General features: G+C 37.3%; 6 protein-coding genes across 7 annotated transcripts in view; 3 read left to right on the forward strand and 3 right to left on the reverse strand.

Annotated features, from left to right (window-relative positions):
- Nucleotides 1-1,691, reverse strand: part of LOC137941763 (uncharacterized) — a 3,746-nt gene extending 2,055 nt beyond the window's left edge. Inside the window, exons 1-2 of the mRNA XM_068787338.1 lie at nucleotides 1,398-1,691; nucleotides 1,223-1,310 (exon numbers count right to left, since the gene is read on the reverse strand). Of these exons, the coding sequence (XP_068643439.1) occupies nucleotides 1,223-1,310; nucleotides 1,398-1,530 (221 nt within the window). The 5' untranslated portion in view covers nucleotides 1,531-1,691. The remainder of the gene's footprint in view (nucleotides 1-1,222; nucleotides 1,311-1,397) is intronic.
- An 8,602-nt stretch (nucleotides 1,692-10,293) lies between these two features.
- LOC137940113 (vacuolar protein-sorting-associated protein 33 homolog) lies at nucleotides 10,294-59,459 on the reverse strand. Its single transcript, XM_068785039.1, has 22 exons — nucleotides 59,213-59,459; nucleotides 59,078-59,117; nucleotides 58,926-59,006; nucleotides 58,334-58,528; nucleotides 53,490-53,600; nucleotides 53,291-53,356; nucleotides 40,597-40,704; nucleotides 40,452-40,496; nucleotides 39,912-39,968; nucleotides 39,674-39,768; nucleotides 33,807-33,858; nucleotides 33,462-33,518; nucleotides 31,079-31,141; nucleotides 30,870-30,976; nucleotides 29,835-29,957; nucleotides 20,991-21,072; nucleotides 20,840-20,910; nucleotides 18,296-18,376; nucleotides 18,107-18,164; nucleotides 17,947-18,008; nucleotides 11,036-11,129; nucleotides 10,294-10,704 (listed from the first exon to the last, which is right to left on the reverse strand). The coding sequence occupies exons 1-22, from the start codon at nucleotides 59,263-59,265 to the stop codon at nucleotides 10,615-10,617; spliced, it is 1,791 nt and encodes a 596-aa protein (XP_068641140.1). The 5' UTR covers nucleotides 59,266-59,459; the 3' UTR covers nucleotides 10,294-10,614.
- A 1,388-nt stretch (nucleotides 59,460-60,847) lies between these two features.
- LOC137940114 (uncharacterized) lies at nucleotides 60,848-66,171 on the forward strand. The gene is made up of 10 exons (XM_068785040.1): nucleotides 60,848-60,981; nucleotides 61,072-61,173; nucleotides 61,262-61,327; nucleotides 61,413-61,580; nucleotides 61,666-61,779; nucleotides 63,330-63,401; nucleotides 64,412-64,495; nucleotides 64,590-64,690; nucleotides 65,014-65,098; nucleotides 65,511-66,171. Exons 1-10 carry the CDS (start codon nucleotides 60,904-60,906, stop codon nucleotides 65,892-65,894), a joined length of 1,254 nt encoding a protein of 417 aa, XP_068641141.1. The 5' UTR covers nucleotides 60,848-60,903; the 3' UTR covers nucleotides 65,895-66,171.
- Nucleotides 66,172-67,040: 869 nt separating this feature from the next.
- LOC137940244 (probable WRKY transcription factor 9) lies at nucleotides 67,041-68,765 on the reverse strand. The gene is made up of 5 exons (XM_068785192.1): nucleotides 68,529-68,765; nucleotides 68,323-68,459; nucleotides 67,943-68,243; nucleotides 67,741-67,854; nucleotides 67,041-67,526 (listed from the first exon to the last, which is right to left on the reverse strand). The coding sequence occupies exons 1-5, from the start codon at nucleotides 68,763-68,765 to the stop codon at nucleotides 67,041-67,043; spliced, it is 1,275 nt and encodes a 424-aa protein (XP_068641293.1).
- A 13,300-nt stretch (nucleotides 68,766-82,065) lies between these two features.
- Nucleotides 82,066-98,634, forward strand: LOC137941744 (protein CPR-5). 2 transcript variants are annotated; one of them, XM_068787301.1, is made up of 5 exons: nucleotides 82,066-82,567; nucleotides 88,730-88,786; nucleotides 96,714-96,749; nucleotides 96,891-97,574; nucleotides 97,796-98,634. In XM_068787301.1, the coding sequence occupies exons 1-5, from the start codon at nucleotides 82,121-82,123 to the stop codon at nucleotides 98,324-98,326; spliced, it is 1,755 nt and encodes a 584-aa protein (XP_068643402.1). In that variant the 5' UTR covers nucleotides 82,066-82,120; the 3' UTR covers nucleotides 98,327-98,634. The 2 variants fall into 2 exon arrangements, with proteins under 2 accessions (XP_068643402.1, XP_068643403.1); XM_068787302.1 differs by lacking the exon at nucleotides 88,730-88,786.
- A 19,430-nt stretch (nucleotides 98,635-118,064) lies between these two features.
- Nucleotides 118,065-119,790, forward strand: LOC137941059 (3-ketoacyl-CoA synthase 6-like). The gene has a single exon (XM_068786298.1). It carries the CDS (start codon nucleotides 118,097-118,099, stop codon nucleotides 119,555-119,557), a length of 1,461 nt encoding a protein of 486 aa, XP_068642399.1. The 5' UTR covers nucleotides 118,065-118,096; the 3' UTR covers nucleotides 119,558-119,790.
- The last annotated feature ends 24,389 nt before the right edge of the window (nucleotides 119,791-144,179 follow it).

A 144,179-nucleotide genomic window follows, 5' to 3' on the forward strand; every position in this document is an offset into this window, starting at 1 on the left:
ACATGGTTCAAACTGATGAAGAAAAACTTTGAACAAGACCATCCTCTGCAGTGAAGACTGCAAAAAAACAGAAGTGGGGAGAAAAATGGGCCAGGTCATGCCATGGTTTTTTTTTGTAACCGGATTGCCTGGTGACCCCCTTGAATGGAAACCACGGACAGCATGAGCCCAAGGCCGGGTAAACACCTCTACTAAACTTCCAAAAAAGACAAGATAGATAACCCCTATCCACATCTCATGTAGTACCAGAATCTACTGATTCCTGAGAAGTTCTTCGATATTTTATGGCTACTAAACATGAAAGACGACTAGGCAATTTGAATGTTTATCTTGCATCTATTGGATCTACGAATTGCTGACTTCAGCTACATTTGGCCTGCTATGTGAGTGTCCATCATGGTAAAAAATTACTCTCAAAAGAAAAGTAGAATACATCTCTGCACATATTACTTATTCCCTTAAAAAAGTAAAAAAGGAAAAAGAGAATGAATAAAAATTCGGGCAGCCCCTAACATCATCCAAGCAGGTAACAGAGATGCGTACTTCTGTCTAATGTTGTGTGTGAACGGAATTGGTCATTATATTTTAATATGGTTCAGTTTATGTCTAGATAAGGGAAAAGAAATAGTCAGAATGAACTTCCAATTGGAAATCACTCTTACAAACTGGTAGAAACCTCATGGAGTAGCCATAACCTAAGCACGGTCACATATGTGGCACTTAAAGCAGCATTTTGCACACCAGTTGGAAAAAACATGAATACCTGGAATTCGAAACACACCCTACTTTAAATAGTGGCACATTAAGGTTACCTCACCTGACACTAAACAATCACTTGCAGAGGTGTTAACAACATTTGCTGGTCCATGTTCAAAGCCAAAATTTCAGCTCGAAGGATCACTTAGTATGTAGATTTACACCAGTCACCCAAGCTTTTAAGCGTAAAATACCTCAATACACCCAATGTACTTTTCGACAGAGTACGCACATAATTTAACAGAATTCACACCCAAAAGCACAGAACCAGATTCTAGCATGCATTGTCCATTGTCCATTGATTACAATCTCGGTAGAATTTTTCCTTTACGATTCGACTCTCAGGCATGTCACAAAAATAAGCAATAACTTCATGGGTATTCACGTAATGAAACGTATTCAAAAACGAGATTTTGAGCAAAAAAAAAAAAAAAAAAAAAAAAGAAAAAAAAAACAAATAACCTACCTCCACTCGCCTTCCTCGTAGGGGGAGTAATCAATGTCTTCCTTCCTAACGCAATTGAACATTAGAGCTGCAAGAGTGGCAAAAATTCCTGCAGAAGCAATCGTTTAACAAAAGACAAAAAGAAACAATCTCCAATAGAAGGAATGACGATAAGAATGAAAAGAACCCGAAGTACCAGGCAAATAATGAACGAATGAAACTTTGACGGCGCTGCAGACGACGGCGTCGACCCAAAACCACCATCCCGCCCCGAAAACGGCTCCGGCGATGCCGGGGCCAAAGATCACCCACAGGTCTGCGAAATCCATTCCCTCAGCAGGAGAAACCGAGAGATCCGGCTGACGGGAAGGCAGGTCAAGGGGTAAAAATAACGACAATAATCAATTAATTCTCACGCGTAATTTACCAATTCTAATTAAAGAAGAGGGAGCGAGGAGACGCCAGAGCCAGAGGAGAAGCCAGAGGAAAGCGGAAGTCTCACAACATGGAGGATCCTTCTATGAGAAGGCTCTATAAATATTAAGGATAATTATGGTATTTTCAATGTGGTCGACTGCAGGGTAACAGTTTTTCCCACGGTTAAATTCTAGTATAAATTGCCAACTTAGCATCTACATCAAATTAGTAATTCCTTGAGGTACCTTTCCAAGCTAGCATCTTACTATATCAATAAGTTTGATATGTCACACTATATATATATATTGAGAGAGAGAGAGAGATGCCCTTCCTTGTGCCCACTAGGTTGTATTTATAGTTGTAGAGAGTTATTTACTATATCAATAATGCCCTTAGGGCTACACTTCTTAAGAGAAAAAAAAATAAAAAGACATACACTAGCTTGTATAATTATAAAGTCATGTTACCTTTTATATAAGAGTTATCTTATTTACCATAATACCACGCTACACATGTGGGTGTCTTTTAATATGTCCTCAATTGATCCTACAGAAAAGTCATTTCTCTCCTACCTTAACTACTTTTTGCTTGCCCCAAGAAAAAGACAAAAATAAAAAAAATAAAAAACAATTCAACTATGGATCTTCGTCATCCTAACTATACCAGAAGTTGGTTGCACCTCCACAGTTTAGCCAAATGCATGCATGGGAGCAACTTTGGAAGATAACCAAACAATCTTCACTTTGGATTATGCTTTCAAAGCTAAAAGTATAAAATAGCTAACATCTATTGATTTCCTAAGAATGCATGTCAAAGGAGCATATACACTTCAACTCCATGTAAAAAATGCTAGAAATATCTTGGGTTCATAAATTACATAACACCCTTCACCATACAGGTATCACCACATTCAAATCCCTGTATGATCTCATAAAAAAAGATTCCCTAACTTCCCTGTATGATGTTGTAAAAAAGGATTCCCTAACTCCCTTGCATGATCTCATAAAAAAAGGATTCCCTATGAAGGTCATCTATGCATATAAAGGCAAGTAGTGCCTCAAGAAAGTCCCAACCTCACTTCCTCCCTATTCAATTACTAAAAGATGAAAATAAATGTTATAGTCAAATGCAAGTAATAGGTATTGGGAAACAATATTGTATGAATAAGTAAATAGTAAATATAGTCTATGAGGATATGATACTTGCGGTAAAATGAGGAATATGATCCGAAGTAAATTAGTACTCAACATTCATAGAGACACTTGCCGTAAAATGAGGAATTGAGAAGTTCCACCTCCACTTAACTACCCATAAATCCTAGTAAAAATGGACAAGAACTTCATTCTCCAAATTATTATGGTTTGAAAGAAGATGTTACTAAACTCACAATTGCTAAGATAGGCAATCCTCCTTATGGCAATTCAAGTCAAAATCATCTAAGGTAAATATATCATCTACCTAGATTTTCTTTTCAGATAACACCAAAATAGTAATCGGGAAACACTAAAAAGCTCCCCTCAAAAGTTAAAGCAGTTGTTGTGAACCACCTTTTTTGGAGACAAATCCACCCACAATGCCCAAAAACATTTCCCTCCTTTGCATTTTGATTTGTTACGACATTTATTGTGACAATCCAAGGAAATTCTATGCTACTTTTGGTATACATTGTTAAATTCATCTTTGAAACCCAACACAAGCAAATTATTTGAATATATGGCTCAAGTTGCCTCTGGTCACACAAAAACTAGAACACACCAATTTGAACAAATAGTTTTACTATTTGTTCAAATGGAAAAAGGTGGTCCAACTAAGAAGAGGTACATATGTATTGATCATGTTTTATATTCATCCATATTTCATTCCTTGACGTAGTACTTAGCCTAAGGGCCAATAGTTGACTACTTCATAATCCACAACCCAAAAGCAAACATTGAGAGATGCTATGACGTATTTGTTCACATAGAGAAGTATCCAAAATTAAATGAATTTTTGGAAAACTTGTGCAAATTGAACAATGTGGATATCAATTATGTACCATAATATGTCAAACAAAAGAAACCATATACATAAAAAGACTAATATGAAAGCCCATTGGATTGGACAACACATAAATCTCATAATTGGCACATGATAGATAAAATTGGGGGTTGCTGGAGTATAGGGGATCTCAAGAACTACCTCCAAAGCTATTATAAAAAGCCGACCCCTAACAAAAATAAAGGCTAGGTTAGACAACTCATTAGGTTTAGAATGATACCTATTTCTAGTTTTAGATGCCGGATGTCAACATATTAAAGAACCAACAATTCAAGTCTAATATCAAGCCCAAGATCAGCACCCTTAGTCTACTGAAGATAGTTGTAACATGTGGAGTGACTAAGTTTGTAAGGTTACCTTTTATGTGTGGTCTACATTTTACTTTTTGTCAACTTTATGTCAAGAAAAAGTTTGATTTTATATTTAAAATATTATATTATAAACTAATTGGAGACTAACTAATATAAATAGTGACTCATTTGTGTTTTGGAGACATCTATTTACCAAGCAAACAAGTTTGAGTCTTCATGTGTTGTAAAACTCTCATTTGAAAATTTTTGGAAAGTTCTTCGTTCCAATAAGAAATATTGATTGATCTTACATATATGTGTTCCTCCCTTTTTTTCTTTTAGATGTCTAGTTAAACCTCTAGCTTAGTATTTTATAACCTTTTGTTCCTACAGGAAGATAGAAGCTCTAAGGCCTTGTTTTTTTATTAATAGTTATTGTTCTTCAGTGTGACAAATATGTTTTGCCCTTGGTACGTTGACAAATCTTCTTCATAAAAAAACATTCTCATATGAAAAATTATTGAATGTTTGAATTTGGTGTGAACAAGTCTCACACTTTGAGTTGGGTTCGTTACATGCATCTCTTTGCCTTAGAATTAGAGCCTATTAGTAATCCATTCAAATTAAGGTTTGCACATAAGTAGAAGACGAGTATGTGGCCGATTGGTCGACCATAGCATTCTCCACTTGTTCTTATTGATTTTTTTTTAGAGTGCGAATTAGTTGTTCGACAAAGAAATACTCATTGGCTCCTCAACATCACCCATTCTCCTTCTCTATCATAAAATAACATCATCAACAATGAAAATGGAAACAATACTAACCTATACTTCTTCGTTTGAGAGTTTAGAAGCTCTGAAGTACTGCTCGACTTGCCACAAGAAATTTTTTATCATTTTTGGAACATGTACGCCATTGTACGGTTTTGGTTCAAGCACTTTGATCTTCATCGATGAAATGGCACCTTCTCCATTTAGAACGGCTCATTTGAGAATCTCATTCTTGTTCGCATCTCTTCTAGGTTTGACCACATCTTGTCTAGGTTGTTTCATGTGTTCACTTTTAGCACTACAACGGTACTATGAACATAGTCTTCCACTTCTTGAATTGCCTCAAGGCTATGTTGCCATATGTCCACCACCTCTTGAAGCTTCTCTTCCTAACTTTAGCGTTGGAACTCTACCTTCTCAAGCCTTTATTCAAATGTAGTGAAACCAAATTCAGTTTCAGTGATTTTCTTCTTACCTTTGTTTGGAAGAATTTTCATCATTGATTCCGAGGAAGCCATGGCAGAAATGCTTATGCTTTAATACCAATTGTCACATCGTTAAATTGGACTAGGATTCAATCCTAAAGGTTCAACATGCGGCCAAACTTACTTTGGGTGAAAATTAAGCTTTTGTTTCAAGAAGAAACTAAGCCAAAATGAAGAGAGCCGATCCTTAACAAAAATGAGGTATTGTTTGTGTGAATTTTGAGATGAATACATCATATTTACAAGGCATGTTTATAGGCAAATTAAGGATAAGCCACATTTTTCCCATATCTTAAATAAACCTATGAGAATCTACCACATAAGCAAGGGAAATTCCCTTTTATTCAAATTCAAATGAATCATATTCCATGTGCCCTTATTTGTCTCAAACAACTCTATCCCAATCCCTTTTGGATAGGTAGAACTTAAATTTCCAAAGTACAAAGAAAAAAAACCACCAACCAACTAACTAGCTAGCTACTGCTGGTAGCGTGTGCTATTTGCCATGCCACATGCATGTGCCCGGTGTGCTATGTGCCATGTCACATGCATACCCCCCGTGCGATGTGTGCCATGTCACACACGTGCTCCCGGTGCGTTGTGTGCCATGTCAAATGTGCGGCCCCTGTACGTGCTCTTGGGCAGCAACAACTGGCCAAGCGTGCTCCAGTGCCCCAAATGTTGTAGCCATGGTTGTTTCATGCCAAATTCATGTTTTTAGGCCAAGTGAAGGTGCTACTACACCAAGGGAGGAGGACTTTTTTAGGACATGGGGTTGCCATACCATTTTGTAAAGCTCTTTTTTATGGTATTTCTAATGCACCCATATTTGGCCCTGGTGCATGCAACTCTATCTGTGGCACTTCCGGTCGCGCGTGATTGTGAAACAAATAAGTTTTCCAACCAAGCTTTGAAATATGCCAATGTCAATATTATTTTTAGATTTAGCTCAAATTTAACGTTTGTCTGCATAAGTGTATCTATAAATTTACACCCAGATATTCTAGTTTCTTTTAGTAGACCAAGGACATACTTCCTTTTGAGACAAATTTATACCATGGTTGGATTGAAGAACTTCTATACCCAAAAAATATTTGAGTAGACCAAGGTATTTGGTTTGAATGACATCATTCAATTACTTCTTAACTTACTGAATTCCTTTGTGTCATTACTTGTGATGACAATATCATCTATATAAATTTCCATCAAAATCATGTTATGTGTAGTGTTTTTTGTGAAAACTGGACGATCACTTTCACATCTTGTAAAACCAAGTTGGACAACCACCTTTGTAAATATTTCAAACCAAGTATGAGGTGACTACTTTAGCCCATAAATTGCCTTATTAAGACGACATACTTTCTCCCCCTCAACCATATAACCAAGTAGTTGAACCATGTAAACCTTTTTGGATAAATCACCATTGAGAAAAAAATTTTAGCATCTAGTTGATAAATAGGTCACTTATAATGAACATCTAGGGATATAAGAACCCGAAGTGAATTGAGTTTTACCACTGGAGAGAAGGTTTCATTATAATCAATATTATAAAATTGGGTATATCCTTTGGCCTCTAACCTTGCTTCGAATTAAGCTATTGTGCCATCAGGATTATATTTTAGGGTAAAAACCCATTTACAACCCACTACCTTTTTTTACGGAGGGAGAGATGATTGTTCCCCAGTATGGTTGTTGTACATAGCTTGCACCTCCTCAACCATGGCAGTTTTCCTCCTTGGATCAATGGAGACCACTTCCTAGGCGGCAAGGCCAGATGAATATGATACAACTGCCAAAAAGAGACACAACTCGAAGACAAGTTGTGAGTGAATATATGATTGACAATAGGGTGAAAAGTAGATGGTGTTTTGGAGGGACAAGAATGGGGATCCTTCTTTAAAGAAATAGGCCTAGTGTCATAAAGTGCACCAAATACAATAGGAGAAGATGGAGGAGATGAGAGCTTACCTCAGGAACATTATGGGACTCCTCATGTAACTGATCAATAGTAGGAGAGGAGAAGTACTCAATAGATGGCAACTCATTATGTATATGGTTATTGTCCAATGGAACAATTGGTCTTGGCATCCCTTTAGAGGATTGAAATCCAGAAGGAACAAAAGAAAAATATGGCCGATCTTCAAAGAATGTAACATCAGCATAAATAAATATTTTTCTGAGTACAGGAGAATAATATACATATTCCTTTTTATTTTTGGAATATCCAAAAAAATACATTTGATAGCCCTAAGGCTGACTTATTTTGAACATGTCCCAAAATATGAGCACAAGAAACACAACCAAGCACATGACAGTTTAATGAAAAAGGAGTGGAATAAGTGAATAATTTGCAGAATGGTGTATGGTCTTGTAAAATACTGGAAGACATTTTATTAATAAGAAAGACAAGCTATAAGTACAATATGCGACCAACAATATTGAGGAACATTCATAGATAGCATAAGAGTCCTTGCAACTTCAACCAGGTGTCTATTTTTTTTTCCTTCTAAAACACCATTATGTTGTGGTGTATAAACACACGAGGATTATGGACAATGCTCTTCTTTTGACACAAAGTTTGAAATTGAGAAGATAAGTTTTCTTTGGCATTATCAGATAAAAAAATTGATTTTTCTTGTGAAATTAAGTTTTAACTATAGAAAATAAAGAATTAAAAACAAAAACCTTTTGATCTATCTTTCATAAAATATAATCATGTAACTCTACTATGATCATCCAGAAGTATCACAAAATACTTCAAGTGAGAAATATTTGGTACATTAATAAATCACAAATATCATAATGAATAAAAAAAAAAAAAAACTAGAAGACAATTTATCTTGTTTGGGCAAATAAACAAACTTGTGCTGTTTCTCAAGCTCACAAAATTCATAAGGAAGAATGACCAAGCCTATTATGCCACTAAATTGCTTTTTGGTTTGTGGTTTCTACAACTATAACAAATTCTGGATTAAAGGAATTAAAAACAACTTAAAAAAGAGATTTTTCTTCAACTTTTAATTAGCAAATCCTAACTTATGGTTTCATGAACTTGAAGAGTGAATCACACAACAACCACAATGACTCTTCATCCAATAATTAAGAGGATTATTTGAAATAAGGATTGCTTTTTTGCTGAAATTTTGATGGGCTTAATGAAGATAAAAGTGATTAACTCAAAATATCCCAATGAGCAGCCATTAACATGAAGAAAACATAGTTTATTTGAAGCAATAAACACCCTGCTTTGGTTGGCCAACTAGAAACTTTAATGGCTAGATTTTGATGAATTTGAAACACAAAACACTAGAGGAAATCGACCTTGGCTGATTAGAAAATTTGATAAAAAAAAAATTCCACCAGCTCGCATCTACCAATGACTGAATTAGGCAAACTTTTTTTTTTCAAGCTATGCTATAACTTGGAGCATCTTGTTTGAAAACCTAGAACCCCTGCTTGGAAACCATGTTAGATTCTATAGTTTCATGCTTGAGAGGCTTAAGAAAGAGGAGCAGAAGAAGAGGGATGAAGTAGAAGAAAAAAAGAGGAGGACAATTTAAGGGAGAGGAGCTCAAGTGAGAGAGAGAGAGAGACTTTAGGCAAGGAGGAGAGCTTGAGTATGAGCTTTCCCTCTCATCTACATCTTATTTATAATGAAGGGTGGAAAGTGTGATACATGATAAAGATAAAAACGCACTTGAATAATTAGTAATCACAAGATATCCTATGTATCCCCTTAATTACAAGATATGTCATTAGTGCTTCTTCAACATGCGCAAAGATGTTTTGACTTTGTTTTCCTTAGGAGAGCACATATGGAAAATCTAAAAGAAACTTGCATATTTAAGGTGTATATGCTATGTCCTATATTCCAATGAAACCAATTGATGTTTGAGCAACTTGCATTTTTGGCTAAAAAAACATGATGCTATGCTTTTAGACAAGTGATAGAATTGGTGAAAACAGTCCAAACGTTTGACCAATGTAGCAAAGAATATGAGGATGTCATCAGTGTTGACCAATGTATTTTGAAAGTGCGGAATAAATAACTTTATCATTGCTTTCTAAAATAGAGACAATCATCTTTAGACGAAAGGGCATTACTTTCTATTGGTAATGTGCATTTGGGATGCAAAAGGCTATCTAAAGTCTATCCTCTACATAGATAACAAACTACCAAAATCTTAATTTAAGGTCAAACTTCAAGAATATTCTAGTTTTATTCAAATGTTGGAAGATGTTTTCTTTGTTGGACAACAAGAATTTTTCACTTCAAAAAAGTGATTAAGGGACTAGTAGTTAATAACCAATCTTGTTTTTCATTTGACTTGTTATTGTATTCTATTGATGTAAAATGGGATATATGCCCATTGCAAAGTTATGATCTTGATAAATCCTTCTAGTATGAGTTGCAAGAACTATTTTTTTGTTAATTCTGATATGAGTTGGATTCACTCCTAGGTGGTTGAAATTGTGATGTTCTCATTTTTCTTGAACATGAAGCTAATAAAGATTTTTCTCTCAAACACGGGTTTTTTCTTCTTTTGGAATACAGTTCTTAGTGTGATTTAGTGCACCATGTTTGGATCAACTGTCTCTTGAATTCATTGACCAGGCCTGTTGTTGAGAGTTGTAATAGAACCAGTGTCTCATACCACAAGAAATAATCTTTGTAGGTTTGTCCTTTTCTGGTCCATTTTCAGCTTTGAATACTCATGGCTTGGCAAGAGGCCTAAAAGTGGCAGATGCTTCTATACTCCATGAAGTTGTCATTATGGCTGACTTTGAGCTCGATGTTTACCAAAGTGATTGGAATAGGTTGAACTAATGAAAATAAGGTGTTTTTGTTCGTCTTTCTTTAAGAACCCTTTCACAAAGTGACCTTTCTTATTACAGACGTATCAATTGCTCATGATCTTGCCCTGGTGGAATATCGTTTTTAGGCATTTTCATTTATTTTCTCCAAATCTTCTCTATAGAAACTTTTTGTGTTTCTTGTAGAACTTCTTTCTTCTAGATTTTCCTTTGCATGAGCATTTGTCTTTTTTGCACTTGATGTATAGGTCTTTCTCGCACAAAACCTATTTGGCTTTCTTCTTCGTTTTTCTCATATTGCATGGAGCTTCTTTTGATTACAGAACTTGTCTTAGAGCAAGTATGCAATATTAATAGATCTCTCCTAGAGTTGTTGAAGTAAAATACCACATATGAACCTGAGTGAGTTATAAATTTGAGAATTCCAGTGTTGTCACAACCCCAACTGAAGTTTAAAGATACATTGAAAACCAAACCCACAACCTGATAGAATGAACTTTGTGACACCAAGAACTCATACATACTCGATATAAGCCTCCTGAAAGACGTCACATGATCCCACTCTGCACTATGAAGAAAACACCATCTCGTATGCCTTCCTAAGTGAGATTGTCTGTAAATGTGTTAAGCAACGTGCTACCATTTACTATCTTTGTTGTCCCAACAATCAGGTCATAGGCCATTCCTTCCTGCAATCCACAAATAAGTGCTATAATTTTGTTTCTATGTAGTAAGAGCCAGAAGACTACAGCATTTGTTTAGAATTGAGATCTACATTTCAACTTCTCCATGCTACTTAAACAGCCAGCCAGATTTTAACATTTAATTCTATGTAGAAAGTTGGAATCCCTTCGAAGAATTCCACTGAAGATGCCAACAGGTTGTCCCACTATTCTTCTTGATGGCACACATCACAGATATGTTATAGTCTTTGTGTCTTTCATGATGAGTTCCAATTGTTCTAAATTTACACAGTTAACTACAAGTGGCAATAAACAGCAATCAGAAACCAAGATGTACCTGTGCAGCGAGGAAGCGGAGAGCAGCGATCTCTGCAAAGGTCACACCACCAATAAAAACAACCAATACTAGTGATCGCCGTCCATCACCTACCCTGTTAAATTTTCAGAAATGAATCGCTGGTTACCAACCAGTAATAGAGAATAACAAAATATACTTCAAAATAGAAAATTGTTTTTTTTCTTTTTGGCAATTCACTGCGATGGCAAAAAGGCACAGGAGTGATTCCGAAAAATCAATAAAAAAGAGAAAACATAGTTCGTTTTGTCCATGTGAAGATAGTTGAATATGTTTTGGAAGTTGGGTAATAATGAGGCAAGGCTGAGGCTGCTTGAGGGTTTTAATGTTTTGAGGTTCCATGAACATGAGATTTACACTTCAGGCGCATGAGGCTGAGCCAACTCTGAACAAATCCTTGTCGTCCTGTATTGTGGGTTTCCTTTTTCCCTCTACTATAGTGTTCCCCACCTTTCTATTATCATCTTTCACTAATTCCATTTCCTTCTTTTGGAATTTTTTTCTTTTCAATGATTATTTCGTGACTCTAAGTGCTCATTTTGTAGGCGACAAACACAATCACTGGTTTCAGTGTGGCATACTTTGTGAAACTATATAAGAAATTTAGCCCCAAAATCAATCATGGGTTCTTGTCTCTCAAACCACTAACAAGGCCATGGATCCACCTCAACAGTGCCACAAACCAGTGCTGGCAGCATTATCATCTCTCAAACCACTAACATGGGTGTCAATCACTGGCTTCAACAGGCAAGCATAATTTTTATCCTAATATCATATCTGTACCCTAACACATAATGTTTTTGGTAAGCATTCATTTTTTTTTTGAAAGACTGAATAAGGAAAAAATAACAACAAACAGACAGGACTAATGGGGGGTCAATTATTTATTATTTATTAATTATGAGTTTCTATATATAAAATAATAATAAAGGTATCAATTAACTTCATAACAAAATTTGACATCTCTAATTGGTAGCAGCCTATTTATTAGTGAAGAGAGTTTCAAAATATAAAACAATAATAAAGGTATCATTAAAAAATTTAAAGAGCGATGAGTGAGTGAGAGAGAGAGCAAGAGAACAAAGCAGAGGAGCAGGCCAAGGAAGAATGAAGGATCAAGAGAGGAGAGGAATGTGAGGAAAACTAGGAAAGAACAAGAGCAAAGGCAAAAGCAAGAGGAGAAGAGTGAGGAGTTTGGCAAGAAGGGAGATGTCCAAGAGGAGATCAGGAGACAACAACAGTTGAGTTGCATGATTTTTCTGAAGGCACTGGAAGACCCAAGTTTGATGAGGAACAAGATAAAAGAAATGACTGGCAGTAGGTAACAAAGAGATATAGAAGGAAGAAAGTTTTGTGGCAAAAGAATAGAAAAAGCTTTCACTTTGGTTTTGAAGATGAGGGGGGTGGACCAATGAAGGAAGATCAAAGTTTCAGCTGCTAATGGTAACAAAAATCTTCTCTCATCACGATTCCATTGGAGATTAGTCACTTTTTCAGCGTTTGGAAACTCTCTTTAGTGCAAATGACGGAAGAGTTCAGTTGCTAAGAAATCTGGTCTCGAGACTTGCAGTTTGTGATTTCTGTTTTTCATTTTTGAAGAGCAGAGTGTAAAATCGTCCACATTCGTGCAAGCAAGATTCTTGCTCGAATTTACTTCTCTCATATCACTGACGATGGATCCAACTGGACTCGATTCTTAGCAACCTTTAAAACTTTCCTTCCAAAATCACTGCAAACCAACCATTCTTCATCCCCTTTAGCCCTTGTCCAACAAACCATTCAAACCCCATTTGAATCCTATTTCGAGAGAAACCACCTAATCTCCAACCACAAATCCAATCATACCAACCATTCTCACCACACATTATTCACATTTTCCAATCCATCTTTGAAAGAAGACAGAAATGATCACAGTGTCTGATTGTGACAATCAAATGGAGTCTTTGTAAGGCTAAGCTGCTGAGTGACCTTATCTCAAAACACTGGATGTTGTCTTACTCACCCAAAATTGCATTCCGTTGCAACGCCAAATGGCTTATTCAAATGTGCTGCTCAGATGAAAGTCAGAAGATCCATGCTACTTGGAATATTGATTGTCCCATTCCATTCATCAAAATTGTGGTATGGCAGAAAACTACCACGATAGGGTCTTCTGGAGTCTGGTTGAAAGTATTTGATTTACCAATTGAGTTATGAAATGATGAAGGTTTTCATGCTATTGCAAATTTTTTTGATAATCTCATAATCTGGTATTGATATGGATGAATGCCCGATCCCCCAGTTTCCTCAAACTGAAAACACCTCTTTACCAAATGTTTTAGCCTTTTCTTTTACCTATTCCCAAGAAAAAATGTTAAGTTGGGTCCAAGGCCCATCCCAAAATGACTAGCCAACTTAGGAAACCTTTTTCCTAACTAATAAACTCAAGATCGTTGTACTCACTAATCCATGTGGGACTATTCTTTTTTTTTTTTTTTTTTTTTATAAAGATGTATATATATTAACAAGAGAAAATTTAGTGACTATTCCTTAACACAATGTGGGACTATTCCTTAACACTTCCCCTCATGTGTAGGCCTTCTTTTGTGGCTCTATGGCTCTACAAGTGGATAATTTAGGTGTAGGCCTTCTTTTGCGGCTCTGTAAGTGGATAATTTTAGATATAGGCCCTCTTTTGTGGCTCTACAAGTAGATAGTTTAGGTGTAGGTCCTCTTTTGTGACTCTACAAGTGGATAGTATGGGTGTAGGCCTTTTTTCCGTGACTCTACAAGTGGATAGTTTAGGTGTAGGCCCTCTTTTGTGGCTCTACAAGTGGACGGTTTAGGTGCAGGCCCTCTTTTTTGGCTCTAAAAGTGGATAGTTTAGGTGTAGGCCTTCTTTTCTGGTTCTACAAGTGGATAATTTAGGTGTAGGGCCACATATGAGTACCCGCTTTGATACTATGTTAAGTTGGGTCAAGGTCCATCTCAAAATGACTAGCCAACTTAGGAAACCTCTTTCCTAACTATTAAACTCAAAATCTTTGTACTCACTAATCCATGATGCAATTGTTAGCTGGCTAAAATCAGCGCCCACACAGCTAACCTACTGGAACAGGTCTTCTCCTTCAAGAAATTGAAGCAGCTTCCCACAGTATGCCACTGAACCGTGCCCTCATACTAGATAGATACAATAGTGAATTCTATAAAAATAGATGGCCAACCATAAAAGATGACCTCATTATTATGGTGCACAGGTTTCATAAGAATGGCATCACCTACCGAGCCATGGGGGCATCCTTCATCGCTCTTGTCCCTATAAAGACAAATGTTGAACACCCCCATGACTTCCAGTCAATTAGTCTAGTCTCCAGCTCATACAAGTTCATTGCCAAGCTGCTCGCCCATAGATTCAAGTCTGTGTTACCCACAATCATCCATCATGGGAAAAGTGCCTTAGTGAAAGGAAGAAATATTCTTCTGGCCTCCTCCACGAGCTTCACATCTACCAGGATTGCTTCAAAGGTCCACTTATCGTGGAGGGTGACTACAAAGTTGTCATTAGCTAGCGCTCCACCGCCTCCTTCCCCCCTTGGCATCACTGGCAACTTTTTCTTGATATTAAGGACATTGTTTCCACTATCTCTTGTACTTGGTCCCATGTTCTTAGATCAGCCAATTCGGTTGCTAATTTGTGTGCTAAATTGGGTCTCTCCCTACAATCTCTTGTTGTTAGGTGAGGCCTCCCTTGATGTATTCTTTTACTTTTCTTCATAATAAAATCATCACCGTTTCAAAAAAGGAAGAAATATTCTGAACTCAACAATAGCAACACATGAGATGCTCGACTACTTCAAATGATTTGAACTCCCTAGATTCTGCCTCGAGCTTGATTTCGAGAAGGCTTTTGACCGTGTCAATTGGAAGCTGGTTGACAATCTTCTCATGTGTATGGCTTTCACAATCAATGGAGATTTTGGATCTGAAGCAGCATCTCCTAAACTTCATACTTCCTGCTCCTCAATGGGACATCTTGCAGCTACTTCCATGGCTCTCAGGGTATCCAACAAGGGGACCCCATATCCCCCTTCCTCTTCAACATTGTGGTGGAATACTTGTCAGCCATGATCTATTTAGCAAAGAACAGTGGGTGGCTCACTCCAATCTCCAATGGAGATAGCCTCAACATCCCACTCCTTTAATTCACTGATGACACACTCTACTTCGGGGTTGGCACCTTCGACCAAGTCAAGAAGATAAAAGCACTGCTGGGCCTCTTTGAGTTGACTTCGGGACAGAAAATAAGCTGGCAAAAAACCACAATTTTGGGGTATAGTATCAGTGGAGATGATCTGAATCAAATGGCCAATTACTTGGGTTGCTCCATTGCCAACTCCTCCAGCTCGTACCTTGGCCTTTCCGTATTGGACAGCATTACCACAGAAGAATTACAGAAGACCTGTTATTGAAAAACTGGAGCGACGCCTTGCTACTTGGAGGGGTCATCATATCTTGTTTGGCTGGCATCCCGAACTACTTCCTATCCCTGTTCCCATGTCCTACATCTATTTGCCACCACATAGAAACCATGAAGAAAAGATTCCTATGGAGGGAGTGCTAGGCGAATATAAGTATCACCTTGTTTGTTGGACAGAAGTCTGTAAACCAATCAACCTTGGTGGTCTTGGTATCCTGCTTACAACTAACATGAATTCGGCTCTCCTATTAAAGTGGATTTGGAAGAATAACATGCAGCTGAAATCGATCTGGAGCCAATGGTTGTTGCCAAGCTCGGATGGGATGAAGGTTGGTGGACTGGGGATGGCTGTCGTTACCACCTTTCCCGTCTTTGGAGGTCACTCTTCCTCTTCCTCTTCCTCTTCCTCTTCCTCCTGAAGTTCACTTTTGCAACCAGATGCTTTGTTGGAAATGGGATGAAAAACAGGCCCCTCAGCATCTCATATCAAGCTCTTATAAATGTAACCATTTGTGTATCTTCCACAGTTTCTGCAGCTTAGCATGGCAACGGTGGCTGGGACCTGCAACTCAGGCACGAGTTAATTGATGACGAGACCTCTGATATCTCTAACCTCATCTCTAATTTGGTCTTGATCAAGATCCGTGCTTTCAACCCATACAAATTGATTTGGATGGCAGACTCTAGCGGCAAGTTCTCCGTCTCCTCAGCTTACACTCACCTTCATAACTGGACCACCACTCCTTATCAGAATACTGCAGCACTGACCTGGTGCTTTGCTGACCTGCCTGTAGATCTTTCCTTTGGACTGCCAACCTTAATAAAATCCTCACCATGGATAACTTGCAGCCTCATGGAAACCTGGGTCCTGATCCCACTTGCCCACTCTGCAAAACCGATAGTGAGACCATCAACCACCTCCTCATTCACTGCCAATATGCTTGGAAGGTCTGGTCCCTCTTACTTAATTGAATCGACCTGCAATTGTGCGCTACTCATGACATTCCATCCACCCTCCAGTCACTTCTTGGAGCTAGACTTCCTAAGATGGGCATGATCCTTCTCTCTAGCTGCCTTGGGTTCATCCCTTGGAACATTTGGAAAAAAAGAAACAACGGCACTTCCAATGCAAATTCAGAAGCGCCAAGTAGGTCTCTCAAACAGTTGTTACCCATGTTTCCTCTTGGCTGCTCACTAGGATGGAATTCCAGCATCTTCAAGACATGACTTTGCACCACAACTGGCGTCTTGTGGCTCAGATGCCCCTCCCATCCAGACTGCCGAACATGATGGTATGGGATCCTCCCGCTACTGGCTCCCTCAAATTAAATTTTGATGGCAGTGCTCTTGGGTGCCTACCTTGCTGGCTTTGGTGGCGCCATCCGCAATTCTGAGGGTACTCTTCTTACTGCATATGCTGGACCATTGGGTATCCCCAACTCCACCACTGCTGAACTCACTGGTCTTCTCCATGGACTCATCATTTATTGGCCGCTTCTCCATGCCATTGATTGTGGAAGGTGACTCCAAAGTAGTAATTCATTGGTGTGCAAATGCCAAGGAGCCACCTCGGAGGCATTGGGAAACCTGTTATGACATATGTACTATTTCTTCCAGCTTATGCTGTACTTGGAATCATATCCCCAATCAGCAAATTCCTTTGCTGATGGCCAAGCCAAAATAGGAACCTCCCTTCAATCCCTTGTTGTAACAGGAGAGTATCCCTAATTTGTATTTCCCTCTTCTTTTAATAATATTCACATCAGATTTTAAAAAAAAAGAGGTATCTTGACCATTCATGTAATGTTTTTAGTTATTCCATGTTATTCCATTTCTCCACTTAATTTTGCCATCTGATTTGGGAGGTACAAGCATTGAATATGGATCACGAACTTTTGAACACTCAGATGATTTTTACAAGGTTTGTTACACACCTTTTGGTGCACTTGGAAGGATGTTTTGGTATGCTAATTTAGGGACAAGCAGAAGAAACAAAAGGCAGAAAAATGACATGGATGGAAACCGTCAATGCTTAGACCTACAACATCACGGATCTAGCACTTGATAGGTCATAATGAGGGGAAAGGATTCATGCAGCCAAGTATAACACAGAAGAAATGACAATCATTGACTTTGTTGATGTTTAGAATATGAAAATTTTCTACTTGTCCCATCCCACCATTAAGACCACTATTCATCCCTTCATCAATATATATAAAATTAATTAATATGAAAAATAAGTTTTTAGAGGATCTGTCTGGAAGTTTGCATTTTGCTTCATGATGCTCCTATTAAATGTTTTGAAGTTCTAATTAGCCTGGCCATTTAAATAAAATAAAGGCAACTTAAACTCCTGAGATGCTTTTGCATTTTTTGTACAACCAAACAAAACTGTATTAGCTTAAAGAAATTTTTTTCGGTAGCAAGGAATGCTTACCTATCAAGGTTTCCAGGGTTCCCTTGTAGCATATCTAATGAAGAAGTTCTTGAATATCCACCCTGTGGATGGAGAACATACAAAATACACAAGGTGTTCGTTTGAAACATTAAATAGCATAGTGTGAACGCTGGAGCAAATGAGAGGGACAAGAACTCACTCTCTTAAATTCAGAATGTGGACCAGGCAGTAGTTTCACAATCTCTTCAATAGGGCGCCTGAGCATTAAGTTTTATAACAAGAAATATGGATATAGCAAAAAGAAGAAAAATATAGTAAGGATAAAAGCTTTAACAAATGCAAGATTAGTTTTATTCTAAATCAAATGCTGATTTAATTTACATCTCACCATCCGGATCGAACTGCATGTTGAACAAGTCGTATGCTAAGTGGTGCATATCCAGAAAAGACATATGCAATATCATTTGGGCTGCATTATAGAAAAGTAGCTCAAATAATTAGTAATGATTTTATAAAGCAAAAGGCAAATACTATCCCCAGGTTTTTACTTCAAAAGAATCAACTGAGAAAAAGTTAATGAATCATGAAAGACGAGTAGCAGATTTCATTAAGTAAAGAAAAAGAGAATTAAAAATTACAAAGGGCCGTTAAGGCAAAAGCCAACGAAGACAAAAGAGACCAGCAAAGACTCAAGCAACGCTCAAACAAAACACAAATACAAATCCAAAAAAAAAAAAAAAAAAGGAATAAGAAAAGCTCAGCCAGCATCAATTGGATAAGTAGTACCGTCAACAAGAAATGGAAGGGAGACACTTATCCTTGCAAGATCATAGATGAGATTTTTACTTCTATAGAATCAACTAAGAAAGAGTGAAGAAATGTTGAAAAACAAGGAGTCAGGTTTGCTCATAGATGATGATTCAATTTTGAAAAGATAATGGTCATAAAAAGAGTTCTAAATGAATTAGGGAAAATATGAATTAGATAATTGCCCAACTCCACACTTCTTCAAAGCCTCCCATTATCTGTGAGTGGACTCTGCCACCTGCTGGTGTCCTTAAGTTAAACTTTGACGGATCTTCTTTCGGTAACCTTGGCTTAGCGGGTGTCGGTGGCGTGATTCATGATTCTCTTGGGAACCAGATCGTCTCCTTTTCTAGCCCTCTCAGTATTCCAGACTCCACAACGGCCGAACTTCAAAACCTTCTTAATGCGCTCCGTGTCTTTCGAGATCACTGCTCTAGGCCTATCCTGATTGAGGGAGACTCCAAGGTGGTGATTGGTTGGTGTGAGAAGGCCTTTGCGCCTCCGTGGCGACATTGGGATACCTTTTTTAAAATTTTAGATTTTGTCAATCTTTTTGACTGTTTTTTCTCTCATTCCAAGATTAGCAAATTTTGTGGCTGATGCTTTAGCCAAGCAAGGAGCCTCCTTGCAATCTCTTGTTGTTAGGACTTGGCCCCTCCTCTTTCCTCTCTTAATAAAATCACATTTCATAAAATAAAATAAAGAATTAGAGAAAATTTATTCACTCTAGGTTTATTGAGAGAAATTTCAAATCTTGTAGCAGTTCATGACTTATATAAGAATTTAGTTGGAGTTTTTCACTCTAAACTTGACCTTTAAGATAAATGTTTTTCTTCACGGAACACCTCATATAAGAATTCCACTTAACCCTCTCTACTTTGTTTGAGTTGGATTATTTTCTTCATGATATTAGACCAGGTCCTTCGGACCTCCACAAATTGTTAAGTTTTGCTCCACCATGTTTTTCCATTTGTTTAGATTCACAAGAGCCTGTACATGATGGGGAGTATTGAGGAAAAAAGTTGAACAACAATTGCGATGTATACACGAACCATAAGAACTTTGCCTGGTCTCTCCACTCTATACCGGAGAATTTATTTATTTTGAAATGATGCTGATTTTTATTAAGACAAAAGCTCAAAAGAGCAATTTAAATTAAATATTTTTTTTTGCAAGGTTGCAAAGTTAAACAGTTATAAGCGTGTATCTTTATTTCCGGTACCACATGGCCTTTTGTATTAGATAAACAGAACCATAATAAAAGTCCCTACACTTATTAAATTACAAAATCCGTTTGTCTAAACATTTCATTTTTTTGTTCTGTCTAAATTTGCAATTTTATCTTCCGTAGATTCGTTTATACCTGGCCAATCACCAGTCTGCTTACAATCCTTTTTAAGGCCCATCACCTAAAACATTAGGTGGATTTCAGAAACACTAAATACCAAAGACCATTCAATTTATGCCAATGGGCCTTTCATTTACAAAGTTGAGGTCCAGCTGTACCTAGTCACTATAAAGCAAGAATTGTATTTTTCAGTAACTCATTTAAAACAGAACAAAGTTGAGGTCCAGCTGTACCTAGTCACTATAAAGCAAGAATTGTATTTTTCAGTAACTCATTTAAAACAGAAAAATCCATTCGGACAAAAGAATTTCCTTGTATAGCCTAACATAAGGAATAATATTAAGGCAGACAAACAGCTAAAACTGTACAAGAATAAAAGAAACATGACAAAATATTTACAGGCTTGATATGGGCACAGTAAAAAAAGGAAGAATATAATCTGCTCAATGATTAGAATCACAATATCGAAGTTGATATGCTGCAGGAGAGTACCAGTCATCAAAGATTAGAAACTGAACACATAAGACAAAAAACACAATATTTAAGTTGCTTTCAGTGAGAAGATGGAACATAACTAATCCATGTCAACTGAAGAGGTACTTAATAGAATTATCAAATTATGACATAATATGTACTGGGGCCTTTGGCTCAATGGTCACCTTGGGAGTTTCCTAGTGTGAGGTCTTGGAGTCAATTCTCACCAGGGGTAGGAGAGTCTATGCATGTGTAATCAACATTCAAAAAGAATAATAATGACATAATATTAAAATAGATTACTTGGCAGTGTCTGTATCATCAACAACTAGTTGCAAGGATCGTTTGATTGTAGGCCAATAGGTTTTTGATTCCTGTAAGATCAAATTCGTGACTACGGTTTTAACTTCGAAAAAAGGGAGAAAAAAAAAAACAAAAAAAGGTTTAACCTTACCTGTTTCTTGAGCAACCCAACCTTCTCAAGATTATAAAGAGTGGGCATATGCTCAAATCCATAGCTGTGGAGTATTTCTCTCCTGCATCATAAGAATCAGTGAATAAAGAAACTCATAAAAAAATAAAACAAGGATATCATACTATTCAGCAATTAACTAAAGAAAAAACTCTTTGGGAAAGATTCATCATGCGGAAAACCTGTGGTCCAACTAACAAAATCAAGGCCAGATTTTGAATCCTAGAATACTACTCTAATGTTCTCAAAGGCACAACAAATAACCTAACCAGTTGGAGCTCAGGTGCCTAAAAACCTGCAGTTCAAAAAGCAAAGTAACTACTTATTGGCCAAAAGATATGGAAGCTTCCTTATAACTCCCTTTAAGGGACCTTCCCCTACTCAACTTGATCCATAATTCCATTTCCCAGTGTCTTCAAATAAATGTCTATATGCATTGATAAAGATACAAAATTGATGAAATAAGAAGATAAAAGAGGGAAGTGAAGGAAGAAAGAGAAACGGAGAAAGCAGCAGCCAAGAGGAATCTGCATAGATCACAGATCTCTCTTTAATATTCACTTAACTGAGTTTGGATAAAAGGACAAAAATGCCCTTAAGTACAAAATACCATATAGCTCTCTATACAACTCAGATTCTAATACAAATTGAAACATAAGCATATGAAATATAAATTATCCTGCTGGCACAGTATGACACCTATGTGACAATGACAAAAGACAAAATACCCCTGTCTATGTAATTTAACATGTATATTGTTAGAAAACAGTTGAAGGGTAATTTTGTCTTTTTACATTGGCAGTGATCTGTAGAGTAGTTTTTACGTTGTTTTACATGTTTAAACCTATCTCTAGTTCAAGTTTGATGTGATTTGAGTATGTATAGTGGGAGATACGAGTTAATCAAGTTTAAACGTATAAAGGCATAATTGTAATTACCCCTAAAGTTGAGTTATTGAAGAGGATGGGGGTTGTGAATCTTTCTGAACTCTCTTCTCTCATTTCTCTCCTCTCTTCTCCTTGTACTCTTCAATTTTATACTTTTTTCATGTCATCATAGCAATAGATCTTGGTTGCAAGCTTCTATTCTTCATCAGTTCTCTCCATTGAAGCCAGCGACTTCTTAGAAATGGGATCCCTTGAGGTTTGTGTTTGACTGGTTAGTAAAAATCTGAACTTTTTTGTACTTCCTTCTGCCAAAAAGCTAGGTTTGATGGCATCTACTGCAGATAGAGCAATTCTGAGAATGATTACTGACCTATGAGGGTTTATTGAGTTGGATTTACCTGTTTTGAACTGTGCACCCCCCCCTATTACTGTCTCCCTGCCTATGTCACCCTATAATAGGCTGACATCAGCTCTAGTTGTTATGAATTTCAGACTTATGATGCTTCAATTGCATAGTTTGATCAGTCTTTGTCTTGGTGGCTAGTACACATTGAAGTTTTTACCCTAACCCTCATTTTCGAAGTGGGGCGTACATAATTGGTACTTTTACGATTGTGTTGTGACATGAAATTAGGGTTGGAGTGAATATTATTCTATTCCAATGGATGATTATGGTGAGATCATCACCCCCTCAAGGGAATTTGGAAATTCTAAGGGAAAATATGTGATATTGATTATATCTCAAAGATTAAATGGTCAAAACTATCTTAGTTGGTAAAAAATAATTTCAATATATCTAAAGGCAAAGAGGAAGTCCAAGCTCATTAGGGAAGATCCTCATGTCCCTCCGAATGATGATTGGGTAGCTAAAGATAGTCAAGTTATGACCTGACTAATCAACAGTATTGATTCTAAGCTGAGGAATCAAGTTATGAATTGAGACACTCCTAAGGATATATGGGTAACCTTGGTACCTATTTATGCTTAGGAGAGCAATTTGCCTCGAGTCTATGACTTATATACCAGACTGTTCAGCCTCAAGAGATGTAAGAGATCTGTTACAGAATACTATAATGAACCGGTGGGTGTACTGCAAGAGATAAACGTTTTCTATCCCTTTACTACTGATGAAAGAGAGTCTAGAAAACAGCATGTACAATAGATAAAGCAAAATTTCTGAATGGCTTGGGGCCAAAGTTTGATGTTGTTCGGGCGCAGCTATTAGCTCAGAGGGTATACAATCTTTATCCATAGCCATTAGAGAGTCTTGCATGCAGAGCCTGTTGTTATACCCCAGGGAAGCAAAGATGTGACTAGTATTACTATATCTACCTTCAATACTTTGGGTAACTCAAAATCAGCTAGAGGTAAAGTTGGAAGTGCTGGAGGCAGAGGAAGAGATGCCAAGGCAGAGGCAGAGGTAGGGGCGATAGTAGGTTTAACAGAAAATATACTTATTGTGGCTGCTCCAAACATTTTTCTGACAATGTTCGGCTAAATTTGGTAAACTTACATGGGCAAACTCTCTTGTTCATGAGAGCACAGAAGCATCTATTGGGCCGATAGTGAATATTGTACCTGGGGCATCTGATGAAATGCAACAAGTAATTCAACGTATGGCATAGTTGATTGTTGCTTCTTCTTCAGCATCTAAGGCTCAGTCTTCCATTCCTACCTGGGTACTTGACTCAGGAACCACTACCCATATATCAAGTATGTCATCCTTGTTCTATGATTTAAAAAAGTCTTCTACTATTAAACATGTTACCTTATTTGATGGATCATTTCCTAAATTTTCCCTCAATTTGTTATAAGTTAGTCAACTCACTAAATCCATGAATTGTTTCGTAACTTTTTACCCTTCTCATTGTGTGTTTCAGGATCTCACAATGAGGTAGACGATTGGTTCTACATGTGAGAAAGACGAATTATATTGTCTAGAGAGCCACTCACAGGATGCTTTACAGGCTCTACATTCAACAGTCTCACCTTCACAATGGCATCTATGACTAGGTCATCCCTTTCCTGCAAAGTTGGTTCGACTTTTTTCTGCATTTCCTTCTAGTCTTTACATTTCACTATGACTCATGTCAACTAGGCAAGCATCACTAGACGCTATTTCCTTTAAGCCAATCCAAAAGTAGTCGTTTATTTGACATTGTTCATCCTGATGTTTGGGGACCATGTCCTATGCTAGTTTTTTTGGTTATAAAGTACTTTCTTTCATTCATTTATGATTTTAGTCAATGTACTTGGGTATCACCTGTGGGAGAACTTTGAAATATTAAAAATCAGTTTGATTCTTCTAGTCTGATAATGGACAGGAGTTTATGAATCAAAATTTTGATGTGTTTTGTCAACATCAATCATGGTATTATACATTAGTCATCCTATGTCTTTAATCCACAACAAAATGAAGCAACTAAGCGTAAGAATCACCATCTCTTGGAAGTGGCACGCACTATGTTACTACACATGAATGTATCCAAATCGTATTGGGATGAAGCGGTTCTTACTGCCTTTCTCATCAATAGGATGTCTTCCACTGTTCTTGGAGATGAAATCCCTAAATAGGTGTTGATGTCATCTGTCACGTTATTTCCATCATCTCCTCGTGCTTTTGGATGTGTATGTTTTGCACATATCTTTGGTTCTTCCAGGGATAAACTCTCTCCTTGTGCAATAAAATGTGTTTTCAAGGGATATTCTCGTACTCTGAAGGGATGCAAATGCTTTTGTTCTTCTACTGAGAAGACATTGGTATCTGCAGATGTGACATTATCTGAAGATACTCCATTCTTCACTTCATTAACTATAGATGTGTTTCTATCTACTATTGGTCCCGAGATAGTTATCCCCATTCCTATGGAGGATGTTGCTAGTCCCTCTTCAGATGCTACTGCAAAGTAACCACTATAGGTATGCAACAGATAGCATGTGACGCAACACCAACCCTCAGGTTCCTCTCTCACATCGGATCATGAACCCTCTTTGTTTGCAAATCCTGAGGTAAATGCTTTACTCCTTCCTATTGCTCTTCAGAAAGGTATTCATAACGGAACTAGTATCCTTTGTCACATTTTGTATCTTTTGATTCACTATCTAACCGGTACAAAAGCTCTGCTCTGTCATTGTACTCTTGTAGTATCCCTTCTTCTATGCAGAATGCTCTTACTTTTCCTCAAAATAAGCAGGCCATGGATGTTGAAATGGAAAACCTACTAGATAGGGGCACCTGGATATTGTGTGACTTACCCCCTGGAGGTATATTGGTTGGATGTCATTAGGTATATACTGTGAAGTATAAGGCGGATGGCTTCATTGAGAGATACAAATTTTGATTTGTAGCCAAAGGATACACTCAAACTTATGGTGTGGATCTGTTTGAGACCTTCTCCCCAGTTGCCAGATTATCTTTTGTATGGATTTTGATTTTTGTTCGTGAACCAAGAGTGGTCATTATTGCAATAGCAACTTGTTGGATATGTTGCTTAGGAGGAGACTAATAAGGTATGCAAACTCAAGAAGGCTATATGTGGTCTCAAACAAAGCCGTTGAGCATGGTATGAGAAATTTAGTTAGGTGGTCATGTCTTTTGGCTTTTCTAGAAGTCATTATGACCATTCATTGTTTATCATGAAGAGATTGTCTAATATTGTGGTTTTTCTCGTTTATGTGGATGATATTATCTTATCTAGTAGTGAACATGTATTGAGGAGGTAAAGGCACATCTCACTACACACTTTCAAACTAAAGATCAGGGTTAATTAAAAGTATTTTCTAGGCATTAAGGTGGCTAGAAGTAAGGACAACCTCATATTAGGAAGTATGTCACTGATATGCTACAATAGTATAGTTTACTGGGTGCCAAACCAGTGGAAACTCCCTTGGAGGTTGGGCATGATCTTCATGATGAATAGAGTGATGAGTCCAATGACAAGACGATATATCGCCAATCAATTGGTAAACTGATATATGCCATAGTCACTCGCTCTGATATATCTTTTGTTGTCAGTATGGTCAATCAGTTTATGGATTGTCCTCGCAAGGTTCATTTGGAGGCTGCACATATAATATTAAGGTACTCAAATGGGTCACCTGGAAAGGTTTATTCTTTAAACTCCATGATCATTTAAAGTAGAAGCTTTCCAAGATGCAAATTAGGGGGGGTTAGTCAACTTGAAGTCCGAGATGAAGATCAACCACATTACGCCCTTCATCAATTGAAGTCGTTAGTGGAACGCAGATGACATTTCATCTGGATGTTGGGGATGAAGCGGTCCTTCATCTCCACGTTATAAAAAAATTCAAGTGGTTTCCGACCCTTTTTGCCATTCATCCAAATGAAGGACACGAGGAAGTTCAAACCTGCGACATTTTTTTTCCCCTCTCCTCACACCCCCCTCTCTCACGCATCCTCACTTTCATTTTTTCCTCCCTCTCTCCCGCACCCCCTCTCTCGTCTCCCTGCGCCCCTGACGTCTCTGCTCCCTCTCTTCTCTCGAACTCTCCTCTCTGGCCTCCGTCTCTCGGTCTTCTCTCGGACTCGCCCTTTCTCTCGCACCCCCTCTCTCGTCTCCGTGCCTCCCTCTCTTCTCTCGGACTCCCTCTCCGTTTTTCTCTCTCGCTTTTCCCTCTCTCTTATCCCTCTCGACCTCCCTTTCTTCTCTCTCTTCTCCCTCTCTTCTCCCTCTCTTCTCCCTTTCAGCCTCCCACTCCCTTCTCTCTCTCGCTATTCTCCTTTCCCAAAATACCTTCCGATTTTGTTTGATTTCCCCATTTCAATTTCGATTTCAATTTTGATTTCGATTTCCCCATTTTGATTTTGATTTCGATTTCAATTTCCCCATTTACTCTATTGTATTAGTGATTTAATAGTAGTAATTAAATTATTGTTAACTCAAGCACTTGGTTTAATTAACTCATTTTATAATTAATAAAATCAATGGTTTTATATTTAATGGAAAAATATTTTAATTAATAATATGTAAAAATATATAGTGTGTTAAAGTTAGTATTGATAGATTTTTCCTGTTTAATCATGACTTTTTTATGTTAAAGAACACCATATATTATCAATAAATTAATAACTTAAATGTATTATATTCATTTATGTTATTTTTAACATTATTTATTTATTTTTTATGATTAATCATGTGCACAGTTAATTGACTCACATAATTACAGTATTAATGTACAATAAACAGTAATCTTTAACTAATATAATATAGAATTAAATTAATTAGTACATTAATATATTTTAGTTATACATTAAATTAGTTATTCGTGTAGTAATAATGTTTATTTTACCTAATTTGATGTTTAAGTATACTTTACAAGTTACTAATTCTCTTAGTTTCTGTGTTTTCCTCATTTGGGGGCACTAACACTGGAAATTGTTTTCCTGTGGACATGAACTTGTCCATACTAACACCCATTTCGAAGATGAAGATCATGTAGATGCTTGAGATGAAGATGAAGATCAAATTTCCAGTTTGTTGACTAACCCCCCCTTATGTTGGGTCCAAACTTGATAGCAAGTCTACCACCGGTTACTGTGTGTTCTTAGGAGGTAATTTGATAAGTTGGAAGATCAAAAAACATTATAGCCCATTTTAGTGCTAAAGCTGAGTATAAAGCAATGACTTATACAATTAGTGATTTGATATGGGTGAGATCGGTAGTCAAATAATTGAATCTACAGAGAGATCAGCCTATGACTATGTATTATGACAATCAAGCAGCCATATCCATTGTAGGGAATCCAATATTTCATAAACGAACTAAACATATTGAGGTGGATTGTCACTTCATTCGAGATGCAATGATGAAGAAGGAAATTGCCACTCCCTATGTTCGATATGGCGATCAAGTTAGAAATGTGTTTACTAAAGCTTTGGATAAACGTAAATTTGGGTATTTCTATAGCAAGGTGGGACTTATGGATATATGCTCCAGCTTGAGGGGGAGTGTTAGAAAAAAAGTTGAAGGGTAATTTTATCTTTTTATATTAGTTATGATCTCTAGAGTAGGTTAATATTGTTGACACGTGTTTAGATCTATCTCTAGTTCAAGTTTGATATAATTCGAGTACATATTGTAGGAGATATAAGCAGTTAATTAAGTTTAAGTATATAAGGGTATAATTGTAATTATTCCTAAAGTTGAGTTATTAAAGAGGATGGGGGTCATGCTTTTTCTGAACTCTCTTCTCTCATCTCTCTCTCATCTCTTCTCCCTCTCACTTCTTCTCCCTATACTCTTTAATTTTATCCTTTTTCATATATATAGAGACACGAACAGAATATGCCCAGGTAAGGGAGCAATATTCAGGACAAGACACAAAAATAATTTTACCTTTGTTAAGGAATAGTCCCACATTGATTAGTGAGTACAAAGATCTTGAGTTTATTAGTTGGGAAAGAGGTTTTCCTAAGTTGACTAGTCATTTTGGGATAGGAACTTGGACCCAACTTAACATGGTAACAGAGCAAGTACTCATATGTGAGCCTACACCTAAAACTATCCACTTGAAGAGCCACAAAAGAGGGCCTACACCTAAACTACCTACTCTAAATTATCCATTTGTAGAGTCACAAAAGATGGTCTACACATGAGGGGGAGTGTTAAGAAATAGTCCCACATTGATTAGTGAGTACAAAGATCTTGAGTTTATTAATTGGGAAAGAGGTTTTCCTAAGTTGACTAGTCATTTTGGGATAGGGCCTTGGACCCAACTTAACAACCTTCATTTTCTTTTTTTATTTCGAAAGAATCCAGAGATACATAAGAACTCCTACAAAACTGCTATGGGAGACCAAGTGCAGGAATAACAAATAACGGACCTAGAAAAACAAAGGTTCATCAATAATGAGGCATTGGTGAATATCATCTTTTTTTTTCTTTTTTTTTTAAATGGAATATCATCTTAACTAGCTAGCGCATCAGCAATTTGATTGCTGATGAGAGACTGTCATCCTGAGGAACAAAGAGGAGTGCAGAGAAAGTTCTAACACGTTCTTCAAAGATGTGCATCAAGTGCCTAACTTCTTTACCAAATTAGTGCCACTTTGTCATTCCCTTCTAAGTTAACACCAACAGATAAATAGAAAAGTGAGTCGGTAAATCATACAGCCACTAAAGGAAAAACCTAAACTACTAGAACTGCATCTGCCATGTCAACAGGGCCCAAAGATTTTTTTTTTTTTTTTAATTCCTCGGAAATGAATTACACCTCTGACACCCATAGGACCCTGGTTATCTCTCGAGCTTCGATCAAAGAAGAGCATATATTGTGGTCAAAGACAGAGGCAACAATTTCTCAATTTTCCAGATTATGGCATATAAATACATGTTTCACTCTTCCCTCAACCTCATCCAAGAAATATTGGACTCAAAGTGCCTTATTTACTTCTTTAAATGAAAAGGGTTTGTTAAAGAAGGTAACTTAGATTCCTCCCTTCAAAGCAGACCAAGAGGTGGCTGCAAAATTACTTTTGAAGGAGATTCAGAAATCTTTACAATTTAAAAACTAGTGATGTAGTAGTCTTTGGTGTTCAGACTTGTACTTAATGATGGCAACATATGTCAATTTAGTTTTTCCACATCATAAAGACAAGATAAAGTTGGAAAAGTACTTACTTCTCTCTAAAATATATGAAACTTTACTATCATTTCAATAAAAAGGAAATTATTTTCCTCAGCTAGAAATCTGGGCCTGTCATTAACTCAGAATTTCCAAAAAGGCCTGAGACCACCTGAAACAAACTTTTTACCCATACTCCTCACAAATGGAGGACGCCGAAGTAAAAACTTTCAACTTGAATCTTTACTTGAGCGGAAATCTCAAGAGTAGACAAAAGTAAATCACAACAGAAACAGTTTCAAAGAGAAAATATAACATTGTAGAATAAAACAAGTTCTAAAGTCGCAACTTTACCTGATATAATCAAAATTTTTCTTTGGCAGCCCACTATTTGTAACAGAAAGCAATACAAGTAGGCGTAGGACTGCAACTATTGGCTCCTGCTTGTGGATCATCTCCTCAATGTAATCAAAACATCTACATTACCCAAGATTGTCAGTTCCAGTAATTTTAAAGAATATATTCGATTATAAATGTCTAACATTAGCATATCCATTCATTTCATCTACGAAAGAATAAAAACTGCCCTGTTATTTTTTGAATAAATGAAAAAGGTTTTTTGAAACCAAAGGACAGTTGCAAACCACAAAATAAATAACTAAAGGAAACGAGAACCAGCATAGAAATAACATGGTACATGAAAAGCAAGCTATCCTATTCACAAAGCTGAGCTATAGTACTATGCTGACTGCTGCTTGGGGTCAATCATATACCAAATTTTTTTATAAGTTTTGGCCTCATGAATGTTCATTTATTTTACTACCTGGCCTTTTCTTCAAATACTTCCAGCCCATATGAATGTTCTTTGTTTTACTACCTGGCCTTATAGCAATATACAGGACTGGATCCGATGAAACAAAACAAAGTTGACCCAGCAGTGCTCAAGACGGATTTACAAAGGAAGACAAAAATTAATAAATGCAGGCCAAGACAGCCAACTTGTACCCGTTTACGTAGTTTTAAAGATTTATACAGGTAGAAAATATGAAAGAAAAACAAACACAAAAATGCAAAGGAAGTGAAAGGCAAGAGAAGCCAAACTGGAAATTCGTAGGCAGTACAGAACAACATTGCTCTTCCTTATCCGTGCATTTGTAAGCATGCATCAAAAGTTCTTTCTTTTCTGTTGTTTTACAATTCCCACAATAAGAAAACAACTTTTTTTTTTTTTTATGTGATGATAAGAAGCAATTCATAAAAGCAGGAAAAAGTCAACAGTAGCACACACTAAATGTCATACAATGCATTGAGGACTTTAATCACGGTAGTTCCCTAGTAAGAAGCAATGAGGACTTCCTCTCCTTTTCACAAAGAACAAAAGCCACTTACATGTCATAGCTTTGTCCATCTATAATTGTGTGCTCTATGTCAAGTCGACCAAGAAACGATGGCTTAGATGTGAAGGTAGAGAGATGTTGCGCAAGATTGATGTGCCTCTGAAAGAGCAAATCAGGGATGACTGTTACTCATAAAGTACCATTGCCCAACTTTATCAAAGGACCAAATTCAAAACAAACATAGAATTTAAAAATACTCACAGTCATTTCTGGTAGTGAGTTAAGCTTTTTAACAAAATCTTTTAGCTCAGACACAGATTGAGTCTGCATGAATTACACAGTAATTTTGTCATATAGGCATGGCAAAATTATTTTGACCAAATCACCAAGCAAAATGTTTATCATAGGAGTAAAATATGATGCAAGTGTATATGTATATGAGGCAATATATATATATATATATAAATGTCTCTGTGTGAATACGTGTACTCACATATATGTGTTTATGTATGCATAAATATCTAGATAATGATCATTAGCTGAAATACAAATGAGATCAAATACAGCATTAGAAAGTCACAGGGTGCAAAATACTAGACCCAAGTGTAAAGTTAAAATTTTAAAAGAATGAAGAAAAGGTTTTAAGACCTACGGGGCAGAAACATCAGATAAAACAGTCACAGGGCCTCGTAAAAGTGAAAGCCTGGACACTGCCTCATTGACAATATCAGCCACCAAATTTGGCACGTTGTCCACTCATTTGGATGGTATTAGGTTTCACAGGGAGCACAAAGACACAATCATCTAGACCCCATCCGATAGTGGCTCCTACACTGTTGCCTCTGCCTACTCCAACCTCACAGGTTGTGACAGTTTTGCTCATCATGAAGCCTCCAGTGTCTGGTGTCTATCCACCCTCCCACATCGTCCAGTTCTTTCCTTTGGAGTGCAGTCAAAAATAGCATCCTAACTTTTGATAACCTTCGAAGAAGAGGCACTAGCATGCATAACAACTGCTGCATCCTTTGCAAGCTGGAGAACGAAGATGTTAATCATCTCCTTCTCCACTGCTTCTCTTAGGCCATCTGGATGCAATTTTTTTAGCAAGCTGAGAATCAATTTGTGACTTCCCAACAGACTTGGGGACCTAATGCTCATTAAGGGGATCAACCTTCCCAAAATCAGTAAGTTGTTTCTGTCAGCTTGCCTAGCATACATCCCTTGGGAGGTTTGGCTTGAAAAAAATAAACAGCACTTTAAAGATCACCTGTAATTCCAAAGACGGAGTGCTGGAGATCACTAGTAGCTCCATTCTGGCCTGGGCTAGTATGAGAAAGGAATTCCAATCCGTAGTCAAGGCTTTAAGTCGACAGAATTGGAGACTAGTGGCTAACCTCTCTATGCCTTGTCATAAGAAGATGGCGGAATGGGATCCCCCCAAACCTGGGATCATGAAGTTGAATTGCAATGGTTGTGCCCTTGGAAATGAAAAAAGAAGAAGAAAGAAGGCTGAAGAGAGAGAATGAGAGGGAGTGAAAGTGGAGAAGAGAAATTTGAGAAAGAGAGTGAGTTGGGGGACCTGCACATCCCCCAGCCTCTATTTATAATTTAGGGTTGAGTACAAGTTACAATATTACCTCTACTTTAAGTGAAAACCCTAATTCTCTATATCTCCTTTTCTTTGTGTCCACTTTATATAAAATTTGGTCCATAGACATTGTTTGGTTTTTAGAACAAAATTACATCAAGAAATATAAATAATGACAAGATAAAATGATCAAAATGCCTCTATTCTTGTTTTTCAACAGGAAATCCTGGCATAGTAGGTATCAGGGGTATCTTTCACTCCTGAGGGCATCATGATTGCCTCCTACTCCGGCCCCACTGGTTGCCCTAATTCCTCAACAGCTGAGTTTGTAACCCTTTGACAGGATCAATCATCTTTTAAGCTTGCATTGGGAGCCAGCTCTGGATTGAAGGTGACTCCAATGTCGTCATTGATCGGTGCTTTAAGTCTAAGCAGTCTGCCTTGGTGCCTTTGGTAAGCCTTTCACGAAATTTTAGATATTGCTTCTCAAATCTTTTGTAAATGGATGTATGTACCAAGATCAACCAACTCGTTAGCTAACATTCTTGCAGATTTCATTTAAAAAAAAAAACATTCTTGCAGATTTGCAGCATTCCCAGAAATTTCAGAACAGAGTGTAGGAAAGAGAAATAAGAGAGAGCAGAGAAAGATGCTTTCTTCTTCCTCTAATAAAACTTAAATAAAAGGTGCTTCTGATGTCAGATGTGTTAATTAAGGCGCAGGGCTATTCTTGTAATTGTGCTCTTGTTTATAGAATTTATTTTATGTTGAAAGTAGTTTAGTCACTTAACTCATTCTAAGGGCAGATAGGGTTTCTAATCTGAAGTGTTTTGAGTCTTTCCCTGTAAACAACTTAAGTAGATTGATTGTTTAGAGATTAGGAATCAAACTAGAGCCCAATCTCAATTGACACAATAGAAGAGCTTGCTGGAGTTTCTGTTCTTTCCAACAAACTTCAACTTTCTTGATTCTGATTTTTCCACATATCATCCTACCAGACCACAAAGAAATAAAGCAAGTAGAAAAAGAGCTCATAAGTTCAGTCTCCAGACTTACAGTTGTTGTCATTTCATTATAATCCTGCTTCATTGATGTCGCTTTTTGACGCAAGACCTGCAGCAATACTGCAAAGAACGACTAAATATACAGACTGAGAAAGCAGATCTAACAACATTGAAAACTTGTGATTTTTAATTTTCCTGAGTTAGAGAGAGTGAAATTATAAAAGACCAATGACCAAGTGTACCCCAAAAAATAAAAAAAAATAAAGGTGAGTAAAAATATGCAGTGAACTAGTGTGTAAAACCCACATATACATGGTAAGAAGCCCAAACCAAACCTATACACAGACAGAGACACAAATCACATGCAAACCCAGCAAGAAAGTAGAAATAGATCAACCTGTACAACAACTTCAAAGTTGAGATCCCTTATTTCCTTGAATAGCTTGTCACTGAAACAAGAAAGAAACAAAGGCACTCTAAGCAACACTCAAGACTGAAAAATAAATTCCTCATCATAAACTCAACTGATTAGTTCATGACAACATAAATTTTCACTAGAAAATGGGTAAAAAAATATGGAAGCAGAAACAACTAGAGAAATAACTGGAAAGGATGACACACAACACTTCACATCTTCTCTGTTAGTATTTATCGTTACTTCCCACAAAAAATGGTCATCTTCATGACATAGTTAGAAAGTGTCAAAAGATATCATTATTCAAGGCGGAGTAATCAAGGGCAAGCAGTCTAGAAAGTTATGTAGGAAATTCCAATATAATCTATCAAAGGCTTTTTCTAGGTCTATTTTCACAATTAAACCTTAGAGGTCTCTTCTTCTTTGGAACATCAGTTAGCTCATGAGCAATTAAAGCCGCATGGAATATTTTCTTACCCTTGCACTTTGGTGCTCATTGATGACATGGGGAAGAGCATCTTTTATCTGGAAAGCCAGAACCTTGGTGAGGGCTGGGAACAAGAGTAATTGATCTAAGTTCAGATAAAATTGCAGCCCCTTTCTACTCGGAAACTAAAATAATAAAAGAGGATCCCATGCTTTTTGCTGTGAACCCTGACTGATCAACTGCCTAAACGATTACATGATGTCCTCCTAGAGAGCTTTGCCTGTAACTTTTTTTTTTTTTAAAGGTTTTTTCTGTAAAACTCATCAATATAGCATCAGACCTTGGGGCCTTGTCCCTTGGCAGAGTTTTCAATGCTTCTTCAACTTCTTCTTAAGAAAAAGGAAGCACAAGATACACTGCAATATTAGAAGGCAATCTTTTGAAAGAAAGATGTGCGGCTTTCAATCAAGAAGAATGGTCTTCTTTATACAGGTCTGAGAAGTAGATAATGAAAGCTTTTGTGATAGTCTGTGACTTGTGCACCCTCAGTCAGTAGTGACGAGAATGTGTTTATTTGTTCATGTGAAGAGGCAACAGCATGGAAGAAGCTAGAATTTGCGCCTCCCTCCTTCAACCATTAAAATCTGGATCTTTGTTTCCAGTACATATGTTCTTACATTGTAGTGTTTCATACTCCTCCTTAAGAAATCCCTTTTAAACAGCTCAGAACCTTTAATTGCCTGATATCCTCAGCCACATCTAGCTCCTGAATTTTGCTTAGGATGGTTTCTTTCTTTTGAGCAAGCAATGCAAATTTATTTCTGAGCCAGTCTTTGATCTCTCCTTTGGATTTTTCAGCTTGATAACGCAACCCAGGAGGACCATCTGGTTTGTCATTTGTCCACCATTGCTCAACAGATGGGAGGAATGAACAGTCAGGAAACCACATTTCTTCAAATCTAAAGGGAGGGGGCCCCAAGATGCATTTTTCCCTTCAAAGAGGATTGGAGAGTGATCAGATGTGGGTCTTGGAAGAATTCTGCCAGTACCGAGGGGGAGGTGTTCAAGCCACTCTTGCATGCAAGGAAGTGATCAATCTTTGTCATGGTGGGAATCCTTCTACCACTGGACCACGTGAAGGCAGCTGCTAATAATGGAATGTCAACAAGACTGCAGTCACTAATGAAACTAGAGAAGGCTCTTATTTGCTGCTGAAGTAGATCTTTCACAACAGAATCGAACCATGTTGATATCCCCTCCCAGAATAGGAAGAGACAAAATATCAATCAGTTGTCTCAAGTCCTCCCAAAGTTCACTTCAGGCAGCTGATTCCATCGGCCTACATATAGCAATTGCCGCCCATGAGAATCTGTGGACCTGTTGGTAAGGTGAACTGCCACAGAAATCGAACCAGCCAGCTCTTGGATGCACTCAATTTGATCAGAGTCCCAAATGATCAATATGGCCCCAGACAAGCTGACTGCAAGAAACAGGGTTAGTTTTGAACCAAAGATCTTTGACTAGAGCATCACTTACTACTGAAAGCTTTAGTTCATGTATGAAGGTGACTGTGGCTTTGTAAATCTTGAGGATTTTTTAGACAATAGCTCATTTTCTGGCTAAGCCAAGGCCTTTGACATTCCAAGACAGAAGATTCATATAAGTTGGTGGTGCACGCCATATATGCTTGGACTAGGGTAACACGCACAGGCTCTATAATGTCAACAAGAGACTCGATCTGTTTGCAATATCTTCCGAAATTCCACTGCCTAATCCAAATCGTTTGATCTTTGTAAAAAGAATTTCTTCCAAGCGGGCCAACTATGAACCTTTCTCTAGTCCTAGATTAACCTACAAAGAAGAAAGATGGTGGGTGGAGGAGCTGGCACTCCTCGATTGGATAACCTGTTCATTTTTAGGTACTTACCGAGCGCCAAGAGTAGGTGCGGGTAAATGGAGGGTGTTTGAAGGATTTTTTTGGTTTTCCTTTTTCTTTTCTTTTTTTCTTTTTTTTTTTTTTTTTGGGTGGTGGTGGTTGGGGGGAGAGGGGTGCAACTAGCAACTAGCAATTATCATGGGCTTCCTCAGGGCTGGGGAAGGATCTCAGGGTTCCATATCGAGAAGAGGGAGGTTTTCCGTCAGAATCAAGAGGGGAGAAGTTTCGAGTTGACGTTTAGAGGGCCTATTATAAAAACTTTCAGAAAAAAAAAAAAAAGAGATTTGTTTGCTTGTGGGAACATAGAAAGCATTTCAATGTTTTTAATTTGGATTTGGGGTTGAGATGGCAGGCAGGCAGTTGGATGTACAAGTATGTGGGAATCAAGGGGAAAACAACTGGGTTGGAAGTAGCTCCTCAATGTGGATCGGATTGGATCTCCTCTATGAAACCTGGAGGAAGCTTATGATCACCAAATATTGATATGTTGATGTAGCAATCCCCAGATGATACCACTTCCATGCTTCTAAACTTTAGATATCCATTAGCAACTCAAACAAATTATTTCTCTAGGGAATGAGAAACCATGTCCCTGATCAAACATTAACCTTCCTCTTGCAATATGGATTGGGGATTCCTCCCTCATTTTTACCTACTCACACCTAATTCAGAATCAATCAAATAGCACCATCCACACCTATCTCATAATGACAAAACCTCCTTGGCTAAGACTTAACTGAGACATAGATAAGTGAAATCGAGACACAGACACTTTCGAACAATATTTTCCGAATTATCATTCTTCTCCGTTTAGGAGGCAATTTATAATGCATTACATGTTGATTTTAGGATCAATTTAGATCCTAAAATCAAGAAATAAAATCACAGGATCAAGGAAACAATCCATTTCCTACAATCACGCCATAATAAACTTTTTCGTTTTGATTCTATAGAAGATTTCCTCTTCTGAAAGGAAGCTCAGACAGCTCACGCCAACACTCCCCCTCAAGTTGGTGCGTACAAATATCGGATACCCAACTTGCCAAGTGAGTTGTATAAGTTCTTGTTGCATACTATGCTTGGTCTGAGACAAAAATATACCATATATCTACTTTTCTTGAGCGCTCCATCGGGTGTGATAAGCGGAAGTCTATTTGTACGATCCGATTCGGATGTTCAGTTCAGTCCGGTTCGGTAATTCGTTTCGATCAAGTCTGATCCGAGACAAATCTGGTCTCGTCGTCTTCTTCGTCGAGATCACTTCTGCACCGTACTCTCACGGTGAACCAGAGATTAATTTGAGACAGTCTTCGGTGACGGGTCACGACAGAGCGTCTTCGGTGATGAGTCACAACAGAACGTCTTCGGTGACGGGGTCACGACAAAGCATGTTCGGTAATGATGACATAGCGTCTTCGGTAATGTGGTGACGACAGAGCATCTTCGGTGATGGGTGACGACAAAGCGTCTTCGGTGATGGGGTCACAACAGAGCATGTACGGTAATGATGAATAGCATGTTCGATAATGACAACATAGCGTCTTCGGCAACAACAGAGAGTCTTCGCGTACCTGGTCGTCTTTGTCTTCGGCGACGGTAGTCCTGGTTTCAGCGACGGTAGGCCTTCTGGTTTCGTCGGCGACAGTACTGTTTTCTGGGAGGCCGAGCCGTGGCTCGGCGTCGGCAGCTTTCGGAACTTCCGCCGGTCTTCTGTGACGGCTATTCTGTTCATGGTGACGGCAATGCTCTTCCTCTTCGCTAGGCTGGTGATGTGCCGGAAAACCAAGCGGTGATTCGGCAGCGGTTTGGTGGGTTCCAGCAGGGTTCGGGTGGCGGAATTCGGCTACAGAAACAATCGGTGCAGAAAGAGAACGTCGTTGCAGAAAGAGAACAAAGTTCTGCAAGTCGGCTTCCCTCGGCGACAGCGGTGATCGGTGACAATAACGGGCTGGTGGTAAGGTCGTCAGCGGTCATCTTCGGTGATTGTCGTCGGTCGTCGGCAATGTTCTTTTAGCTACGGGACGGCCAGAATACGGATTTGCAGAAAAACAGAGTTCTGCAATTCCACGACGAATTTTTTTCAGCTTCCTCCTTCGTCGACTAAGTGATCGGCCAGACTTAGGTAGTTCCAGTACTGCGTCGCGAGAAGTCGTCCGTCAGCTTGCATCTGCACCTCTCCTCGTCGATTCCCTACTTTGGAATCGGGTCCGTAGCAGGAAGCATGACGCAGGGAGAAAGAATGGAATTTTCTCCCTGCTTCGTGCCCGAACGATCACAATATCTCTATCAAATCTCTAGGTTATTAACCCGCCCTGATACCATGTTGAACTGAGACACAGATAAGTGAAACCGAGACACAGACACTTTCGAACAATATTTTCCGACTTATCATTCTTCTCCATTTAGGAGGCAATTTATAATGCATTACATGCTGATTTTAGGATCAATTTAGATCCTAAAATCAAGGAATAAAATCACAGGATCAAGGAAACAATCTGTTTCCTACAATCACGCCATAATAAACTTTTTCGTTTTGATTCTACGAAAGATTTCCTCTTCTGAAAGGAAGTTTAGACAACCCACGCCAACAAGAACTTATAAAGCTAGGTCAAGTTCAGGACACCTGGGCTATGTTTTGCTTCTTATTATTCTTTTCACCCCAAAGAAAGCTCCATGTAATCACACGATCTCCAGCTTATCCTCCTCAATTCCAAGGGGGAGGAGACTCATCATCACCCTTTGATCAGCTTCCAGAATTAGATTAGATCCATTATCAACCTTTGATCAGCTTCCAAAATCAAAGTAAATCCATTATTTACATCGCTCAACAAAAATCTTTTACTTTTCTTTTTACTCTTTTTTGTAAGACGTTCAAAATGAATGTTCAACTTTTTTTTTCTATGCTTCTTCTTTAAACACTCCTTTTTTTTTTTTTTTTTTGAAATGATGATAATTGGATCACCCAGAATAGTAATGCCTGACATCTCCATTCATGTGAGTTTCTTCTTTCTAGACTTCAATATACATTTCCTTATTATTTCAACATCTAAGAAACTTGGTTGTATCTAAGGTAAGTTTCTGGGTCTCAGCCGCCACTTGATTGTCTGAACTCAGAGCAGCATATCTCATCCTCAAGGTCTTTTTTTTTCTTTTTTTCTTTGTTTGAAATTGTCATTCTCAAAGGTCTTGCACAGAATGAGAATCCAGATGTAGGGTGCTTGACCTTTTAGTATGAGACCATATAGAAGTGGTATCTTGTTTGCTACTACAGAAACTCATGGACAAGACAGACGAATAACACAGGCCCTGGCAAATCATGAAATTCATGATCAACTTATAGCTTAATTAAATAAATAAAGCAAAAATCCAAGAAAAAAGAACATCTTAGTTTGAATATACAAAGACATCAACATTGAGCTCCAACACTAAGGTAATGAAATTATCCGGTGAAGACACCAAAACTTACACAGAACTCTTTAAGTTTACCTGGAATTAAGTGGAACTTTCATCTTTTTTCCCTCTTGTTGAGCTCCCATAATAGATGCATCAAGCTCGACTGCACCATTGTTAACATGCAAAAACTGTGGAGGAACAATTGCAGGAAAGTCATAGCAAGAGTTAGATTTTTAAAGAACCAGCCGGTCCAGCAATGATCAAGATGTCCATCTAATTTATAAGAGTGAAACTCTCATTCCCAGAGACGAATTGAATGAGTGCCACATACCTCATCTAGAAGACCTTCATAAGTTAATTGAGAGCACATGGGTGTGATCATATCCACCTAAAGCCAACAACATACAAAGTCAGACACCTTTAAGAGCAATTTTAAACAAGATGTTCACTCACCTTAGACTGTCATAATGACATAATTATTTTAAAAAATAGTGAGAAAAACTCACACACTGAAAGGCCAAAACTTTCGTAGAATCTAATGAGCTTCTCCTATAAGCTATAATTACATTTTGAAAAATTTTGATAGATTTTAAGAAATTTTTTTAGTGCGGTATGGTAACTGAGGAAATTTTGCCTGTAAAAGTAAAATTGACTAGCTGATTACTACAATTAAGTCTTCACAGGAGAAGCTCATTAGATTCTATGAAAGTTTTCGATGGATTCTAAGAAAAAAATTTAGTGCGGGTATGGTAACTATGGAAAATTTACCTGTAAAAGTAAAACTGAGTAGTTGATTACCACAATTAAGTCTTCAGATGTGAAATAATGCAAAAAATTAAAGAAACTTAAACAAGTAAAACCTCAAATTTACCTCACGATCTAGCAAGATTAGTGTATCTATCTCCGGAGCACCCATCTGTGGCACCATGATGTAACTATAGACGTCATCAACAAAGCCAGGTAGAATGTAAACAAACAATAGATGGACACAAGTAAAAGTCATCATCTAAAATTACATCAGACAAGTTCACTGGCTCTTCCCCTTGCATGCGATTTAGAATGTCAGCTACCTTTGTTGATGCTTTGCCTTTGGCTCTGACATTAGGTATTACTCCAAATGAAAACTGCGAACACATAAAGAAGTCTTTAATGTCCTAAAGAAGAGAAAAAGCAGCAGAGAATATAACCATAATGGGTGTCAACTGCTAATATTTATAGAAGGACATAATTTTGTAAACTTAGGCCATTAATCTACAAGACACATTTTTTAAAAAAAGTAGGATCAAACATGACCAGTTGCATTCAGATTTGTTAGAGAATCTAGGATAACTGAATGGCTTTTGTGACATTAGGCCTGTCATGGACCCGTATTCTGAAAGCTAGGGTTGCCATCTTGTCGAGTAGACTCGCGTCCCAAGCAAGCCTTCTTGAATTTGACTGGGTTCAGGACATGTAGACTAGTAGACTTGGATACAACACAACTCAGCTAAACTCAATACAGTGGTTCGTATTTATTGTAATATATATTAGATGGTTCCTGATTCAGTTTGTATAGTTTATCACAACTAACTGCTTAGTAAACAATTGTATGATACATGTGATTCATGTCTCATGCTTATTCTCTAAGAAAGAGAGAATTTCTCCCACATTGGTTGGAATTTGGGAAGATCCTATGCTTATTAATTGAGAAAAGGTTCCTAACTTCGGCAGGTATTAAGAGAAACTGTCCCAACTTCAAGACTAAAATTGAACTGCTACAACAGTTCTTGTGGCAATCCGGGGAAAGTTAAACAGAGGTTTTGCCAATGCCACAGATGACTAATAATAGCCTTGTATTACAGGAAAGTCTTTCAAATTGATGCAACTCAGGCAAGAGCAACTGCTCTTTTGAAAGAATTGGAATATTAATAATCGCATCTCTCTTTGAAGTAAATCAAGGTACAGATGAGATTCTCTGGTCTCCTCAGCCAAAAGGGGATTTCTCTAAGGCATCCCCCTATAAAAATACTCCTTGCCCCAGAATGTTTTATTGCCACTCAGCAAATGATTGTCTTGGAATCTTAGTGGCCCCCTAAAAGCATTGCACTTTGTATGGCCTAGAGCCCATAAAAAGATTCTCATTTGTAAAGAATTACAAAAAAGTGGTTGTCCAATTATCGACTCTATTGAAGAGCGGGTATGGAAGAGTCTTACATGACTCTCATAACAAGAAGTCTCATAGAACCAAAATTAATAGAGTGGAGTATTACAGGAATCTCGCAGGAAGAGGTCTCATAGAAGAATAAAAGTAAAAGGTGTTTTAGTGATGTCAATCTTCTATTTATATTCAGTTGTTCGATTATTTTAGGACTTATCTTTTAGTGTTTAACTTTTGGTGTAACTGGGGCAAGTGTAATTTAATTGTAATTGGATTCTACTTGTTTCCTCTATTAAATAGAGGCTCATTGTATCCAATTATAATCAATTTAGTGAAATATTTCTCTTTTCCAGAAATTCAAGAATGAAGCATTTTAAGTCAAATTAAGTGTCAAATTAAAGATCTTTGTATCTAATTTCTTTAGCAAGAAACGGTTTGTGATTCTGAACTATAATTTGGGAGATATCGATATCAAAAGTACTAAAGGTCAATTCTGCCGAAATTTCTCCCTTTTTCCTATTATCTCTTCATGCATTAACGTGAATTGAGTTTCTTTTCTCCTAGAGCCCCAGTTTTTTAGGCAAACTCCTCTTCTAATCAGAGATTTTTAGTCAGTCTTAATCATTTCATGATGTGTTTGATCAAGATATGCAATATCTTGCTTTAGTGTTGTTTTTTTTGCATTTTTTGTTACTTGGTGGCCCCTTTTCTTTTTCTTTTTTATGAGTGAAAGGTGTGAATTCACAAAAAGGGAGGAAGATACAACCTAGCGCAGTGGCCCATCCTCCGCAACGAGGTATTGGAGGGAAGAGCCCCTTTTAGCATGAAAGTCCGCCAAATGATTGGCGGATCTGAGCGTGTGAGCCCATATATAATTTAAATGAGTAGTTATATTACAAATTTCAAAATAATTGTCCCATTGCAACCAGGGGGCGGATTTTCTTCGCGCTCCAGTCAATGACCACCTTGGAGTCACCTTCGATGATGAAGGGGCCATCAAGACGGTCTTGAAAAATCCTGAGGCCCTAAAGCAGCTAGAATCATAAATTCCTAAAGGGCCGGCAAAGGAGTAGAGGAGACAGATATCTTCATCATGGACGACCTCAAATGCCAATTCCTCTTGAAATCAATGCCACTTAGATGAATGAATTCTTTCTTTGTCAAAAGCCAGGCGCAGACCTGACCCGCAATGCTATCCACAATTACCTCAATTGGGGTTGATTTAAATCAGAATTTCCAATTGTTCCTCTCTTTCCAAAGAATCTAGGGGATGTGACCCACACAACTAGAAATGAGCATTTTACCAAACTTTGGCAGACGTGAGTTGGTGATGGAGTGGAGCATGGATGGCAGGTTGTGGGGGACGTAGAATTGTATTCCTATGAGGTTGAGGAGATTGGTCCAGGTTGCATGGACAAATTGGCAGTGCATGAAGACATATGCGGCGGTTTCGGGGAAGTTGTAGAAGGGGCAGGAAGGATCCTTTACGGGGGTTCCCCGCATATTGAGGGTATCAGACGTGGGGATTTTATTTTTATAAGTACACCATTTAAAAAAATTTATACAAGGCAGAACAAGTAGAGACCAGGCTTGAACCAGATGATGTTGGAGCTGTGGGGTGTTGAGGCCATGTAAAAGGTTGTAAGCCGAGGCCGAGGTAAAAGAACCTTTAGGACATGGGGTCCAAATGAGAGTGTCTGGAATATGATCTCAAATTTTAACATTTGCGAGGTGAATGAGAAGGGTGGATGCCATCAAGGCATCTGAATCCGTGAGGGCCCTACGGAGACTGAGGTTCCATCCTCTAGAGTCAAACCATAAATCCGAGATGTGGGCATGTTTGAGGCTGGAAAGGTTCAAGATGGAACCGAAGCTTTTGTCCAAAGGTTTGTCCCCCAGCCACCAATTTGACCAGAATTTTGTGAGACGCCCATTCCCCGAATAGCATTTGATTGCCTTACAGAAGGTGGGGAGCAGGAGGAAGGTTTTCCACAAGATAGGAGACATGCGATATCGCCGGCCACCATCAGTCCACCATCCATTTGGCTTATTTGTTTTTGGCAGCAACAAGGGCCCTCCATATCAATTTTGGTGATGAGTTGAATCGCCAGATCCACTTCACGAGATACGCAGAGTTGGTCTTAGCGATATCTCTGATACCGAGCCCTCCGAATTGGATAAGCTGACACACTTCCGCCCACTTGATCAGATGATACTTTCTCTCTCCATTGGGCCCACCCCAAAGAAACCTCCGTTTGAGACCCTCCAAACGGTGTCTCATAGAAGTTGGGCAATGAAAAAGAGATAAGTAATAACTGGTAATTCCATGAAGGCTAGATTTTATAAGGGAGAGTTTACCAACTTTCGAGAGGAATTTACCCCACCACGTGGCCAGAAGTCCCTCCATCCGCTCAATCACAGGATGCCAGGTACTTTTGGAGGGCGTACCAGCAATCAACGGAAGGCCCAGGTAAGTACGGGGGGAGGGGGGTGGGCCAACCAAAGTCTTTGGCACACTAGATCATGAAGGAGAGATATTCGAAGATGAGAGTGAATAGAAAGGGGGACAGTGGGTCACCCTGTCTGATTCCCCTAGAACCACTGAAGTGTTTGGACGACTTACCATTAATCAGGAGAGAGAATGAGGCATTAGAGATGCAACTCCACATCCAAAAGTGCCAACGGGTGCCAAATCTCATTTGACCAAATAGGTGATCGAGAAGCTTCCAGTTAACCTGGTCAAAAGCTTTTTCAAAGTCAAGTTTTTTTTTTTTTTTTTTATGAATGGTGTGTATATTGATAAAAAGGAGAAGAAATTTTACAAACCTAGGTCCAAGGGCCTGACTCTACAAAGTGTTGGAGAGAAATGCCCACCTTGGCTTGGGTGTCTGCCAGGTGATTAGCAGAGCAAGGAATGTGATTCCATTTATAGCTTAAATGGGAAAATAAATTACATATTATATTAAACATATCCCAATGACACCACCATGGGGGCCAAATTGAGTTTGCACACCAATTGATCACCACTTTTGAATCGCCTTCAATACAAAGAGGACTAGAGAGGTGGCTAGAGAAAATTTTCAGCCTGTGCAACTGTCCCAAAAGTTCTGTTGTGGTTCGGAGTTGCCCAGGGGGCCTGCATAAGAGAAGAGGTCCCCAGTTGCATCGTGGATAACACCATCGAACCCTGCTGGACCCAGGTAACCGAGAGCACTTCCATCAAAATTGAGCTTTACATGCCCGGGAGGACGGAAAGCCCATATAGCCAAGGTTGGCAGGTGAGGTGGCTAGAGAAAATTTTCAGCCGGTGCAACAATCCCAAAAGTTCTTTTATGGTTCGAAGTTGCCAAGGGGGCTTGCATAAGAGAAGAGGAGGTCCCCAGTTGCATCATGGATAACACCATCGAACCCTACTGAACCCGGGTAACTGAGAGCATTTCCATCAAAATTGAGTTTTACATGCCCGGGAGGACGGAAGGCCCATATAGCCATGGTTGGCAGAGATAGACCAGCGATTGTCTGCCAATTTCCCCTGAAGTTTGAATCAATGAAGTTTTTGAATTCTTTTTTATTTAGGAGCCAAACAGATACTTGGTTGGTGATTTGCTCTGTCAAAACCTCAAAAGGAGAGGTTTTGAATTTGAATTTCCTCCTGTTACGTTCTTTCCAGAGTGCCCAAATGATATGACCAATACAACATGATAAAATCATTTTACCTATCTTTGGAAGTTTGAAATCAATGAGTGAGAGGACAATGTCTGCTAAGTTACCTGAGGCACAGTATTGGAAGCCAATTTTATTTCGTAGGGATGTCCAGACCAGATGGGCAAACTGACATGATAGGAGAATGTGGGTTACTGTTTCTGGGGCATTTTTACAGAAGGGGCAGAGGAGGGTCCAGGATAAGGGTGCCCCGACGAATTAAGGAATCATAAGTTAAGATTTTGTTCCTACATGCAGTCTAGATGAAGAATTTGCAACGTGGCGTGGCAAGGAGGTCCCAAGCATAGGCCACAGGGTGCTTTGGGTGTGTTGTGGAGTAGTTACTTAGGAATTTGTATGTAGAGGATGTGGAGAAAGATCCTTTTGGACATGGAGTCCAGATTAAAGTGTCACCTAAGTTATATGGCTTTCTGACTGGGAGTCTGTAAAGGAGTTCGGAGCCAAGAAGAGCTTTAGGATTTGAGAGGCCCTTTCTAAGGTTTAAATTCCAGTCCCCATTATCTGACCAGATGTCAGAGATAAAGACCTCCAAATTACCAGAGAGGCCAGAGATTTCTTGGAAAATATTTTTGAGGGGGGATTGGTCAGACCACCAATCATTCCAGAATTTTGTTGAAGCTCCATTTCCAATGTAACATTTTACTGGCATTTTGAATTTGGGGAGAAGTCTAACGATGGGAGCCCCAGATAAGATACAGCAGATGATTCAATGTTGCAACCAAGATAGCCCAGATGAGATTCAAATAAACTAAGCAAGGCACTTAAATTGTGAATTTGGCAAAGGGAGCCATCACAAAAAAGAATTGTGTCATCTACATATTGAAGGAAGCTAACATCAAGGGTTGGGTCAGGGAAAATAGGTTTTAGCCATCCTATCGTTTTAGCCAAACGGACCATGGCAGCCAAATGCTCACCAATGAGAATGAACAAAAAGGGGGATAAGAGGATCCCCCTGCCTGATTCCCTTAGAGCCCTTAAAATATCCACAAGGTTTGCCATTTACAAGGACAGAGTAGGGGGCATTAGAAATACAGCTTAGTTCAAAGTCGAGTTTGATAACAATTCTGGGGAGATTGGATCTCTTGAAGAAGTCCAATAGCTCATAAGCCTTGCCACCTGGAAGGGTCGAATGCTCAGCAAGGCAAGAAGGCTCACCCTTCTAAAATAATGTATTGCAGGAATTCCAAACTACTATTTATCTTTTCTGTCATGCCCTACCTTTGTTTGTCTACAGCTAGATAAGATGAAGAAGCGTTTTTTTACGGAGGGGATCCAACTTTGATTTCAAGTACTATTTGGTCAGTTGGGAGGAGATTTGTCTTCCAAAATCTCTTGGTGGCTTCGGGATCCGTCTCACCAGAGATATGAATCGTGTCATGCTTCTTAAATGGATTTGGAGATTTAACTCGTTCATTCCAAACCGTTGGAAAGATATGGAGCAAGCAAAGCTCGGCATCTCCTCGAACTAGTGGATTGAGGGGGGACACAGAAGGCGTTTATCCCCTATCTGGAGATCTCTCTATCTGCTTCTCCCGATTTTCTCTTTGTCAATCCAATTTTATGTGGGTAATGGCCAATCGATTAAATTTTGGGAAGATTGGTGGTCAGGAGAGATGACTCTTCAGAACTCTTTTCTTCCAAATATCGAAATTGAGGAGGAGCTCAGTTGCTAAAGTCGTTAGTAATGTGGGATGGAACATTGACCCTCGACGGAGTCTATCAGACTTAGAAGCCCTGAAGGCGAGTCGCCTTTTGGAAACAATTCATGCGACCAAGATACAAGCCAGCAGAGTTAATAAATTAATTTGGTAGCCAGATAAGAGTGGCTCTTTTTAGGAGTCCTCCGCCTATCTTGCTATACGTGGATGGCTCTCTCACAGTTCCAAATGTTGAAGAGAAGATATGGAAGCCACTTATATGACTCTCACAGTAAGCAGTCTCACAGAGCTAGAATTAATATGGTGGAATCTTACAAGAGTCTCACAGGAGAATCTCAGTTTAAAGGTATTTTAGTTATGTTAGTCTTCTATTTATGTTGAGTTATTTAATTATGCTAGGACTTATCTTTAAGTGTTAGAGTTTGGGTGTAATTAGGACAAGGGTAGTTTAATTTTAATTCGACTCTACTACTTTCCTCTATTATAAATAGGGTTTCATGTACTCTGATTACAAAAAAGTTAATGAAGTGTTTCTCTTTTCCATAAATTCAACATGGTATCAGAGTAGGTTCAGTGAGTTGACTCAGTCAACCCACAGAGATAATGTGATCCTTTTCTGATCTATTACCTCTAGCAGTTTAGGTTCGTTTCTATTTTTTTTCTCTTTTCAGTCCCTATACCCATTGTTTGCTTTGCATTTTAACCTCTATTCTAAGTTTTTCATATTGCATATTATATATTGGCAAAAAGATATTCGAGTCTACTTTCCAAAGAAAAATGAATTTTTGCAATCGGAGCTTTCTACAAAGAGAAATCAATATTTGAAGCAGCAAAGGTCAGCTTGCAAAAGAGGTTCGAGCAACAGCAGAAAACTTCAACTTCCGAGCTATTTTATGCTATTAAGAATGAGACTTTATATGGAGAATTATATATCAAAAGAAAGGTCTGTAAGTCTATTTTCTTACCTATTCAACCAATTCTCGATCTGAGTTCTTTATATGGAAATATTGATCTTGGAAGAGACAATGGTCATACTAGCAAAAGGACAAAGAGTAGTTAATACGGCCAGATTACAGAGACCGAAATCTATCAGATTATTTATCTCAAAAGAAGTATATTTTATGAAGAGAAGTTATACTTGGATGAATGGTATTTATGTCTAGTTTCCGAAGGAGGAAATTTCATGTCAATCTGATCTATATTTAAGGATACATTCGCATTGGAAGAATCAAAGGTCATGATGGTATCCTGTTGCATTGAAAAATCTGAATTTAAGCTGAATTTTTTGTGTCTCTTTTTGAATTGCTGTTATTGATCAACAATATCAGGAAAATATCTCATTTACCCCTTTTTGTCGGTTACCTTTCTCCTACCATCCTTTGTTTGATTCTCACATACCCCTTTGGTCCAACCTCTTGTGTGTTGCTTCGGTTGGTTCACCTTTATATACATATATACATATATATATATATGGGTGTTTTAAGTCCACTAAGACTTTTTATATGTATTTGTGGGTCTTTTATCACCGTCTTGTGAATGATAGGCATTACCCACTTATCACCCATTTCTACCTTTGAGAGTCGGTGCCCGGGTTGGGACACTGTGATGGAGGAGCTTATTACTACATCTATGTTATTTGGTTCAAACTGGGATCACTGCCATTACCTCCCAGCTTGAGGGGGAGAAATAGACGAAGAAGTACAAGAAAGATGTATTTTATTCCATATGTTGTGGTAAGTTTTATGTGACCAAAATATTCAAGAAAGGAGGACCACAAAAGACGAAGTTTTTGCATCTATGAAGAATTCTATTTGTCAAAAAAAAATTCAGCAAAAGGAAATTGAAGACCAAGAATCCTTTTCGTTGCAAACTGAAGTTATAAACTCCAGCTTGAGGGGGAGTGTTGAAGAGAAGATATGGAAGCCTCTTACATGACTCTCACAGTAAACAGTCTCACAAAGCTATAATTAATATGGTGGAGTCTTACAAGAGTCTCACAAAAGGTGGTCTCACAGGAGAGTCTCAGTTTAAAGGTGTTTTAATTATATTAGTCTTCTATTTATGTTGAGTTATTTAATTAAGCTAGCATTTATCTTTTAAGTGTTAGAGTTTGGGTGTAATTGGGACAAAGGTATGCGGTAGGGTTCACCTGGCGCCTCAGCGCCCCTCTAAAAGTAAAGTTCTTCATGTGGAGTGTCTGCCTCAACAAAATTCTCTCTGCTGACAATCTTAGAAAACATGGCCAGTTTGGGGTTGACCTCATTTGCCCTTTTTGTCATGTAGTTGAGGAAACTGTCAACCACCTGCTCCTTTCATGCCCTTTCTCATGGGAGGTTTGGACGTCAATCATCAGCCGCATTGGGTTACAGTTCTGCTTTCCCGCGGATCTTCCCGCAACCTGTCGGATGCTTGCAGGGACTTCCGTCCCCGGTCTTGGGAGAATATTGATCTCGGCTTGCTCGGATTTCATTCATTGGGGGCTCGGGCTAGAGCGCAATCAAAGGAAATTCAATGCCAAGTTCAATTCCCAAGAAAGAATCATTGAAAGCATCTTAGGTACTATTACTACATGGCTTCACTCTCAGAAAGCCTTCTCCCCCTTCTCAAGATCTTCCATAAAAAACAATTGGGGTTGTCTTGCCCAGCTCCATACAAATCTAAAATCCCCGGTTGTTTCTAAGTGGACACCACCACCTACTGGAGCCCTTAAATTAAACTTTGATGGCTCCTCCCTCGGCAACCCTGGTCTAGCTAGTTTTGGCGGAGTGGTTCGTGATTCTTTTTGGAACCAGATCGTTTCTTTCGCTGGCCCTCTCGGTATTGCAGATTCTATGACGGCTGAGCTACACTGTCTTCTTAATGGGCTATGTGTTTTCCGCAATCACTGTGTTGGGCCAATTCACATCGAGGGAGACTCAAAGGTGGTGATCTGCTGGTGTGAACATTACTCAGCGCCCCAATGGCATCATTGGGACACGTTTTTTGAAATTATGGAAATTGTTAGTCTATTTGATTGTTTTTGGTCTCACATCTTGAGATCAACAAATTTTGTGGCTGATTGTTTGGCCAAGCAGGGAGCTTCCTTGCAATCTATTGTTGTTAGGGGTTAGCTCCCCTTTTTTCTCCATTTTCTTTTAATAAAATCATCCTTCATAAAAAAATAGCTCATGAGCCACCATTGCCGAGTCCAGGATATTGCGCCCTTTGATAAAAGCGCTTTGACACGGGTTGATGACATTTGGGAGTATGGCACAAAGGCGGTTAGCAAGGATGCAAGCAATGATTTTGTATGAGCTGGTAGTGAGGCTAATGGGTCTGAAGTTCTAAGGTTGTTCCGAATTAAATTTTTTTTTTGGATCAAGGCAATGAAGGATGCACCAATAGCCTGCACTGTCATCTCCAAAAATTATGTTCACCCCCAAAAAAAAAATTCTAAAATCATACTTGGGTCCAATTGGTTTGTTAAGTTATTTCAGTTATATCTTGTTAGGGGAGGTCTCCCTTGATGTATTCTTTTGCTTTCCTTCGTAATAAAATCATCACCGTTTCAAAAAAAAGTTATTTCAGTTATATCGTTACAGTCTCCCCTCATACTAGTCAAAGTTGTTTTCCTCTAGTATTTCTTCAGTTTATCATCTTGTGCATTTATCACTTCAAAGTGACACCTAGACCCACTACCTAAAAATTATAGAAGTGTGTCCACCATCCAACTTGAGACAAGTCTTTTATTCTTCACCCAAAAGGTGATTTGCATTTTCGCTACCCTTAAAAAGTGAGTAATCACTTTGATGTGCCCTAGCATTAGGTCGTTTTTCTGCCATTGAAATTGAGTAGAGTGTGTTTCAATTTATAACCGTTTTGACTAGTGTACGAAGCTTTTTCGTACGGCTAGGAGTGATTTTCTTCTCCCATATTGTATTTTGTCCAAGCTAGGTCTCTATGTCCTTTTTATCCCCAACTCGAGGGGGAGAAGTAGAGGAAGAAATACAAGAAAGATGTATATTATTTCACATGTTGTAGTAATTTCTATGTAACCAAAATATTCCAAAAAGAGGAAGAACAAAAGATGATGATTTTACATCTATGAATTTTAGCCAATGAAGATTGAAGACCAAAAATCTTTTTCATTGCAAGTTGAAGTTATAAACTCCAGCTTGAGGGAGAGTTTGAAGAATAGGCATGGAAGAGTCTTACATGACTCCAACAGCAAGAAGTCATACAGAGCTAGAATTAATATGGTGGAATCTTATAGGAGTCCCATAGGAGGTCTCACAGAAGAATCTCATTTAAAGGTATTTTCGTTATATTAATCTTCTATTTATGTTCAATTGTTCAATTATTCTAGGACTTATCTTTTAGTGTCTAACTTTGGGTATAATAGGGACAAAGGTGGTTTAATTGTAATTGGATTCCACTTGTTTCCTCTATTATAAATAGAGGCTCATTGTACTCAGTTATAATCAAGTTAGTAAAGTATTTCTCTTTTCCAGAAATTTAACAAACTCTTTGTGTAAGCTCTAAGGTAAAACAAGAGGAGAAAGTAGATCACTTGCTAGTGCATTATGTCTTTAGTTTTAAGGTTTGGAGAGCTATTTTCTGGAAGTTTGGGTTGCAAGGATGTTTCTCGGCTTCCTTCCCTGAATTTTTAATGTGGATCATCTTTCAAAAGCTATCAAAAATTGGTTTAATTCTCTGGAAAACAGCATTGGTAGTAGTGTCATGGGTATTGTGAGGGAACTGGAACAACAGAACTTTCAACCACTCTAGCACATCTAAAGGAGGCCTGATTAAAAAGATCCCACAAACAATGCTAACATGGGCCAAAGCATAGAAAACTCTGCGCGCGCCCCCCCCCCCCCCAAAATTTCCCTCTCTGATCCAAAAGCAGTGGAGAACTGATTCCTCTTTTCAAAAAAATATCCACCCTCCAGTGACGATCTCCTGGGCTTCCCCTCCCCAAGGCTCCATCAAATTAAGTTGCGATGGTAGTTCCTAGGTAACCACGGGACTAGCAATGTGGGTGAAGTTCTAGAGATTCTCAGGGCTCAATTCTACTAACATTTGCAGGACCCATCAATTAGTCAGATTCCACTACAGCAGAAATAAAAGCTCTACATCAAGGGTGAAACTGTAAGCTCAAAAATTCTCCACGCTACTCATGATTGAAGGGGATTCAACCTCGGTCATTAGCTGGATGAACGGAAAGCTCAGCCTCCATGGAAGTGTATTTTTTAAGAAGTTAAGAAATTATGTAATTTTTTTATCTTTCATGGTAGAGGGTGCTCAGAATGCCAACTCTTTGACAAACTCTTGCCAAAGATGGCGCCTCCTGAGCTTCTCTTGCAACAGGGGTCTTCTTTCCGATAGTTTGAGGGACCTCTCCAACCTTGTATTTTTTTCTGATTAATAAGATTTCACAATTTCAAAAAAAACTCACTAGGCAATTATTAGAATGTGTCTCAAAATGTGATTTACTTGAGCTCAAAAGAAAGAAGACTGGCCTTGACAGTCTGATGCCATATCTCTGATGTTGCTTCTCTTGCTAAGGTTAGATACCATATGGAAACATATTTCTGGATGAGCAAAATCCCACGAGCCAGCTGGCTAAGGAGGAAATCAGGAGTCTAGCCATTTAGGTTCTTCTTTCTTTTACTTTATTTAGTTATTTCTTGCACTTTGCTATTATTTTGCTCTATTTTCCATTTTGCCTCTCTTGAGATTCTTCTGGCCTTCCTTTCCTTTCTTTTTTGTCTGGAAATGGTGATAGCTTTATTCAAAGAAAGAATACAGATACATGATACAAGGGGAGAGGAAGGGAGGCCCTGATAGCAAGATACAATGGGGAGACTTCATCTTTTGCTAGAACATCTGATAAACTTTTAGCCTCATATGGAACTCACATGGAAAATGGGAGGATTCAATGGTCTGAGAAGCTATAATATCGAAGATTTCATCAAATATTTGACCCAGCCCTCAAGGTAGTGTTGATTTCTTGGAACCCTCTCCTTTCCATTTTAACAAATTATCTTACTAATTTGAAAAAAATCAAACCATATGTTTGATCATTTTTAGGGTTAAACTAGCACACAGAGGAAGGTAAACATATTAAGAAGATTTGAAGATCTCCCTTATTTTAAGCATTTAATGGCTCAACTTTTACACTCTTATTTTCCACTTTCAAAGATTAAATACCTCAAGCTTGTGGATGGCTTTTGCAATATGCCAAAGGGAGCTTGTATCACCATCAACATGGCACTCCTATAGACATGAAGCAACAATCTTCAAAATCATATAAACAAAGGTAATTGTAAACTGAAAATAAACAACATTAACTATAAACTGAAAATGAATGCAAACTGATTACATAAAAGCAATCCCACATCTAACATACCCTCAAAGCAAAGTCAAGCTCAAAAGAAAGGGCATCCTCATCCAGTGGAATCATGTATAGAGGGAAATCCCCAATTGTTAACAATTGATGAACCTTTTCTTCCTCAAAGATCTGCAGAGAATAAACCCCTCCACATTAATGATCTAATAATTTCTCAAAACCAAAAGAAACAAAAAAACATTGAAACATATTCACTTTTGTGCTCAAGCTTCATAAGATGATACTACTCTAGCCTGAGTTGTTTCATAATTCTATGCTTGGTATCTTGCACTCCCTTGTTTGTACTCTTCCCCTTTGGGATCTCTTTGAGTGTATCTTTACTCTCATCATTTTCAGAAAAAAGCATCACAGGATGATATCAATATAGAGAGGTTGTTAGGAAATTTTGGTATGAAATTATATGAGTTTAATGATGAGAAACAGGTGCACAGATTGGACAACATTGAGGAGGGTCACAATTTTGTTGCACCTAAGAGCCAATACAAAGACATAACCAGAACAAACTAATCACAAGAACAAACAGTTTGAGAAGCAGGCAAACAATCAGAACATTATCAGTATCAAGGAGTTTGGGCCATGTTGTACAATAAGACTTCCTCTTTTTCTTGTTTCTTTAGCTCATTATATGTTTTTATTATTTTCTGCCTATAAAATTGAAGGGAATAATTACCAATAGTTCAATGATATAATCAACTGATATTTTTTTGGAAGGGTCATCAACTGATAATGATGCCTCAAAAACAAAAAACATTCACTGATATAATCACCACAAAGCAAGTCTATCTATTGAAATTGGGCAGGATCCTAACACAATAGCTAGAAAAAGTTTGGGTATATCTTTCCAACTAATAAGTACAGGATCTTTCCCCAACCTAATGAGGAACTGTTCCCCCAAAACTTCTCTCACTTGGAGATAACTCACCTAAGATGTCAGACATACTTATAACCTAGTGACAAAGTTAGGTCCAAGTTCATCCCAAAATGTCTAAGGGAAACTGGGAGATCTTTCCCAACTAATAACAACTAGATTTTTTCAAACTTTAATCTAACGCTTCCTCTTACATCCAAACCCAACAAACAAACAACAAGCCTGAGACACAGACAACATATACGGGGCACACACCAGGTTCAATAGAACAGCCTCCCTGCTCTAGCACCATGCTAAAGTTGGGAATAACATGAACCCCTTCCTTGGCCTTAGGCATCAAGAGCCATTTGACTGAATGAGGGATGAGATGCCAAGTGATATTGACAATGTCTTCCATTTCCTCAAAAATGTGGAGGACTCTCTATGGGGGGGGAAGAGCTACTTTACCCCCATCAGTAATTGGGGAAGAGCCTCATTCAATAATCAGAGGGAAGGTGGAGAACCTGGCAGCAAGACTAAGGCCATTAGCTTTAGCATCAATGGAGGTGGCAGCACGGATATGGGAGAGGATCTGGCCTTGTGAGTGATGAACAGCCCGCAGAACCCATTAGACCACGATTTCCAATGTAGCAGTTGTCAAAGTTTAATGTAAAGTGCCTCTTTGGAGTAGGAGGAGAAGGGGGGGGGGGGGGGGGGGGGTTACCCTCACATCAATCCCTAAAAAGACAAGCTAATGTAATATGTGGAGCTCTATGTTCAACCTTTTCCCAGTGTTCTGCTCTGCTATTCGATTCTTTGTTGGCGACGGCTGCAACCTGAACTTTTGGACGGATTGGTGGAGCAGGGATGCCCCCCCTAATCAACTCCTTCCAACCCCTCCTGCAGCTCATGACTCAACAAGACTTATTTGTGGCTGATGTTTGAACAAACGGATCCTGGAATCTCCATTTGAGGCATAGGCTCACAGACATAGAAGCTCTCATTGTTTGTAATCTGGACGATGGCCTAAGCTCCACTAAGATTTGGAGTCATATGGAAGACAAGATGATTTGGCTCCCGTTCTCCTCGGCATATAGACATCTCATGGGTTGGACTCGGACCTCTAACACCCACATGGCAGCAACCGCTTGGCGTCTCATGGCTCCCAACAAAGTGAAATTTTTCCTCTAGAGCGCTTGCCTTAACAGAACTCTTACTGCTGATAACTTCCGACTACATGGCAACGCATCCCCTAACCTGCTCTGCCCATTTTATGACTCAGAGAACGAAATTCTAAGTCATCTACTTGTTCACTGCTTGTTCGCTTGGCGGGTCTAGACTTCTCTCCTTGGCAGATTCGGCATCCAATTTTGCCTCCCCCATGACCTTGGTGAGATGAGTCGCTTCCCCTTTGGGGCACCCCTACCCAAATTGGGTAAGCTTCTCCTCCCTACCTGCATAGCCCATATCCCATGGTACCTTTGGAAAGAAAGAAATTCTCGGAGATTCAACAACAAATTCAACACAGTTGATGAAGTCATTTGCTATGCCACCAATCTCATTTCTATATGTCTCCACACTAGGAAGGAATTCGGCAACATGAAAAATGTCCATCACCGCACCAACTAGCATGCGGTTGCCCAGACGTCCACTCCCGCCACGCCACTTGGTTGTCTACTAGATGCCTCCTCCACTTGGATATTTCAAGCTCAATTTTGATGTAAGCGCCATTGGCAACCTTGGAGCCACGGGATTTGAAGGTGTATTCTATGATCTGGAGGGCTCCCCCCTTGTATCCTATTATGAACCTCCGGGTGTTGCTAATTCCACTACTGTCAAGCTCTCCACCCTTCTTCATGGCCTTTGCATCTACCACAACCGTTTCAGTGGTCCCCTCATCACAAATGGTGACTCCAAGGTGATGATTGGTTGATGCTCTTCTTCTTCATACCCCCATTGGTGTCACTGAAATATTTTCCTAAACATTTTGGATCTTGTATCTTCTATTTCTTGTATATGGTCTCATGTTCCTACGTCAGCAAATTCTATTGCCAACTTTTGTGCTAAATTGGGTACCTCCCTGCAATCTCTTTGTTGTAAGGGGAGGTCTCCCTTGATGTAATTTCTCTTGTTTATATAAATACATCTTTATCAAAAAAAAAAAAGGGGGGGGAGGTCTCCCTGATGTAATTTTTGTTCCCTTTTGTTTGCAACAGAATCATCACCTTTTGAACAAAAAAACGTAATATGTGGAGAATATACATAGCAGGCTAGAAAGAACATAAACACTTATAAGTATGACTAGATGGCCATAATTTTGCTCCAATATGAAGTTGAAGATGGGCATGTTTTCCCGAAAGGACTAGCCAAAGCTAGAGGCCTTCTCCAAGCCAATATTCACAAAATCATCCCAGCCAAACCAATTCTGGATATTTCACCAACAACAACTTTCCCCCTATAAGATAACTAGCCTAAGATGCCTACACAGCATAACCACAACATAGTGAACTTTTTGACCATCAACAATCTTAGAAAAATACAAATTCAATGACAATAAAAAGATCTCTTAGTACAAGGGCCTTAATCAGATAAAAAAAATTTCAAGAAAGAGAAAAAGGGGTATGAACCACTTTTGAAGAAATACTCAAAGTCAAAATTGTAGTGCAGCCAAGCACCTCCAATTCTGATATTAGTTTCAATAGCAAATTAGACCATAAAGATGCATAAATTTCTATAAAAAATAAGAAGTGGTGTCTCAAACAAGTGCTGACTATGGAGGAGGAGGATGGCCGATAAAATGTTTACCCATGCCTCTATATATTATACAGTTCTCTTAGCTTTTTTCTCCAATAACTGAAATAGGCAACATGGACACAAACACTAACAAGCGATTTTTTTGGAAAAAGATGTATTGAAAAACGAGAGAAAATACAAAATTTGGGGGAGCATGTCCCTTACAACCAGCGATTGTAGGGTAGCTCCCTGCCTGGCAAGCACATCTGCCCCAGAATTTGCAGATCTCAGAATGTGAGTCCAAATACAAAAAACAATTGAGGTAATATCTAAAATTTCCCAAACACTAACAAGCGATGCCAACCACCATAAACTCTATGCAGTAAAATTGACATAAACAAGAAGCAGTATTAGTGCTTCTCTTATGCTGGTCCATTAGGCATCTCCGATTCTACGTTGGCAGAGTTATATGACCTTCTTAATGGGCTCCATGTGTTCGGAGACAACTGCAGTGGTCCTATTCACATTGAAGGGGACTCCAAGGTAGTGATTGGTTGGTGCCAGTATGATCCCCTTCTGCCATGGAAGCATTGGGACATATTTCAGGAGATTTTAGATATTGCATCATCTTTTTCTTGTATTTGGTCTCACATTCCGAGATCTGCAAATTTGGCAGCAAATGTGCTTGCCAAGCAGGGAGCTTCCCTGCAATCTCTTGTTATAAGGTATCTGCTCCCTCTTCGTTTGTAAATTTTTCTCTTGTTAAAATAAATACATCTTTTTCAAAAAAACAAAAAAAAAAGCAATATCATAAAAAGAAAATGAACATGTGAATACTTCAATTGGTGGTTAACTTTATTCTCTTTCACTGAGATAACTTCAATTTATGGTCAACTTTATTCTCTTTCACTGAGATACTATCTCTTCATGCTTTTACTTTAGCAATACTATCACTTTGTACATAAAAAAGTTTTTTGGATGACTTAATATAATATAGGAGATTCTGACTCAAGCTTGCTCGACACTTTTTCAAAACAGTTGCAGCCAAACCCAATATTTTACCTTACTAGTGTTCAACAGATAGTGTTTATATTTCAGTAAAATACAAGAAATGCCAATATTATGAAACCTAATGCCTTTGCAGAATCAGTCAGCTTATTTCGACTACTCGTACAATTAAGTTTACAAATAGGAACAAGTTTGACCCATAAAACAGAAGTTAGAAAACGATATTCAACAAAAATGGTAACCATAGAGAAACTACCTTCTCACACACAACTGTGCGGCGTGGAACAAAATAAACAGCATACTCTCTCTGAAGTCCCTTGGAAATATCATGTTGTATATGTGAACAAATAAGTTTTACTAAATTGAGCTGAGATCTAACTAAGTAAAGCACTTTTGTGCAATCAGTTTGAACAGGTTCAGCTGAAAGATGACGAAGCTCCGCACCATATTCCTGTTCAACAAGCATGGGGACCCAATCATTATCAAAAGTCCCAACTTCGAATTTCATCATCTCATTCAAAGAACTGTATTTAATCTACTTTTTAAGTTTTCTAGTATCATATAACGGTACAAGAGTTTTGAATATGACATCTTTTTGCAGTATTGGTACTCAGCATGTTATCTGAGTATGCCTGGCCGGAAACACATATGCGACTGATGAAAAGACTTCATATTTATACGCTTAGTACCCATCATGCACTAATTAAATCTTCATTAAAGTGGCTCCAATTCTGCTACCACATTAAATATACCATCAGTTACCCACAAATCATTTTTTTAGAAAATCCCATCTTCAGTAACAATTCATACAGAATAAAAATCAAGGGAACAGTAGGCACTACACTTACTTTGAGAAGCGAGGTCTGGATAAGCAAAGCGAGTGATCCACTGAGTTTAGGATCGAGGACAAGACACTTCTTTCCACGAACCTGATCAGAAGAAACGATTCATTCATGAAATGTCCACCCAAACAGTTGCTTGAAAGACAACTGAAACTCACGTTTTTGAGAATGTTGAGAAGATCCTTTTGAGACTGGTCTCTGATATAGAAAGAAAATGAAAAAGCTAAATAATTAGAATTTTGAGGAAATTTATGCTTGGGTGCGGAACTGCTCATGGTATTATTTACGCCTACCTAATGCTATTAAGGTTTAAGGGTGCATTGTCCAGATTGGGAATCTGCGCCATTGAAGAAGAAGTCAGGTACCTTCCTCCACGGTAGAGCGCTCACCTGAACTGCGGAGATGAATGAAAATTAGCTAAGAATGGCGCTTTTGCAGTATTTCGGGAATGGGTTCGGCAAAAGAGCGGGCTCCACGCTAGAACGTCGTCGGTCCAAAGACTCCGAACTCTGTATGAAGCCAGATCCTCGAGGCCGCAGGCGCCAAGTCCAACCACGGCTTGTAGCTACGGTACCTAGCCATATATGAACCATCTAAATAACATATTGATGGAACTAGTAGTAAAGACACCACACATCTTCCGATTCATGCATCAACATGTCTACAAAAAGTTTATGTTGATAGTAAATAAAAAGTCTTGTCTCCATCCAAAGCTATAAATGGGTTAAAACAAAGCTTGCTCAAAATTTATTTCATCAATAGCACAGTCATAGGGATCTTGCTAGATTGGTGACAAATATGAACCTAGATAAGTTGTATAATACTTTGGATAAACTAAATGTTTGTGTTAGCCTCACAACTTATTTGTGGACTTGTTACAAATTCACTTACTCAACCCCTTAGAGTTTGAGTTAGTTGTGGAGGATGATTGAAACAATACGGTAATTTGACTCCTAACAATGAATTGTAGATTGAGCAAAGTAGTTTAGCAAGTGTCTTTTTATGTAACCATTGTTCTAATTGAAGTAAAAAAAAAAAGTAGTTGTAAGGCTACTCTTAGTCCTGCATAAGAAGTATAAATATATAAGCTATCGGAGCATGTAAACATTCAATCAAATACAATTTTTTTAATCTAGCTTCGAGTAACCCAAGGCATCTTGACCAATTATCTAAAGGTCTCTAAGCAGTTAACCCCCAATCAATCAAAGTGTTTATCAATGTTAGGAGTTTCACCAACTTAGCCATTCCCCAAGGATGATTACCCCTGGCAAAGGTAAGAGTCTTTGGTTCCTCCCATCCATTTCATGTCCTTGTTATCCTAGTCCCCTATATAAGTGTAACACCATCTCTTTTCAATCACTATGATCCAAAGTCTAGTAGGTGTCTTTGGCCCCAATCAGTGTCATGAATCCCTAGTTAGTGTTTGTGTCAAGTCCTTACATTTTGATTAGCATGTTCTGGTTGGCAATTTATAGTAAATCAAACTAGAAAAGTTGATTATAGAAGAAATGCCATTAACTATGTCTAATGCCTTTTTTTGAAGCAATTTTTAAGGTTATCTATTCTAATTTTGATTTTCAAGTTTCCTAACTATATACTGGATACCCTAAATTAAAATTTTATGTTATATTTTAATTTTTAAAATTAATTTAAGATTAACATACATATATTATTATTATTTTTTGAATTATTCTATGATCTAACATTAATAGGGTTTATACTTATGTACTAAATTTATTCATGAAAATTATTTAAAAATAAAATCTAATCAGGGAAGGAAGATAAGCATATGAGATGAACCCTAAGACAACCGATGGGCCCCCCTGATTTAGAGATCCAAACGTTGATGCTATTCGTGTGCTACGTACGACTCACAACACTCGTATATAGGTTCCCGTAAACAGAGGGCGCCGTACTGTGCACTCTGTGCGAGAGAGCTTGAGACGACAGACGGACGAAGGGGAAGGGTTTCATTGTACCAGCCATGGGGACAGCCGCTGTGGAGAAGACTGCCGAGGAGCTTCGCAAAGAAATCGATGAGCTTCATAGACAGCAATGGGAGGTTAGTCGATCATCTTCTTATTTATTTGTTTGTTTGTTTTTTATCTCGTGCTCTTCTCCTTTCAATCAGAAATTCTCCTTTTGTTTACAGATAACCGAGCGACTGCGAGACCCGAGGGGCATCCGTCGCGGGGGTTTGGCCGCTAATGGTGGGCGTGGCAACGGGCCACGGCAACGTGGTGTCGTCCGACCCGTGAGTTTTCTCCTTTTTTTTGTTTATCTTTTTTGTTTTCCTGCTTCTGGTCCTGTGTCTTTGTTTTCTTAGCTCTTCATTATCTCAGGCTGATAGGATCGACCCGGAAGACCAACCTTCACCAAAAAGACGTCTGTCTTCTGCTGTTGTTAAGGTAATTACTAGTTTTGGATCCAAAAGCTCTTTTTCTTTTTCTGTCACATTTAATTCAACGCATCACTGTACAATCTTTAACAAAGGTTGGAGACGGAAAAGTAGTCGAGGGTGCAGAAGACAAAGAAGTAAAGGATGGGGATTTAGCCGCTGAGGGTGGCTCTAATGCAGAAACCGAGAACGAGAGAAATCCTTTCCAGTCACAACGAGGTGGTTATATAAGAGTTGCGAACCAAAGGATGGTTAAAAATGCGGTGAGTCAAACTCCTGGGGTAGTTCCAACAATTTTCAGCTATGGGAACTCTATTTTGTTGACATCTTTTAATTTTCTTTTTCCAGGACGTAGAGATTCCCGCACCGGAACATGTACCTCGGGTGCTTCCGAAGAACGAGGATCCAAGCTTGGTTAAGAGGAACAGAAGGATGTTAGGCCAGTTGTTGGGCACACTGGAGGTGCTATATTGTGATGTTAATCCTTATTTTTCTGGCGAAGTGTTTGGCTATTTATGATTTTTTTAGTAATTGCTGGATCTTCTTTTTAATAGAAATTGTAAGGTAGAGCATTAAACGTTGTGCTTTTCAAAGAAAACAGCGCAGTCACATAATTAGTTGGTGTAAATTGAGTCTCTAGCTCCTATGTAAATGGTGTTAAACTAACATTATCAAATAGTATTAAAAAAAAAAAAATGCAAGTAAGGCTTACATTGGTAGTGGTCCTACCTTTGCCTTTATTAGATGTTTCTAGGACTGCCATCTACTTGCTAGGGCTAGAAAATGTCATTATGTAAAGCTTATGCTCTTTTATACAATGGTGGTTCTAATGATGATTGATTTTACATTAACTGCCAGCTTCCTGAGGCAGTTCAGGAAGCTATCTTTTGGAACTCTGGTGAATGACTTGGCGTGCTTTATATTTATTTGCGAAGGTCTAGTTGAAGGCATTATGGAATTTTTTATGCTTCTTTTTTCATTATTGTTTATCTTATCAAAGTAAGTGTCTCAAGGTAATAATTATAACGAGGATGACAAGTGATGTTAAATACCTGTTTCTTGAAGGTAGGCAAGGGGTTAGCTGTGGGAATTCACATTCATGAGCTGTCATCCATTTACTTGTGAAGGGCTTGATAATAGTGTTGTGAAAAGTTTAAGCTTCTTTTATATATCAATGCTAGGGTATCATGCTGCTATGGGTGATGTTGATAAAGATTTCATATTAAATGCCTGTGTCCCAAGGTGGTCAAGGGTAGTTACTCTTGGGAATTCGAGTCAATGAGGCCCCAACGTTAGCGCAGACGGGCATAAATATTTTTAGTGAGATGTTATGTGAATGCTTTTATGGTTTGAGAAAGGTGTATGGACTCCTTCCTCTGGATAATGCAGCCACTTTGTATTGTAGGGAATGCAGTCATAGGCCATTTAGATACATGCCTGACTGTTAAGCATTAGGACTCTGAGGCATTGCCCAAATGACCCTATCAACTTAAGCATTAGGGATAGACTTCACTTAGTGAGAGTAGCTGACCTTTTAAACAGGTTGTGCTCGATGAGTTTCATTATCTATTCATTGAGTTTTTGCTGTTTATTGAATGAAAACATGTAGAGGTTCTAACAGACGGGTATTATGTGCACTTTTATTTTGGTAGTTTGCTTATTACTTTGCTGTTCATCTCACATGGTAATCTTGCTTGTGAAAGTGGTATAACTGCCAACTGATGTTTGTTTACTATAGGAGCAACAGCGTACTGTGTTACAAATGTAGTAAACTTATATGCTGGTATAATTTATGGTAAAGAGATAGTGCTCAAATAGTAAAATACCGTGTTTGCAAAAAATAGTGTATTTGTTTCTTAGGAGATGCACCTTTTATATTACCCTTCTTTTATTTGTTTTTCATTATCCAAATGTCATATTTAAATTATTTTCTAATCTATCCTATGTTCTGTCACTTATAATGGACTTCATTTTGTGCAATCTAAATTCATATTATCATATTGTTGCATCAGAAATTTCGGCAAGAAGACAGGAATTTGTCCACTTCAGAGGCATATATGCGGAGGTCGGATTCTCTTAAAAGGGTGAGTCTACTTACTATTTTAAAATATTTCATTCTTCACTGTGGGTGCTTTTGTTGGTTTATAATGGTTTTAGAAGAATCAACTAGAAGTAGGTGTAAAAAAGGGATTTAATATTCCAATTTTTGTATTTTTTTACTAAACATTATACTTTTTGTTGTTCATAGCCCTTTTTGGCTCACTTTTATTTGTTTCTTCTGACTTAAAATATGCATTTTTTGTAATTTTCCCTATCCCCCCCCCACCCCCCTGACACACACGATCACGCCAAAAAAAAAAAAATTGTAAAATGAGATCAGTGACATTATTGAATCTTATTTTGAGACACTAAAGGATCTGGAATGACCTGTAATTGAATAAGTTGAGTTTTATGTTGGTTTAATTAACAAAAAATATTAGTTTAACTACAACCAAATTAATCGCATACAAAGCCTTAGAGCCGTGTAGTTATTGTAAGCTCCATAAGAGAGATAGATAAAGTTATTTAGGTTCAGATAAAAAAATTTATTTAGATTGATGAAATTATTTAACCAAGCATAGATTCTCTTTGGGATGTTATCTTTGTATTTGTTAGTTATTTCTTTAAAATGTGAAGTAGAGTGACTCTGTCGCAAGTATGGAGTTGATTCTTTCTGGCCATTGAGTGAACAACTCTCTCTATCAGTCTACTGAGTCCGGCTGTTCTAACAATATTTCTCTTTCCAAGGCCTTCAGACATTCCCGGTTATTCACCTATCAGAAACCAACCCATGCTTGGACTGTGATGCCAGTTCTATATGATATATTTTCATGTCTGAATTACAGTATAAGCTAGATGATTGACTGCTCATGGACCATTTCAATAGGCCTCAAATGGTTTATTCATCTTGTGAGATGCCCATCCCTGGCTAGTGCTTTAAAAATTGTACTGTGATGCTTAATATTCTGTACTTGTTATGAAAGAGGAAAATTGTATTTTTGTAGCTCAGTTTTCTTTCTTATGTGGTAATTGTGTGATTGTGGTCTTTATTTAGGCTGAAGAACGGGCACGTGAAGAAAGTGAGAGGTTACGGCAGCAGGAGCGTGAACAACTTGCAGAAAAACGAAGGCGGGATCTGGTGCGTTTGATGTGTGGCATCTGATGGTTAAATTAGAAGTGTATTTTCTTTCTAACCTAGCTTAGCTATTTATTTATTCTTTTGATGAATGTAGACACTTCGTGCAAGAGTTGCTGCCAAAGCAGAGGAAAAGAAGTTGGACCTGCTTTTTCTTCAGTGGACAGAGCACCATAAAAAGCTTTGCAATTTTCTAAGGTATGTATAGCTTCACTCTAAGCCACAATTGCTTGTCTTTGCTTGTTTTTCTTTCAAATTTAAACTTATCTGTTTTGTTTGGAAAATGTTATACTGTCTTTTCTTATGGATCATTTATGTCATATTGCAGGTTATTTTTACTTTTGGTCCAAAAGTGTCCATATTGACGATTTTTATTGACAAGATAAGTTTCTGTTCACGTACATGAGATTGGGCTTTTGAGAAGTCGGAGGCTCCGTGTTGCTAACGGTATCTATGAGTAGGTTGACATAAATAATTATTTAAACTGACTTCTATTATGACTTCTTGTCATGTTGCCTCAGGACTAAGGCACAACCATCCATCTTTTACCAGCCAGTCAAGCCTTTGGAAGAAGATGCTACTGTGGTTGAAAAGCAAAAAGAACAGGTATATTGTTGTTGTTCTTTTCCTTTTTCTTTTTCCTGAGTTTTTACTGAATGGCATCAGAGTCTCTTTTATTGGTTAAAAAACATTTCAAATGAGAAACAGCTTGCACTCGTTCTCTACTTTTACACCATAAGTGTTAATGGTGTGCGGAACAGGATGACACCATCTTGATGACATGGAACTTCTCTGTGACCTGTGCTCTTGTATCCACGAGCTCCAGGGCATCAGGTTCCTGGTTCTTGAACGTGAAGGGCGCAAAGATTTGGAAATCTTAGAGAAAGCACCTTTTTTGCTGATAGAAATTAATGATTTGCATGTTTCTTAGGTCTTAGATTAAAAAGTTGTTTTCCATTTGATGGGTTTGTTTTTGTAAATTAGCATTTAGTTGATCATCTTTACTGTCTTACTCCAGGCTCTCCAAGAGTGGAAATCTGGTAGGAGAGAAGAGCTCTCAGAGTATCAAAAGCAGATTGGGGAACAATATATTGCAAATGTTGAAGCAGAGCTGGAGAGATGGCAAAATGCAAGGAATGCAAGGAAATCAAATAATATGATTAATCTACAGGAGACAATGGATAAAGAACTGGAGACGCACAGGCTTGAGCATGGACCCAAGACTCGGAAAATTCCAGGAGGAACTGAGAATGATGAGGATGACGAGGATGTGGAAGACATTGCAGTTGAAGATGACATGATGGATGATGTGCTTGGGGTTGATGATAGTAACCGGAGGGTAGATGACCCAAAGTCTGAAACAGGTAACTCTAGCCCAGGCCCTGAGGAGGATTTGCAGTAGCTTAAGGGTCTGTATTTTACTTTCAGGAGGCAGGACACCTTTCTAAGTTAATCATTAGCATTCGCAAATGCAAGGGATGTTAGCTAATTGAGGTTCTATATTTCTGTCTTTCTATATATTTGTGTTCTTTTTGGTTTTGTTGGCTTGCATTTTGTTTTATTGCAGCGAGAGCACTGTCTGCATATTCCTGTTGCTTTTTATTGGTGCCTTTGTTGTTCTGTAATTGACCAGCTTAATTAATAGTAGAGGATGGTGAAGACAAATCATTCCTTTCGTCCTTTGGAAAAAAAACATGAGAATAAAGAGAATTTATCTTTTATGTTCTGTCACTGTCTGGCTTTTACCTTCTCACATAATAAAATTAGGGACGTCAAATTGCTGCTAGTATTAATTTGAAACTGTTGGAAAATGGTGTTTTTGAAGTATTTGATCTTTTTTTTTTCTTTCTTGTCCTTGAACCAACCCTTTTTTCTCTTAGTGTTTGTACTTTTGTACTAAATTTTTTATATTAATGATTATAAATTAATAAGAATATCTTTGAGTCTATTTTTTAACGCAAAAATAATTTTAGCAATTAAACTTTTTGCAAAGAGAAATCAATATTTGAAGTAGTAATAGAAAAGTTCAACTTTTGATCCATTTTATGCTATTAATAACGAGATTTTATATGAAGAATTATATATATAAAAAATATATATGAAAGCTTATTTTCTTACTTATCCAACTAATTCTCAATCTGAGTTTTAGAAATATTGATCTCGGAAGAGTCAATAGTTAATATTTAAAAAAATATTATCATTTTCTTGGTAAAATTTTCCAGTGGAAAAGTGTTTTCAGGAAATATGAACCACTAATAGTCTTTAAAAATGCAGGAACTACAACAAGAACTACTGTTAACAGACCCGACTTACCAGACTTCAGCCAGGCTTTTGGAAGGCCATTCATGAGGCAAGAAATCTTACTCTTCCATGAGATATCTTATTCTACATATAGCATCTTTGTTCCAAATCAATAAAGACTTCTTGCTTAATAACCTTATTGTGAAGCAACAACACTACAAGAAGCTAAGCTGCAAAGTAAAAAATTTGAGTATAACAAACAAATGGGATCGTCCTTCTTATCGTATACCACAGAAAACAAGCAACCTTAAGCTGCCTGGCTTTCCTTGTCGATAAGTGAATTGATAGCAGATGCCATTGCCACTGCAAATTTTGGGTCTGAAGTGATTTCGCTGACACTTTCGGCTATGGATTTATCTTCCTCGTTGCCTCTTTTCAGCTTATCCGATCCCCATACGTTAGAAAATTGATATCTTCCTCTGTCGCTAGAGCTAGAACTGGGATAACTCAGGTTGTTGGGCATCCACGGGTACTTGCTAGAGTTGATGATGTGCTCATTTGTGGGTGGATGTGAAGACGTGTTTCTTAGATATGGAGAAGAGTACAACATGTGCAAATGGGGAGTACTGTCAACAATAGAATTAGAAAGCAGCTGGTCCTCCTCTGATAATATGAAATTGATTGGAGTGGAAGTGGTTGAAGCTAGTGCAGTTACTCCCACGGGCAAAGGATGGTTGTGTGTTCCTTCATAGGTTGTAATGAGTATTGACATATCTTCCAGGCATCTCTGAACCTGTTTTTAGAGAACATGAACAAGAGTTGACATTTTGATCTGTCATATACTAGCAAAAGTTTTTCTCCTAGCAAAAGGGGATTGCATATGAATTCTTTTAGGAGAAAAAATATAAATCAAGCACAGAAATGCACGCAGCAATTAGACAAGCAGATGAAGTTGCTAGATAGCTAATAGAAAAGAAAAGGAAAGTAAGTACAATAAGGAATCTGACCTGCTTTCTGACTGGGCATCCTGGGGCTACTGTGCACCTGTAATAAGCTCTGGGACAAGGATTCCCTTTCGCAATCTTCTGGCCGTATTTTCTCCATTGGCACCCATCATTCATCTGCAAAAATTCTCTAAATATGATTCCGTTTCCGAATTCTGTTTGCAGTCAAATGGAAATCAAATTGATTAATCATGGCTGAACTCACAGTGGGGGCTTGACATCTGGCTCTGACTGAGACCCTTGCCTTCCGATTGGCTGTAGGTGGGGAGGTACGACTTGTAACTCCAACCAATTCACTCTTCTGAAACTTATCATAAGCTTCTATATTTTTCTTTTCCTCCTTCTCATCTCGGTTAGTATGGGTTTGCATCCTTAGCGACAATCCCAATCCCTTTGCATCATCAATCTCATTATTATTGGATGGTAGCTTGCTTTCAGACTTAACAACTCGGAGTGTTCTTTCTGCTTCATCTTTGCCCCCAAGAGAGAGAAAGATCTGAGGATCCAAATTGAATAATTTTGTGAAAATGAGGCAAACATGGAAAACAAAATCCAATTCAGGAGCTCAAGAAAAACAGAATTACATTATCTTGCTTATTTCTTCGAATAGCTGCAAATTTCATCTCCAGGCTAGAGTAGTCTTTCATGGTTTGCTCCACCACCTTTCTCAGGACGTCGTTCTCTTTCTTCATGCGATTCATCTCTCCCTGTAACTCACATAACTACGACATGCATACAGTTAGTTAGAAAGAGACTGAGAGACAGCCTGAGAGAGATGATTTCTGGTGTACCTCATCTGACTTGAAATTTTCTGGGAGGGACTTCTGTACTAATGCTTCCATGTGGACTGGATCTGCTTCCTCTTGTGCTTCTTCTTTTGGGTTAACACCATCTTGTTGTTTTTGTTTCCCCTGTACTTTGTCTTCTATTTCGCGTTCTCCTTCTTCTTCTTCTTCTTCTTCTTCTTCTTCCTCTTCTTCTGCTTTATCTCCATCATCAGCTATCTTCAGTGAAAGATCGATTTGCATTGTCCAGTTCTTCTCCCCGTTTCAACGATATGAGGCAGTCTCTCTCTCTCCATAGATATTAATGCAACTATCGAGGCACCAAAGTCAATTCTCTGATCTCTAAGACGTGCTTAATAGACACAGAAGGACTCGTCTGAGTCTTGACTTTGCCTGATTATTATTATTATCACATCAGAGTTCAGGACTTGATAATTCCTGCAAAGAATGACCCTGACGCCCCTTCCTGTAAGGAAAATGCCCAGGCCGATGCTTGGAGCCATTTGATTTGATACAAATGATTTTCGTTTTATATTATGAGTACATGTATGATTTTTTTGCATGGTTTGAGCCTTTCCAGTTCAAATTCAATGGCTTAATAATCTGAGGTTTTCACTTATAGTTTTACAGATGTCTAGGGTTTTCTTAGTTCTGCACTGTGACTAATCAAAAGAAGACTTGTATTTTAGTCCAGGAAATTTCCTGAGACAGATCTCAGCATAAGATGCGTGGCAATCACGCTGAGATATGAAAATCCTGGTTGATATTTCAATGCTGAAAATTTTATTTGATTACAGATTATGATTGGCATAATCGCCAAGCATCTTCAGCTTGACTTTCTGGCTGAAATGCTCGGACATTTTCTTCGTTCATGTCTGCTTGAGTGCAGTTCCAAGTTCCCTACAAGAGCTTTCAAGGAGGAAGAAAGACATAATTGCCATTTGAAGTAGACATCTGGTCAATCAGAGAATCCCTATTGCAGATCCTCCTTACAAACCAAAAAAGAGTTTGTTTTTATTCAATTTGAGATTAGAAAATTCTTACCTCATTTGTGATGGATTCGAGCCTTGTACGAAATCCCATAACAAGAGCTCTAGGGATCATCAGCTCTTGAAAATGTCAACTGCTACACCCCCGTTTCCCTACTTTCTATGATTTAAATAGAAAACCCATTCTCCGTCTCCCCCATTAAAAACAGATAAATTAAGGACTGAAAGGAGGCAAGCGTCTGAGATTAGTGTACGTTTGTTTTGATTAATTTAAAGAGGAGAATGATAGTGAGATGCCTTAAGAAATTAAAAATGATTAATGAACCACTTACAGTCCCCAAACATAAAGAAAACACAAGTTGCATATCTGATACGCTATTAACAGTGTGTGGAAAAGATTAAGAAAACTTATTTCACATTGTTTAATCACAAAACATATCGTTACTCGTTTTCGTTCTATAAAACAAGTCGTTTTAGATCTTTACTCCATTAATATATAAGCTGGGGTGGCTTCAAGGCAAGCTCCTCATGGCTTCTTTACCGGGTATCTTAACTTCTTTTAAGAGAAACACAGAAGATTAGTATTATTTTATGTTAACGACTTTGTGGGAAGGAGAGGAGTTGAGACAATTAAATAGCTTCAGTTTTCTAAGGTTGTGATGTTATGTGGAAGGTGGACTAGAGAGCAAACGTCGCCGCAGCCACTTCTCCCGTTGGCTGTTTTCACATATAAAATCTCTGGTTCTAATAAACTAGAAAGAGCACAGCTGCATGCTCCGCGGGAGTTGCAGAATGGAGCTCCCATTTGGTCTTTTGAATTGGGACCCATGATGAACAACCACCAATGAGAGATGGTGAGCTGCATCTTTAAAATGACTCGAGTTCTAACCGATGAATTTTAGGGTATCTCCTTCCATGTCAACTCTTTCCTTCTTTTCCTTCAAAATAGGGTAGCAGGTGGCTGATCTAGAGCAGTCCCATTTTCTATTGAAAAAAACTTTTGCATTAAACTTGAGCCCGGTTCAACTGTAGTGTCTAGGGTTTTGAGGTTTTAGTTTAAAGCATCAGAAAATGAAAGGTAATGATAATTTTTCACCGAAAAAATCTTTCTCTTTCGTATTTCAATCTTCTATTTTACACTCTTCGATTTACATTTATACAAAATAGAGTACATAGATTACAAGATTCCCTCCTCTGATTTCTCTCGAACGATAAATCAGAGAAAATCCTATGATTTATCGGGATAACTGATGCCAACAGGTAACACAATCCTGTTAGGCTTGGGAAGAGGGATGGAGGTGCCAGGTTAAGAAAAGAGGCATAGAACACATCGGTTGAACAGTTTTAAACTTGAACAAGATAGGTTAATAAGGGCTTTAGATGATAGTTTACAGACTAGCATTGAACTTCTAGTCCTTTGTGATTGTAAAGGACCAGCTCCAATACTATTCCGTAGATTAACAAATCTGAACTATGTTAAAAACCTCTGGTTTTCTCATAGCTTCTGTGTATCTAACCCAAGCCAAAAGGCTTTCATGGCATCTTATTCCCTTCATTGTACAGTTTTCTTATTCTTAACCATGTATGGCTTACTTGAACCTAGCAAAAGGGGTGGGAAAATGAAAGTTTTGGAGGTTTTCCTTTAATATCCGGAGATCCAGATCCAATGGTGTGTTTGAACGTGAAACCAAATGACAAAGGCATTGACTAGCAGTGGTTTCTTTTATCTGCTTGTCAGCTTCTCAGATTTGACCTATCCATTCTTTTTTATCTTGTTAGGCTCGTCTTGCGGATTTGAGGGGATGGTCCAAAAGACAAGTTGTTGAGTTTAGCTCTTGATTCCAGGCCTGTTTTTTCATGACTGTGGACTTCTGGAGCAGCTAATTCTGAAAATGCTGACATAGGATGCATGGAAATTGGAAGGGGCGATGGAGATTTTGCTGATCTCTTGTCTTTCCTTTCTGAAAATCAATATGGAGGATCATTATTGGGGTTTGAAGAGAGTAAGGAATCCATTTGAGTTTACACAAGTAAAGGGAAGTATTCAAATTCGAACCACATATAATTTGGAGATAACTGGATGTGAGTCTCTTGAGTGAGCTTTTAGATGGCATAACTTGTAAATTAGATGGCATGAGAGGGAGATCACATAGTTCCCTGGCTGAGCTTTTCTAGATGGCATAACTTGTGAATTAGCTTGCATGAAAAGGAGAACACATGGGTTCCTTGACTGAGCTTTTATATAGGTGGCATTATGTGAAAGTGGAGTTATTGTGAGCTTAGTTCTCTCCAAGGGATATTATACCCCCAAATTTGACCATTATTTTAGTCATTCTATGTTGTTTTGTATAAATGAAATAAAATAATATATGGTCTCAAGATTCCTCAAAAGAGGGCTGTGCTCTGATTGTAATACCATTTTAAGATAAAGTGGAATTATTACAAGCTTAGCTCTCCAAGGGATATTAGACCCCCAATTTTGATCATTGTTTTAGTCATTGTATGTTGTTTTGTAATAAATGAAACGAGACAATATATGGTCTCAAGACCCCTCAAAAAGGGTTATGCACTAATTGTAATACTATTTAAGACTATTTATGGATGTTTGCATGTAACAAAATAAAGGGTGTATAAAACTTTGAGGGGGAATACAAGTACATACAATGCACATGCCATAGGGGAAGTAAAATGTAATAGCTAGAGGAAGAGCATTGTATGATGCTGAGGGAGCATCACTTGATGATGTCAAAAGGGATAGAAAATTTGGAGTAAGCATATAAAAATGTTTACATAGTAAGCATATAAAAATGTTTACAAAGTAAGCATAACATTGGACTTGAGTCCAAATGAAACTTTTTTGGCTTTTATATTTGATATTCACTCATTGCGCTTATCTTTATATGCTTATGGGTGTTTGTCCTCATAAAAGGGTGGAGATTGTTATTTCAAGAGCCCCATTGTGATAATTTTGATGATAACAAACACTTAAATTACTAACAATGTGCATTAAATATGTTGTGTAAGTCATAAAACTCTCAAAGGAAAATTTTGGCAACATATCCTTTTGACTGGCCATGGCTCATACAAAAAGGGAAGTAGGTAGTTTGTGCTAGAAAAAAAACCATCCAAACAACTCAATAACACCAATTGACCAAACAATTGAAGAAGAAAAGGATTCATTGTTGCAAATAACTAGCCAAGAAAGTGACAAAAAGATGAAAAATGGGCAAAAGAAGACAATTTTGAAATATAGAAACAGGTAAAAAAAATGACTCGACCCATATAAATGGAATTGATCCCTGTCACAAAAAAAAAAAAAAAGTAGTCGAGTACAAAAAAATAGAGAGTTTTGAAGGTTAAAATGAGTTGATCCCCATTAGATGGATTCAACCCTTTACCATAGGAGTTGGCCTCATCTAGCAAGTAGGTAGGGAAAAAGAATCAAACCCCAATTCAAAAATTTTGAAATAAAAAAGGAGTCAACTCCTATACTAGAAAGTTCTTGGTAGGAATCGACTATATGAGGAGTCAACCCTATTAGTGTAAAAAACAACAAAAAGGAGTTAGGCCCCAGCTAATAGTATGATTTGGAATTAAAAAGGGAGTCAACCCAGCACCGAGTCAGGTTTCATGGGGACCCAACTGTTGTGGTCTTGGGATAAGTACCTATGTTTTTCGCTCCTAACAGATCGGTCTTTTGGGTAGTATTAGCTAGGTGCTTAACATTTGGTATCAGAGCAGGCGCTACGTCGCGAGTTCGAATCCCCACGGCGACAGTCCTTAGCGGACGGGGTGACCTAGCAAAAACTAGAGTGGGCCGTTGCTAGAGTGTGGCCGCTGTGGTCGTCGGCTCGTGAAGGTGGGTGTAATGTTGTGGTCCTAGGCTAAGTACCTATGTCTTCCGCTCCTAACAGGTCGGTCTTTTGGGTAGTATTGGCTAGGTGCTTAACACCAACCCTACCCAAATCGAAAACCCTGAGTTTGGGTTTCACCCTACAATCAAGGACATGGTGGGGAAAAAACGCATGGGTTTTGGGTTGGGGATGGGTTTTCCCCAAACCCGACTTGTGGGAATGAGGTGAGGATATGAAACAGGGTAGGAACGTGGTGGGTATGGGTCAGGTTTGCAAGGATGGGGCGGGTTTAAGTTGGCTATAAGTCGGATTGTTGGCCTAGGTGGCTTCTCAAGAGGATAACACAAGATATTTCGTTATTGATGTGCCCCATTTGATATTTATTGCCCAAGAACCCGTGCTTGGAAAATTCCACTAATTTAGCTCTATAGGTGTAATTTACATCAAAGAGATTTTGACTCTCTTCAAGCCACATGTAGCTCAAATACACGATTTTGCAAACACTCTTCCCAAAAGATTAGCTAGATTCTAGCTCTAGCTAGGCCATTTCTATTTTGATTTCATTAGCTTCTGGATGAGTCTTTCTCAAAATAAAAATACGAAAGAAAAGATAAAACTTACATCCTTTATCAATTGAAGAGAATCTTCTACTTCAGAAATCCAAACCTCCAGCTTTGTAGCACAGTGAAAATGATGGAGCTTTTCTAATGCAGATGCGATGGAGGGGATTTAAGAAAATAGTAGGAAATTTTCTAGAGTGTAGGCTCACTCTTTCTGACATACAAAGAATTGAGAGTATATGCTTATGAATATACCAAGAAATGCTCATTAACTTCTTAATGAGAGGTTTGGTGGGATATTTATAAGTTCCCCAAGACAAATTAGTCATTTTTTGCCCATTCGGTGGGGTAAGTTCCCCAAGCCAAACTAGTTTTTTTGCCAGTTTGTAGAAATTACAGTTTACATTGATCGATCAGTGTAAAGTAATTAATCGATTAATCGAGTGTAACGACTATTTTTTTTTTTGTCAGAATGTGTCTTATTGATCGATGGTATGATTGATCAATATCTTCCCATTAGTTCTGACATTTTAAGTTGATTGATCATTGTCATGGTATGATCGATCAATCAAAATTCCCTCTAGCAATGCATTGCAAGTTTGATTGATCAATGAACTCCCTATGATCGATCATGTTTTATGTCCGTGACTAGTAAAGTTTTGTATGATTGATTAGTCTTATAGGTTGATCGATCAATCAACATGAAGTTCCTTTGGATGGGCAGTATTGATGGATCAATCTAAATGGGATGCTTGATCATGCTTTATAGTACGATTTGGCCATGTTCTGGATGATCGATCAATCGACTTTAGGTTGATCAATCATGCTTTATAATTTTGGCATGTGCACTTCTAGATGATCGATCATTGGCAAATGTCAATTGATTGTTCTAGTGCCAGTTCATCTAATGTACTTTTAAATCATGAGAATGAATGATCCTAAGTGCTTCTAACAAAGTTTGAAATGTGTATATGATGGTTTTAAAACATGTTTGAATCCATGTTATGCCCTAAAGCTCCAAGTTTGTATTGTACCTCAAATTGGAAGACATTGGGTAGTTTTCTTTTACATAGACTGGGTTTTGATATTTCTCAATAAGTCCTAAAACTTCACTCTTCAATTTATCTTCATCTTTCAAGGGTGCTTCATTCAGATTTATTGACTTTCCATGATGTTGAGGTCATTGAAAAGCTTGATTCATTTTGATGCTTTAGTCCTTGAAATGAGTGCCTCTTGAAGGAAAAATATATGTAATACTAGATTTACAATTGTCAGCTCTAATAAGTTTTGTTATCATCAAATCAAGAAGGGAGTTAACATATTGTCAATATGACTTTAAGTCAGGTATATGGGGATAAGGTGGATACAACCTACATGGCTACTAGATGATGATCTGGTCGGGGTCGGATTTGAGGTGTCGGGTTCTAAGGTCAAGGTTCAAGGTCAAGTTTAGGTTTTGGGAAACATGACCCCGACCCGACCCATGCCTGTGCAGAAACAAGGGGAATTGAATCCTTAGGAATATTTGACTATAGAAAGAGCCATTGGAGCAAAAAAGGAATCAAACTTAGGCATAGGGAGTCGACTCTAAGCTGTAGAAATTCAAATTTTCAGAATGTTAGAGTTAGAAATGAAATTTGTAGGCTTCCAAATCTTGTAGATGGACCCTATTCTTACTTTTTTTTATAATACTAAAAATGACTTTTTGATTCATAATGACTAGTTTTTTTTTTTAACATTGGGGATTTATGTTATTGAACTCAAACTCGCCCCAAACATAATCCTATCTTGACCATAGTGAAATCCATGTCTCCCCAGACACTATTTGAGATTTTTTTGCTTCTCCAAAATCTTGAAAGGAAGCCAACTTCAATAATTTACTTAATTGAGTTAAGAATCTTAGTGTTTATCTTTTCAAATCTTGATTGAATACTTAAATCTCAATTTATTGAACATGTGCTACGTGTTTTAAAGATTGTATTTGTTTCAACCATTGTATTTGTGAGTAGGGGTGACATCGAGCCGAGCCGAGCCAAACCTGCCTATGTTCGAGCCGAATTTGATTTAAATATTTCAAACTCGAGCTCGGGCCCAATAATTTTAACTGAGCTCGAGGTCAACATTCATTTAAAACTTTTCAAAAATCACATGTCTCGAGTTCGAGCTCCAACATACATTTAAAACTTTTCAAAAAATACATATCAAATAATTTGTATATAAAATTATACATACATTTTACATAAAATTGGGCATACATTTTACATAAAATTGGGCATGACCTCTACATAAAATTGGGCATGACCTCTACTTAAAATTGGGCATAAGGGTGACATCGAATCCAGCTGAGTCTGAACCTTCCTATGTCTGAGCCGAGCTTGATTTAAAGATTTCGAACTCAAGCTCAAGCCAACCTAGCCTCAAGCCTAAAATTGTAATTGAGCTCGAGCCTAATAATTTTAACCGAGTTCGAGCTCTAGCCGAGCTCGAGGTTAACCTACATATAATACTCTACATAAAATATATGTTAAATAAATTATCTATAAAATTATGCATACATTTAAAAAAAAGAATGATAGGACAGGTTGGGGATTGAATCTCGATAATGGATTAGAACCAACCAATATTAATCTTTTTTTACCCCAAATGTTGTTTATCTTATTTTTTAATTTTTTAATCTATCCTCCCTAGTGCCCCTGGTTGAAAATTTATATTCTATTATATTCTAGGAAAAGCTAGAAATATTTTTCCTAGGATACATATTTCCAAAAAAAACCTTTAAATAAAATCCTTTTACTATCAGAGACTTATTAGAAAATTACAAGAAATATTTTAAAATTATCTTTGGAAAGTTAAATGGACCTCTTATTGCCTCTTCTAGGGAAATAAATAAAAACATATTAATCAATCTAATATATTACTATACTTATCGATAAATTTTTAATCAAATAAAATGTCAAACACAAATTGCTATAAAAATTGCCTCATGCTAAAAGTATTATAGCATCAATTGTCAAATACTTATTCAAAATTTTTCTATACAGTTTTTGAGCCCATCTTGGTAGGAAATCTTACTTAGAAAATTATATAATTTTTTAATAAGAATTTCTAATTAAAAAATATTTCCAAAAAATATGAGGCACTAATAATCCCTATAGTTCTACTAAAAATGTCTTTTCAACATTTCTTGAAAAAACCACTAATAGTCTCTAGAAACGTATTTCTATTAAAATGTCTTTTCAATTTATTCAAGAGCCATGATGAAGGGACAAAGAGTTGTTTTATTTTTTACTTGTTTTGATCTTGCACGTGTGGCTTTCACATGTGTGAAATCATCTTCGGGCGGGGTTTCACTGGTTTATGATCTCGCACGTGTGAAATCGTCTTCACACGATGGGGGGGGGACGCGGCACTGGCGAGGACCTGTCATTGGAGATGGAAGCGGCGGGCGACGAAAAAAGAGGCGAAGAAATTGGAGGAAGAGGAAGAAGAAGAGGAAGAAATTGGAGGGAAGGGGATGTAGAGGTCGATGAGGAGCTGTTGACGGTGACAGAGGCGGACGGGAGGGGCTCGACGTTCCCCCCCTCTCCCGAGACTCACGAGCCCGTTAACGAGTCGACTTGCGAGCTTTTGAACCGAATCATGATTCGGTCGAGCTCGGCTCGTTAACTCAAACAAGCCATATCTGCATCTCGAACTCGGCTCGAGATCCATGTATACCGAATCAACCCGAGCTCGGGCCGCTCGGTTTGAAGGCACCCCTATTTGTGAGTAGTTGCGTACTTAATTGGGTACCACTTAAAAATAATAGTAGCAACTTTCTCTATTTCAAATAATATCTTAATGCTGATTTATTGGGCCATTTGAAAGGGATTTTTTGAAGTATTGAAATTTGAGGATAAAATTTTAAATTCAAGTATTTATATGCATATATTTTGAGATATATTGATCATATTTGATTAAGTTCAATGAACTAGTTCTAGTATACTCTGAAATCATGGATTGACAATTCATATTACTACTTGACGGGGGGGATTTATTGCTCCTAACTTAGGTCTCGACTCTTTGGACTCTGTTTTTCTGCTGAGACGAAGCGGCGCCGGCGAGGACCTGTTGTTGGCGATGGAAGCGGCGGTGACGGAAATAGAGGCGAAGAAATCGAAGGAAGAGGAAAAGGAAGAGGAAGAAATTGGAGGGAAGGGGATGTAGCGGCCGACGAGAAGCTGTCGACGGCAACAAAGGCGGCCACAACGACGGACGGGAGGGGCTCGACGTTCCCCCCTCTCTCCCGCTCTCGCTCCCGATCCCGCGACTCACGAACTCGTTAACAAGCCGACTCGCGAGCTTTCGAACCGAATCATGATCAGTCGAGTTCGGCTCGTTAACTCAAACGAGCTGTATCTGGATCTCGAACTCGGTTCGGCTCACGAGGCGGCTCGGTTCAAAGCCACCCCTATTTGTGAGTAGTTGCGTACATAATTGGGTACCACTTAAAAACAATAGTAGCAACTTTCTCTATTTTCAAATCATATCTTAACGCTGATTTATCGGGGCATTTAAAAGGGATTTTTTTAAGTATTGAAATTTGAGGATAAAATTTTAAATTCAAGTATTTATATGCATATGTTTTGAGATATATTGATCATACTTGGTTAAGTACAATGAACTAGTTCTAGTATACTCTGAAATCATGGATTAACAGTTCATATTACTACTTGGAGGGGGGGGGGACTCTTTGGACTCTGTTTTTCTGCTGAGACGACGCGGCGCCGACGAAGACCTGTTGTTGGCGATGGAAGCGGCGGAGACGGAAATAGAGGCAAAGAATCGAAGGAAGAGGAAGAAATTGGAGGGAAGGGGATGTAGCGGCCGACGAGGAGCTGTCGACGACAACAGAGGCGGCTACAACGACGGACGGGAGGGGCTCGGTGTTCCCCCCTCTCTCCCGCTCTCGCTCCCGATCCCGCGACTTACGAACTCATTAACAAGCCGACTCGCGAGCTTTCAAAACGAATCATGATTCGGTCGAGCTCGGCTCGTTAACTCAAACGAGCTGTATCTGGATCTCGAACTCGGCTTGGCTCGCGAGGCGGCTCGGTTCAAAGCCATCCCTATTTGTGAGTAGTTGCGTACATAATTGGGTACCACTTAAAAACAATAGTAGCAACTTTCTCTATTTTCAAATCATATCTTAACGCTGATTTATCGGGGCATTTAAAAGGGATTTTTTTAAGTATTGAAATTTGAGGATAAAATTTTAAATTCAAGTATTTATATGCATATATTTTGAGATATATTGATCATACTTGGTTAAGTACAATGAACTAGTTCTAGTATACTCTGAAATCATGGATTAACAGTTCATATTACTACTTGTGGGTTATACTTTGAAATTAATTATTACATTGAGTTACGTTGTGTGCATTCCCAAAATTTAAAAGAGTAATCCCAAATTTACATTGAACTCATATTTTTTATCAAGTCACTGAGGACTAATTTGAGCAGCCCATATTTTCAAATCAAGTGATTAAATACAATTACAAGCTGCCAATATTTTCAAATCAAGATATTAAAGACAATTTTAAGTTGTTGAATATATTGAATAAGTACTTGAAGATTGGTGTGCTTATTTGTTTGTGTTTGAATTGTTAAATTAGCATATTGAGATGTAATTTATATTGGGCTGTATTATATGAAATTAATCATTAAAATATGGGTCAAGCCTTGAGTAGGCAATTTTTTTTTTACCTGAAAGAGTTTGTGAGAAACTACCTAGTTGAAAAGTAGGAGTTGACAAATTGGATTTATTGTTGTGTGAGCCATAAGACTTTGTATAAATAGGTGGTGCTAAAAATGTTTTTGTGGGTTTGAGCTAGAGTGCTTCATGAGCTGTTAAGAGTCCCTTCACGGGTCTAGTTTAGTTTGTGTGGTTAGCTATTATAAATCTAAGTGAGGGTGTGCTCATGTAAATTGGTTGCTATGGTTAATTGAGTGGTCTATGTCTATGTGTGGGTAATATTATAATTGGCCCTATAGGCGATTTGTTGTATATGCCATAGGGCAACCCAAACTTAGTGGAGCCTCAACTAAAAACATCTTGGGGTTGGAGTAATAATCCATGTGAACCACCTAAAAATATCGTGTGTACTTTATATGTGATAATTTTCTCTTGTACTTTGATCATTGTGTATAAACATAAAGTATAAGATTGGCCTTGCACTTTGAATTAATTGAAAGTACGTGTACAAAAATATAAGGATTAAGCAAAAAGAGTTAAAATTAGTAGCAAAAGTTACCAAACTTATTTATCCCCAAGCTTATTGCTAACCGGACTTAACATGGTTGGTTTTTAGCATGAGTTACTTGCTTCCCTTTTGTATGGACTGTTAGGATGGACCACAACCAATCGAACGGATATACTTCCTAAAAGTTTCCTTTAAAGAGGTTTTTTACTATATAATATGCTTAATGCACATTATTAGTAACTCGAATGTTTTATATCATCAAAATTATCTTATCAAGGATTTTGAGACTAATAATATAATTTATAATATTATAAGAGTATACTTATCTTATGGGTATTTGTTATCTACTATTTCTAAAGAAAAAAAATCTCCTCTTTAAATAAACCTCCATTTCTAGCTTCTCAAAAGAGACGTTTTTTCCTCTTGAGAAAATGAACACTTTTGAAAGACAAAGCTAATTAAATACAATTTTAAAAATAAGAATATTATATACTTGAACGCATTATTGATCCTAATTGTGAGAACATCAAAATTCAGGTCACTGGACCATTGCGGATCAGGGCTTTGGCTTGCTACTCGGAAACCTAAGATGATGTGGCCAAATTATCCTTATTTTTCATGGTCATTTCACATTTGGGGAGGGGATGAAAGTAAATTACTTTTTCGTGTTAGTGCGATCAATGGAAAATACAGTGGAAAATACCTTCTTGTGTTAGTTTGTATAATGGAAAATATAGTGGAAACAAGAGATAGTGTTTATTCACAAAATGCTCTGATAGATTTAACTGTAGAAAATAGTTTTATTTAATTTTTAATTAATAAATAAGCTAAATAATTTTAAAATTTAATTTAAATATTAATTTAATAAAATATATCAAATAATATACCTAAACAAACATGATTACTTTAATCAAATTCTGACTTTTAAAATATCTTAATTATCACTCTTAAATTAGTAATTTAATATAATATTTAAAGTTATTAATATATTAAATACTTAAATAGGGTATTTTATTTATAAATTTTAGTTTAGTCTAAATTAATTATAAGTTAAGATAAATAGTTTAATTAATTATAAAATAGAATACTTAAACAAAAACCCTTCACCACAAACCGAATCAATAGCAACGAATGAATAAATACACCCCAAATACACATCCCCAATGTCCAAAAAAAAAATAATCTCATTCTTATCCCTTCCTAGTTCGATTTGAAGAGCAGAGGAGCGCGCTAGGCATGGGCAATGCGAACCTTGATCCAGCATCCAATGACGAGGCGGGTGCTTGCATGGAGACTGCGTCTACAAACATGGCCACCACAACGACAAAGAGAGCCGCAAAGACGCTGCTTACATGGGCCATCTCAAGTCAAAAGCAAAAAGAGATTATAGAAAATTCAAGAGTGACAGAGAAGAAGGATGAAGGTGTAAGGTTGAGGGCGGCTGAGAGGAAGGTGTCAAGGGCGAAGGCGAACAACGGCGGTAGGAAAGCAACAACCAAGCGAGAGGGAAGCAACATTACAATATGGCGAGAGGGGAGAGAAGAAGCAGAGAGGGGAGAGTCGAGAGAGACATTGGTTGAGAGGGAAGCAGAGAGGGGAGAGTAGAGTCGAGAGGGAGGATGCAAGAAGCGTCTGAGTGAGCGAGTAAAAGTAACTTCAAAGAGTGACCCTCAAATTTCACTTTCACTCGTTTTACAGGGGGGGGAAGAGTGAAAGTGAATTATATAGTTCGTTTGCTTTCACTTTGCCTCGTAGGCGTGTACTAACAATTTTTAGTAAATAAGAACGAATTCGAATTCATATTGGCCTAGTGCCCGAGACCGAGTAAAGTTCAAATTTTTAACTTTAAAGCGTAGGGGCATGTAACTTAACACGATCTGTAATGTTTCTGCAGAGTCCTCTTAATTTTCAGAAAGGCAAAACCCAGGTTCGGGGTTTTTTCCTTCAGCCATCATGAACGCGTCAGCCTTTCTCTCCCCATGTTCTCACAAATCATCGATTTCTACGAAAACCCCACAGATAGATGCTTCGTGTGTCGATGGCAATGACGGTATAGTGCTAGAAAACGGGGAAGAGGTTTGTTCGTCGAATTTTCTTTCTCGTTGCGATGATAGCCTCAATGTCGAAGGGAAGTATGCCCCAATTGAGAATACCCAGTCAGGATCTGCTCGGGCCGTGGAAGTCGATTCGCCGAAGCGGTTGAAGTTTTTGCAGAAGAAAGAAAAAGGGGCTTCGAGAAAGAGTAAGAGAATGATAAAATTTTCCGATTTTCTGTCTGCTTCTCATGAGAGAGGCATCAATGTTGGAATGAGACGCCGGAATTGGAGAGCCCATAATGGGGATGAGCTCCACAGCTTGGGTCTTTCTTTGGGGATGTATATTGCTGCTGTGGTTGTGCAGGTACTCTTTTTTCTACCTTTTCTCTTCTTCGCTTGGATTTATTTCTTCCTCTTCTTCGTTACTTGTGCTTACGCTTGGTAACGTTTGCATCATTAAATTTGATTGATAGTTTGGGTGGAATTCAGGAAGTGGTACTTTCTGGAATAGATCTTTTGTGTTTGTGCTCGTCATTGTCTGAACGGGCTTGCAATTTTCTAATTTCCACTGCCATAGCAATGTGCAATAAGGTGGCTAGCCGGAGATAATTGGGGTTCAGAAAACATTCATGGTTATGGACACTCAAGAAGGGAACTGTTTAACGTGTAATTTTGCTCTTGCAGAAATAACTTCTGTTATTCTGATTTCACCTAAATTTGACAGCTTACATGGTTGGTGTTATGACGCCCTTAAAATAGTGAAGGAAAATTCCAATTTCTTTGATGAATCGTTTAGTTTTTAACACCATTTCAGGCTCTCAGCAATTCGAATTGTTTGTGATTAATAGCATAAAATCTTCTCGTTTAAATGATGGAGAGCATTTCTCCCCTCATCAACAGGTAAACTTATGAACATGTCCAGTTGTAAAAACAGTAGATGATTGCTAATTCTTGTATCTGTCTGTTTCCTCTCTCTCATTGTGGCATTCTTTGTTGCTTCTATTTCCTCCTTCAATGAAGCAGGCCATGCTTAGTAGTCAATTCTTCCGCTTTATATAAAAAAAAATGGTTTTTTAACTATCCTGTCCTTACCTTATATTTTTTTTAAAGCCCTTAAGAATAATTTTTCACTAAGTTTCATTCAAGGAGCCAATTTGATCAGTCACCCAGCTCCTGTACAAGCTAGTATTATTAGGATTGACACACAAGGCACTTCAACTGAATGTTTGCAAAATATGTTTACTTCTCTGGAAGGATTATGCAGAATTAAGATTCCAAGCGATACAGGAACAAATGATAATAGAGTTCATGAATAATCATCATGATTTTCTTTGAAAGAAACAGTTGATTTTATTTATTTTATTTTGAAATTGCGTTACAGGGAAGTGTAGGTCAACAATTGCTGTTCAACTGTAGTTGCCCATTGATGTCCATGTCTCGTGGTCTTAAAATGCACTGTCCAACCTTTTATGCATCTGAGGGAGTGGATGACGATATTTTGGGGCAAATGATAAAATTCCAAGACTAGTTTGGATTTCTAACACCCATGCTATTAATAATTAAGTATTGGGGTGTTGAAATTTGTGGCCAAGAGCTTAAATTAAACCGGATAACTTTTTGCGGAAGGATACACTGTTGGTATCATCTGCTGGGTTTCTGGTCGTTCACATCCACCTTGGTGCCTTTATTGGATCCTCAATGAGATAATGGACATTGCTGCTCAGCTCACTATCTCTTGGGTGCATATTCTCCATGAGGCCAATTGTGTGGCTGACTCTCTTGCTAGAAGTAGGCTCCTCTAACAACACCTTGTTATGGGAGACTCACTCCCCATTAGCTCCACCTTGTGGCTGCTTTCTGTTTTGGTTTTTCGTAGTTCTCATTTGCCCTATCTTTGAGTTTTTATTGCTGACATTTCCTTTTTTTGTGATTTTCGTATTCTGTTTTTCCTATTATGTTTCTTCTTATCATGTAAGGCATTAAATATCTTCTTTAGGTGCTGCTCAGCTTAATAGAGTTCTCTTTCTCATTTATATATATATATAAAATCTTAGGTTTTTCGGTGTTGTTTCTTTTTTGTTTTTTTATATCCTCCAAGGACCACTTATACTCTTCTTTTCTGCTTTTAATATTTCTCGTTATGGTTTGGTGTGTAGCATGTGTCAGTCAATTTTCAAAAAAAGTGAAAAGGAGTATGGGCCTAAGTTTTTCTTATCCTATATAGACTTGATTGAACTGCATTGGAGTTTCTTTCTTATTAATGGCATTATTGTTAATATAATAAAGTAAAATGACATTCTTGTAAATAGCATAACATTTTTAAAGAAAAAAAAGTTTGGTGCAGCCAAAAGTCCGGCCTCTTTTCCCTCTTAAAAAAATTATAATTAAGAAAAAATGGAATTAATAATCATAATTATGATAGTAATAATAATGGCGACTATTTAAAAAATAATTATAATTATGATGATCATGAGGACAATATCAAATTTATAACAAAATGCTTTTACTTTGTAGGACCCAGAAATGGTACTATATTGGGTACATTGCTCCAATATCCCTTGCCATATTCTATTTTTTTTTCTTTCTTGGACTGATTGTTGACGATTCTTGCGTTCAACAATTGTGGAGTGAACACACATGAAGTTTGATGAATGATTCCTTGTGATTGACAGAAAGAGTCAAATTTACGATTTATAAACTCAAGACCATTGTCTGTATGCAAGATATGGATCGAAGTTGCAAATTGATTATTTATTTTATTATAAAATAGTTGAAATTCATCAAAAGATTTGGATTTTTCTTTCATGAGATAAAGGAAATAAAATCCAAGTACACCTACTAAAATCCTCAATAAAGGAAATAAAATACCTATGGCCAAACTAACTAGTCAGAAGACAATGACCCTAGACATCTGAGTGGACAAGCTCAAAAACTTTACTTGTCTTATGAGATGAAACAGGAAAGGAGCTCCGGTGATGCTTGCGCAATTGACATGACTCACATTGAAAAGTAATACTAGAAAGAAAATTTGGAACTACTTGAATCAGTTTTGCCGGAGATAAATGACCAAGTCTAAGATGCCACTGAAGAGGTGAATCAGCTGTCTGGATTGTGGCTATCCAGATAGTATAGTCCCTCTCTTTCATGAGCAAAACCAATCATCTTCCTAGTTACAAGATCTTGAAAGACACAATGAGTAGGGTAAAAAGTTAGAGAACAATTCATAGACTTAGCCACTAGACTGATTGACAACAAATTTTAAGGAAATTTTGGAACTAACAGTGCAGATTGAGGGGAAAGAAAAGATGCAAGAGTAACATTTCCTACTACTTGTACTGGTGAGACTAACCTATCAGCAAGATTAACATGTTTAACAAGAATAGACTTCTTTAAGTTAGAAAATAGTAAGGACATACCTGACATGTGTTTTGTGGCACCAAAATCAAGAACCCAAGATGGGGAATGAGACATTGAGAGTGCAGACATACCTGCAAGAGGAGTTGTATGTGCCAAGGATGCAAATCGAATACATAGTTGTGCCATACGTAGGGGGATTTGTTGTTGTTGCTGTGAGATCTGTTGTTGCTATTGAATCAATATTTGTAATTCATTTGGAGCACCTGGTGAGATTTTAGTTTCAGACCCTAGTGTTGTACCTGCATGTGTAATAGCATTTGTTCACGCGTGCTTCCCAAATTTTATCCAACATCTATTTGAGTAATGATTGGTGTGTATGAAGTGAACACACTTGCACTTAGGTTTATCATCTCCTTGGCCTCGTCTTCTACTGGAATTATCTCCGCCTCTGCTTCTACCTGTCCCCGTGCATCCCCTGGACGTATCAGTAGAATCAGATGTTGTAGCTGATGTATTAAGGGCATTAGCTTCACCCACTTTAGAATCTTTTCCAGCTCTAAGCACAACAGTCTTTTCAGTTCTCTGTACCCTATTAAAGGTAGTAGAGAGGTTAGGTATTTCATCCGAGGCCAAAATTTGTACCTTTATGCTATTAAATTCAGCGCTTAATCCATTTAGAAATTTTGCCACAAGAAGTTGACTCTACTGTTTTTGGAGTTCTCTTTCATCCGTAGTGAAAAGAAGAAAAACATTAATTTCCTGCCTGATACTTAGAAAAGAACTATAGTAGTTTGTCACAGTTCTGTTACCCCATTTTAAGCCAAAAAACTTTGTATATAATTTATAGACCCTGGAAAGATTACTCTCTTGTCCACGAAGAGCTTCTAAGGACAGCCACATAGCCTTGGCAGTTTCAAAATTCATAACTTGGTTCCTGATATTAGATTCTATGCTGTTGACAACCAAGTCACCACTTGACTGTCTTCAGCCTCCCAATCATCATTCTGAGGAACAAGAGGGTCATCTCTAGTAAATTTAAGTTTTTTCTTGCCCTTCAAATACATTAGAATAGATCTAGACAAAGTAAGGTAATTATCACCATTCAACTTTTCAAAGGTGATAGTAATAATTTTTTTACTATCCGGATTATATGACTCCTTTATTGGAGTGTAAACCTCACCAGAATCTGCCATATCAGATATATAAGAATAACAAACAAATCAAATAATCCTTCCTAAAAGTTCCAAAATCAACTAGCTCAGTTGGACCCCATAATGTAAAATCACAATTAGGGCAAATATATGATGAGCGCAGATTAAAAAATCCAATAAATCCAACAAGGGGATCAAATTCAGAAGATAAAGTGCATTGGAACCTGCACGAGGGCTGACATCATCAAGTGCATAGATGACATCAGCAATGACAGTTCTGGAACTTTAGCGCACACCTCTAGATCAACATAAAAAAACCTCTTTTGGCAGTTTAGAATATCAGAATCTGTTCTTAGAGTAGTAGAACCAATACCCCTAGGGCTATGGCAGAGAGAAAAGGAGAAAAAATTGGATTTACTAACCAGTAGCCAAAAAATTGAAAAAATCCCTTCTTTATGTAGACATCTAGTTCAAAGAGGAGAAAAACTTACAAAAATCCTTCATAAATGCGATCTATTGCTCTGGTACCCTGAAAAAAGTAAGAAGAAAGAAGGTTGAAGAGAGAGAATGAGAGGGAGAGAAAGCGGAGATGAGAAAATTCAGAAAGAGACTGAGTTGGGGCACTGCATGTTCTCCAATCTTTATTTATAATTTAGGGTTGAGTACAATTTACAATATTGCACCTACTTTAAGTGAAAATCCTTATTCTCTATATCTCCTATTCTACGTGTCCTCTTTACATAAAATTTGGTCCATAGACATAGTTTGACATGTAGAGCGAGATTACATCAAGAAATGTAAATAACGACAAGGTAAAATGACCAAAATAGGGGTTCTTGTTTTTCAACTGAAGAATTTCTTCAAATTGGGATTGTCAAACACCTCTAAATCCCGATAGTCAATCAAATAGAAGTAGTAGCCATTAACCAAGAGGCTATGGCTGGCAGCAAAGAGGGAAAATTTGAAATTTTTACACACAAGTCTAGAAATCTGGGAAAATCCTTCAAACAGATTGTTGTAAATGAAGAGAAGGTCTATGGAATTGAAAGAAACAAACCCAAGATGTGAGTTATTGCTTTGATACGATGAAAAAAATGAGATTTGAGAAGAAAATAGAAGAGAAAAGAGGAGAAAAAGAGACCTAGAAGAAGAGCAGCCTTGCAGCCTTGTAGAACATGCCAGAAAAGAACGTTTGCCTTCTATTTAATCAGGGTTTAAGTGATATTTTACAAAATAACAGAAATGCCCTTCAATACTAAAAATTATATATCTCCTAAAATAGAAGTCTAAATTGAATTAAACGATAAATAGAATATGACATTGTCTATCTAGCAGTCATACTATAAGGCAAAAATGTAATGTAGGAAATGACCAAAATACACCTGAACTGGTATTTTAACAGATTAGTCGTTATCTGAATATTAGTTTTATTTTACCAGTGGTGTCAAATTTTTATGATTGTTTATTTTCAAGATCCTGTCTTAGAAAATCTGTTTTTTTCTAACTAATCTACTGATTATCATTGTCTGCTGTATCACTCTGTACTTTAAATGGTCCAAAAGGTAGGGAAAGCTTAGATGTTTCCTGATTACCTGGCTAATTTTCTACATCCACTTCTTGGCTTCTAAATTTTAATGGTTTTATCAATATATCTTTTCTCATTTCCTTGTATCTTTGCTCTTCTCTCCTTAGCAATATTTTTACTTGCCACTCGCAAGAGAATATGGATTTTCTCTGTCTGCTGTTAGTCTCCCTGAAGGAAAATGCCTGTCCTCCATTGGATAATTATTAACATCTTAGAGGATGTTAATAATTGTATTGTTATCTGGATGGTACATGGGCTGATGTTCATAACAGCTCAAATTCGTCTAACTGGCTTTCTCGTCGAATGAGGGAGTTCAAACTGTAAATTTTTAAAAGCCTTTGTTTCTATTTTAGTATTTATGTCATTCTAGTTGTCAGCATTTGATAAAATATGTATTAGATTTTGTTATATGAGACAAGTTATCTGATGTCAGGTTGTGGATAAAAAGGAGGCTGCCGGAGAAAAAATTTCAGCCAGTCATTTTTCCATGGTATCTCTAACTTTCCTTTCAGAGGCAGGCAGTTATAGGTTTCTTTGCAGTTTTTCTGCTTTATTTTTTGGTTTTATTATATTTTTATTGACAAAATTAAGATTTTTTTTTTAATACTATTGATAGTGATGGAATTGAATCATAACTGTTAGTCAAGAAAAAGGAAAAATTTTGGAAGAAGAAAGTGGTAGTAAAGAAGAAGAAAAGATTAAAGAAGAGAAGAGAAGAAGGAGAGAAGCACTTTGAAGGGAAACTCTGGTTAGTGGATCAAATCGATCCCAACCTCTTTTATTCATAACTTAAGTGATTACAAGGAAAAAAAGATTATAATGCCCCTATTCTAGTTATCTCCCTTACAGCCATCAAACAGTCATTAGAAAACATTAATTATATTGGTGAACATGTCTAATTCACCTCTATCTCATTGTAACTTCAGAACATAATAAATTACCAAAATACTCTTACCTTTTAACTCTCCCCCTCAAGCTGGAGCATATATATTTAATAATCCTAGTTTAGAACAAAAATCAAGAAATGGATGCTTTCCAAGGGCCTTGCTAAACAAAATCTCCAACTTGATCTGTTGTCCTTACATACGGATTAGTCATTTTATCACTTAGCATTGCATCAAGAATAAAATGCCAATCCACTTCTATTTGTTTGGTCCGCTCGTGAAACACTTGATTGCTAACAATATATATTGCAGCTTGTTTATCTCATTTTAATTCCATGGGACCACTTCCTTCCAAACCAATTTTTTTCAACAGTATATGCCATCGCTCGATAATCAGCTTCAAGACTTGATTGGACAACGACATTCTGTTTTTTACTTTTTCTAGCTGATAAGATTACCTCCCACAAATACACAATAATGTGTAGTAGGTTTCTTATCTAACTTCGAACCTGCATAACCAGTATCTGAGAAACCTACAATTTTTAAGTGCCCAGTGGTTCATAATGTAATCCTTTTTCAGGAGCCCCTTTTAGTACTTTTAAAATTCTTTGTGCTGCCTCAATATACACTTTTCTGGGAGTATTCATAAACTGACTTACAATTCCGACCACCAATGATATATCTGGCCTAGTGACAATGACATAAATTAATTGTCCAACTATTCTCTGACTTGTAGTTTTATCACTAAGTATTGGAATACTATCATATTGCAAAGAAGAGCTCATTTCTTAGGAATGTCAACAGGTTTGGCACCAAATAATCCATGTTCACTCAATTTATCTATCACATCTATTCTTTGAGATATAATCATACCTTTTTTTTTTTGCTTCTTTTCACTTTTATTCTCAGAAAATATTTTAGTGTACTAATATTTAGTTTGAAATTGCTTCTTGCGGTGATTTTTCATATCCTTGATACTTTCAACATCATCCCCAATAATTATAATATCATCAACATACGCCACTAATACAACAATTCTAGTCTGCCTGCATAAAATAAATAGGGAATAATCACAATGGCTTCTAACAAGCTCAAATAACATCACCACGTTACTAAATTTCACTAACATGTTTGTAGCCTTTGTTTTAGACCATAAATAGTCTTTTGGAGCTTGCACACTTGACCTGTCTCCCCTTGAGTAACTTGTTGAATTTATGAAAAAGTGAAATACTTCATTGACATCAATAACTTGTTGTAATCAGAGTACATGAACGTCTATTTATAATAGAGGAAGGTAATAGAGTCCAATTACAATAAAACTACCCTTGTCCCAATTACACCCAAACTCTAACACTTAAGGTAAGTCCTAACATAATTAGGTAACTCAATATTGATAAAAGACAAATATAACTTAAACTAAAACTCTTCTTGGTCGAGACCCTAAGATAATGATACTTTTGTGAGTCCTTCTTGATCTTCCAACTGATGTGATAAGGATGCCAACTCTTGGTAATCATTGTGGGTCCTACTTATGGGCTTGGGCCCATCTTGCGGGCCTTCCTTGGTCATGTGGCCCATCTTATAATAATCTTACATATGTGGGCCTTCCTTGGTCGTTTGGGCTTGATCTTATCTTCCAACACTCCCCCTCAAGCTGGGGGTGAGAGAACAACATGAACTCCCAGCTTGCTACAAATGATGTATAAAATATTTTTGTATAAAATGGCACATCTTTCAATATCCCTTCATCTTCCAACATTCCCCCTCACGCTGTTGCGTCCTTCCATGAGGCCCTGCGGCATTATAAGTGAGAGTAAAAATCACTCCTAGCCGGTAAGCCATTGCTTCATACTCCAGTCTTAATACTGGATGTAGGGTACACTCCACTGCTATCGGTAGTGTGTCTATCGGCATTGCTCTGAAGTGTCCACCACTGTGTCTGTCCACAGGACAATGACTCTCAAGTGGTAGGAGACATAAAAGCCATTACGGGGGGGGGGGGGGGGATAACATAGATGTAATCATAAGTTCCTCTGTCATGGACTTCCAACCACAAATAATTTTCATCTTTTTGACGGGGGATGAAGTTCCCCCGTCGTAGACTCCCAACCACAAATAATTTTCATATTTTTGACGGGGATGAAATTCCTCCGTCATGGGCTTCCAACCACAAATAATTTTCATATTTTTGACGCGGATGAAGTTCCTTCTTCGTGGACTCCCAACCACAAATAATTTTCATCTTTTTGACGGGGTAAAATAAATGATGATATGAGGCCACCTCTTCTTCAATAATAATGTCCCCAAAGAGACATAATAGCTGCAGCTGAATACAACATGACCATCTTCCAACACATATAACACGAACCAAATAATTAACTTTGTAAAAGAACCCATGAAATAATCCGATATAAAAATTTCTTCTTAGATGCACAAGCTTCATCTTTTGTGCTCCCCCTTTCTTGAATATTTTTGTCACATAAACTCATCCACAACATATAGAATAAAATACGTCTTTCTTGTACTTCTTCTATTTCTCCCCCTCAAGCTGGGAGGTAATGACAGTGATCCCAGCTTGAACCAAATATCATAGATGTAATAATAAGCCCATATAACATAGATGCATAGATAAGCCCTCAAACCAGGGAGAAGTGAGATATTTTTTCTGATATATCAACTCAAAAAGTGACTCAAAACAATGGGCATAAATTCAGATTTTTCAATACAACAGAATACGACCATGACCTTTGATTCTTCCAATGCGAATATATCTTAAAATATAGATCATATTGACATAAAAAAAAATCCTTCTGAAACTAGACTTAAATACCTTTCATCCAAGTATAACTTCTCTTCATAAAATATAATTATTAGAAGATAAATAATCTGATAGCTTTGTCATCTGGCCGAACTAAGTTCTGTTACTCCTATTTTTCCAGAACGACCATTGACTCTTCCAAGATCAATATCTCCTTATAAAAAAATCATACCGAGAATTGGTTGAATAGGTAAGAAAATAGACTTACGTATCTTTATTTTGATATATAATTCTCCATATAAAGTCTCTTTCTTGATAGCATAAAATACCTCGGAAGTTGATTCTTTCTGCTGCCACACGAACCTCTTTTTCAATCTGACCTTTGCTGCTTCAAATATCGATTTCTCTTTGTAGATAACTCAGATAAAAAATTGGTTGAATAGGTAAAAGAATAGACTTACAAATATTTCTTTTGATATATATTTCTCCATATAAAGTTTAGTTCTTGATAGGAAAAAATACCTCGGAATCCAAAGATTGCTGCTGCTACTCGAACCTTTTTTTTCAATCTGACCTTTGCTTATTCAAATATCAATATCTACTTTATACGAGAAAAATTTCAAGCTGGTCTCATCCCTGAAGCACATCTCATCACAAAATCAAGTTGCAGACATCCTCACCAAACCAGTCACTCACAAGATTATGTCTACCATATGTAGCAAGCTGGGTGTTTATGACGTCTTCTCACCCCCTAGCTTGATATAAAATCTACCTGAGAGGTTACTTCATATATACCTCTTCTTGCAAGTTTCCATATAAAAACATTTTTAATATCATGCTGGTATAAAGACAACCTTGATTGACCACAACTAACACCAAAATCTGAGTAGTGCTAAGCCGAGCTACAAGGGAAAAGATGTCTAATACATCAACACCGTATTTTTGAATGTATCCTTAGCCACAAATCAAGTTTTATAATGTACCACAATGCCATCGACATTATATTTCACTATATATACCCATCTACAACCAACTACTCCTCTCCAAGAGGCAGATCAACGAAGACCCATGTCTTCCTAGCAACCAGAGCATGCATCTCCTTATCTATAGCCTTTTTCCACTTTAGAGAAGCTAATGTATCTCTATTCCACTTTAGTAGGAATATAGTGGAATAGAGATACTGGACAGAGACGAGGCAAATGATCTAAACTGTAGAGAACAAATTACCAAATGACACATTACGAGAGATAGGATGTTGAGTGCAAGTCCGTTTACCTTTCTGGAGAGAAACAAGAACATCAAGATCACTTGCAATAGGATCTACAAGCTGAGAGGTTGATGGTGGGGGCAATGGAGGGGTGGGTGCTATCGATAGCGGCTCTTGTTGTTCACTAGTGATGATTGAAAACAAAGGTCTCCTTTGATACACTTTTAATGGCTTTTGTGTGGTTGCTGATTAGTGCTAGTACTTGGAACATCGAGAACAAGAATAGGTAAAGAATACTCAAGAGAGACACCATTTAGAAGGGTGTACCACAGACGATGAACAATGAAGGTTTTTTGTAAAGAATGTAACATCTGTAGAGATATACACTTTTCTAGATGTAAGATCATATCACCAGTAACCTTTCTGTGTCCTGGAATACCCAAGAAAAAACACCAAATAGCTCGAGGAGACAATTTATTCATATGTGGATCAACACAATGAACAAAACAAACAAAGCCAAAAACTCGAGGTTAATCAAATAGCTTACTCCCAGGTTTTAACATTTGCATAAGAATGTGACAACCTAACACAAAAGATGGCATTCAATTTATCAAATAATAGGAAGTGAGAGTTGCATCTCTCCAGAATGACTTTGGAACATTTATTTGAAACAAAATTGTTTGAGCAATTTCAAGCAGATGTAATTTCTTGTGTTCCATTACCCCATTTTGTTGGGGAGTATACACACAGGAAGTTTGATAAATGATGCTATATTTAGTGCAAAAAGTGGAGAATTTACTATTGGCAAATTCAAGACCATTATCTAAACAAAAGACACGAATGGAAGCACTAAATTGTGTTTTTATTTCAGCATAAAATTTGAGAAATACATAAAATACTTATGTTTTCTCTTGAAGGAGGTACACCCAAATCACCCTACTAGAACATCTATAAAAGGCAAGTACTGAAAACAAAATGAATTAGGAACCTGACATGGACTCAATACATTTGAATGTATTAAAGAAAAGGGACGTTGACTTTGTCGACTACTTAGAGGAAACAAATTGCAATGGTGCTTTCTTAGCTGATAACAATCAAATGAAATATCTAAAGAAATAGTAGGAATAAACTGTCAAAACTTGACTATTGAGGGATATCCCAAGCGCAAATGCCATAAATAAGAAGATAAAGCAGTCTTTAAGGCAACAAACTTTTCTTCTGGAATAATGGCAAGATAGTATAACCTATCTCTTTCATGCCCTGAACTAATCTATCTCCTTGTTTGCAAGTTCTGAAACACAAAATGAGATGGAAGGAATGTAATTGAGCAATTATGTGACTGAGTAAGTTTGTTGACAAACAATAAGTTGACAAAATTTTTTGGAACACGCAAGACAATAGTTAAAGAAATACTGGAGGAATGGTGAACGTCCCCCTTCACCACAAACAGATGAAGTAGAACCATCAACCAATGTAACTAATTTATGAGACAAGGATGGTGATATATCTGAGAAAATGAAAGACATACTTAACATGTGACTGGCGGTGCTAGAATCTATCATCCAAGAGGATGGCAAAGAAACATGAACTGGAGACACATTTGAGCTTGCCATTACGGTATTATCAATTGGAGGATTCAAAAATGCCTGTGGAGCTGGAGTATAGTCAATGCTAGTTGACCCAACTGCTGTCACATCTTCTATTGTGTTTCTTGGGTACTCTCAGAAGATCCAATTTAACTATTACTCATCTCACCACTTTCTACAAAAAACACTAGAATTAGCGTAGGTAGGCTTCCAAATTTATCCTAGCCTTTGTCGGAGAAGTGATTAGATCTACCATAATGCATACATTTTCTATCTGTATTATCTCTACCTCGTCCTCCACTGTCACTCACACGTCCTCTACCTCCAAGTCCTACTCGTCTAACTCTAGACGATTCAAATCTAGGAGTAGAAGTGATATTAAGGCAGCATCAAACCGACAGTAATTTTACCATTTTTCACTGCTCAAAGAACTATGTTATACAGTCTCTAATGTATGATCAGTATCATCAGCCAGTATCAACGCTTGTAAAACATCGTAGTCTGGTCCCAACCCGTCTAGAAATCAAGAAACCGAGTAACCTGAATCTGATTTTTCTCTCTTTGAAACTTAATAGCATTAATAGTAAAAGGATGAGAGGTGATAATCTTTTGCAAAATGTCTCTCATCTTTGCAAAGTATTGAGTTACAGTTTTATCCCCTCGGCCATACGAAAGAACTTTGTATATAGCTTGTTAGTTTCTTGTGAAAAAATAGCCTTCAAAGTATCCCAAATCTGTTTTGATGTGTTACAGCTCATAACCTAGTCACTTAGATTTTCTTCCATGCTATTGATCAGCCAAGGCATAACTTGGCTATCTTGAACTTCCTAGTCATCATTAGGAATTAGGGGAACCTCTCAGAAACTTCAGTTTTTTTTTCGCCTTGAGAAACATTTGAACAGCCTTGGACCAATTAAAATATAATTAAGTCTATGGAGGTTGGTAGAGGTTATTTGAATAGTATGTGATTTCTTGGAATTTGAATTTCCTGAGCTTCTTGAGGGTGTAACTAACTCACCAGAGTCACCCCTTAAATCAATTTCCAGTAAACAACTCAACAGCACTTGCTGAAATATAATCCAGGTTCATCAATATAAAAAACTAACATTATTACCCTATGCAGGCAAGGGGGGTCTCACACACTATAGAATAATTAGGGTACTCAAACTTCAATTGATACAATTTCACTAATACTATCCACTAATCCACAAAAAAACAATAGCGTCTTAAGTAGGTAATGAGGATGATGTAGGCAGACAGAGTCTGTGAGATTTGCACAGGCAATAATTGGGTAAAAAGAACCCTAATAACCCTCTAGGGGCACAATTGTGACATAAAGTTGTTCAATAGACAACACCAGCTATCAACCATAGGGTTAATGACACGAAAAAAGGGAAAAGAGTTTGACCTTTACCTTCTATTAGTAGCAATTTTGTGAAATCCCACTTCCTGGAAAACTTGTAGACTTGAGGGGAAGAGGATCCTCGCTTAAAAATCCGTAGCAGTCAGATCAACTGCTCTAATTCCATGTAAAATAAAGAAAAAGGAAGAATTTTAGAAGGAGAAATTGGGAGAGAATAAGAAGAAAAGAGAAGAAGAAGAGTAGCACATTGAAGAGAAACTGTTCAGTTAGTGGATCAGGTCGATCCCTAATTTCTTTTATTCATAACTTAAGTGGTTACAAGGCAAAAAGATAATGATGGTCTTATTCTAGTTATCTCACGTACAGCCATCAAACAGTAATAAGATAATGTAAAAAATCACCTCGGTGAACATGTGTAGTTCACCTCTATCTCATTATAACTTCAGAACATAATACCTCATAATTTGTATTACCAAAATACCCCTGATCTGTTACAATAGCCAGCCCCTTCTTTTGTTTCCCCAATTTAGAGCATTGTTTTCTTATGTGATGCTGTTTTAGATTTACAGTCTAGTTAATAATGAAATATATACTGAATGATCATGTTACTGGGTTGCAGGTCTGTGTATCTGCTGTGAAAGAATCCATATCCAATGTAAGTCAGAACAGTGTAAATGATCATAGGTGGAAATTGCTTGACATTAAGAAATTGTTGAAAATATGCATCTTACTTTGTTCCTGAAGAAAATCATATCGCAAGATGCTGAAGCTGCCTGTTTATGGTTGATTTACATAGGTGTTTGGCGAGAGGTTTCACCCTTTTATTCAGAGTTTTGAGAAATCATTTGACAGCACTCTCAAGACACTCCGCTTAATCAATGGAGCATCAATTTATGAAGAAAAATCCAACAATAGGAGTTACATTTCTGAAGAGCCATCTTCTTTTGTTTCGCACGATCCAACTGTTTCGTGTTCTCACAATCCATGCAATTGCAGTGAAGGGATTGAAGAGACTAGACCTTCGGAGTCTATTCTCAACCAGTTAGTCCTTCACGGGAAAACAAATCAGCAGCTGGCTTGCTCATCTGTTGCTACATGTGGATCTGGTTATGGTCAATCCATTCTAGGTACCTGGGAGAAATCTATCATGGAGCAGACTCGTTCAAATGATCTCAAAACTGTTGAGATTTCTCTTAACATGCAACGCTTGAGATTGAAGCAATCACAGCTGGATGTGAGCTCTTCTGCAAATGTATTGGAGAAGTTTAAGTTAGCCATGGGTATTTCAAAGGCTTCTTTTAAAGAAGAGAAATTGAAGACCCAGATGCAGGAAAAAAGATCTGCGGAGCTGGTCAATAACTGTATAGATTGTCTTGTGGCAGGATTGCTGATCATGTCTACCTGCCTGGGCTATGGTGCTTCAATTCATTCATACGAATTACTCAAAGAGGTGACAAGATCCTGTTCATATAACCCGAAGGTTGGTATCAATCAGGGGAAAAAGATCACATAGTAGCTCCCAGAATTTTGGAGATTTCTCGTACTTTTTATTTTTGTTGTTTCATTTAAAGAACAATCTGCCTTTTTTTTTTTTTTTTTGCTGTTATTCGTTGATGCATCTCCTAGGCATTCGGTACATGGGGTGCCTGCATCTTATCTCAATGCTCTGCAATTGATAATTCCTCTTTGTTATGGCTGTAGCAAACATCTTGGTGGACACCGAATCCATTTGGATCCTTCACAGCATTATTCCACTTAATTAAGTGCCACATTGTTGTTCTGAGCAGAATAATGTTTGGTTTGCTGATGATTCTGGCCCTTGCATATGCCCTTCTCCAACGGTGGGCCAGCTCAGGGCAGACCATGCCTATCACTTTCATCTTATTGCTGCTGGGAGTTGTTTGTGGCTTTGCAGGCAAGATTTGTGTTGACACCTTGGGAGCTAGTGGCTCTTGCTGGCTGTTCTATTGGGAAGTCCTGTGTTGTCTGCATTTTTTTGCAAATGTCTTCACGCCTATTTTCTTCGAAATTCTGTATGGACCAATATCTGTTCGTTCGGATGATCGTAAAGAGAGAGTTTGGGTCCCGTACAAGTTTCGAAGAGTAATGTTCTACAGCTCGATGTTTCTTGTCCCGGTTTTGTGTGGGTTGATGCCTTTTGCGTCTTCCAGGGAATGGAAAGATCATTTTGTTGATAGGTTATCAAACCAAGTATTTGGTGAAGGAAGCTGAGGAAGTTTGGTGATCCATCAGAGCTCAGTAAGGTTTTGCTGAAGGCTTGAGAGTCTGTTGCTGCATATGATGTATTATGTGTTGTTCAACATATGTAATGTATTCGTACTCAATTATTTGTCTGACCAATTAAGCTTTATGAAGTGTTGGACCGAGATGTGATTTATAAAGGATGAAAGTCATAGAAAAAACAGGAAGACTTGAGGCTTCTAAGAAACATAGGAAAAAAAATGAATGGTGGAAAACTTTGTCTGACCAAAATAGTGTTTTTTGAGGCAGGAAACTGCTGCTTTGAATTTTATGCAAAGATTGGGTCTTTTTAGTATACAAGATAAAGCTCTTATCCGGGAACGAAGACGAGAAGGGATTTTGGTATCATTTCTCTTGAATGGACTACTTGAACTTGAATTGACATAACAAAGACGAGAAGGGGATTAGGGTATCATTTCTCTTGAATGGACTACTTGAATTTGAATTGACATTGAGAATCATGACAATAATAAACTTTACTTTGCTAAAATCCTTTTCGTGATGTGATGATGAGACGTGGTTAAAGAAACTCCTTGTGATGTGACTTTGGGAGTCTGAAATGACATTATTTGAAAGGTCAGATTTGTTAGACCCACACGCTTGACCAAAAATATTTCTTTTAATTCTATGAGACTTTAGGTTTTTTTATTGAAAAATATTTCAAGATTTTTTACATTTTAATTTAATATTTTAAGGAGGAAAAGTATGGGCTGAAAAAGTGCTTGGAATTGAAAAATATTGGTAAAAATTAAAGAGTTGATGACGAGTTAGACATGTTTAGTTCAAGATAAAAGTCTTTTTTGTCTCATATTCACTGTTTAACATTCAAGAGATGATTTTATTACGTCACTTTTAAAATCAAATGAATGACTTTTTACATTCATTGCCATTTCCATTGATTCATTTTCTTTCAAGGTCTGATCGTATCATAAAATCACATGTCACTTGTACCCTTTTTAGATCTAATAAATTATAGATCACTTTGTATACTGACAAAAGGGTTCATGTAAAAACTTAGAAAGAGTTTATTGCATTTGTTAATAGAAATGTATATGAATTCCTTACTTTTTGATTCACTAAAAAGCAACTTATGTGATTAGTGTCACTATAAGCATCTAAACAACTTCAGTTGTTGTAGTTGTGGTTCATTTTCAAACATTAATACTAGGAAAAAATGGATGGGCAACTAGAGTTATTGATGATTTGGATGTTCATATGCATCAAGTATAGAAATGAATGAGTATAATTTTGACACATAGTTATTATTGAAGATATTATAAAAACTATTTACTTGGTATTTTTCATATCCTACAAAGATGAGAAAAGAGTATAGAGATAAAGATATTTGTTTTTATTTATAAAAAATTGTTCCTACACGCCTTTGCTGTATGAGGATGAGGTTGATATTTTGGATGTTGATAATAATGTAACTTGGATCTGAATACATATATTAATGAAGTATTTATGGTTAAAAATGTATAAATAAAAATATAAAAAATCGCAATATCTTAGAAGGATAACCATAGTATGTCTATCATTTGTTTCTATTAAGAGTCACACTATTTACATGAATACTATCTTTGCTATTTTATTGAATTTAAATCAGTTCAATTATCTCCATTTTATCATTAAAATAATAAAATATTAAAAAACCAAATTAAATATCAATAATAAGTGCATTAGATAAAGTAAACCTAAAATATTAACTTAATGGAAACATGTATCAATTACTCAGCTTGAGATTAATTAAAAGCAACCCATGTGATTAGTGGCATTGTAAACATGTATGCAACTTTAATTGTTGTAGTTGTGTTTCATTTTCAAACATAAATCCTTTAACAAATTGATTGGCAACTTAGTGCAATTGTTGATTTGGATGTTAATAAATGCAATGCATTTCATGTAGAAATGAATCAGTATAATTTTGTTGTACAATTATTATTAAGGATGATTATCTTGTATAAACTATCTAGTTTGTATTTTTCATATTCTGGAAAGATGAGAAAAGAGTATAGAGATAAATATTTTTTTTTTATAGTAATTTGTTCCCACATGCCTCTACTGCATGACGAAGAGCTTGATCTGATTAAGGTCAATATTTTGGATGTTGATAACAACGTAACTCAGATGCGAATACATACAATAATGGAGTATTTATGGTTGAAAAGGTATATATGAAAATATAAACAATCGCAATATCTTAGAAGGATAACCATAATATGTATATCTTTTGTTTCTATTAAAAGCCACACCATTTACATATATACTATCTTTGCTATTTTGTTGAATTTAAATCAGTTCCATTATCTCCATTTTATCATTAAACTAATAAACTATTAAAACCCTATAATAAACATCAATAATAAGAGCACGAGATAAAGTAAACCTAAAATATTAAGTTAATGAAAACATGTATCAATTAATTAGATTGAGATTTACTAAAAGCAACCTATGTCATTAGTGCCATTATAAACATGTATGCAACTTTAATTGTTGTAGTTGTGTTTCATTTTCAAACATTAATACTTTGACAAATTGATTGGCAACTTAGTGCAGTTGCTACTTTGGATGTTAATAAATGCAATGCATCTTGTATAGAAATGAATTGGTATAATTTTGTTGTATAGTGATTATTAAGGATAATTATCTTGTATAAGCTATCTAGTTTGTATTTTTTCATTTCCTAGAAAGATGAGACAAAAGTATAGAGACAAAGATATGTTTTATAATAATTTGTTCCTACATGCTTTTATTGTCTGAGGATGGGGTTGATCTACGTAGGGTCGATATTTTGGATGTTGATAGTAACGTAACTTGGATGTCAATACAAATAATAATGGAGTGTTTATGGATAGAAAAGTAAGCTTGAAAATATATGTCTAAAATATATACAATCACAATATTTTACAAGAATAACCATATATAGTCTAGCCAACATTGGTTGTGCCTAACTTTTCTTTCTACTAAATGTTAAATTTCACTATGGGTAGTGGTGGAATACAAGAGAAAAAGGGGCATTGTGGTAAATCCGAAGGAAGGGTTTAAATAAACGAAGGGGGGAAAGGAGAAGTAGGAAAGAAAGTAGGGGGAAGGCTAAGGAAGATTCATTCGATTTCGTGAGGAAAAAAATAAAAAGAAAGATAGAGAGAAAGGAGAGAGGACACTTGATGGAAGGAAGAAGATAGCAGAGGAAGATGTAGAGGAGGAAAGACGTAAGTCTAAAACTGTGGCCCCCTTTCCCTCCTCTTCAACCTCGATTTGAGGGTATTCATTGGTGTGTCGAGTTTTGGATTTCTGAGTTAATGACTCTGATTTGGATTAAAACTGATTTGCTTCTTAAATTTTGTATTTTGGATTTGATTAAGTATGAAAAGAAGCATCAATTTGGTTAAGCACTTGAAATTGATGTTTTCAATTTCAATTTAGGATAAATGAATTCTAAAATTTCCTATTTGACTTGATTTAAGCTTGATTAGAGGTAGATTAAGTTTAAAAATTTGAAATTGAAGTTCCTGAATTGGTATAGGGTTGAAATTGGTTTGGAAATGTCATGTTTTGTTTGATTTAAGAATGATTACAAATAGTTTGGGTGTAAACAAATTCTGAAATTGAGGCTCCTAAGTTGGATTAGGGTCAATTTGGGTCATGAAATGTTATATTTTGTTTTATTTAAATATGATTAGAAGTAGATTGAATTTAGAACCCTGAAATTGATGTCCCTAAATTTGGATTAAGGTTGAATTGGTTCTAAAATATCATGCTCTGATTTGATTTAAGTATGATGAGAGATATATTAGGTTTAGAGTTTTGAAATTGATATTTTTGAAGTGGATTAGAGCTAATTGGATTTTGAAAAGTCTTCTCATAAGGATGACACAAGGGTGTAATTCAAAAGATGATGTATATCTACGTATGTCTTTTCTTTTACAAAGCTTGTAGCCCTAAGGGCATTGTAGTCCTTGTAAACCTTCTTCCACAATTATAAATAAAGGCTCAAGGAATGGGTAAATAATGAATCACCAGTCTTCTCTCTCAAATTAGTCCCTAGAATTTTCTTCTCTCCCAAGCTCTCTCTCCATCTCTTTTATTTTTCTCTTCTCCTTTTTTCTCCTCCTTTTCTTCCTCTCCTCTTTCACTACCTTGGTAGAGGACCTTGTCATGGGATCCTAAATTTAACACCCGTTAATGAGGGTTTTAAATTTCTGGGTTTATAAGAGATTAAAGGAGCTTAAAATTTTGGATCTTTTCTCTATGTAACTGAAGCGTTGGAGTATATTTAAAAAACTGAAATTACATGTTTTAATACTAATTTATTATCATAACTTTTCTTGTTCGACCCTTGTTAAGAAGGGGTTTTAATTTCTGGTTATGTGGTGATCCGAGGGGTTGGAACTTGAGGCATTTCACCTATTACAGCTGGATGATTTTGAATTTATGTCTAGAAGAATTAATTGCATGGATTGTCTCCTCTTTCAAAATCTCTCATCTATTTGATCTTTATAGAAAGAGAGATTGGTTCCTAATTGATGACGACAGTGATGTTTAGGTTGGAACATTGATTATAGTGGTTGATAATGTTAATTCATGCCACTGAATTCTAATGCATGTAATAGGAACTGTCATAGATTTCTTATTTATTGAGGCATTGTTGTTGTCTATTGCTTTGTTTGGATTAAATTACGATTTGGTAATACCAAAGATATTAAAGTATGACATTTTGTTTTATGTGATATGATTTTAGTTTATGTTGTTGGGTTCTTTACTACATGAGATATAGACTGAAACAAATATCTTTTCTATCAAGTATTGATGTGAGCTATTTGTCAAAAAGGAGGTTAAATTCTGATGTAGTGAAGTTAGTAATATTTAAGTTGGTACAATTGCTTAAAATGACAAATTTTATTAGTTAAAGGCTGCTGATTACTGGAGTTGAAGACTGCATCTCTTCTGATTACCATTCTTATTGAGCTTTATTGTAGACCATCTATGCAAAGAAGCAATTTGAGGTTTTTATGCTTGTAATGGTAGGAATAATTGGAAGGTATCTTAGATTACATTGCATTAGTTAAAATTATCTTTATAGATTCTTTATCTAATATGAAAGGTAAATTAGAGGATCTTGCTGCATTCTTTATTCGAGAGTTGTAGAGATTGGAAATGTGTGGTTCTATATCAAACTTGGTTGTAGTCTATTTTAAAGGGATTGAGTTCAGTTGTGGTTATAAAGTTAATGGGATCAAATTTGATACCTGTAATTGATGACGTAAAGTTAGCTAGATGATGTTGCCAATGTAAAGTACATGAATTACAACTACTTTGTAAGCTCTCCTTCTCTTAAGTCCAGTAAAAATGATTTTTTTTTTGGGGGTTGTGAAGAAATTAGCCATGCTAAATTTGTAGTATTTGGTTATGATAAATAAATTAGTGAATGCCTTTAAATTTTGTTGTATGTACCCTAGGATTTCTTGGGGAAGTTTAATTTCTTAATCAGCATCATGATTTTACTTAATTTTTTTAGACATTGTTAATCAATGGATGAATTTGAGATTGTGGGAGTTCTAATTAATGATTAGTCCAATGTGGAATTTTTGATAGGGTCATCTTTTAATTTATTATGAACATATAGGAATGTCTCCCTGTTTATGAGAATTCGACAACCATTAGATATGCAACTATGAATTGAGATTTGAATTAAATTAGAAGTATTTCGTGCTCTGAATTTTTTGATTCCTTGTATTTTATGTATAACTGGTTGAGGGTAAATTTGGGATATTGAAATTGAAGATTGTGATTTAGGTTGAAGTGGTATAAGTTTATGAAATTTTACACATTTCTTCAGTTCAGGCATAATTAACCGGGTATTGAACAGGGTTGCTGAAATTTAGGGCCTGCCATCATTTATGCAAGATTAAGCTTTCTATTCTTTTTAGGTTTTGTGAAGTTTGTATATAATTTACTGGATGCTTGGAACTGAGGGCCTGAATTAAATCACGCATAGTTAAGCTTTTTGAAATTTCAGGTTCTGTTTAGTTTATGATTGGTTAGTTGGGTACTACGTTTGGATTATTGAAAATCTAGAGATTTAAATTGGTATAGGATTGTTTAAGTTCAGAAAAATCTCATGTTTTGTTCATTTTAAGTGTAAGTGGGTGTATATTAAGTTTGAACCTCAAAGATCAATAGCCAGATATTAGATTAGGGTTAACAGGTTCTAAAACCCATATTTCATTTTGTTTCAAGCATGAGTAGAAGTACATCGAATTGGATTTTTGAAATTGATAGTTTTGATTTAAATTCGGAACAATTGAGCCTGTAAATCCGTATTTCATTTTGGGTGAGTAGGAGTAGAAGTATAATGGTTCAGGGCTTTGAAAAAGGTATTTTATAGGGTAATGAGTCAGAAATAAACTTTTTAGGATGAGTCTAGAAATTTCGTTGACATAGGTAGTGGTGTGTTAGAGTGAGGGTTTCGTTCTAGTTTCAGAATCTCCCAAGGGGATTTATCACTTAAAATTGATGTCTCAACCATAATGATAGTCTACCCAGGCCAGTTGTCGACTTTCTTATTGACAACCAGATGGTAGACCTTCTTAAGCTTATGGAGTAAACAAAGGCTAAACGAATGCTGAAAAATCTTAGGGCGAAGATTTTTCATATAAATACTAAAGTGCAAGATTGTGGGATTGAGTGAAAGGTTCAATAATGAACAATTATGAGTTTCTTGTTTACTCATTTGAATGTTATGTTCTTCCTTTTCTGTTGGTTACTTCCTCATTCAAATATAAGCATGTTAGAGTGTTGGTTTTTCTATGGTGAGAAATTATTACTTGTGCACAATATGCAAATCTAAGTATTCGGTTGTTCATGTCGATGACAACAAATTTACCTTAAAAAGGAGAAATGGGAATGGGGATGGTGAGCTTGTAACTAGTGAAGTGACTATATATGATTATTTTTACAAATATTAAGTATTCTGCTAATTTGCCTTGTATTAACCTCGACAAACCTAAGAAGCCAGCTTACATCCTGGTTGAGCCTTCTCCTTGGTTTCTTGTATCACCATACAAGGGTGTTGATGAAAACTTAAGAGTTTTCTTTTGTTGAGAAATCTCAACACAAGCCTCAAGAAAGAATGTATGTTTTGAAGGGTTGAGAATGAAGTCTTAGAGAATTAGCTTTTAGGCCTTCTAAAGTATATGAAACCTTGCTTGGTAGAAATAATGTTCATCCAAAAGAGAGTTTTATAGTTGTGTGGATCTCAAAATGGTTGTACTAAATTTATTAGCTTGTTCTAATGGGCCATTGAACATCTTAAAAGTCAGCCTCCTAGATGTTTATGTTAGGTTACTATTTATGTCAGTCAACAAAAGAAGACGTGAGTAGTTTTCGTGGAATGTATAAATTTTGAAAATATCTTATGGCATATACTATTTGGAGGGCTAGTGATGGAGATAGAAATTAAGTCTATTGCACACTAGTTGTTTAAGAATCATTTGATATATATGTTTCTAGTATTGCAATTAGTTTCAGGTGCATGTTATGAAAATGGATAAAATTTTGAAATAGAACTGAAGTGAATGATGCTACTGTAATTTACTTTATTGAGTTAGAGATTATTTTAGAAATTGATAAAATGATTTATTTAACATTGTTAAAATTATGTTTATATGCCTTATGGTAGACCACTCCTTTAGAGGGGTTAAATGTGAGTCTTACTTTGAGATTCCTGCTTGTATGATTGTTAGAGAAATGAGTTGGTGTCATCGACGTTAAATGTATGTGCAGTTACATCACCAAATTGATGAGTTGCCATCATTGAAGTCATTTGCATGTGTTATAATTAATATTATGAGTTCCTTCTTAAGTAGGTTTGATTAAGAATGATTAGATTTTTAATTAGGATGGGAATGAGTAATTAGACAAAGGTTGATACTCTTTCAATTGGTTGTTATTGAATCAGTTGTTATCTATTGTAGTTATGAGTTTCTTTATATATTCTACCTTTATTAAGAAAGATTATCGTGCCATGGTTCTACAAGTTTTTAATCTCCATGCTAGGAGAATATGTAAGTATACACATACGTGCTAATGATAGTGTATAAAGGAAATTGGAAATGTGAAATGACTAGGTTGTTATTCTTGTGTTGTTGATAATGTTTTATAAAAAGAATTGAAAACTATGGATTAGTAGTATATTTTATGTCTCTGAACATATGTCTCATTTAATTGATATCTACAATATTGAAAACTATGTTTATAAATGTAATGCCGTAATTTAGCATATGCATTAATAGTGAATAAAGCATTGAGGACTTAAACTAAGAGTCTTATAATAATAGACTTGAGTGAATTGTCATAATTAACCTTACTTAGTTATAAGAGTGAGGGACCATGGATTCCTTTTTAAAAAAATTGAAGAATAAATAAATAAATAAAACAAACCTTAAGATTTGAACCCTGGTTTATGAGGTTAAGCATATGCTTACAAGTGAATGTGTGCCCGATTGTAATGGAGAATCTGGGCCTCAGTTGGATAACCAGGAGAGGGAAAATATTGTGCCCTATCTACATAGTGGAGTTTGTGCCTCAACTAGCTGACCAAGAGAGGAAAAGTAATTGTGTCTCAATTGTAGTGCGGAGTCTGGGTTTTACTTGGTTGTTCGAAGGAGAATTATATGGACCGAGTGAGGATACTGACAAGATGATGTGGCCTTCACTTGGGATGCCAAGTGGGGAATCAAGACCTCTTTCAAGACACTAATTGACTGTTGTGGTCCACCAGTATTATGATTGTGGACTTATTAAGTCTATCTTTGGATACGTTGTCTCTCATCTACAGTGAGAAATATGGACCTTGTTGTGTGAGCAACAAGGGTATGTGTGTGTGTTAGACAACCATAAGGATCTTGTTGGAAGACTACCAAGCGTATGTATATATGTAAGGCAACTGTAAGGACTTTATTGGGAGACCAACAAGGGTATGTGTGTGTAAGGCAACCATAAGGACCTTGTTGGGAGACCAAAAAGAGTACGTGTATGTGTAAGATAACCATAAGGACTTTGTTGGGAAATCTGTAGGGGTATGTGTGTGTGAGTAGAATAACTACTATATAAACTCTAGAAATGATGTGCCTCATCTATACCGAAGAGTAAGGACCTTGTTGGAAAATCAACAAGAATGTGTGTATGTGAGTAGAACAACTATATTGTAACCTTTGGGAATGTTGTTCCTCATCTATAGTGAGGGGTAAAGTTCTTGTTGAACAATCAACAGGGTTATGTGTGTGTAAAGGAATATGGGTATATGAGAAAAATGTTAACTAGGAATAAGGAATGGAAAGTTGAAACAGGTTGTAAACACGGGTATAATAAGGAGTATGAAAATAAGAGTATACAAGTGAAAAAGGCGGTGTAACACGTAGCCTTTGTAAAACTACATGGTAGTACTTCTCTCAATAGATTTCCTAGACAATGTTAAAAAATATTTCAACCTATGTGTCGCAATAAATGTCGTAACTAAAAGTAAAATTGGCCACTAGATGTAAATGTAATAGGTAATTTAAAAATACACATTTACCTTCTTTATTGTTGTAATTGGGTTGATTTTTAATTTATTAAAAAATTTATTAAGTTAATTAATTACTTGATTAATACAAAATTTAGAGGGTATAATATTCCTTTTATTCTTTACGAATGTTCTATATAGTTCATGATGGTAGCTGAAATATTTATTTTTTACTTGAGAGTTTATATATTACTCAACAACATAAACCTAATTATTTATTCTTGAGAATGATGCTTACATTTTATTTTTATATTTTTAAGAAAACATATTTTTGGTAAAAAAAAAGTTCAAAAATAAAAATTATTGGGCAAGTGGAGTTGTAGAAATTACTACTATCCTAGTCAGGGTCTTTGTCTTATCTTCTATAATACAAATAAAGGATGACTCTTTGATATGCATTTGTGATGTATCAGTTTTGGAATAAAAAATGATTAATAAATTCCAATCTCCTCATCAACTTGTCAATGGTTAAAGGTATGGGGATATATAACTATTTTATTAATTGTAGTTATTAAGGAAAATTAATCTCAAGTTCACTATTTGGTACAAGTCATATTTTAGATTAATGAGAATGCAGTATATAGATAAAAATATCTTTGTTCCTGAAACTATACTTCCATACTATTTGGTACTAGTCATATTTTAGATTAAGAGAGATGGGAATAGGTTGTAGAGACAAAATTATAATTAATTTAGAATAGTAATTTATGAACCCTGATATTTTAAATCATTATACAATGCAAGGTTGAGGGTGATTTAGCTAAGAAGTGATCAATTCTAATAAAACTATAAGGAATTTGTGGAAAATGAAACTAATAAATGCATAGTGACTAAGTAAAACAAGTAATATTCTATCACTTCTCTCTTTATGTTAACCTCTTATATCTATCAAAATGGGTTTAATTTTAAATTCCACTAAATGAAGTTTTCGGCTTACTAAGCAATTGTGAAAATGACATTCTTTTAGACATTTCTTCATTTTGACATTTCAATGGACAGTGAAAAAGCTTAAAAAATTATTTTCGGAAAAAAAGATTCATATATCACCTCATTGCCAAAGCAATTACTTAGGGACAATTGTGTCACTTCATGAAAAATGATAGAAAAATCAATTTTTTTGGACCAATTTTTGTTTGGAAAATAAATTCTCTTTAATTAGTTTTCTACAATGATGGTATGTCGCCATGTATAGGAAATAAATGAAAAACTAAATGGTAGTATTTGTGCCTTCACTAGAAACAAATGGGAAAGTTGTATTAAATTGTGAAATTTTAATTATCTTATACCCCTAAAATTATATATGAATATTGGCATAAGAATATTTTATTTAATACATAAAAAAATGCATAGATATCATGAATTTATTGGGACAATTGATGAAGCTCTAGTCAGACAACTAGTAGCACTAATTTTCAATTAAAACAAAAATATAAATTACTGTCCCATGAGAGAGAGAGAGAGAGAGAGAGAGAGAGAGAGAGATTTTGTGGAAATACCTATAATTATGAAAAAAAGTTCGATAGAATCATAGAATCATCGAACAACTCTTACACAACCATAATGGAACTAAAAAGATAAAGATAGGGATCAGAGGATTTGAGAAGATGTAAGAGGAAATGAAGGAGGCCCTTTCAGGGAGATATTTTCGAGTGAAAGGGGAAGTTTTCTATTTCCTCTACGATGAACCAAAAGATTACTGAAATGGAGCATATGGGGATGAAATTGAACTTTATTGTTATTTTTAAGTACATAAACTAATCATAATGACAAAATACTTCTTCCATAATTATATAACTCATTCATTAAGCTTTTAATGATGAAGTGATGGTCTGTCATTAAAACTAGCATTGCATCCTTAAGAGTCCATATGTAAGTTAAACTTATTTTAATCACTCATTTCTTCTTCATATGTCTCTGTGCAATGAAATTGAACTCATCGTTAAAAACTTTGTTGCTAATAATCTTTTTCCTCACTACAATAGAAAAACTCTCTAGGTGATGATTTATTTTTTACAAAGCACTTTTATTGATAAATGTCACATATAATGATGAAAAAAAAGTCCATCCTAAATACCCCAAAAATTTCATATCTTAATGATGAAAAAAATTCCATACTAAATACACCAAATTTGTCATATCTTAATGATGAAAAAGATTTTCTTTATGAAAAGGCTATACAACAATTAAAAAATAAATTTCATCATAAACGGTAATACTTCTTACTAAATTGTTTTCCATTCTTGTGCTATAGAACAAAAAAATAGCAACAAAACACTATTTTATCATTAAAATATCTCTTTAATGAAGAAATATAACTTTTTCCTATAAGGTTTACTTTCCATGAAATTTTCTTTGCTCTTGCGCTTTTCATCAGGTAGAGAAAAAGTGATAAAAGTCATGTTCATCATTAAACTACATCTTTAACAACAAAAATAACTTCATAACTAAAAAAGTTAACCTTCCCAAAACATTCACCTATGCACTTATTGAACTTTGAAGTGTAACTAACACCTTTGGAATGGACGCAATAACCTAAGTTTGTGCTGGAATCGAGATCCCTATATAGATAACTTTGATGATAAAAAATATTGAAGTTATTAATGAAGTACATTGAAATTGATTTATAGCTCAAGAAGTCCTTAAAAGAAATTTGTGGAAGCATAGTCATTCAATCAACAAATCCTTCTGAAGGCAAACATCCATTGTAAGTTTATGCCTTCTTTGCCTTTTGAACTACTCTTGAAGATCCATAGATATGGGTTTAGGCTGGACTGCCTAATGTACTTTTGAAAATCTCTTTGTTAGGTATAGGTTGAAAACCTAATGTGTTGTTGCAAACTAAGTGATGGTTTACTATTGTAAGTTAGTTGTTGTAGTCAATTGAATGACTTAAGTTTTTGAGTAGGCAGTATTATAGTTGGTTTTAGAGGTGATTTATTATAGATGCAAAAAAGAAACCCAAACTTAGTGGAAATCTAAAGAGAAAAAATATTTTAGGAGTGGAGTAGAAGGATGGTAAACCACTATAAATCTTGTGTGCACTTTGTATTTATTTTCTTTCATACATTGATTATATATACTTATAATTTGATTGCAAAATCACATGTGCACTTTGTCTTCATTGAATAAATGATTACATATAGAGGTTTAAGATAAAAATGAATCAAATTAAGAAGAAAAAGTTAACAAACTTATTCAGCCCGCTCTAGGTTTGGTCCTCATAGGACGTAATAGTTTGAGAAGTGAACCATTGTGGAATTTAGGATCCCTTTTCCAATAATCCGAGCAAGGGAATAGAGAAAGAAAAAGGAGAAAAGGAGAAAAAGGCTCTCGGGCAGAGAGAAGAATAGAAGAAGAACAAGGTGTGCACCAAGTTAAAAGAGAGAGATACTCAAGAGAGAATTGTAGAACTTGATTAATTCCGAATTAAAACACCTCTATTTATAGTAGAGGAAGTGATAGAGTCCTTATACAATTAACCTTTACATCTCCTAATTACATTCCAACTCTAACTCTCTAAGATAAGTCTATTATGAAAGGATAACATAATCTAATAGAGTTCTAATATAAGTTGAAATATAAATCTTATTCAAGAACGTGGACATAAGGGAGGAGGTCAGTTCGTGGTCTTATCCTTGTGGGTCCCACGTGATCTTCCACCTCATATTGATAAGATTCCAGCTCGTGGTATCTTTGTGGGTCCCACATGATCTTCAAGTCTTCTAACTCTTTTCAGCTTGTGCTTCTTATCTTCTTAACTTGGGCTAGCTTGGGTGAGGACTCTTCTTGGCATCCCATGCCCTTATGGTGGGTCCCACCAACTCGTGCACCATGGTGGGTCCCACATTGTAACACTTCATCTCAAGCTCAAATTGGGGGTGAGAAAACTTCGTAGATGCACAACTGGTTGCAGATGGTAGACATAATCTTGTGAGTGACCGGCTTGGTGAGATTATCTGTAACTTGACTTTGTGATGATATATGCTTTAGAGATAAAAGACCTGTTTGGAACTTTTCTCGTATAAAATGGCCGTCCACTTCAATATGCTTTGTTCTTTCATGGAAGACTGGATTCGATGTAATATGTATTGCTCATTGATTATCACAATATAGATCCATCGGAGCTTCTTTGTAGAATCCCAATTTGGTGAGAAGAGATCTTATCCATAGGAGTTCCCTAACAGTGTGTACCATGGCTTTGTATTCTGCTTCTGCACTAGATCGTCCTACTACATTTTGCTTCTTGCTTCTCCATGTAACCAAATTCCCTCCAACTATCATACAAAATCCCGAAGTAGATTTTCTGTCATTCGGGGATCTGGCCCAGTCTGCATCTAAGAATCCTTCGATGTTGAAGTGACCATGATTTTTATAGAGAATCCCTCTTCCTAGAGCACCTTTCAGATATTGTAATATCCTTTCAAGTGATTGGCAATGACTAAGTTATGGTTGGTGCATGTATCGACTCACCATACTTAATGTATATGATATATCTGGCCTTGTTACACAAAGGTAAATAAGTCTTCCCACTAGACTTTGATATTTTCCAATATCTACATCTTTTCCAGTACCTGCACAGAATTTTGGAATAGAGTCCATAGGAGCGTCTGCTGGTTTGCATCCCAGCACTCTTGTCTCCTCCAGTAGATCAAGGGTATACTTCCTTTGGGATAGCACAATCCCATGTTTGGATTGTAATACTTCAATACCCAAAAAATATTTGAGTAGTCCAAGATGCTTTGTCTTGAATTCAGCACATATTTTTTTTCCCTGGATGCCCTCAGAATCACTACCAATTAAAATAATATCATCATCATATACTGCCAGAATTACCTTGCCTCTAGGTGTTTTTTTAATAAAAACTGAGTGATCTCCAAAGCATCTGTAAAATTCTGCCTGTAGGAGAGCTTGACTAAATTTCTCAAACCATGCACGAGGGGACTGTTTAAGACCATACATAGATTTTTTTGGTTGACATAGTGACTTCCCCTCAGCCACATACCTAGGTGGTTGTTGCATATTAATTTATTCTTTGATGTTTCCATTCAGAAATGTTTTTTTTCACATCAAGTTGATATACATGCAAGGAAGAGTTAGCTGCCATAGATAATAACACACGTACCGAGTTCATTTTTGCCACTGGAGAGAAGGTTTCCTCATAATCAATTCCATAAGATTGTGTATAACCCTTAGCCATGAGGTGAGCCTTCAGCTGAGCCACAGACCCATCCAGATTGTGTTTCACAGTAAACACCTGTTGGAAGATAAGTTCAAGCCCACACGACCAATGAATGCCCACATATCTAAGATTATTATAAGATGGGCCACACGACCAAGGAAGACCTACAAGATGGGCCCAAGCCCATCAGAAGTAGGACCCACAATGATTATTATGAACTGGCATCCTTATCACATCAGTTGGAAGACCAAGAAGGACTCACAAAAGTATCTTTATCTTAGGGTCACGACCAAGAAGAGTTTTAGTTTGAGTTATGTTTGTATTTTATCTATATTGAGTTATTTAATCATGTTAGGACTTATCTTTAAGTGTTAGAGTTTGGGTGTAATTGGGACAAGGGTAGTTTTATTGTAATTGGACTCTAGTACCTTACTCTATTTCAAAGAGAGGTTCATGTACTCTGATTACAACAAGTTATTGATGTCAATGACGTATTTCACTTTTCCATAAATTCAACAACACCCATTTGCAATCGACGAGTTTCTTATCTGATGGAAGTGGGACTAGAGCCCATGTTTGATTATCATAAAGTGCTTGCATTTCTTCATCCATTGCTTCCTTCCTCCCTGGATGTTTGAAAGCCTCCAGATAGGACTTTTGTACAGATATGGAAGAAATAACAGAGAAAAATTGACTACAAGTAGGGAACAGACAATGATGAGACACAAAATTTGATATGGGATGAGATATAGAGGGTATGGTGCATGATCTGGGTTCTTTTCTTTGTACGATAGGACGAGTATCATATTGTGGGCCAAAAACAACTGGAGAAGATGGACTTACCTCGGTGGGATCCGTAAACTCAGCAGGTGTGGTGTCAGCCGGTGTTTCTGGGGGTTGAAAAGTTTCTGTAACATGGGGTACAACAGGTCGAGGAGAACCTAGTACTGAAGATAAACCTGGAGGAGCATTGCCAGAATAGTATGGAGAGTCTTCAAAAAATGTGACATCCCTAGACACAAGTAAATGCTAAAGAGTGAGATTATAACAAACATAACCCTTTTGTGTATGAGAGTATCCTAGAAAGATACACTTGATAGATTTAGGATCAAGTTTACTTTTGGAGAGGAAATATGGACAAAACATTGACTCCCGATGATTTTCAAGGGCAGTGAAAATGGGTCATCATTTGGTAACAATATAGAGTAAGGATATTTATTACCAAGAACGTAAGATGGTAGACGATTTATAAGAAAGCATGCGTTAAGGACTGCATAAGGCCAATAAAAGAACGAAACTTTCATGGCATATAATAAACCTCAAGCTACCTCAAGAATATGACGATTTTTCCGTTCGGCTACACCTTTTTGTTGAGGAGTGTAGGCACATAGTGTTTGATGGAGAATGCCATTTTCTTGACAAAAGAATCAAGTTCTTTGGAAATGTATTCTTTGGCATTATCGGACCGAAGTATTTTTATGTTCTGACCAAACCGAGTGAGTACCATAGCATGAAAAGACATAAAAATCAATGGTATCTCAGAACGCTCCTTAAATAGAAACAACAAAGTGGTATGAGTGAAGTCATCAATAAATGTAATAAAATACCAGACTTGAGAAATATTTGAGAAGCTCAAGGGTCCCTATATATCAGTATGAATTTATAAAAATGGAGTAATACTTTTGACTTCCGAACGAGGTGAGTAGGTACTCCTTTGATATTTACTCAGTTGACAAACTTCACAATTATACTCGAACCTGACTTTAAGAGTAGGAAATATGTAATGAAGAGATTGTGAATATGAATGTCCAAACCGGTTGTGCCATAGCCTTGTCACATTTTCACTGGTAGAAATAGTATTTAATTTTGGCACATCCAGGTAGTATAGCCCCCCTTTCACGGCCTCTACCAATCACCTGTTTCGTTATAAGATCCTGAACTACACACGAAGTGGGTGAGAAGGTGATAGAGCAATTAAAATACTTTGTGAGTTGACCAATAGATAACAAATTCAAAGGGAAGGTAGGAACAGATAGAATATCAGTGAGCGGAAGTGATGGTATAACGGAAGTGGATCCTGTCCCTTGAACCTTGGTTTGAGAACAGTTAGCTATGGTAACAAACTTATGTGAAAGATACGGAGATACATAACGTAATAAATGTCTGTTATCTATAAGATGCTCGGAGGCTCTTGAGTCAATTATCCAGGATGAAGATGAGGCAAATAGCATACCTGAAGCAATGGTGGCAACGATATTTAATGAGGAACTTGGAGAAGAACACATCATTTTCTGAAACAACTCATATTCTTCATTAGTAAAATTTTTCTTTTCAGTTGATTTTGTGGTTGGTCCTCCTCTGTATCACCTACCAAGGCTTGATTAGCCTCGTTCAAGTTTGAGTTGTCATTGGCATTATAACATATTTCTCCATAGTGACCATTTTTTCTACAGTAACTCTTTTCCTTGTAATAACATGTATCGATAGTGTGGCTATATCTCCCACAATGAGTGCATTCTTTCCATAATTTTTTAATTCTTTGGATTAATCAACTAATCACAATGGTATCATTTTTTAACCATTCTTTTATAAAAAATGTCTTCTCGATAAATAGGTGGTCCACGATTGGTGAGATAACCAAGTAGGTCCTTTGTTATAAGAAACCACAGAACTGATGTGGACCAACTCATAAAATTTGATACCCTTCGTAAGGGTATTGTGGTAATTCTGAGTATACCACCTTTGCTACTCACATTTTCTTTAGCCACAATAGGCATTTCAATGAAAATAATTCTCCAAAAAATTCTAATCAAAATATCCAAGTAGTATTCTTCAGACAACTTGGCGCATAGAAAAATTTAGCATTGACTCTAAACAATCATTATTTTGATTTTTTTGAGTAAATATCCACTCATAATAGACTCAATATCAATCTTCTATTTTAGGGGAATCTTGTTCCCACAATTATTTTTCCAACAATCTGATCATGGATTGGTCTCGGTTAACGGGAATTCCAAACCAAAACTCACATTTTTTTATTTTTCTTCACAAGGAGCCTTCCACGAGTGGTGTTAATCATATCTTCTGATACCATGTTAAATTTAGGATCCCTTTTCCAATATTCCGAGCAAGGGAAGAGAGAAAGAAAAAGGAGAGAAGGGAAAGAAGGCTCTCGGGTAGAGAGAAGGAGAGAAGAGGAACAAGGTGTGCACCAAGCAAAGAGAGAGATTTACTCAAGAGAGAATTGTATAACTTGATTAATTCCGAATTAAAACACTTCTATTTATAATAGAGGAAGTGATAGAGTCCTTATACAATTAACCTTTAAATCTCCTAATTACATTCCAACTCTAATTCTCTAAGATAAGTCTATCATGAAAGGATAACACAATTTAATAGAGTTCTAATATAAGTTGAACAATAACTCTTTTTCAAGAAGGTGGACATAAGGGAGGAGGCTAGTTCGTGTCCTTATCCTTGTGGGTCCCACGTGATCTTCCAGCTCATATTGATAAGATTCTAGCTCGTGGTATCTTTGTGGGTCCCACTTGAACTTCAAGTCTTCTAACTCATTTTAGTTTGTGCTTCTTATCTTCTTAACTCGTGCTAGCATGGATGATGACTCTTCTTGGCATTCCACATCCTCATGGTGGGTCCCACCACCTCGTGCACCATGGTGGGTCCCACGTTGTAACAACCACTACAAATCCTCTTGTATCTATAGTTGCCATTGATTTATATTTGAATTTTCACCTTGTTGATGTATCATGGAGTCATGTCTTGAAATTAAGTGAAAGTTGAACATTAGAGTTCGTAACCCCCCAACTTAATCTTGTAGGACCTAGCAATGTTGATCATTATTTAAGTTTTATAGAAACAAATTCATGAGCGATGCAGCTAAGGAGTTAGGTACCCCTTGTGCTCCTAAGATGTATTATCTTGGCATTGTCCACTAGATCAAGCTATTTGAAGTTGGGCATTAGATTGAGCTATTTGAAGGGCATGGGTACTATTGAGAATCATCTGGGATTAGGTTATGTAGATAGTCATTCCCTCCAATTGATGCTAGGGTTTGACTGACCAAGGAAAGAGCTAGATTAGGCCAAGGAACAATTACCTGTACATACCCAAAGAGAACGAGCTAATATGAGGAAAGAGCTCTACATATCATGACTCATCTTCCAACATGATTCCTTCCCAAATATAGTGGTCAATTATGTATTGAAAAGAGAAGTAAGATTTTTTAGTGATGAAATATTGTTGCGAAAAAAAATGTTTTTAATTTCTAGATGTTAATCATCAGTGAAACATATTTGCAACAAAATTTTACTCGACAAAAAAATATTAATGAAAATGACCCTCTCGTTTTAATACATACACTATTGTCATTTACTATTCGCCCAATTTTGGTACGTCTTCCCCCAATAAATTTCCTTCAACTACTAAAATGATTCATGTTTTTATTTCTAATCTCTTGATCTTTCTTCACTAGGGATCAACAAGTTGGGGATAAACAAGACATAAAATAAAGATACTGAGTCTTAACTATCAAATTATGGTGCAGAATATTACAAGAAAGAGGCTATGTTAACCAACTCAGACATCTTTGGTGTCATCTTTAATGAAAGTCGTCTTATATCTTAATATCATATAAATGGAAGGTCTTTGGGATTTAAGTGCCTGTGACAGGATTGGTATCGTTAATGGATAAGGTAAGTCCACTCTCTTCTCTTCTCTATCCGGTTACTCGAGACCTCTTCCATCAACAGCCAACTGTGCAATAAGTGAGTAATGAGCATGCGGGAGTGACCAAATCATTCGGCTCACCAAAAGCCTGGTGGGTCCCTTGATGCCGCCCATTTACGTCCCACCTAATTCACAACTGTCCCATTTACTCCCTTCTCCCTTCACCTCCCTTTTTAAAAATCTAACCTTTGTTACGTTTCCCTCCCCATGCACAAAACCCTAGCCGGAGACCTTCTTTTCCTCTGCAACTATGTTATCTCTATTCACAAGGTTTCTGGACTCCTTAGGCCCCATTCATGCCAAGGACTCCCCCCACTTCCTCCTCTTCCTCCTCTTCCCTACCATCTTCCTCTTGAAGCCGGAGGTCCTCTTCTCTGGCCCCTCATCTTTGGAGTCCTTCGCCTTCTTGCTCGCGATCCTCGTCTACGTTGCCGCGGTCCGGTACTTACATAGTCGCTGGCCCGTCTACATCGTCGATTTCAGTTGCTACGATCCCCCGTACACTTGCAGGATTCCGTACGCCGCATTCGAGGAGCATGCCTACCTTGTGTACCACAAGGAAGAAGAACGTCACCTGGCTGATTTTCACGTCCGGGTCTTGCATCTCTCCGGTCTGGGCGAGGAGACTGCGCTACCTCCGGTGACCCACTATGTGCCACCGAAACCCACGTTGGACGCCGCTAGAGAAGAAGCTGAGTTGATCATGTACTCCACCGTCGAGTCTCTGCTGAAGAAGACCGGAGTACGGGCCGAGGAGATCGACGTGGTGGTTGTCAACTGCTCCGTTTTCTGCCCGAACCCGTCTCTGGTCGACATGATGGTTAACATGTTCAAATTCCGGGAAGATGTCAAGTGCATCAATCTCTCTGGAATGGGCTGCAGTGCCGAGTTCATAGCTCTGGATGCAGCTCGGGCTCACCTCCAGGTGCATCCCGAGTCACGGGCTTTGGTGTTGAGTTCCGAGATCATCACCCCCGTGTGCTACACCGGGAAGCAACGTTCCATGATGGTCTCCAATTGTCTGTTCAGAATGGGCGGTGCTGCCGTCCTGCTCTCGAATCGGTCATCCGATCGGGCCCGTTCCAAGTACACTTTGAACCATTTGGTCCGCACCCACATAGGAGCAGACGACAATGCCTTCTACTGTGTAGGGCTGAGGGAAGACGATGAAGGCCTGCTGGGGATGTTGCTCTCCAAGGATCTCCCACGCAATGCTGCTAAGGCCCTGGAGACCAATATCAGAATGTTTGGGCCCATCGTACTTCCCATCTCCGAGAAGCTTCGCTATGTACTCAACCTACTGGTACGTAAGCTGTACAACCCTAAACGGGCACCTTACGTGCCCAACTTCAAGTCGGTCTTTGATCACTTCTGCATCCACGCTGGCGGCATTCCACTCATCGATCAGGTGGAGAAGAGCCTCCGCCTGACGCCGCTCGACGTCGAAGCCTCGCGAATGACGCTGTACAGGATCGGCAACACGTCCTCGTCGTCGGTCTGGTACGAGCTCAGCTACATCGAGGCGAAGGGGAGGATGAAGAAGGGTGATAAGGTGTGGCAGATTGCCTTGGGTGGAGGGTTCAAGTGTATCGCTGCTGCCTGGAAGTGTAACAGGAACATCTCACCGGAAAGTATCACCGACGGGCCATGGCCTCGTTGCATACACAAGTTCCCGGTGGAGCTGCGGAAGATCCAAGACCCGACCACTTAAAATTATGTCTTACGGATTTTCTTTTTATGGCTTCTGTTGGTAAACCAAGATTTTATGTCTTCTGTTCTGCCACTCGATTCTTAAAGTGTATTGTAAACTGTACGCCGAGTTGAAGGGAAGAACCTCAACCTATACAAGGTTTATGCCTCCGGAAAGGATGGCTGTGTGTACGAGTCAAGGGATCCAGAAGTGGGAATATCAAAGTCAAGTAATAACAGTCCTATATTTTGCTTGCTTCTTCCTTCTTCTTCCATTTCAGAAAGACCGACCTATTTTCCGTTTTCGATATATTTACAGACTGAATCAGAGCTGAAATAATTCCTTTATTCCCGATATATTGCCAGTCTTTCAAATTAATGGTTACAAGACATGACGAATCTGAGAAGAAGAAAAAATCCTTACGGGAATTTTACTAAATTATCCTTATTCGGTCAAAGTTGATGTGTAGATTTCGACTTTGCACATGTATAGTTGACTCATCAAAGTTGTGTAATTTTTATATTTATTTTGGAAATTGGTTATTTTTATTAATATTTATTATAAAATGAGTAATTTAATAAAATTTCCGATCCTTGTTCGTCTTCCTCGTCGTGCCATAGATTCCAACTCCTGGCCTGGGCAAATCCATTTTTTTCAGAAGTCTTGAAAGAGACGGACTACCAGATACTTATTGGATTGTACCTGACCGGGAAAGAAACAGATCTTGATTACCATCTTTTCCCGACTTTTCTGGTTGACATTTTGCTGTACAGATTCCGCCATTAACCTGAACAAAAAGTCATTCTGCGAGCAACCTGCTTCAGAAATTTGACTTTGGCCTGTTTAAGATGCCATCCAATCACTTATTTATTAGTTATAGGACTTGTTCTTAAATCAGTTCTCATCTTTCTCGAGTCGGCGAGAATTAATTACATCGTGACGGAACTGTTTTGGTCTGAGAGAAGACGCTAAAGGATTCAAGCAAAAAACACGAAACCCCGAATTAATTTCCTTCCGTAAAGTCCATATCATTCCTTTCGTGATTAATATGCTGTGACCAGTGACCTCGTCCAGTCTATTTTTTTAGGCTTTTACTGAGAAAAAAAAGACCCGTGCATGCGCAGTGAAATACTGAAACCTCTTAAATGCCAAATGTCTACGATAACGTCTCTGTGTTTTCATGTGGTGGAAGACGGTTGAAAAGTCAGAGCCCGAAAGATGGGGAGAGAGCACCGATAGATCGAGAGAGCGAGACAGAGAGAAAGAGAACCAACAACGAAGTTACGTGTTTTAAAATCATTTACCCTGGTAAAAGACGGTTCCACGTAGCATACGTAATCAAGCCACATCAGCATCCGTGTACTCTAACAACACATCACTTGTCACGCCACACCATAAAAAAATATTTGAAAAAAATATTTAAGATTTTTTAAAAATAACTAACAATATTTATTTTATTTTTGAAATAAAAATATTTTAAAAATATATAAAGATATTTATTTAAAAATATTTAAGATATAAAAATTATTTTTTACTATATTTAATTATTTAAATATTTTGTCTTTTTAATTATTTAAAATATTTAAAAATCTAAATATTCATTTTCTAAAAATATTTAATATTTTAATGAGGTAAATACGATTTTTTAAAAAATGAATTAATTATTTTAAATATAATGTAATAAAACATGTACCGATAAATTAAAATTTTAAACTCAAAAATATATTTTTTAATTAAAAAATATCTTAAATCGATAATTAAAGTTATTAAATAGGTAAGAATAAAAAATTAATTAATTAATAAACGAATTTTATATTTTATTATTATAAAAAAGAAGGTAGAAATTTTGTACCAACAAATAAAAATTTTAAAAACTAAATTATTTCTTACTAAAATATTGTATTAAATTAAATAATATCATAAAGTAAAATAAGTACATAGTGTATATTACCCCCAAACATAATTCACCCTAATTCGGAGGAGAAATTATTATTTAAACAAGGACATTAACATGTATAAGATATGTCACATTAGAAAGTGGTCCACACCTCATCGAGTATCCCTCCACATGACACATGCATTAAAATGTCCATATTAATTAGGTCCATGTATATAGACAAAGCATTACTTATGGCTTACTATTTTATAATAAATGTGTTCCCACTAGAGGTATGTGACCACATTAAACTATATTGATGAAATATGAGACTTATTGTAGGGTTTGTTAGGTCTAATTCATGTCAAATGGGTCCATCTGGTTTAATGTTTTGTTGTTTGTTATTCAAGAAAGATCCTCATATTTTTTTTTTTAAATATTAAAATCCTTAAGAATATCCAATCTTGAGTCTAAAAGGTAGTAACAATAGACATTAAAAAAACATAACTTGGAACATGTTCTTGGTCTAAAAGGCCCTCATAAAGTTAATTTTTATTATAATTAATATTAAGCAACTAATTATAAAATTTAATGACTAATATGGTACATAATGACTTGAAAAGAAAATTGGTAATACACGTGTCTAAATTGGCCATGATTAATCAAATGTCGCATACGAAAATACTAAGCAGTTAGTTAAGGAGTTAATGAAGGTTGACCATGCAACACTGGTGTGATTGAAGACATGAGAGAGAAATGGCCTAGGTTAAAATAGTCCACTTGAGTGAACAAGCAAGGCACATGAAGGCATGATGAAAAAGAGGTAATGGAGAATGACAACTAACCAAACTACAACGATTGATCGATCCATGCATTCAACTTTTGTATGACTGAAGACATGAGAGAGAAATGGCCTAGGTTACAATAGTCTGCATGAACGAACAAGCAAGGCGCATGAAGGCATGATGAAAAAGAGGTATTGCAAAATGACAACTAAACGAACGACAACGATAGATCGATCCATGCAAATAGGTCAAAAAGGAAGAAGAAATGAAAAGCTAAGCATTTGATCTCCTGTATTTGGTGTGTTTTTTATTGAACTCAATTGTGTTTATTTTGAAATCAAGTTATATTGAGATAAGTGATGCTTAGTAGTGAGTCTACTATATTGGACTTCACATTTAAGGCATCCCAAACCATTTATATACTATGATTACTGAGTTTTAGAAATCTTGAGCCTTTATTTGAAATAATTTATTTGAGATTTAAATTGAGCTACTAGATGCTATCACAATATCACCTAGAATTGGGTTAATAAACCTTGAAATTATAATATATACCTAAATTTGAGGGTTTGCACTTAATTGAAAAACAAGTGATCATTGTGTGTTGTAAACCAATCTAGACTTGGAAATGTTTGTGAAGTTGGGTCTACGGCCCATCCCTAAATTACTAGCCTACTTAGAAGCCTCTTTTCTAACTAATAAACTCAAGATCTTTGTACTCACTAATCTATGTGGGACTATTCCCTAACATTCCCTCTCATGTGTATGCCCTCTTTTGTGGCTCTATATGTGAATAATTTGGGCATAGGCCTACATATGAGTATCTACCATGTGAAGTTGGGTTCAAGGCTCATCCCAAAATGACTAATCAACTTAGAAGCCTATTTTCCTGTTACGATATGTTAAAATGTATATTCAATGTAATTTATATTCATAATTGTTGTATAATTTGGGATATGTATATAGGGTTATTTGATTAGGCTTAATGGGATGAGGGGGTATTGTCTTGGGCCCATGGGCAATTTTGTAACAGGAAAACCTAAAGGATATATATTTAATGAAAGGGGAAAAATCTCCAACGGACAGAATTCTGGATTTCGTCGTCGTGTTTCGTTTCGCTGTGAAACCAGAGAGCTACGCTCTCTCTTGTGGATGTTTGGACTGTTCCGTCAGTCCCTTGATCTTGTTTTGTCATGGTATCAGAGCTCTGAAGAGTAACCCCGACGTATTTCTCGTCCGACGACCTGTGTTGTCCGACCAATTTGTTTTCTCTTCACTTCGGCATTGATTTCGGGCGCTGTTAGAAATACTTGTGGGGTGGTTTCGTTGCCGGACGAGTTACGGGGTTCCGTTACCGGAAAGGGGGTTCTCGCCGGAAGGGGAAACGACCCGTAGAGGCTCTCGCCGGAAGCGGAAACAAAAGGGGTTGTCGGCAAGTATTTTCCGAGCTCGGAAACGTTGTGGTTCCGTCGTCGGAAAAGCTCCATCGGTGGTTTCGTTGCCGGAGAAGCTACAGCGCAACGGAGGTTCTCGGCAGAAACTCGCCGGAAGGGAGAACGAAGGTAAATTTTTTTTCTCCCGCGCGTTCGTTTCGGGTGATTAATTGGCATATGGTCATTTTGCAATTTTAAAATCTTTGGGGGCCGCTTTGCGATTTCTGAACGATTGGGGGCCGCTTTGAACTTTCTGAAAGATTGGGGGCCGCTTTGAACTTTCTGAAAGATTGGGGGCCGCTATGAAATATATGCACGTTTGGGGGCTGCTTTGAAATTTATGAAAGTTTGGGGGCCGCTTTGCAATTTCTGGAAGCTTGGGGGCCTTTTTGGCATTTCTGAAAGTACGAGGGTGCTTTTCGAATTTCTGAAAGTTTGGGTGCCTAATTCGAATTTCTGTTAACCTGGGGGCAACTCTTGGATTTCTGTAAGTATAGGGGTCTATTTGCAATTTCTGAAAAGTGAGGGTTTACTTGGAATTTCTTATCTTGCGGGGGTGCATCAGGAATTTTGCTAGATTCAATTTTATCATGTCAGCAGATAAGTCCGATTTCGTTCCTATTCGGTTCACGGGCAAGAACTACGGTACTTGGGAATTTCAGTTCCGGTTATTTGTTCAGGGAAGAGGTTTATGGGGTCATATTGATGGGAGTGATCCGGCCCCTGGCGATGCTGACGCATTATCAAAATGGATCATCATGGTTGCTAGAGTAATGACTTGGATACTTGGATCTCTTGAGCCTCACCTAGTCCCAAATCTGAGGCCCTACAAAACTGCCGCAGATATGTGGAATTACCTCCACAAAGTTTATTGTCAAACCAGCACGGCCCGTCGATTTCAAGTTGAATATGAACTTGCAAATTTCACCCAAGGCAGTCGTTCGATTGAAGAATATTTCTCGGGCTTCCAAAATCTATGGGCTGACTACACTGACATTGTTTACGAGGATGTCCCTGCTGCTGCTCTCTCTGCTGTGCAAGCTGTCCATGACACCAGTAAACGGGATCAATTCTTGATGAAGCTTCGTCCCGAGTTTGAGATTGCTCGATCACATCTGATGAATCGTCATCCGGTGCCGTCCCTAGATGCCTGTTTGAGTGAACTTCTCCGGGAGGAGCAGCGCCTTACTACTCAGGCTAGCATGACACCTCGCGTTCAGGATGATCTCTCGGCTCCTGTAGCTTATGTAGCACAAGGAAGGCCTCAGGGTCGGGACACCAGTTCTGTTCAGTGCTTCCACTGCAAGGCTTATGGTCACTTTGTTCGGGACTGCCCCAAGAAGTCGGTTCTATTCTGTAGCTACTGTAAGAAGCCGGGTCATCACATCACCGTTTGCCCTACACGACCTCCACGGAGGAAGCCTACCGCTTATCATGCATCCATTGGTACATCTAGTTCTACCACATTGCCACCTGCTGTTTCAATCCCTATCATTCCTGTTCCACCAGCACCTGCCAGTTCCACCACTCTCACTCCTGAAATGGTACAACAGATGATCATTTCTGCCTTTTCTACTTTTGGTATCTCAGGTAAACAGAACTTTTCTACTCACCCATGGTATTTTGATTCTGGTGCCTCTAACCACATGACCAACAATGTGGTATCTCTTTCGAATGTCCGAAAGTATGATGGCAATCTGCACATCAATACTGCTGATGGCAGCACTCTGCCTATCAGTGCTGTTGGTGATCTCTCTCCATCTTTAGCTGATGTCTTTGTGTCTCCTGACCTGTCGACAAACCTTTTGTCTGTTGGTCAATTGGTTGATAAAAACTGTAATGTTCAGTTTTCTCGCTTTGGCTGTGTTGTGCAGGATCAAGCGTCGGGGAAGGTGATCGCGAAGGGGCCTAAAGTGGGCAGGCTATTTCCACTTAAAGTCTTTCTATCCACTGTTATTCCACATTCTCCTGTACTTTCTTTTGCTTGTAATGTTATTGGATCTGGCCCTAAGTTGTGGCATAGACGTCTAGGCCACCCAAACTCGGCTGTACTTCGTACATTATTTAAATCAGGTTTATTAGGCAATCAAGATTGTATGTCTCGTGACACGTCATTTGACTGTTCATCATGTAAACTTGGCAAAAGTAAAACTTTATCATTTCCGCATCATGCCTCGCATGCTTCCCACTGCTTTGACCTTATTCATAGTGATGTTTGGGGAATTGCTCCTGTTATCTCGCATGCACGCTTTAAGTATTTTGTCACCTTTATTGATGACTTTAGTCGATTTACCTGGGTCTACTTCCTACGAGCTAAGTCTGACGTTTTTGTCGTTTTTAAGAGGTTTCTTGCACTCATTGAAACCCAGTTCTCCGCTCACCTTAAAGTACTCCGCTCTGACTCTGGGGGCGAGTACATGTCGGCAGAATTTCAAGAATTTCTTCAAAACAAAGGCATTATCTCTCAACGTTCTTGTCCCTCGACACCCCAACAAAATGGTGTTGCTGAGCGCAAAAATCGTCACCTTCTTGATATGGTCCGCACCCTTCTCATTGAATCATCCGTTCCTCCTAGGTTTTGGTGTGAAGCTCTCTCTACCTCCGTCCATTTAATTAACCGCCTGCCCTCGCCTGTCTTGCATCATGTCTCTCCCTTTGTTAAATTATTCGATTACTCTCCGTCCTACACAGCTCTTCGGACGTTCGGTTGTGTTTGTTTTGTGCATTTACCTGATCATGAACGACATAAACTTACAGCTCAATCCGTTATGTGTGCATTTCTTGGGTATGCCGGTGTTCAAAAGGGCTATGTTTGCTATGATCCTCAGGCACGTCGAGTCCGTGTTTCTCGGAATGTGGTCTTCTTTGAAAACCAATATTTCTTTCCATCTCAAGTTACACTTCCGTCTACCTCTTTGTCTAGTTTGCCGAGCTTTGATGAGCCTCAATCCACTGCTTCGCTGCCCTCTTCCCCTTCTGACCTAGCGCTTGCTCCTGATCCTCCCTCTACTTCTGCTCCCCTCCATCTTCGTCGATCCACACGTAGTTCTCACCCTCCTGACCGATATGGTTTTCCCTCCCCTGTATCTCTGGTAGCTACTTTGTCTTCTATTTCCATTCCTTCTGGATATAAACAGGCCATAGCACATGCGTGTTGGCAAAAGGCCATCCAAACTGAACTACAAGCGCTAGAGGAGAATCACACCTGGGACATTGTGGCTTGCCCTCCCACTATTCGGCCTCTTGGAAGTAAGTGGGTCTTCTCTGTCAAGCTGCGTTCCGATGGATCATTGGATCGATACAAAGCCCGCCTTGTGGCCCTGGGGAACAGGCAGGAATATGGGATTGATTATGAGGAAACTTTTGCCCCAGTTGCCAAGATGACCACAGTCCGTACTATCTTAGCCATTGCAGCCTCTCAATCTTGGCCATTGCATCAGATGGATGTGAAGAATGCTTTTCTCCACGGTGATCTGCAGGAAGATGTCTATATGAAGCTTCCCTCGGGTATGTCTACATCCTCTCCCGATCACGTCTGCAAGCTCCGACGTCCTTTGTATGGGCTTAAACAAGCCCCTCGGGCTTGGTTTGAGAAATTCCGTAGCACTCTTATTCTCCACCGGTTTACCCAGAGTCAGTATGATTCCTCCCTCTTTTATCATAAGTCTGTTGCAGGCATGGTCATTCTCTTGGTTTATGTGGATGACATCATCATTACTGGCACTGACTCTGGACTGGTTTCCACGCTTCAGAAGGTGTTGCATGCCACTTTTCATATGAAGGATCTTGGACGCCTCACCTACTTCTTAGGGTTGGAGGTCCATCACACACTTAAAGGTATTTTCTTAAACCAACATAAGTATATTCAAGATCTTATCACACTCGCTGGGTTGGAGGACACATCTTCGGTGGCTACCCCTATGGAGGTCAATGTCAAATATCGGAAAGATGAAGGGACTCTCCTTGATGATCCGACTATCTATCGACGTCTAGTCGGGAGTCTCATCTACTTGACTACTACTCGCCCGGACATTTCCTATGCTGTTCATAAGGTCAGTCAGTTTATGGCATCTCCTCGACATCTTCATCTTGCGGCCGTTCAGCGCATCATCCGCTATCTGTGCGGCTCCCCTGCTCGTGGTTTATTCTTTCCTACTGGCTCTGCGCTACATCTGGTTGCCTACAGTGATGCTGATTGGGCAGGGTGCCCCGATACCCGTCGATCTACTACAGGCTGGGGTATGTTTTTAGGCGATGCACTAATTTCTTGGAAATGTAAGAAACAAGATCGAGTGTCCAAGTCATCTACCGAGGCCGAGTATCGTGCTATGTCTACTGCGTGTTCGGAAGTTATTTGGCTCCGTGGTCTTCTTGCTGAGCTCCAGTTTTCTCAGCCCTCCTCTACACCGCTTCATGCAGATAATACAAGTGCTATACAGATTGCAGCCAATTCGGTTTTTCATGAGCGTACCAAGCATATTGAGGTTGACTGTCACTCCATCCGTGATACTTTGGAGCGCCGGGTAATATCTCTACCGTACATTTCTTCGGATCTTCAAGTGGCCGATGTCTTCACCAAAGCATTGTCTCAATCCCGACATAATTTTTTGGTTGGCAAATTGTTGCTGGTTGACTCACCATCATCAATTTGAGGGGGGATGTTACGATATGTTAAAATGTATATTCAATGTAATTTATATTCATAATTGTTGTATAATTTGGGATATGTATATAGGGTTATTTGATTAGGCTTAATGGGATGAGGGGGTATTGTCTTGGGCCCATGGGCCATTTTGTAACAGGAAAACCTAAAGGATATATATTTAATGAAAGGGGAAAAATCTCCAACGGACAGAATTCTGGATTTCGTCGTCGTGTTTCGTTTCGCTGTGAAACCAGAGAGCTACGCTCTCTCTTGTGGATGTTTGGACTGTTCCGTCAGTCCCTTGATCTTGTTTTGTCATTTCCAACTAATTAACTCAAGATCTTTGTACTCACTAATCCATGTGGGACTATTCCTTAACAATGTTGATCGGTAGCAATCGGGAAAACCTCTTGAAGCGTCTAAATTCTTGTACTTAGATACTACTAACTATAAGTCCTAAGTGCTAGACTAATGCTACAATTTGGATCTATTGCTATAGATGTTGTTTGATTTTTCTTTAGTGGATCTTTAGCCCTAAGGCCAAAAGAACTTGGAAGTGGATTAGCAATCTGTCGAATTCTGAGCCACTATGAAAATCTTGGTGTATTGCTAGTTGATTGAATTACATGCTATTGAACTACTTTTGAATTAAATTTTGTTAAGAAGTTCAATGTAGATATTTTCTTTAGTGCTCATGCTTTGGGCAGTTGTAATTTTTATTAAACATCATTACACAAATATATGTTAGGGAGGAGTTCGCTCCATTCATGACCTATGGGGAGCTCTTCAAATTGCTCCTATTCAGCCCTTCTCCACTTGTCTTCACTCTACCAATTTTAACTCTAACTAGTTCTCTTCTCTTCTTTCTTCTTTCTTCTTAGTCTTATCCCCTTAACACCTTAAGATTATAAAAACCTAGAATCTAACATGGTATAAGGTTAGGGATTCTAGGGTTTCAATTTGAAACTGCTCAGAATTTTGCATGTCACTTCAGAAGAATTCAACACATATGTCATGCAATGAAACAAGCATAATTTGTAATCCAGCCACGATTATTGCACAAGTCTGAGTTTTTTTTGTTGAAAAATCTCTTCAGGTAGATAAGTAATCATCGATCTTGTATTATTAGGATCTCTCCTCGAGTCCCTAAAGATTTTAATTAAGTTTCTGATATTTTTTCATATTTCAGGAATTTTTTCTCTATAAGAGTCCATCATGAACTCAAATTTCTGAAAGCTAATTAAATCTTCTCAAACTAGGCCAGCTTTCAAGTATCTCATGGCCATGAAGTTTCTGAAAAGTTATCTGGAATCATTCCTCTTATGGCTTGTAAATTTAGAGTTTTTACTTCTCATATGAAAATTAAAAGCCTAATTAGGAATTGATGCAATTCATCCATTGAATTCTACTTCTAGTGCATGTAAAAGATTTCTTTCTTATACTAAATTATAGAGTCAAGTCTCTATATATGTTTTGGCATCAATATCAAGTGTTTTAGAGGTTAAATTCATGCTCTTATTGAACTCTTACATGCTAAGTTTGTTGATCAAGGCTTTGTCCTTAGAGCTTGTTTATGCTTCCTTCTTTAATAATTGTGAGTGTGTCTCCATGATCACCTTTCTAGTATTCAACTCACTCCTTAATTTTTGTAATTCTTGATCTTTACCTTACTCATGGCTGAACATTCATCTTCTTCCCATGAATTTGGGAAAACTAATTTCTTAAGCATTACTACAATTCCATTAAAAGTTGTCACATTGTCCTATTACCAATCTATCAAGAGATTTCTCATTACTTGTGAGTTTGATGAGCATCTTACAAAGCAACCTTCTTTATTCAATGATGAGGATTCTATCTATAAGAAATGACGTAAAGAAGGCACCGTGGTGATTAATTGGCTAACCAATAATATGGTTCACCTTCAAACTGCTAAAACTATATGGACTACATGTTTGAAGCTTGCCCATCCTTATTCCACTAATATTGCTATTCAAGAAAGGCAGAGAAAAGAATTAGTTGGAGCTATTGCATTGCTAATTTACAATCGTACTAGGATGTAACCAAAACTCAAATTTTAAGTTCATCTACAAAGCCCTCATTTGATGACATATGTGCAACAATGCTTAGGATTCCAACCATGTAGACTCGAGTAAAAAACTGAATCTTCTGAGACTTCACCCATTGTTAATCAAGGTAGAGTTCATACTTATCAAGGCAAAGAGGCCACGACTGGGTGAGAAGTTTTGGTGAGGCTTCAAGGGATTCTTTAAACTGTAGATACTCCTCTACTCCTTGGATTTGTTATTAGTATGGGTTGAACAATATCTTGGTTGAGAAGTGTTAGAAATAGTATAGTAAACCCACACACATGAATCTAGTGGTTGGTGTGCTAGAAAGTAAAGAGGCCAGGCCCTTTCTACCAGCAAATTTCAAGCCTTTTATAGAGGAAGATAATGAAATTCTTCAAAAAATCAAGAACATGTTAGCTTCTTCTTCTTAAACCTTTCCAACCACTATTGCCACTATTGTTACAAATATGTCCTTTTATTTTTCATGATTCAACTTTTCTTCTTCGATTGTTGACTCAGGTGGCTCATAACATCTTACTAGGAAATTAGATAATTTATCTTTTATGTCCTCATGTCAAACTGATTGGTTTGTGTCTATTGCTAATAGCTCACAAACTAAAGTTCAAGGGATTAACTCTTCCTCTCCTTCTCCAATTTCTCCCTTGTCAAATGTCTTATTTGTGCCTCAATTTTCATTGAGTCTCATGTTTGTTAGTCAAATTACTAAGAAATTAAAATTTTTGGTCACTTTTCACCATTTATATTGTGTTTTTCAGGACAACCAGACCAAGCCTGTGATTGGTGGCGACCATGAAAGAGGAGGTCTTTATTTCTTGGATGCAGCACTAATTTCAACAACGCATACTTTATTAAACCATGTACTTTAATGGCATAATCAATCAGGGCATCCTTCCATGAGTACATTATAGTCATTAGTTCAATTCAATTTAGAATTTACGATGTGATGTCTGTGAGTTAAGTAAACACCATCAAAGTCCCTTCCATCTCATTTTGAGAAAGCTAGTGTTAGTCCCTTTTTTTAGTTTATTGAGATGTATGGGGACCGGTTCAAGTTCCTAGTAATACTCAGTCGAAGTACTTTATGATTTTTGTAGATCACTGTACTCGGGTAACATGGTTATTTTTAATGAAAGTTCAATCTAAAGTTTTTACTATATTTGAATCCTTTTAATATATGGTTGAAACTCAATTCCACAATAATTTCAGGTCTTTCATTAAGATAATACCAAAAAATATCTTTCCTCTTAGTTTTAACAATTTTGTCACCAAAAAGGCATTATTCATCACTTCATATACTTATACACCTCAGCCAAGTGGTGTAATTGAATGGAAACATAGGCATTTTGAGCTTGTTCGTGCTCTTTTACTGTCCATGAATATCCCTCATCGTATGTTATGTTGACTACTTGCTATCTTTTTAACCACATGCCCTCCCGTCCTCTTGGTCATAAGATCCCTTTTTCTTACCTTTTACCAACACAAGATTTTTTCGGCCACACAAGTTTCATGACCAAGTGTTTTCGCAAGCTGAAGTTATAAACTCTAATTTGAGGGGAGGGTTGAAAGAAGCCATATCAAGTAGTCTAAGACGTATCTCATGCAAAGTATATCTCACAAGTTTTATTGAGTCTAAGGTAAATCTCATGCATGACAAGTCTCACAAGAGAAGCAAATACAAAGGAAAAAACTAGAATTTATGAGGATGTTTCCTAGTTATGTTTTGTCACTTTACATTAGTTTAGCAAGTTATATTTTGGATGTAATTGTAAACTTTGGGAAAGTTTATTTTAAGTAGGATTCAAGTTGTATTCCTTATAAAAGGACATGAATGTAAGAGAGTGTAACATTTCTCTCATATTTTTCCTTACATATCAATCTACACGAGCTCTCTGGGTTCACTCTTAACCTCTCATTTCCATGTTTTCTCTTCTCCCTCTCTCTTCTATTCTTGAAACTTAACAAAAAAAATCATCTAAAATTATTTAAAAATAATAATTTAATAAAAAAATCCCTCCAAAAATCATTTTTAGAAAATATGTGAAATTATAATTTTGAAAAATCATTCCCATGCCCTTTTTATTATTTTGATTATTTTTAATGGAAAAAAACTTTGGCAACGAAAAAATTATTTATTTATATATTTATTTTATCTAATTTTTCTTGTTTGAAACATTTAAATATTAAAACATAATAGTATAAATTGATACAAAAAAGATAAAAAATTATTTACATAAAAAATTTGGTTGAATATACAATATATACTCAAAACGTAGTATCCAATGAAAAAAACTATATATATACAAACCCTCAATTCAAATATAGAAAAGACAAAAAAAAAAACATAATCATGTTGTGTTAGAGGATTATGTTGTAAGGAGGTGGAGCTACCTGGCTAAGAAGATGATGTGCCAATATCAAATGAAGGCGGGATCCAAGGATTAGAAACCAAGAACTATACCACTTGAAACATATGAGAAAACTGAGCCTCAAGTTGACCCAAAGCGGTATTCTACTTTGTTGACACCTCCTTTGTCTATGCATCTTCACATTCTTCTCAAATTTGAAGCTTTGGTTGAACCACTTAGCGGAACCTGAACTCTGTGGTATAGGAAGATGAGGTGCACCAAGACCCATCCCCTTCTCATAGCCAATCCTAGCATCTCTTTCTGCTTCATTCATCCATCCACATATCTTTGTAGTGTGAGAATGCTTGAAGAAATATACTTTATTAATATCAATATAACATAAAATAAAGTGAGTTCACATACCTCTACAAAGAAGAAATAAAAGTTGCAGCATTCTTACGCATATAATCTCGTGGTGTACTTGTACAAATAACTTGGACCCACATGAATGCAAGATTGTTTCCAAGCATTTTAAGAGTTTTACTTTGAAATTCTCTACATTTTGAAAAAAAATATGATTAACATTCACACAAAAATATTATTATAATTATTATTAAAAGTTACCTAATACTTCTTATACATGAAAGCGCTCTCACATGTCCACTCCCAATCCTCCATAGAAACCCCTTAATAGGAGAGGCCATCACCTCCCCTGGATCCTCAAATTGTTGAAACCATTTGTATTGGCCACGACAGTAATCCCTAAATATGTGGCCCTAAGTCGCCTTACAAATGCTTCTAACCTCTGCATCATGGTAACAATCTACCTAAACTTTTTCCTACATAAAATAAATAAAATAGAATATAATCAACCTATCACACTTAGCATTAACCAAGGCATATTTAATAAGACAACATAACAAAATTAATGTTTCCTGAATCAGGTCATACATCTTAGAAAATCTTAATCCTTATCGGTTTCAAATTTCATCACATTTTTCTCCGTGCAATTCCTCAAAAGATGCCTAATCATCATCCTTATCTGCGTCAAAAGTTGCTAGAGTATACATTGATGGCCAGTAATAGCCCTTGAGAATCATAATCTCCAACCCACACCCTCACCTTTGTGAAATGCCAATAATTTTATGTAGCAACATTGCTTGAGGGTTTTACATTATCAAGTTTCCTAACACTATCTTGGCTTAAGCAGATAGATGACTCCACCTATGAAGGAGGGAGCTATGGCTCTGATAGTGGTGGTCATGACTACTATATCTCGAGCTGAGATGGTTGAGAATAATGGGTGGGCTAGGTGGCATGCTAGTAAATCACAAAAAAAATGATTAAAATGGTAAGACGAGTTTTATCTAATATGAGCCATCATTAGATTCATCATCCTCTACCCAAATTTCTTCTTCTCCATCCATGTCAAAACAATCACATCTACAACACCAAGATCTTTGGTAGCTCACAATCACTATTTCAAATTATTATTCCACTCCCAGGGATCTCTTACCTTGGAGTTAAAGGATCCACTATATGAAACCAAATGACATCTACAAATAAGAACCACACAGGTTCATTTACAACACCTATCTCAAACACAGAGACTTATGCACAACAAACCCAATGGACAAAACTTAAAACAATAATTGCCCACACATAGATCTTATGGCAACAATAACAGCTGCCCACACAGGGACTTATCGAAACAACAACACCTGCCTACACAAGGACTTATCACAACACTAAGTATAAATACTTAGAAAATCAACAAATGATTAAGTAGAAAAGATCTTTTACTTTTCAATCAAGCACAGTACGACTCTTGATAAACAAATAGATCAATGGAACAACAAAGTAGAATCTCATAGGTACTTAAGTGGTTCTACTAATATGATTAGCAATACTATGTATAAAAGATTAAGAATAAATGTTGATATTTCCGAAGAGTTTTGATCTATAAATTCAAAGCTCAAACATAGTAATTGATCAAAACTCAAATCGACCAAGCAAATAATTGAAATAAAGATAAAAATAAAAGTATTCTTCTCAAGTGCTTGAAAAATCAAGTTGAAAACATCAATTCTTCAATTTCAAAGTTTGGGATGAAAGGATCACTAGCTATGGATGGGAAGCACTTCAAATTTCATGGCTATTAGGTATTTTTAGGTTTGAAATTCAATTAAAAAAACTAGTTGTTAGTAGTTTATAACCCATTTTATATAAATAAAATTCATAAAATATAATAAAATAATTAAAATAAACTATTTGTGCTACTTGTCCTTTTCGTATAATACTTACATAATTTGGAGATATGTAGCCAAAGATATTACCTCTTAATATGCTTAAAATTGCATTTATGGGATATAGAGTCGAGTCCTTTGCTCTGGGGTCGAATCCATTTGCTCCAACGACTCTTTTTAGGCTTGAGTTTGCCTTCTATTTCCCTACCGGAATCGACTTCTTGTGTTGGGGTTGAATGCTATACCTTGGTTCCTCTTACAAGGGTTGACTCCTTAATTAAATCCAAACTTATTGTAAGTTGGATTCAATTCCTCATAGCTTGCAGCTAAGTGCATGGGTTTGACTCCTTGATCAAGGGATTGAGTCCTTGAATTTGACTTGAGATAATGTCTGGAAATTTGAATATCTTGAGCTTGTGTGTTTGGTTGCTTTTGCATGTGCTTGAATCCATATGGGTGTGCTTGACTCTATATGACCATGTGCTCAAGTCCTCTTTTTTTATTGTTGTTTGTAACGACCCCTTGAACTTATTTTTCAACAATTTCTAACAGTATTCAACTCAAGGGACTCTCAACTTCCATTTATCATGTGCTCGACTATAACTTTTCAACCATTACTTGTTATGAACTTTTGAACTTCATTTTTACCCATTGCTGATTGTATTCAGCTCTAGGGACATGTGCTCAACTCCATCTATTATGCACTCGACTTTATCATGTCTTTGACTCTAAATTTTCTACCATTACTTGTGATGAACTTTTGAACTTCTTTTTTTATCAATTGCTGATTGTATTCAGCTTCAGGGACATGTGCTCAACTCCATCCATCATGTGCTTAACTCTATCAACTTATGGTTGAGTTAGACAATGCAATTTTTAATGTGTGACCTTCTACAACTTCATGCATTCGATTCATTACTATGGAGTTGACTCCTTTTGAGGTAGTCATACTTTGTGCACAGTTAGAACCAAAAACATTAATAGCTTATTGTTATCATCAAAATTTGGGTCTACGGAAAAAGCTTTGAGCTTCTTCTTCGTCATTGTCCTCATCTTCTTCATTTTCATCTTCCTTTTCCTTTAATTCTTCTTCTTCCTCATCTTTGTCTTATTCTTCCTCATATTGTTTTTCCTCTTCTTTCACATGAGTTAAATTATGGTAGGTTTTGGTTGCATCTAAGTATATACTCCTTGAAGTGACATCGATGTATGCTCAAGTGGGATATCAGTCCCGACTAACACCTTATTTTCATCTTTGTGTTGGACGCTTTGAAGTCATCCAAAGGACATGTCCTACTGCTAGACTTACATTTTGAAAATATTACACATATTTTGATTAACCACATTTTGTACAACACGCCATGGCCCACGATATTTAAGGTCATTTGTGTAGGAAATTTGTTATGCTTGATACACAAACACAAAAGGGTAGTGTACCAAATGCAAGACATTTTGATTCTAATGAGCCAATCATCCATCTTGGTGTCATGCCTTTGATTGCTTATATCAAATCATTTATGTATGAGCCCATGACACAAAACGTGTGCATATAGCACAAGTCTATTATGTTAGTCACCACCCCATAATATTTAAGTTCATTATTCTCACAATAGTCCCCTTGACCATGACATTTCTGTTTTGAGTTCGTTAATGTGCTTTGAGCTATCCAGTATGAATTAGCATGTCGTTTAAATTGTTGCTTGAGTAGAAATTATGAATAATGGGGCCAACATTGAGGCTATAAATGTTATTACATTCTTAAAGATGACCTTGGTATTCTTAAAGATGACCTTGGTATATAATCAATAAATCACAGAGACAATGGATTGAAAGACTTTTACTTATATTTATGCCACAACTTCAGTGCACAATTAACCTTATTTTTTTACCATTAGCAAATAGTTCTTCATGTCGTTAGTCCATGTTTGTCACACCCACATGAGCAATTAGTCCATTGTGTTCACTATTCATAACAACAAATACACATTTTTAATAAAATGAACTCACACACATACATGCACACACACTCACACATATACACACAAACATACAAAGACATGGATAAAGACAAATTACTTACGCAATATATTTTTTGATGAGTCAATACAACCTAAAGCATCTTCTTGTATTTGGTTGGCTCAAGCTCCTACTCTTTGTTGCCACTCAACTCGCACGTTGAGTGTGAAAAACAATATTTTTCCTTGACACACCCAAGATCTCCATCATAATTTTGGTCGGTGCAATTGAATCTCATTTCCACCCATCCAAGTATATTGACAAAAATGTTAGTGCTTCACTATCAATATACGCTTTGATCCAAGTATATTGACAAAAACGTTAGTGCTTCACTATCAATATACGCTTCTGTGATGAATCCTTCAAGTTGAATTTTATTACATACTATATTTGTCAACTTATACAAAAACCTATTGGAGTTTAACTTGTTAGGACAAATAGGGTACATAGTAAGACATATCATTAGTATGTTAGATAATATTAATTACCTCTCTATTGGGTACTTCCATTGATATTGTACTGGAATATATACTAATACCTCTTGTGGTAGGTGAATCGCTAGATGAACATCAAATAATATAAGTAGGAAAATTTGTTTCAGCTTACATAAAATCAAATTGATGACACTTTGTTGCCTACTCAAGTCAATAACAATTGGGACCTTTCAACACACCTCCTTAAAAAATAATCCTAACTTGATTATATGAATTGTCACATTCTTTGACAAATAGCATTCAATAATACATGGAACGATTATTGCAATATTATATGACCTTAACTTTTCATGCCTGAAAGATGAGTGTATCTCCTCTCAGACATCGTGCTATGTTCAAAGCATACTAATTTGAGAACGTAATTATTTGGAGCCAAGCATAAACCTTCTTCTCGTAACAGGACATTGTGTCAATGTGGGAGAGGTGAGTGTTTTATCATTGCCTATGATCAAGTGTAACTACTTTCCAATCCCTATTTCTTTCATGTTGAGCTTGGTCTTGAGAGAGTCATTTGATTACAAAGTATGTTTAACACTATGCCTATGATATTAATACAAATTTGTTTTCAATGTGCATAACTTCTATGTTGTTATTAAATTAAATAAACAACCAGTTAAATTAATTTAAAGTGATAGTATAATTTTGAATTAAATAACAAGAATTTTAATTTTTTGTTATAAATAAATTTTTAAATCACAATTTGTTATTATAATTTTGTTAGTGTGCATGGAAATTTTTTGTCTTGATAAATTAATAAATTGTTAAAATAATTGAGTTGTTATTCTATACCTTAGTTACATAGTAGTGGTAATTAGTTGAAGTTTTTTCAGTCATTCAAAAAATATACTATATATATTAATTTTTTAAATACAATAATCACATTACTTTTTTAAAAGAATGAAATAAATTGGGGGGTGGGGGGCGGGGGGCACAAAATACCAGTCAAGGATGTTGGAAGACAGGACGGGCCCAAGCCCACACGACCAAGGAAGACCCTCATATCAAAGTGTATAAAAAGATCGGTCCAAGCCCATCTGACCAAGGAAGACCCATGCATCTAAGAGAAATAGAAGACGAGCACAAGACCCACAGATCAAGGAGAAGGCCCATAGGCCCACATATATTGATGGTAGGATGGTAAATAAAGAGTCATCTTATAGAGATGACATTGATGTAATTATATTAAAGTTTCAGGGTTAAAACCCTAAACCCTAAGTTCAAGGGTATTATTGTAATATTGTAGTTTCATAAAATAAACCCTAAACCCTAATAGTCAATTCCATAACCCTACTACCTGCAGTTTTCTCCTAATGGGTTTCTTTCCCTTTTTTTCATGAGCTAAATTCATGGAGTCCTGAAAATCAACTTGGTATCAGAGCACTGGTTTTCATGACTCGTAGTATGGTTTTTAGAATTCCAAGAAACCCATTTTTTTTTCATATTGATGTTTTTTTGTAGTTGCTGAATTCAGTTTTAAATTTGCTTACTCGTTTTCTTCTTGATTAGAAAAATCAAAAGGTGGAATTAAGGGTATTTTATTCCTGTCGTGAGCTTGGTGAAAAGTGTTTGATAATACCAAGTTCTGAGCATGGGTCTCTTGACTTAGCTCAACTTGGCTACAACTCGATCATGGAGGAGTTCTGCTCAGAAGGGCAGCCCATGAGGAAAGTAAGGCGCGTTACTGGGAGCAGGGGAGGAGATTGCTGCTATAGAGCTTGACGCAACCGAGTTTACTCGACTCACCGGATACTGTGGCGGTGACATCGTTATCTCTGGAACCTGCTGATACAAGAATTTTAAGACGAAGAAGAATATATGAACAGAGAAGGAGAAGATACAATAAGGAAGATTGATTTCAAGATTAATCACATATATCCACATTACATTTCCTCCCGGCTATATATAGCCATACAATAAACTACCCACGACTCTGAAAAGGAAATAACCTCCCATGATCAAAGAACTGATTAACCCATTACAATTAACTGAATAAACACTAATTAATAACTACTAAACCACTAACCCACTACACAACGACCTTAGCCATGTCCGGCCCTACCTTCGTGATCTTCTTCATGTAGCCATATCATTCCCCACCCCTTAAGAATCCTTGTCCTCAAGGATGAAATCAGGATAAGATCCTTGTCCTTAAGCTAGTATATAAGCCACCAGACCAACTTTCGTAATGACTTTGTAGGGAACCAAGAAACGTTGGCAAACTTCATGGAGGGTCTGGTTCTGGTTGATCGCCCTCAATATCCCCGATGCCCGTAGGGGAAAAATCCCCGATCATAAATAATTGTGGTCGTTCGCAACGATGGCCTGGAACGAACTTCTCATCACAATAATAGCATAACCCCTTATCTCGAAGTTCTCGTGCCTCTTGGTTGGTTATTCGACAGAAGGTTGTTGGTTGAGTATTAGAGCTTTGGTTTATGTGTTGGGTTGGTGGAGGTCCTAACACCCCAGCTATTGGTTTGGCTGAGACCTTTGGTGTCGCAAAAGTTGGTTGTGAAAGTAGTTGGTGATTTGGTTGCCTCTGCAGCTGATTGCGTTCCTCGATGAGCCGAGCCACTCCTATTGTATCTGCCAAGGTTCTAGGTTGTTTAATTTTAACGTCGATGCGAATGTTGTCTCGAAGTCCTGCAATAAAAAAACCAATTAGAAATTTTTTCGATAGGCCGTCCACTCGGTGGGAAAGCATTTCAAAAGCTTCTTGATAAGCTGCTACAGTTGTGGTTTGTTTAAGGCGATTCAAAGCTTCTGAAGGGTCCTCGTAGTCGGTTGGACCAAATCAAAGTTGTATAGCCTTGGTAAACTCATCCCATGTGAATGGTCCGCGAAATTTCGTCAACCACCTGTGCCATTGCAAGGCGATGTCCTCTAAATGAAAGGAGGCTAGCTGAACATGTAGTTCTGGTGCAATGTGTTTGAATTCAAAGTATTGCTCAGCTTTGTAAATCCATCCAGTTGGGTCGTCTCCGTTAAACTTTGGAAAGGACAACTTGAGGTGGTGATGAGAGTGGTCATTTATAGTGTTTGAGCGAGAAATATGTGGGTGTGAGGATTCATCACGTGCAAATGGGTTGGTTTCAGAAAGATTAATGTTTTGGCTATGGAAGGCTCGAAGAGCCTGGAGCTCGGTTAACACGGCTTGTAAGGCTGCGTTCACCTGATCGAAACTCAACTCGTGTCGTGCCAAAATTTCGTTGACCTCGTTGCGGAACTCTGCGTTCGTTTTGCCGCGAGTATCCATAGACTGCAAAAAAAAATTTGAACGATGAAAAAATAAAAATAAAAATAAATAAATAAATAGAAAATACTAGAATTGGTTAGGAAGAAAATATGATCCTTTTAGAACGAGAGAAGGAGACAAAAAGATAATGAAGTGTAAATAAGAGAAAAAATAAGACAAAGGCTATATTTTAGAGAGAAAAAAATAATAAAATAAAAAAAATAAAAAATGGAACTGATTAAGGAAAGTTGACGACAGGAGGGAGAAAAATGAAAAAAAAATGCGAGGGACGCGGAGGCAGAAACAGGAAGAGAAAAAAAATTTCTTTCAGAGAAAAAAAATGGAATTGCTTAAGGGAAGTTGACGACAGGAGGGAGAAAAAATGGAAAAATGTGTGGGCGCGGAACGGAAACAGGGAGAGAAAAAAAGATCTGCTCTGGTTTTCGGAAACAAAAAATTTCATCGATTCCGGTAGCGAGGAAGATCTGTGGGTCTGAGTCTCAGCGGCAACGGCAGCGGCAAGGATGTAACGGCGAGGAGGTGAAAGTCGATTCCGGCAGCGTTGAGGAAGATTTGCGGGTCTGGTTCTTAGCGGCAAGGAGGCGATGACTCTTTCAGTCTCAGAGCTCGAGTCCCGGCGGCGGCAACGACAGCGTTGAGGAATTCGGTGGCTGCAAATTTTCTTCCCAAACAAAGATTTCCTCTGATTTCAAAAAATTCTTCCCGAACAAAAATTTCTCTGCTTTCGAAATTTCTTCCCGAACAGAGATTTTCTCTGATTTCGGAATTTCTTTCCAATTTTCAGCAAATAAAAAAGAAATTGAAACAGAGGGGTTTGAAATGAAACGGTGATAGCAGTTTGGAAAGACGAAAAGAACGGAAGGAGAATTGGGGAAGATTATTCCGAGTTTGGAAAGATGGGAAGAACGGAAGGAGAGTTAGGAAAAAATTGAAGAGCGTAGACAGAGAGAGATGTAGAGATAGAAGAAGGAAACTCGCGGAATGGAATTCCGGAGTCGTATCAGCTCTGATACCACTGATACAAGAATTTTAAGGCGAAGAAGAATAGATGAAGGGAGAAGGAGAAGATACAATAAGGAAGATTGATTTCAAGATTAATCACATATATCCACATTACATTTCCTCCCGGCTATATATAGCCATACAATAAACTACTCACGACTCTTAAAAGGAAATATCCTCCCATGATCAAAGAACTGATTAATCCATTACAATTAACTGAATAAACACTAATTAATAACTACTAAACCACTAACCCACTACACAACGACCTTAGCCATGTCCGGCCCTACCTTCGTGATCTTCTTCATGTGGCCATATCACCTGCATTTCGGGTACTCTGCATCAGTTTGGAAATCACCAGTGTCACAGGGAAGAAGCAGACGTTGATCTTTGTGTTGGTTTTTCCAGAAACTCCTCTGCCATTCTAGAGAAGAACTTCGAAAGGAAAGGCAGAAAAGATCAGTCGGTCGTAGGGAGGAAGATGATATTGTTGTCGTTGCCGAATAAGAAGAAGAATGTTGTCGTTAAGCCGAGGTCTGTTTTGTCGAAGATGACATCGACGTTGCCAGAGATGATGACACTGCTAAATTTTTCCGTTCTTACTGCTGTCAAAAACTTTCCCGTTGTTGTTCGGCTTTGTTCGGAAGTAGGGATTATCGCTGTGGGGAAGAAGGAGAGTTAACTTTTCTCGACGATGATTCAGTTTCGGTTTAAGGAGTCTCTGTCTGGATGGTTTCTGTTGCCGGAGTTGTCGTTTTTGGATGAAGAATGTTTTGTTTCCGCTATGTTCAACTTAGAGGAAGATTAAGATGAGGATGTTCTAGAAATCCATGGCTATTTTCGGAAACTCCTTTGGGCCTCTATGGGAAAGTTTCCTCCCTCCAAGCTTGGTTTCCGCCAAAGAAGTTGGGGAGGAAGACGCAACACTGCTAATCAATTTTTCCTAATTTAGGAAAATTTTAATTGAGCGCCGAGTTAACCCAGCGCATGTCGAGCAACCCGGACTTGCTCGAGTCCATTCGGCGCCCGAGTCAAGCCAGAACAACTCGGACCGAGTCAACTCAGTTCGGGTAAACTCGGGTTCGGGTCAACCTGACTCAGGCCACTTAATTTTTGCCCCAATAAACGTGCCCAAGATTTCAGTGCGACTCAATAAAAGTTTTTATCTCTGGTTGGATTATTATTGAAGAATTGATATATTATTCCTTGGTCAACATATTATTTGGTCTAGATATGTGCATTGGATTATTTCAAGTGTCTCTTTTGATGAGACATTATTATTGAAGAAGAGGTTGCCACATACCATTATTTATTGTCAACCCCGTCAAAAATATCAATTTTTTTGGTTGGGAGTCCATGATGGAAGAACTTCATCCCGTAAAAAATATCAAATTTATTTGTGGTTGGGAGTCCATGATGGAGGAACTTCATCCCCGTAAAAAATATCAAAATTTTTGTGGTTGGAAGTCCATGATGGAGGAACTTCATCCTTGTAAAAAATCACATTTTTGTGGTTGGAAGTCCATGATGGAGGAACTTTTTGTTATATTTATGTTACTTTATCCCCATTAATATCATATATTACTCTACCACGTGAGAGGGACATGGTGTCAGAGGTGGACACTTCAGAGCAATGTCTTAGTGGCTAGGAGTGATTTACTCTCACTGATATTATACCAGCTGGGCCTCATGAACGAGAGCACCAGCGTGAGGGGGAGTGTTGGAAGGTGAAGGCATATTATACAAAAAAGATTTTATACATCATTTTTAGCAAGCTGGGAGTTCATGTTGTTCTCTCACCCCCCAACTTGAGGTGGAGTGTTGGAAGACAGGGTGGGCCCAAACCCACACGACCAAGAAGGCCCACATATCAAAGTGTATAAGAAGATGGGCCCAAGCCCATAAGACCAAGGAAGACCCATGCATCTAAGAGAAATAGAAGACGGGTTCAAGGCCCACAGATCAAGGAGAAGGGCCATAGGTCCACATACATTGATGGTAGGATGGTAAATAAAGAGTCATCTCATAGAGATGACATTGATGTAATTATGTTAATATTCCAGGGTTAAAACCCTAAGTTCAGGGGTATTATTATAATATTTTAGTTTTATAAATCTATAAATAGAGCTTCAGGGGGGAGGGTAAGGAATAATCAATTCTATAACCCTTCTTCCTCCAGTTTTCTCCCTATGGGTTTCTTTCCCTTTTTCTCCATAAGCTAAATTCATAGAGTTCTGAAAATCAACAAAGGACGGGGGAGGTCCCTCCCCCTTCTACTTCCTCAATGCTCTTTGTAACTTGTAGGCAACGCCAGAAACAAAAAAGTGGGGCAGGTAGGCTCTTCTCCTTCCTATTTAACCTCCTTACCGCCTTCTCATTGTTGAAAAAAAAGGAAGAGGATGGATTAGGGTGCGAACCCATGAAGGCAATTATTAAAAATGAAATTCCAATATAA

Source organism: Aristolochia californica, unplaced genomic scaffold (genome assembly GCF_029961685.1).
Source record: "Aristolochia californica isolate CCGP_79_NKW_82.1479 unplaced genomic scaffold, dmAriCali1.0.hap1 SCAF_9, whole genome shotgun sequence".
Classification (NCBI taxonomy): domain Eukaryota; kingdom Viridiplantae; phylum Streptophyta; class Magnoliopsida; order Piperales; family Aristolochiaceae; genus Aristolochia; species Aristolochia californica.

What these genes read in the sequence shown, in the direction of transcription:
- LOC137940113 (XM_068785039.1), bottom strand. Translation starts at nt 59,265, where the DNA reads ATGGCGCAGATTCCCAATCTGGACAATGCACCCTTAAACCTTAATAGC. An exon ending in GATGGACAAAGCTATGACAT is followed by an intron (nt 29,958 to 30,869) that starts GTAAGTGGCTTT and finishes TGGGTAATGTAG; the next exon opens with ATGTTTTGATTACATTGAGG. An exon ending in CATGCAGTTCGATCCGGATG is followed by an intron (nt 18,165 to 18,295) that starts GTGAGATGTAAA and finishes CTTAATGCTCAG; the next exon opens with GCGCCCTATTGAAGAGATTG.
- LOC137940114 (XM_068785040.1), top strand. Translation starts at nt 60,904, where the DNA reads ATGGGGACAGCCGCTGTGGAGAAGACTGCCGAGGAGCTTCGCAAAGAA. An exon ending in TGTCTTCTGCTGTTGTTAAG is followed by an intron (nt 61,328 to 61,412) that starts GTAATTACTAGT and finishes TCTTTAACAAAG; the next exon opens with GTTGGAGACGGAAAAGTAGT. An exon ending in AAAGGATGGTTAAAAATGCG is followed by an intron (nt 61,581 to 61,665) that starts GTGAGTCAAACT and finishes TTCTTTTTCCAG; the next exon opens with GACGTAGAGATTCCCGCACC.
- LOC137940244 (XM_068785192.1), bottom strand. Translation starts at nt 68,765, where the DNA reads ATGCAAATCGATCTTTCACTGAAGATAGCTGATGATGGAGATAAAGCA. An exon ending in CCAGATGTCAAGCCCCCACT is followed by an intron (nt 67,855 to 67,942) that starts GTGAGTTCAGCC and finishes GAATTTTTGCAG; the next exon opens with ATGAATGATGGGTGCCAATG. An exon ending in GATGCCCAGTCAGAAAGCAG is followed by an intron (nt 67,527 to 67,740) that starts GTCAGATTCCTT and finishes CTCTAAAAACAG; the next exon opens with GTTCAGAGATGCCTGGAAGA.
- LOC137941744 (XM_068787301.1), top strand. Translation starts at nt 82,121, where the DNA reads ATGAACGCGTCAGCCTTTCTCTCCCCATGTTCTCACAAATCATCGATT. An exon ending in TTGCTGCTGTGGTTGTGCAG is followed by an intron (nt 82,568 to 88,729) that starts GTACTCTTTTTT and finishes ATCTGATGTCAG; the next exon opens with GTTGTGGATAAAAAGGAGGC. An exon ending in CCTGTTCATATAACCCGAAG is followed by an intron (nt 97,575 to 97,795) that starts GTTGGTATCAAT and finishes TTATGGCTGTAG; the next exon opens with CAAACATCTTGGTGGACACC.
- LOC137941059 (XM_068786298.1), top strand. Translation starts at nt 118,097, where the DNA reads ATGTTATCTCTATTCACAAGGTTTCTGGACTCCTTAGGCCCCATTCAT.